General features: G+C 32.5%; 10 protein-coding genes and 1 long non-coding RNA gene across 13 annotated transcripts; 5 read left to right on the top strand and 6 right to left on the bottom strand.

The window, feature by feature from the left end:
• Positions 1-25,166: 25,166 nt before the first annotated feature.
• Positions 25,167-26,578, top strand: LOC120580718 (uncharacterized). Its single transcript, XR_005646451.1, has 3 exons — positions 25,167-25,868; positions 25,995-26,143; positions 26,302-26,578. It is a non-coding gene; the product is annotated as an uncharacterized lncRNA (long non-coding RNA).
• A 4,132-nt stretch (positions 26,579-30,710) lies between these two features.
• LOC11426289 (AP2-like ethylene-responsive transcription factor AIL6) lies at positions 30,711-35,676 on the top strand. The gene is made up of 9 exons (XM_024785174.2): positions 30,711-31,233; positions 31,461-31,989; positions 32,465-32,547; positions 33,794-33,802; positions 33,941-34,029; positions 34,422-34,495; positions 34,577-34,627; positions 34,713-34,789; positions 34,905-35,676. Exons 1-9 carry the CDS (start codon positions 31,065-31,067, stop codon positions 35,375-35,377), a joined length of 1,554 nt encoding a protein of 517 aa, XP_024640942.1. The 5' UTR covers positions 30,711-31,064; the 3' UTR covers positions 35,378-35,676.
• A 5,813-nt stretch (positions 35,677-41,489) lies between these two features.
• LOC11410942 (receptor-like cytosolic serine/threonine-protein kinase RBK1) lies at positions 41,490-47,105 on the bottom strand. 2 transcript variants are annotated; one of them, XM_024785300.2, is made up of 8 exons: positions 46,847-47,105; positions 46,210-46,677; positions 43,092-43,349; positions 42,842-42,993; positions 42,640-42,719; positions 42,410-42,548; positions 42,128-42,277; positions 41,490-41,977 (listed from the first exon to the last, which is right to left on the bottom strand). In XM_024785300.2, the coding sequence occupies exons 2-8, from the start codon at positions 46,628-46,630 to the stop codon at positions 41,819-41,821; spliced, it is 1,359 nt and encodes a 452-aa protein (XP_024641068.1). In that variant the 5' UTR covers positions 46,631-46,677; positions 46,847-47,105; the 3' UTR covers positions 41,490-41,818. The 2 variants fall into 2 exon arrangements, with proteins under 2 accessions (XP_024641068.1, XP_003613029.2); XM_003612981.4 differs by having other exon boundaries at positions 46,210-46,674.
• Positions 47,106-56,913: 9,808 nt separating this feature from the next.
• LOC11409912 (7-deoxyloganetic acid glucosyltransferase) lies at positions 56,914-59,495 on the bottom strand. Its single transcript, XM_003612980.3, has 2 exons — positions 58,880-59,495; positions 56,914-57,913 (listed from the first exon to the last, which is right to left on the bottom strand). Exons 1-2 carry the CDS (start codon positions 59,382-59,384, stop codon positions 56,994-56,996), a joined length of 1,425 nt encoding a protein of 474 aa, XP_003613028.1. The 5' UTR covers positions 59,385-59,495; the 3' UTR covers positions 56,914-56,993.
• A 2,728-nt stretch (positions 59,496-62,223) lies between these two features.
• On the bottom strand, positions 62,224-64,637 carry LOC11409911 (7-deoxyloganetic acid glucosyltransferase). Its single transcript, XM_003612978.4, has 2 exons — positions 64,125-64,637; positions 62,224-63,380 (listed from the first exon to the last, which is right to left on the bottom strand). Exons 1-2 carry the CDS (start codon positions 64,609-64,611, stop codon positions 62,467-62,469), a joined length of 1,401 nt encoding a protein of 466 aa, XP_003613026.1. The 5' UTR covers positions 64,612-64,637; the 3' UTR covers positions 62,224-62,466.
• A 2,699-nt stretch (positions 64,638-67,336) lies between these two features.
• LOC11408593 (7-deoxyloganetic acid glucosyltransferase) lies at positions 67,337-69,792 on the bottom strand. Of its 2 annotated transcripts, none has more exons than XM_003612977.3 (2): positions 69,206-69,792; positions 67,337-68,444 (listed from the first exon to the last, which is right to left on the bottom strand). In XM_003612977.3, the coding sequence occupies exons 1-2, from the start codon at positions 69,708-69,710 to the stop codon at positions 67,522-67,524; spliced, it is 1,428 nt and encodes a 475-aa protein (XP_003613025.1). In that variant the 5' UTR covers positions 69,711-69,792; the 3' UTR covers positions 67,337-67,521. The 2 variants fall into 2 exon arrangements, with proteins under 2 accessions (XP_003613025.1, XP_039690764.1); XM_039834830.1 differs by having other exon boundaries at positions 69,407-69,790.
• Positions 69,793-76,702: 6,910 nt separating this feature from the next.
• On the top strand, positions 76,703-85,487 carry LOC11407357 (translation initiation factor eIF-2B subunit beta). The gene is made up of 11 exons (XM_003612975.4): positions 76,703-76,907; positions 78,361-78,425; positions 78,598-78,752; positions 79,760-80,047; positions 80,696-80,825; positions 82,567-82,674; positions 82,785-82,887; positions 83,024-83,149; positions 84,447-84,631; positions 84,747-84,874; positions 85,073-85,487. The coding sequence occupies exons 2-10, from the start codon at positions 78,373-78,375 to the stop codon at positions 84,841-84,843; spliced, it is 1,245 nt and encodes a 414-aa protein (XP_003613023.2). The 5' UTR covers positions 76,703-76,907; positions 78,361-78,372; the 3' UTR covers positions 84,844-84,874; positions 85,073-85,487.
• A 4,303-nt stretch (positions 85,488-89,790) lies between these two features.
• On the top strand, positions 89,791-93,997 carry LOC11407034 (uncharacterized). The gene is made up of 5 exons (XM_003612971.4): positions 89,791-90,240; positions 91,319-92,016; positions 92,432-92,564; positions 93,240-93,562; positions 93,660-93,997. The coding sequence occupies exons 1-5, from the start codon at positions 89,890-89,892 to the stop codon at positions 93,784-93,786; spliced, it is 1,632 nt and encodes a 543-aa protein (XP_003613019.1). The 5' UTR covers positions 89,791-89,889; the 3' UTR covers positions 93,787-93,997.
• Positions 93,998-97,642: 3,645 nt separating this feature from the next.
• Positions 97,643-100,955, bottom strand: LOC11408567 (pentatricopeptide repeat-containing protein At5g65560). The gene has a single exon (XM_024784096.2). It carries the CDS (start codon positions 100,712-100,714, stop codon positions 98,030-98,032), a length of 2,685 nt encoding a protein of 894 aa, XP_024639864.1. The 5' UTR covers positions 100,715-100,955; the 3' UTR covers positions 97,643-98,029.
• Positions 100,956-107,230: 6,275 nt separating this feature from the next.
• LOC11410597 (KH domain-containing protein HEN4) lies at positions 107,231-113,173 on the top strand. The gene is made up of 7 exons (XM_003612968.3): positions 107,231-107,994; positions 109,440-109,871; positions 109,955-110,227; positions 111,318-111,512; positions 111,619-111,701; positions 111,970-112,081; positions 112,692-113,173. The coding sequence occupies exons 1-7, from the start codon at positions 107,443-107,445 to the stop codon at positions 112,833-112,835; spliced, it is 1,791 nt and encodes a 596-aa protein (XP_003613016.1). The 5' UTR covers positions 107,231-107,442; the 3' UTR covers positions 112,836-113,173.
• A 7,254-nt stretch (positions 113,174-120,427) lies between these two features.
• On the bottom strand, positions 120,428-122,971 carry LOC11415512 (signal peptide peptidase 1). The gene is made up of 4 exons (XM_024783799.2): positions 122,851-122,971; positions 121,463-121,549; positions 121,243-121,312; positions 120,428-120,519 (listed from the first exon to the last, which is right to left on the bottom strand). The coding sequence occupies exons 1-4, from the start codon at positions 122,851-122,853 to the stop codon at positions 120,428-120,430; spliced, it is 252 nt and encodes an 83-aa protein (XP_024639567.1). The 5' UTR covers positions 122,854-122,971.
• Between the last annotated feature and the right edge of the window lie 14,365 nt (positions 122,972-137,336).

Genomic DNA, 137,336 nt, shown 5'->3' with positions numbered 1-137,336 from the left:
AGGGAATGTGGAGAATGTTCTCTTTTGGAAGCACATGTGGCCCGGTGAGCCATTGGTGAAGTCTCTAAGCATTCCTACTCATTTGCATGCTTAGCTGAACATGAAGGTGTCATATTACATCGTGCACCAACAATGGCAGATTCCCTCATACATTAGCCCTAAATATCCTACTTTGACGGTGCTGATACAAAATACCACTCTTTGCATTGAACCTCAAAATGACTGTTTGCATTGGCTTCACTCTATGGATGGGGATTTGTCTAACAAGTTAGCTTATGATTTTCTGAATACGAATCAAGTTGAGTTGGTGCAAGTTTATTTGGAATGCCTTTGTCCCCACCCCCCACATACACACACACACACTCGGGCCTTCATTTGTTTAAAGATTGGCTCATCAAAAGCTTCTAACTGATGACCAGTTACGAATAAGAGGGTGTATTTTGGTCTCTGTTTGTTGCTTCTGCTATATGACAGCTGAGCACATTATTTTTAATTGCTCTGTCACCTCACAATTTTGGAATTGGCTCAGCAACAATATAAATCAACCTCTCGACCTATCATCTTGGGATATTCCGCTACATTGCTCGTAGAATGTTTGGAGCCCTCCAGTGAAACAAATCATGCTTTCTGCCAAGCTTCATATTATTTGGGTTGAACAAAACAGACAACGCTTTTCCAATGAGAACAATTCCATGCAAAGCCTTTTTCACAAGCTTATTTATGAAGTTCATCTTAGCTGCAATCTTATTAAAGGTCGTGGTTCATCTTCTATATGGTAGACTTTTGTGTTACCCAACTGTTCAAAACCTCTTGCAGTGCGTCTATTCCTTACTCGTTTTTTGAAGTTGTTTGGTCCCCTCCTTGCCTGGTTGGGTCAAGTTTAATCTGGATGGATCTATGGTGGGTAACCCCCCAGTCTGCTACTATTGGAATTGCTTGTAGAGATAGTAATGCTCACTTTCTTTGAGGTCTGGCGCATCATATTGGGATATCATATGCCTTCACAACTCAGTTAACAGCGATCATGGTATCCATTGAAAAACCTGAAGAGATGAATTTGAAGCAAATTTGGTTGGAAAGTGCCTCCATGTTTGTTGTTAAGGCTTTTAATCAAAACTCGGCGGTTCTGTGGTGTCTTAAGAATGGATGGTTGAATTGTAATGTTTTTTCTTCTAGCATTGATTGTATTTTCTCTCATATCCATAGAGAGGGAAATGTTGTTGCTGATGCTTTGGCTCGTAATGGCCAAAGTCTACAACCTTTGTCCTCTAAATGGTGGAAAACTCCTCTTAGTTTTATTTCCCCTCTTTTGTACAAGGATAGTTATAGGCTTCCGTTTTATAGAGATGTTTCGGTTTAATCAGGTTCCTGCCTCCTGATTTAGTTTTTCGTTTGTCTTGATCCAAAAAAAAAAAGATATCATTAATCAAAGGATGTTCAATATAAAGAGGATAATAAAAACACGATAACTAGACCAAAAACATGCCGCCTTAGCTAGACTATGAGCAAACGTGTTTGTTTGCCGCCTTACAAATTCATCTCAAAGTTAGAACGTAAAACTAGCTCGTTATAAATAGAAGAAGTAATGGCATAATAAAACTCAGAAACCCTTGACGTTGGGTCATAACAGCCTGTACCAAAGTATAGGAATCTAAGTCAAAGATCGTGTTTTCCCACCCTTTTGCTGGCAACTAATCGAATAACATCCAACAATGCCAACACTTCACCTTCAAGGACTGGCATACACATTTGCTTCTATCGTGCGTGTGAGCCATGACAAAGTGACCATTTGAGTTACAGACACAACACCCAAAAGTTGTAAAGCTTGCTGAATGAGGGAAGGCGACATCTACATTGAGTTTAAGCCATCCATGGTCCTGTTTCACCCAATGATTCATGCTCAGTTTGTTGTTCGAGATCACAACTTGCTGATGTCTTGGAATTGGTATTAAACTACTGATTTTGTTTGACTAATTAAGGTTACATTGAATTGTTTGATCCTATTATATACAATTCGGTTTTTCCATCATGTGTAAATTTGCACAAGTTAAGAAGTATTAAATATTAACAATCATTTATATTTATACTTTTAATCAAAATTTCATAGAAAACACCATTCATAATTTTTAAACTTTAGCACAGTGGAAAGACGTACACGTGAATGTCCATCTTTTCGCTAGTAATAATAAGTAATAATAAAAATAATAATGAATTGATAAAAACAACAATAATCTTCTCTGTTTAGTTTTCTTTTTTCTCATACTTAGACCCCTTTATTATTTTTGTTTAACAAAAAAAAAAAACTTCTCGAATTGATCAGGATGCTGACAAAGTAGGGAGGAGAGAGTGCTTTTTAATTTTATGTTGGTGGAAAACATGATGGTCAATGTGTTGACCAGCCAACCAGAACAATCGGTGTGAGCATTTCGTGAGATGGTTTTAGCTGGATATACATACCATTTAGGGTTTCTATTTCTCATTCTCTCTCTTCTTCAAAAACCTTCTTCACATTATTGGCGGCAATTTTAACCAATTTTCCACTCTATAGATCGCTTGTTCTGTTCTCTAAAAAAACAATTCCATGGAAAACCAAAATAATAATAAGAGGAATAAAATGTCTTTGTTTTGGTCGCAGTCACATTCGAGTTCGACGAGGGTAGATAATATCAACGACTTTCCCGGTGAGATACTAACCCACCTTCTCTCTTTTCTTCCTACCCGTGAAGCTTTCAGAATCACCGTTCTTTCCAAGAGGTGACACCCCCTTGTCTTACTCACTCTCCGATCTTGTCATCGACGACAGAAGGGTGCAAAACTCAGAGGACTTGATTCATTTCCGTCAATTTATGGACGCTGTTATGTTCTCCACATACTCTCACCACCTAACCCTAAAATCTTTTCATCTCAGTTGTATGTTTGAACTCTGGGAGAATGAGAGTGACTATTTCAACAGATGGGTTGAAGCGGCAAAACACCGCCACATTGAGGTTCTCCGTCTGCACTTTTCATATTTTTTATACGTCCCTTTGGCGCCTACAATCTTCTGCTGCAAAACCCTTGTGAACCTGACATTGACGCTTATTCGTGTTGCCACTATGTTTCATTGTTCTATTAATCTTCCTTTGCTCAAAACCCGTTATCTATCTTCAGTTCAATTTGAAGATATGAAAGATTTCATGAACCTTCTCTCTGGGTGTCCCATATTGGAGTTTTTACATACCATTGGTGTCCGGTATTACCGTGGGAGGGTGCATTAAACCCTTATCGAAATTGATCAAGGCCTATATCTTTTTATTTGATGTTCCTTTCAGAGCACTTCAGAACGTCCAATCTCTATCTCAACGTGTATATGAGGTATGATATATGATAATCATGCATCCTCCTTTGTCAGCATCGGTAATATATTATTACATTGTATCATCTTTCTACTCACTTAAATTGTAAGGAGCTAGTCAATTTAGTCCTTAAGTTCTAGTATGTTTTAAGTTTATCTCAGATGCAAAAGCTAAATTTGAAAAGAAGACGAAATTAATTGATGTTTTTCATTTTTATGGGACCGCATTTTTATTTTACAAAGTTGAAGGACTAAATTGACAAATCTTTACAATTAGAACGACTACAATATAGTGTTTGTTTTAGTTTGTTTTTTATACTCGTATATTTTTTTACTACGTTGTGCAGTTGGAAAGGATTTTCAATGAAGAAATCAATTCATATTACAAAGGCTTTCCTGTGTTTGAAAACTTAACCAACCTTCATCTAAAGTTGTTTCAAGCTAGACATGTGTGGTACGAGGTAGTGAAAATGCTACAAAGCTGTCCCAAACTTCAAACTCTTCGAATTGTAAAGGTTTGTTTGTCACTTCAATTGAAAAATATTGGTTTTTTATATGTTATTCTTTTCTTTTTTTTTGAAAGATTATATGTTATTCTATTATGTTCAAGTATTTTGAAAAATCATGTTTTGTCTCTGATTGACAGTGTCATCTGAATTCAACAACTATAGAGGGTTGAGAATACCCTGATCATGTTCCTAAAGGTGTTTCCTCTCATTTAACAACTTGTCGAATTATAAACTATGAAGTTGTGGAAGCTGATTTCCGATTTGCAGCATATATTTTGCAGAATGAGAGACTTTTACGGATTATGACCATTTTTTATACTCTTCGCCCAAAACCAATGGAGAGAACCCAATTTTTAGATGATTTATCCTCCTGTCCAACAATCTCTCCTACATGTAAGTTGGAATTGATGTGATATGTATCTAGAATTCCTAGACGTATAGCTAGTGTAATCATTCGATAATTTGATATATATATAGTCTGCCAATTTGGAGATTTGGATTATATCCGAGAAAGATGACTTAAATCTCAATGTCGCTCGTGATTTGGAGATTCTGTAGTCGCATTGGAAGGGAAAAGATGTCGGTGCTAATGTGTCTCGGGTTTATACCGACCAAGAAAGAGAGCGACAGCTATAAATTATTTAAAGAATCGTTCTGTTGTTATTGAAGAGCCTTTCTTTGAGGTGGTGTCCAAGAAAAACAAGAAGCAAAAGGGTTTTCTAGTTAATTTACCCGCTCAGGCTTCCAGAATGAGCATTCGTCCTCTCACTTTGGTTATGTTTCTTCTATTGTTCCTTTTCTTGGCTTTGATTTTTCTCTTTTTCTTTCTTGTTAGCTTTGGTCGTTACACACACACACACACACACACACACATATATATATATATATATATATATATATATATATATATATATATATATAGATTTACTAGAACACACCCACTGGTTTTTATGTGAGAGTGTTTTAGCAAGCTACACCTTAAGGTGTATTTAACTACTTTTTGATTATAACTTGCTAAAACACTCATTCAAAAAAAAAAAGTGGGTGTATTCTAGCAAATGCCTATAGGAGTTGCTAACATACACCCACTTATTTTTTTAGAATGAATGTTTTAGCAACATTCACCTTAAGGTGTATTTAACAACTTTTTAATTATATATTAGCTAAAACACACCTTAATAAAAACTAGTGGATGTATCCTAACAAACCCTATATATATATATATATATATATATATATATATATGGTGTTGCAGTTCTCCTTCTACGTCCCATTTGCCTAAAAAAAAGCACAAACAAAGAGTACCTTGACCAGACAACAATAACTCACATGTGAACTCCTTACAACTTAACCAATTTCTTCTTTAAAAAAAAAAACTTTACCAATTTCTATTGACTTATGTTATTTCTTTTTCTTCTTTTTAAAAAAAAAACTTAATTCATTTCATTAATTAAAATAAAATCAATACAAATAGAAGGGAAAAAAAATTGACGACTAGTCCAAGTATTGGCCACCTTGATAGAGTATGAACAATATTTTTTTATTGTCGAATAAACTATAAGCCGTATTTCTGAAGGAAAAAAAACCAATGAAGGATAAACAAAGAAAATATTTGACAATTACTCCCATATAAATGTAAAAAGTTTAAAAGAGAAATAGAGTAATTTGAAACGTAGATGATGTGAGGTGTTCAATATACACCCACCCTCAAATTAGGTGTTGAATGAATTTTGGAGAATATGAGGTGTTCAATATACACCATCTGATCATTATTATAAGTAAAAATCAACATTTTATATTTATTCATTAAATAATGTATGAGGTCTATAATAAAAACTGCATGCATTATTTAATGAACATAAACTATATCTGAACACACAAATACAAACACAATACGAACACCTTTTTTACCGTTCCTTTATACTTGTATTTAAAATAAAATAAAAATCATTTTCCATCTTTCTCACATGCCTCTCTGCCTGTAAAAAAAAATGCTTCTCTACCATCCTTTCTCTCTCGCGCGCGACCACCTGCGTCGTCACTAGTGTTGCCTTTCTCCGATCTGATCCTCCAGCCGTCATCACTTACAGGTCTGAACGGGTCATCAACGACGTGGTTGTGGTGATGGTTCTCTGGCAACATGGGGGAGAAGAGGGTCGCCGGCGGCGACACGTGAGAGAACAGATCTGATCAGATTGATAGCGGTGAGGACGGTGAGAACGACGGAGGTGTTGTGGAGGAAGGTGGTCGAGCCTGTTAGCGGATGGTGGTTAGGAGAAACAGAAAACGCAGAGAAGGAAAGAGGAGGAAGATGAAAGTGAGAGAAGGTTAAGCTGAAAAATCAATTATGCCCCTGCACTTTATTGGAAATGTTGAGAATGTTCTTGGTATCGTATTTATGTTTAAAAATTTGTGTTTGATTATCATTGCTCTTTAATGAATGATTATAAAATATTAATTTTTTTTATTTGTAATAGTGACGGCGGGTGTACCAAATTAAGATCTTGGAATATTAAGAGAATTGGTCTAATTTAAATCAATTTATTTTATATTACAAATAAAATATGTGTACAAATTAAAATATAAATGTTTTCTATATATTTGTGACGAGACCTTTACAAAAATATAGAGAATTTATCCTAAAAAATATAGAGAGAATTTAATAAGTATGCATCGATAATGTAACAGAAAATTTAAACTGTTATCTATTTTTTTTTTTTTTTTTAGGGATTAATCTGTTATCTAATTATATCACACTGTATAGGTATATATTGATATTAATTAATTTTAGTATTTTTATGAACTAATATAAAAAATATGATTGGATGGTAACTATTTTTTTCGATATTGTCGGCGTAATAAAATTAAAATTACATATGTGTAATTCCCTTAAAAAAACATACATATGTAATTAGTTCCTAAAAAACCTCTGAATTATGATTATGTTGGAAGAGGTCCATTATCTTCTCGATCAAGTGTTTTTGAATATACCATAAATATTCAGTGAAAATATATAACCATTTTAAATTGTCAACGTGAATATCCATTAAAAATCATATATCCATTAAAAATCATATAAAATCCAAAATCTAGAGGACGCGTGAGAAATTAATAGGGTGGGAAAAGAAAGTGTCTTACTTTCTTTAATTGCATGGTCTCTTTTAATTGTGTCAAGCTTCAAAACACGTGACAGAGAAAAAATACAAGTAAGGAATTGCTCTATGGACCCTTTGAATTGTTTAAAATTTTGCAAAAGCAATTATCGGTCTTGATTCGCAAAAACAATCATCGATTTTGACAGAGTAAACGTCTTTCGATAATTTTGATCCGATAAATGAGCAATATTGAGGTATCATTTATAATTAATTGCCTATTTTTTTGTCAAAAAAAAAAATTTAATTGCCTATTTTATATTACATGGTCCTAAATTTCTTATGCATGCATCAAAGTATGAAACCAATGAAAAAAGTGCATGAGACTTAGTACATCTAATTGGAACTTCCTTTCGTACCAATTCTAACTTGATCTTGATTTCAGAGCTTTAATTGAGATCGATACTGCTCTATAGCCTTGTTTAGGACATGCATACTTTAATCTAAATTTTTAATCATAAGAAAATATAAAGCTTTCATACCATGTCTCCTCTTAGGTTTCGATATTCTCGTATGAAATGAACTTGCTAATCTAATTTCTTAATTTATTTTCCTATTATGAATAACCAAAGGAGTATAATGTATAAACCACCTCAAAATTATGGACATCTTCTATAGCATTGTTGGTCGAGTTGTTGTTAGCAAACTCGATACATGCAAAGCTCTTAAAGTAGATTTCCAAAAGTTTATCAGTCGTCTCTGGCCATTTTGCCATGGAATGACTAGCACTACTAAAAAAGATCTTAAATTAGAGAGGGAAAACAAGCTCTCTAATTGTCAATTTTTTTTTCTTCCATTCACGAACTTTCTAATTGGGCCATGGCACGATACCACTTTAGAATAAGAAAGTTGCTCATTAAGCTTCAAAAAACTGTTCTTTTGCATTCCAAAATTATAGTATAATACCTCCAACGTTTCGCTACTAAGCAGTGGTTACTGGTTAACTGTTATTCGGTCTTTTTGCAATGAAAATTGTTGTTCACACATGTTATAGGGCTGAGAAACACCAGTAAAATACTAAAATACTATTTCTGCAGTTAACTGCCGAGGAAAAATAAAAGTGGCTGCAGTTAACTACCGAGGAAAACATCGGCAGTTAACTACCGAGAAAAATGAAAATCCAGAATTATCATCATCATCTTCTTCCTGTTCTGAGTTTCACATAAGAACAAACTTTCAAACTTGAGGAAAACCCTCTTCCTCCTCCTCCTCTTCTTCATATAAAAAAAGCCCAAAAAATCCAGAAAAACAAATATAAATTCACAATTAAAATTCTTTAATCAAATCTCTCTTTGTGCAAAGTCTTACCGATGAATCAAAACAAAAATGTAAATTCACGCAACACTCACCCTCAGCTCAAAGTGATTTTTGTTTTACTGGTGAATCAAAACATTGATTTATGGTGAATTTACGTTGGAAAACTTCTTTCTGTACAAATTTATGGTGAATTATGGGGATATAATATCACTACCACCATCAACAAATCTCTCTCTGCAGACGAAGAAGATGATGATGATTATAATTTTGGGTTTTCATTTTCCTCGGTAGTTAACTGCCGAGGTTTTTTTCGGTACTTAACTGCAGCCGATTTTATTTTTCCTCGGCAGTTAACTGCAGAGGGGGTATTTTGGTATTTTACTGGTGTTTCTCAACCCTATAACATGTGTGAACATCAATTCTCTTTTGCAATTGCGGTTAATTGTTGTTATGTTATGGACTTATTCCACAACAACAACAGTTAACACATTTGTTTGAAACACGTAAATACTAACCATTCCCACCAATCTTACTCAAACGAATCTCATCCAATTTCTTTCATCAAAATCAAGCAAGTCATCAACAATTCTACAAGTAAGTATTAATAATCTCTTGCATTCACATTGTTGGTTCTATATGATATTGTTTTTCAAAATTTCGTGGCAATTTTTGTGTTTATGGTTAGATAAATTATTGATATTTTGGGTAGTTTGTGATCTTACATATGTATGTTATGACTGTAATGTTGTTTAGACTAGATTTAAGTTCAATATGGTAGTTTAAAATTTAAAATAACATAATCAATGTTGTATATATTGCACTTCAAGTGTTTGATGGAATGCCTGAATGAGTTTTTCATTGATTTTTGTTTTGTAGATATGTCTGAAAATCCACATAGACGTCGATTAGGCAAAGAGACCATGACCAACAACACCCGCAAGGAAGGGTGGCGGAGAACCATATTCCTAAGAAGGGAAGGGGGCGTAGGAGGGGTAGAGGGCTCACATGCGGGTCTGACGCAGGTGCTTCATCCTACACAGGATCATTACCATGTGACTTAGAAGAAGATGTATGATTGTATCGAGAAGCATTTCCATGATAATACCCGTGATCATTACTACAAGTCGTAGCATGACAATGAGGTTCAATCTGAGTAGCATTAGGTCCCGATAGCCCCACAAACACATGATACCTTTCATGGAGGACCTGAAGATCTATCTTTGTTGCCCTCCTTCATGCATCTTGTTGCTCTCAAGATCTGGGGCGACGATGATGAAGTAAATGTTTATTATCTATTTCTATTTATTTAACTTTTTAATTGTCAAGAGTTTAAGCTATTATTTCAACTTATTTAACTTTTTAATTTTGAAGTGTTTGTTCTTGTTTCTATCTTTCTTTTTTTTTTCTTTTTTTTTTTGTATTTTAGATTCGCAAAAAGCGTGTACTCCGATGCATTGGCCATGGGGGTAATGTAGATGCATTTCCACACCCAGTAGATCATATGTGATGGTTTTGGGATTCTGTTGGGGCTTCTGGTCTTTTTCCATTGCTTCGATAAGGTACTTAAATTAGAGTCATGTCATGCTTACTACCTTGTGTGAGAGGTGGCATATGGAGACTAACAGTTTCCATTTGCATGTGGGAGAGATGATCATCATATTGGATAATGTGGCGTGTCTAATACATATCCCCATTGAAGGGAAGATGTTGAGTCATGCAAGCTATGGTGCGTGACGTGTTTCTTGCTATATCTACTCAGATGTACATTGTTCACTAATAAGAGTAACAACCACGTAAGGTTGATATATCTTGAGATGATGCGGGACTTGGGCACGATGCATAAGTGGTCATGAGATGGGATGACCTTGGCTTTTACCTTTATCATTATCTTAAGGAAGGTATTATTGCCAAGAAAAAATAGAGGGGGGATACATGACCCTACTGCATGTAATAATTCATATTTGTTATGCTTATATATATGATTTCGTATTTATTATTATAAGTGTTAATATAATTATGTTTGTTATTTCAAGCATGAGTTATGGAACTTTTCAAAGTTTTATATCCAATTTACGATAATCCAGACTATGCCCAAACTTAGCATGCGATGTTTGTTTTGTTCCTAAGAGGGGTTATGCTAATCTCGGGTCGTATTGATTCCTCTTGTATCGTCTGGACATGGACCACATGATATTCAGACCATATAATATGCATAGGGAGGTCTAGGCATTCGATGATTATTGCTGGTATTCTGGATGGATTATGTGAGGACGAGGGAAAGTGTACCGCCACTTGCCTTAGCCGTTGAAGAGTCAATACGGGCACGTGCTGGACATCCCTAGACATCCGTCATCGGTGCATGTTCTTGGTCCATCCCAAATAGTTCAGACTTTCTTGGACTTCTGTGTGCATGTCATACCTCAGGTAGAGTGGGGTCTAGTGATGGAAGCTCCCTGACAGTACGCACCGAGGTATGTGGCGTGGTACTTTTAAGTATCTGACCCAATGATACTGCCACATATTGAACGAAATCCTCCTAGATTGGGTAATGAAGAGCTGATTATTTAGTAGAAGCATGCCAGAGTTATGCCTGATTCATTAAGTATCATCAGGACCTGCATCAACTTGGCGGAGGAGGGGTTGAGTCGTGACTTGATAGTTGAGGAGTACTGTAATGTCTTGATGAGGATTAGGACTACATGTATGCCAACCACTACATATTCGATGACCAGAACGAGGAGGCAGTTGAGGAGACGGGACATGTCACCGTTAATTTTTAGTTTATTCGACCTCGTGTAATTTGAATGATATTGGTTTTAATTTGGATGTAAATTAATGGCTTAATTGTTTCTTTTACTATCGAATGACTTTGGTTTTATTGTGGAATGATGGAATGCATGTATGATAACTGTATGAATGATTGAATCAATGTATGGATGAATAATAGTTTTGATGATAAAAAAAAAAAGAGGCAGTTCATACAAGAATGTTTTTTTTACCTCTCTTACTAGTGTGCAATGACAGTTAACTATCATTGGTGCCATCTGTAGCTAAATGTCGTTGGTGTCAGTTGCAGTTAACTGTCATTGTAGGCAATTTTGTGTGATTGGGGTTGCACCGACAATTTATGTGGTCTACGACGCACAGTAACTTCTATAAATAGGCTGTTTGCTTCGTTTGTTGTAAACTCAACAAAGGACTATGAAAAACTATCTGGCGGCGATGAAAACGGAGAGATTATTTTGAACTTGATCTAGTTTCCCTCCCAATATAAATACATATGTCGGTTGGCAGGGCAGCTAGAGATCAAGTTCATAACAATATCTTGGAACACCTCCCATTTCATCATCATCATTTATGTTATAAATTCAAAATTAACATGTTAACCTTCTTTAATTGTGTTTATCTACTCTTCTTATAGATTCAACATTTATCGTTTTATATTGGTTTACATGCAATGTTTATATCTAGGTCATTTCATATCATCTTAAAAACTATAATCATACTCATAACTCATTTTCTGTTTGCTTTTAGGAAGTCTGAAATGTTAGTTGTTGTTCTGATATAAGTCATAACTCAACGACAATTAATGATCGATGGCGCAATTGCAATTAACTGCAACTAAGTAGCAAACAACAGTTAATTGTCGTTATGAACAGAATAATAAATTTAACGTGCGAGAGAGCAATTTGGGCAGTTTAAAGAGCATTTTTCTTAGAATAATTGAGCCATGGGCTGGTTTTAGAGATGAGTTCTTGGACTAACAAAAAGTTTGGTGTTAATTGATCTTATATGTGATGAATGTACGTGAGTTAGAATTTTTTTTTTATTAAACGTTATATGTATTGTGAATAAGTGATGTTTATAGAGGTGTTGAGCAAGCAACAACTATGATCTATGATATACTTATCGTTTGTCACAATATATTACTACTATATACTACCTCTACCTCCGTCTAAGACTCTTTTGAGAATTTTTTTAATCCCTTGTTATAAGATTCTTTTGCTATTTTTAACTATATTAATTATTTCTTTACATACATGCCCCTATTTATTATACATTTTTTTCTTCAAACAACAATAAATAACATGTTGAAAAATAAACCAACTCTCTTTTAAAAAATAAAATTGTAAATACAATAATAATTACAAACATATTTAATACAAATATTCACTATCTTAATTCCTAATATTTTTTCAAAAGGCTCTGTAATTAGTGTAATTAGAGACGGAGGCTGTAGATGGCTTGCTACTTCATTAAGGTTAAAAGAAGAAGCTTTAATTTCAACTTAGTTTAGGCATGTCACGTGCATTTTGGGGACCACTTGAACTTACTACTACTATATCATATCATTAATGTGACTTTACACTAAAATATTAACAGCGGGATTAATATAAGGGAGTAAGGGGATATATTCAAAGGAAATTAAAATAATCAAAGTTGTACTATCTCCGTTCCTTTTTAATTGTCACTTTTTGATATTTTACACAAATCAAGACAATCAATAAATATTACTATTTTTGATACAATTGTTTTTTACTTTTACTATAATAGTCTTATTGATTTAAATTTCACTTCATATGTTTCTCTCTCCGCAATAAATATCTAAAGGTAATATTGGTAAAACTACATTTAATGTTGCATTGAACTTTGAAAGCAACAGTCTTAAATAGAAATAAAAAATTTCTCTAAAAGTGACGATTAAAAAGGAACGGAGAGTAATAAACAATGTATTAAGTTGAACAGTTTAGGCATGATTATGTTAGTACATGTCGGGACAAGGGAGTGCACGTGCGTCGCCGAAATCATCGTTGTGCATTTTTGAAAGAGTAAATAAAGATGTGGGCACGTGCCTTTCAGTCAACGGTCAAAAGCTAGGGCTTAATTAAGCTTTACAGAAAGAAGATGAGAACGATGATTAGGATCCCTTGGTCCCTAGTTTATTTTTAAGAATATACTTCCTCATCATCACCGTTCAATAATTTTAATCACATACCTATAATGATCAGGGGCTTCACTAATCAAATTATGCCAAGATACTGTTTGGATTTTAATATTAGTAGTAGTATGTTCTAAACTAATTGTCTTCTTAAACCTTTTTCACACTGATTAACAAAATATAAATAAATTGAAGAATATTGCAATTTTACATATTATATTTGTTTTTTTACGTGAACATTATTATACTCTTGACAAACATAATTTAAGAGTCGGTCATTAGTCTACAATGATTTAAAAGTAGTGTAGAAAAACACTAATTTAAGAGTATAATTAGAAGGAAAATATTTAACGCCACATTGAAAAACAAAACAACGCTTATTTAAAACTTTTAAAAAAATCACTTATAAGGGATCGATAGATAATTAGTATAAAAAAGAATGCATGAGGTTTTGAAATTAAAATAAACTTTTATTGTCTTTGATGATTTTATTTAAGGTAATTTTTTTAAATAAAATTTTTTCAACAAATGTTGCAAATTTATATATTTCTTAGAATTTTAATTAACTATGTAAAACATAAAATAAGTTCATTATAATATATACATTTATATATTTCTTTCTCTTTGATTTTCTATTTTCTTTCTAATATCATATTCCTTTACTATCCCTCAAAAAAATCATATTCCTTTCCTAGTTAACTTCCAAAGATAGCCAAACGTTGAGCTTCAAGTTGCACATACTTATTGTTAGGAAAGATTACATAATATATTAGATTTGGTTTGGCTTAATTAAAGACGTGGACTTCAAACTTTAGAGCATGCTTCTATTAAAGACTAAAACAAAAATCCAAATCAAGTTATATCCTTTTAAAATTTGATCTTTATGCACCAAAAAGAAGAAAAATAATGACAAGTATGACGAACCGAAGATTTTGACACGAAGTAGAATAAAAATTTGTCATATAATGAAGCATAGCCACGTTTTGATTTTAATATTTAAAGTAACATATGCATATTTATTTAAGTTTAACTAACCAAATTGTATATACAGTACGTATAGAGGCAGTTTGCACATTCCTTTTGTCTGGGGTGCACCACGTGTGGTGTCACATGTGAAAGAGCATAGCTAGACAAGAACAAGCAAAGTTAGCTATAGTCACCTAATTTGCAACTTGATGAGTCAAAGAGAATCAAGTTAGACTCAAAGCTAGCAAAAGTGTTGTGAATGTACGCAAGTTGTGCCTCCAATCAAATATTTATATTATCCTATGATATAGTTAATTTGTGTAAGCTTGGAGTGTGTCTTCACACACACACTTATTCAATATGCATGGAATATAGTTGAACAATAATTTGAAAGCATTGTAAATATGAGGTTACATTAAATGATGTTTAAAAAAGAAATTAGTATAACACGACAACAAATTTCACTTCTAATGATAGACAAAAACTGCCAATAAAAACAAAATTTTGTAGGTAAAATCAAATTGACTTTGACCATCCGGTCTAAGTATCAAAACAAGTTTTATGTTTTAAGCTCAATTTGGGAATGAGAAACACACTCCTAATTTATGGGAAATTTTGACACTCATTGTATAACTGTTAGCACTTATATTAGCACTTGTTTATTTATTGTCTAACTTCAATTTTCACAATATTAAGAGTCCCACATCGGATAGGAAATGATCCGACAATGTGTTTATAAGTGGGGGCAATTCTCACCCCAAGAGTCGGTTTTGTGGGGTCGTGTTAGGCCTAACCACGATTTCTAAGATGATATCAGAGTGTAGGCTTGCTTTGAGCACTCTAATTTCTTTAAAGTAACAGCGTCAGAGGCACGACCCGGCAAATTAAGGCCTAGAGCGCATCGCCGGCAGAAGGGACGAGTCAATCGGTACATACCATAGGCGGACCGATCGACCTAACCCGAGGTCCAACTACAAGCTTTTTAACTACAACAACTTAAATATACGCTATTGGAGCTGTAATTATCGCGGCTGCTAGCACCAGACTTGTCCTCCAATGGAGCCTCTTCAAGATCCATTGGGTCACCTGCTATCAGGTTTCCGCTATCAGGCCACCCACCATTTATGATCACGAACCAAACCCAATAGTGTTGGTCGTAAGAAGGTGTGTTAAGAGTCCCACCATCGGATAGGAGATGACTTGACAATGTGTTTATAAGTTTGGACAATTCTCACCTCAAAAGCCGGTTTTGTGAGGTTGTGTTATGTCCAATCATGATTTCTAAGACAAAAGACCCCAGTTAATTTGTATATTAATTGATGGAATATGACATCATCCAAAAATCGATAATCAACATTAAACGTTCTTCATTCTCCAAATTTTAGTGAATATCGAGTTTAATGGGGATGCATTGTCAATGTATATTAGTATGAGTTGATTGGAGTCAATTGTAAATTTGGAGAGAGTCGATATGTAAAAAATATATTAATATGAGTTGATTTGGAGGATAAGTTTGTACAAATAGAAAAGTTATATTTCTTTATTGTCAAATTAGAGATATTTCATTTATTAATTTTGGTCTCCCAGTGAAGTCAAATTCGAGAAGTGTGGGAACAATTGGTTAGCAATAATTTTGTGTCTTACTCCAATTTGTTAGTGAAATTGTGGAAAACCATAGTCAGGATTTAGACCATGATTACTTACTTTAGGGTTTTTTGAACCAACAGGGGCTCTAAAAATATTTGAAGGGTTTGGCTCTAATATGGCACTCGGTAATTTGGCCAATATGAGCTGCAAGAAATGGTACGATGTTATCCAATTTAAACTAGCACATTTTGGAGTCGGTTTGGCACATCTGCTGCAATCTCAAAATGATTCTTGACAATATCTTTATTATGGTGTGTGTCAGGGTCGACCTAAGGGTAAGACCACTAAAACCCTCACTTTAGACCCTCAAATAATAAATTACATTTTATTAATTTTACAATCAAAATTATTTTATAGTTGGATAAAAAAAACCCATATATTCAAAACTGTTTTAGGCCTCGCTTACTTTTAAAATTGGGTTGTGGTATGATGTATGTCCATTTTATTGTCTTATAAGGGGTAACTATTCATTATTTAAGTTCCTTCTTGTCTATCTTATGTTGTACTATTGTATTTCCTTCGCATCCTTTTGGTTGTATACTCCTTGTACTCACTTTCATGTATAATCTCTTCTTTGGTATTCAAAAACAAATTTTTGCAACAATATCTAATGATACTCAGTCCTAAGCAAACTCAAATCCATCACAAACTGAATCTCGGTCAACTACAAGTAAACCCTATTTCCTTTCCCCCTTACCCATCCTAGGTAAACAAAATTATGGAGAATCAAGTTCAAGAACAACTTCATCACAAATGGATTCGAGGTTTATTAGTGGCTCACTTCTTTGTTGCGATTCAAATTCAAACATATATTTTAGTAGCTCATTCGTAAACAAGAAGGGTTGGTGAGTTACTCATAGTTATATCATCTATAGGGTAAAGTTTACTAGGCAAATATTTTTCCAAAATACTAAAATATTAAAAAAAAAAAAATGTCGTCCAAGCATCTACTATAATTTAGTTGATTGATGGTAGTTTTTTCTTTTTTTATAAGTAATGTATATTAACATGATTCAGGAGAGTAATTCTTCAAATTGAGTATAGTACGTGATAAATTTCTACGTCAAAATTTGAGACACATTCTTACAATTTAATACAGGGACGATCATATGTTTTGATTTGTGAGGGCAAGAGTCCGCCCTATGTTTTGAAAAAAATAATTAATACTATATACTACTACACTATAAGAGAATGAATCATGTACCTCGTTGTATTGAACAAGTTATTATTAATAAAATGCAATAAGCATCTTTCTTTCAAAAAAAAAAAGAATGAAGAATGCTAACAAGTGTTCAACATCCCACACTCTCGAGGAATCATTTAACTTAAAAAGAAGTATGAATGGACTTATAGAAAAACTGAATTCGACGAACACATGCAATAGCAAGGTTTTATCTTCAAATCTCCTGAGAATTAAGGATGGGATGATCAAGATTTTTAAAATAAAAATAAAAATATTGGCATGTCAAAGCGAATGTGACATAAGCGATGATTGGCTTGCCAACTACATTTTTACACTTAATTCTATGAATATGAATGTCTTAGAGACTCCCCCACCCCCTCTTGAGTTGAAAAGTTTTATATTTGCATGTCTAAGAATGATAGTAGTAGTTTAATTTACTTTGTTTGATTTTTTCTATCTTTGGCTTTACCCTAAATTGAGAGAGAGCTGCTACACTATCAAATAAATAAATATCTTTAATTAATTCTATTAATTTATTTTTGACGATCAATAGTCAATATTATACGTACCTATACATAAATGACAATTTAGTAATAATCATACGCAAAATGTATTAATGTACACTATCAATAAACGATAAGGGTCGACCCAAGCGGTTGCCACTAAAGTTTAAATTCCGACCAAAAGAGATACTCATTTTTAGTACTATATGATTCGCCTTAAATAGAGTTATTTTTTATTGAATGGACCTGTGAAGAAAAGACTCTCTCAGCACACTCAAAAGGCGTCAATTTAAAATTCGTTTTAGACCTACAAATACATTGAGTCGACTGTATAAATAGAATTATTTTAATTGAATGAATCTATAAAAAAAAAGCTCTTAATTTTTATGTTACGTTATCCCCATTCAACATATTTAAAAGGCCTTAATTTAAAATCTATTTTAGACCTACAAATACATTATACCGACCCTATAAATGATAATTATTTTGATAAAGAACAAATTAATACACTTCAAATTTTGAAATACCATAAAAGTGTAGACAAAGAAATTTATCAAATAGCGCTATATTTAGAGAATATTACTGTTTGGATAAACAACTTATTTGCAGCTTATAACATAAGCATTTATCATGATAAGTGATTTTGCATAAACTTGCATAAATTATTTTTATAGCAAAAGATAAAATAATGTTAAATTTTTTTTTTTATATATTATAAGTTGTTTTATAAGCTATGTTGGAGAAGTTATGAAAATAAGTTGAAAAAAACTTATGAAAACTGCCGCAAATTGTTTACATGATTTCTTTCAAACAATCTTTCAAAACTTATGTTAGTAAATAAACTCGATTAGGTCAATCCAAACAAACTCAAAGTCTTTTACTATGATCTATGAATCAAATTTTAATTTAGGTAGAATTACACTTTTAATCCCTTAACTTAATTTCAGATAACAGATTGGTCATTTATCTTTTTTTAATTTTAATTTGGTCATTTTCATCCATTTTTATATAAATTTTCAAGCTTCAAATCTAATATTCTTATGCAAACATAGACGAGGATCATAGATTTGAAGATTGAAAGACCATAAAAAAATAAAATCATGAATTTTAAGCTTAAAAATTCATATGAAAATTGACAAAAAGGACCAAATTGAAATGAAAAAAAGATAAAAGACCAAACTGTTACTTGAAAATAAGTTAATGAACTAAAAGTGTAATTTTGCCTTTAATTTATTATATGGGGGTTTTAACAAAAAAAAGAGAAGAGAATAAAACATAAGTTTAATTGAAGAAACATTGGATACTTGGAAGAGATATTAGATTTAGAGAGGAAGCGTAGGTGCTGCCGGTATAGATGTGGTATTAGAATGCATTGCAGAGGTTGATGCGTATTCGTCGGCACTGCTTTATGCACTCATGTTTCCCGGCCAGTCGATTTTTATCTTAAAAGTGGCACATCCACAACATAGCTTATTACTAAACTTTGGTCTTATTCTATAGCTAGGAGAGGGGGGTGATGAATCAATTAAGCATTTTACTGCTCATGTTTCCCGTTTTCCTGGCTTGTGGTCTAGTTGTTTTTTGCGCAGTTTACGTTGCACTTTACTATTTTAATTTGTGACTATAAACTTGATGTTGCCATTTCTTAGGAACCAAGAGGCAAAAAGGAGTAAAGTTGTAACAACTATATGTTATGGACACAATACTTTTTTTGTTATAATAAAAGTAGTACAAACATAGCATGTTTAGTTAATTGCATGTGTGACTATGCTAGAAATAATTTTCTAATCAAATATATTTATTAATAATTGAGAGTAGTAACTTACTCCCATCATTTTTTTTAAAATTTCCTAATAGATGTTTTGCCTAGGGAGCAATGCATGCACTGGCTTCTCCTTTCATTGGTTACTCCAATGCTAGTTATTAAGTTTGACTACAATGGGTATTAATAATTATTCTTGTTAATGCACTTGTATTTCATGTGTATAAGTTTGTCTAACATCCCTAAAAAAAAAAATAAGTTTGTCTAACCTATGCAACTAAAAAGTGGAAGTTTTTTAATGAAAAACAATAATTATTTATTAGAAAATGTATATTTAATATTAAATACACAAGTTTGAATGCAAACTTACTTTATTAAACTTTTTACAATGTATAAATTTGTACATAATAGAAAACACTCATAATTTTATAATTTAACTTGTTTGGAAAAATATTAGTGTGAGAAAAGATATTTCAAATAAGGGAAATGTTGGGTTGCACTTGTGTGACATAATGTTACATGGTATTTGTTGTAATTTGACTCAAAAATGAAGTTTTGGAAACGGAAAAATCGTGACACGATTTTCATACCATGAGACATTTTTTAGGCAGAATGCAAGGTTACTACATGAAGCAAATCGTGACACGATTTTGGCAGACGCGACATGATTTTGGGATAAGGCTGTAGTATTGTAATGTGCACGAGACTTATCATGATACAATTTTGACAGGCTCATGGCACTATATAACCATTCATTGTTCATTTTTTGAAGAGTGCTTTAAGAGAGAGAAACTTGAGAAATCAAAGAAGATAGCTTTAGGGTTGAGTGTCTTTGGTGAGGTTCTCTTGAGAGGTTTTATTGAGCTGGAAAACATTTGTAAACACCTTGTGTGAGTGAAAATCATTGAGTATCTTTTTCTTTGGAGAGATTGGGAAAAGGGTACAAATTAGGGTTTGTTCTTTGTGAGCTTGTTAAAGCTAATTTCTTGTAACCCTTTTGTATCTCTTTGTAAAGAACTCATTAATAGTGGATTAGAGAGATTATTCTCTCCTCCATAGTAGGTCAACTTGGACCAAACTAGGTAAACATTTCTTGGTGTGTTTGTTTCTCTTCTCTCTTTATCCTTTGCTTGTTGTTTTGTGTTTTTTCGCTTGATTACTACTGTTAGATCTAGGTTTGTTATTGTTGTTGTTGCCTGAGGTTACTTTGATATATTGGTAACTTCTTTCCTTTGCTCCATACATATAAGTTTATGTGTGTGATTTTGAGACCGAATTCACAACAATTGGCGCCCACCGCGGGGCAAAGGAGTGAATTGGTTAAGTGAGTATCATGGGTTCAATGTGGGACATCAAGAAATTTATCGAAGGTAACGATTTCGGGTTATGGAAGGTAAAGTTTCAACCCGTTTTGATACAACAAAAAGTGTGAGAAAGCTTTGAAGGGTGAAAGTGTGTTGGTGGTCACTAGAGGCGGAGCCAGGAATTTTGTAGAGCCTAGGAAAAAATTGCACATTTCCTGCAGATAATTTTATAGACTTCCCGTATAATGTTACTTCCTTCCTGCAATTAATTGCACATTTCCTGCGGGTATACTTTTCTTGCGGATCCTAAAATCGTAAGGAAACAATTACCCATGAAGGTATTACATTTACCTGGGAACCTAAATCCTTGGCAAAATCTGCAGGTAAATCCACAGGAAAAGCGAGAAGTTCTAGTAATGGATGAACTTGCTACAAAGAAAGTTGAAGCTGAGCCTGAGCTAGTGCCCAGGCTAGCTAGGGGTGGCTCCGCCCCTAGCGGTAACCATGTCACAAGCAGGGAAGACTGAGATGGTAGACAAGACAACAATTACTCGTATTACATTTACCTGGGAACTTAAATCCTTGGCAAAATCCGCAGATAAATCCACAGGAAAAGCGAGAAGTTCTAGTAATGGATGGGCTTGCTACAAAGAAAGTTGAAGTTGAGCCTGGGCTAGTGCCCAGGCTAGCTGGGGGTGGCTCCGCCCCTGGCGGTCACCATGTCACAAGCATAGAAGACTGAGATGGTAGACAAGGCAATGAGTGCTATTTTCTTGTGCCTCGGGGATAAAGTTTTGAGGATATCACGAAGGAACCTACCGCGATATTGATGTGGTCAAATTTGGAGTCGTTGTATATGACCAAATCTTTGGCTCATATGCAATTCCTATATCAACAACTCTACTTATTTAAGATGGTGGAGTCAAATGTCATCATGGAGCAACTAACGGAGTTCAACAAAATCCTTGATGAGTTGGAAAACATTGAGGTGCATCTCTAAGATGAAGACAAGGTTATACTCTTGTTGTTTTCTCTACTGAGATCATTTGAATCCTTCAAGGATGCCATGCTCTATGGCAAAGAAGACATTGTCACTTTGAAGGAAGTCCAAGCGGCTTTGAGGACCAATGAGTTAACCAAGTTCAAGGAGTTGAGAGCTAATGAAAACAATGAAGGCCTAAGTACTTCATGAGGGAATGGTGGAGGTAGAGATAACCGAGAAAGCTCAAAGACTAAGCTCAAAGATGTGTCTCACCTTGAAAGTTATGTCTTATTGAGTGGTCGTCATCTAGAGAGACGTTAAACACTAAACATCATCATGGAGAGGTGATGTGAAGGATACCCATGGTCTGTCTGGACTCTGGAGAGGCGGAAATAAGAATACTCGTGATCAACCTTAGAGGTGGAGTTACAAGGTGAAAGTCATAGTGGATTTATGCATTTTGAATTTTAGGTAGAGAAAGCTCAACTTGAGGTAGAGTTGGTGACATCGAATGAAGGTGATAAAAACACAAAAGGGGGGGTTGAATTGTGTTTACTTTTTCTAAAAATGTTTCTAAGTGTTTCAGAAATGGTCATAGTCTGATGGGTTCAGAGTCTGTATGTAGAGGAAATATCAAATACAAAGATGAGAGAGAGAGAGAGAGAGAGAGAGAGAGAGAGAGCAAACACACATCAGTTTATACTAGTTCCTCCAATAAAACAAGAGTAGTCCACTCCCATTGCACTTCCCAAGGATTTCGCTATAATCTCACTAGATTACAATTGCTCAAGGACACTTCCAAGAGAATTTCAAATTCTCAAGCACACTTGGAAGAGACTTTTAATTCTCAATCACAACTGAAAGGGACTTCCAATGCTTAAGCATCAGGCAAGAGACTTCTAAGTGTTTATAAATAACACCCAATAAACCTTCCATATCAAACTCTTGTAACAAAAACACCCACCTAATCAACCTTGACTTATCATCCATCTTAGCCATCATATACCTAATTGCAGCATGATTAATATAAAGGAGGAGTTTGAAAAGACAATTAATGAAGATTCAAGAGGCCTCGAAAGACATTTTAAAAAGGAGGAGTTTTGTTCTCATGTCCCAAGACATCTTATATGGAAACAAACACCCAAAAAGACGAAGAAACAAACAATTATGCGCAGAAACACAAACTCAGGCGCCTAGAGCATGAAGTAATGTGCCTTGAGCACGAGGCGCGCGCCTTCAGCACCGAAATTCAACCTATTCGCCCCAGCCATGCGCCTTGAGCATGATGGGAGCGGATCAGAACTCTTTTTCCACTTTTTAAACGGTTAAAGCCAAGTTTTTCAAGCCAAACCCAGTTGAAAACTTGCCTATAAATACAACCTTTCTCATTCATAACAAATAGGTTGAAGAGGAAGGAAAACACTAGGAGATTCTAGGGAGGACTCTCTCTCTCCTTACTCAAAGTCTCTAGGTATGTTTTATTTCTTTTGTAATTTGTCTTTAGTTACCATGAGTAACTAAAACTTTTTACGCTAGGGTTCTAAGATGAACCTCTATTTTGTTCGTTGGATTATTTAATTTAAGTTCTTTATTCAGTTATTTTTTGAATCCTATTAAATTTTGTTGGACCCAAATGTATTTAACATTACCATCTTAAGTTTTGACGATAACAAGGTATTGAAAAGTCAATTGGATATGCTAATATTTGTTCAAGAGGACCATAGACAAAAAATTATAAGTCTTAGAATTCAAGTATTGGTTCTGAAAGAACATAAGAGAGCAATGAAATTTACAAAGGAAACTTATGTTGCAAGACAGAGTCTGAAGACTAGTAGAGTCTGAAGACCATCAGAAGATGACATCATCAAGCGTATGAAGTTCATCAGAGTCTGAATACTGAAAGCTGCAGTTAGTTAAAATTTGTTACTATGAAGATACATCATTGCAGAAGGAATAGAAGCCTCGAGCAATGACTATTTTAGAGGAATTAGAAGACATTGAATGCTTATCCACAGAAGAGCACAGAAAAGGACATAGTACAATTATACAACCACTACTCTACTCTTCATGTCTGCAATAGTACAAGTTATAGATGTGTCTACGCTGGTTGTTCTCCAAGCAATGAATGAATTTGAAATTGTTCCTTCCTAGGACAATAACCAAATCAAGTAACAGATCATTGGTGATGATCAAGCTTCAATAACATATAATGTTGTGATAAAAAAATTGTACTTATTTGTTAGTGCAGTATCATGATGTTGATTTTGGCATTAAATGATTTGTACTTTGATTTTTGCTTTCATTAACAATATATAATCGACTATTCATTTACTGCTATATAAATAAGAGTCAATCAAATTTAAAATTACGATTTACAATGAGAATTGATTTATGGTAATAATTGTTTGCTTGTATTATGGAATTTTTTAGAATGTTGTACTGTCACGTGTAATATTACTCATGTAATTGTTTGTGAGATGTCATGTGTACTTGTTATGTTACTATTTCACAAATGTATGTTTGGAAGATTCAAACAATACTTCTCTTTGTTATTGTTTATCATTTAATACTTAAGTGATTCCTTATACAATCAATCCCTTTTACATACATAAAACTATAATAATTATTGAAAGAAATCAATATCGCATGAGTCCCCGTTGATACAGTAACTTTAAATATTTATCCTTTGACCTAAAACAACTACATCATCAGTGGTTTCTCCAAGCCAATTAGGATTAAATTATATAAGATTCTTCGTGTAGAAGAAATGTGAGGTGCTTTATCAAAGTCATTGAGGCTATAAAACTTGAACGACGAGGTTGGTGTCAAAGTGGTTAATGACACAAACATTCAACAACATTAGGTCATGGGGACCTTTGTGGGAGATTCATGTTAAATAGTCGTGGGAACCTTGATCTTTTGAAGGGTTTGTCTCGTCTCCTTTTGCAAGATTTTGGAGAAGGAATATCATTTCATCAACGATATCTTACCGATCATTGACTCTACGTTGTGACACTTTCTCATACGGATGAGTAATAATGGCTTTTCACCTGATGTAGGAACAATTTTTTGTTCTTAATGACTCATTTCTACTTCTACACTTCCTGATTTAGGTTGTGAAGTATAACCTATATTCCTTCCATCGGGATTGACGGTGTAACCATCAATAGTTGTGGTACCCTCACTTATTGTGGAGTATTGAATGGAAATGGTGTAGCACTTGTTCCATATAATAGAGTAGGACGAGTGGCGACAATTTAGAGATGGTTGTGATGATCGATATTCGATAGCCATGTAAAGTGTTTTGGGTTTTTGGGGGAGTTTTGATCTTTAGGGAAAAAGATGGTCTTTCTTATGTTTGGGCCTATGTTCAGTCTATTGTGTTCAGACCATGGTACTTTTGGGCCTTATATGGGAAGATTTAGGGGCCTTTGGCAAGTCTATAACAAATACCAATCCAAATTATTTAACACCCTTTATTCTTTGAAATGGATAAAGAAATAAGAGTATAGATAAATTTTAGCAATTATCGCGTCATAAAATTTATATATTTTTTCTTATAATGAAGACATATAATATTGCCAAACTTTTCTTATAAATAACGTCGCCCCAACATCAAACCCTAGTTTCCTTCATTCCTCTACCTTTCTTCACCCACTGCACCCATCCGCCCACAGTTAGAAAAATTGATCGTGTTCAAACAAAAAAATCAAGAAATCCTCAAGCCAATTCATTGAGACGCACTACTCTCGAATAACCTTAGATTCCACACCAATAAAAAAAAATACTCGAAGAGGTTCCACTCATCTCATGAAGTGGATCCAGAAAGCGCGGTTTGTTGAATCTCATTGGATCTACAGAAGTGTGGATGCATGTGTCCCATATGGACTTCGATCCCAATGTTTCCCCCATTAGGATTGTAAAAATATTATAGCTTTAGCCCTTTGATTAGTTTGCAAAGCCATAAATTTAGAAAAGATAAAAACCAAATTATAACACTACTTAAAGTTAATAAGACTGATTAGGCCATAAGAAGAACTCAACTGATGATGTTGGTGGCATCACATTGAGTCCTCCAGTTTCTGCTGATTCTGTAGCGCCATCATTGGTATTAGCATGAAAATGCTGAAAGAGGTTGTGGTGATAGTAAGCCGTATTCGAGTCATACAAAATTCCATAAGGGATTGAAGCAAACGATTGTTGATGATAATTGATCTCTTTTGAAACCCTAGATATGCTCTCCACTTTTGGTATGGATGAAATTTCTAATTTAGAATGATTTTGTTTCGTAGATCCCCTTCAATCGTGGCGGCAACAACAACATCATGAGGTTTTTAAGATTTGATTACAGTACTTTGATTTTATTTTATTTTATTCAAATTTTATATACTGCTTGTCCTAATTCACAAAGTCTTTGAACTAAATTGTTGGATTCTTTACTCATCTCATGAATCAGATGCAAGAAGGTTGGTCTATGGAATCTCATTGAAGCTACAAAAGAGGAGGAACTCGTGTTCCACGTTGACTTCTATCCCTATGTTTCCTCCATAAGGAGTACATAGGTCGAGGTCAATTAGGAAACTCTAAATATGCTCTTCGCTCTTGGTATGTATTAAATTCTTAATTAATATTGATTTTGTTTATGTTCAGCAGATTCACTTCAATCGCGGTAGCGGCAACATATGAGGTTTTTAAGATTAATTAGACAACTATGATTATTTTATTTATTAAAAACTCATTTATTGTTTTTCCTAATTCACAAGGTTTAGGAATAAAATTGTTGGATTTCCCACTCTGAGATGAAGCGGATTCAAAAAAGATGGCTTGTGGAATCTCGTTGAAGCTACAAAAGAGGAGGAGCATGTGTCCTGTATTGACTTCGATTTCAATATTTCTACCACTAGGACTATGCATATCGAGGTCGATTAGGAAACCCAAGATGTGCTCGTCAGTCTTGGTATGGATGAATTCCCAAATTCAGCAGATTGATTTTGTTCTCCTTCAACAAATCCCATCCAGTCGTAGTGGCGACGACGACATCATGAGGTTTTTAAGATTTAATTACAGTACTTTGAATATTGTTTTCTTATTTATTAAATTTTATTTTCTAATTTCTGGATTTTGAAAAATATTAAGTTATTGTTTTTTTATTTATTAATTTTGTTTTTAAAATTATATTTAGTTTTAGAATTCTATTTACATGAGGTAATTATCATGTTTCATATTTCAACCTTCATGTTTTATATAATAGTGTAATCATTATAAAAAAAAAAATAACACAAAATTTTAAAAATATTGTTAATTTAGTTATTGTTTTTTCAAAATAGGTTACTTTCAACATTACTCTCTCCCAATCTCAATTATAAGAAATTTTTTACTTTTTAAGTTCATTGAATAAATAATGTATGTTGCCAACCACATTAACCAATTATTCAATGAACTTGAAAAATTAAAATTTGTTTATAATTAATACCGAAAGGGAGTAATTTCTACTCACACTATTTATTGATTTATATGAAATGAATATCATAAAATATTTGGAAATTAGGGCATCATGCATTAGAAGTTAAGAATACTTCCTCTAGGCCAATTATAAGTCTCATTTAAAAATAAAAATACTATAATATAAGAAAATAAAACTAAATTATCATAAGTCTTATTTAAAAAATATAGAAGAAAATAAAACCAAATTAAGATTTTATTAATATTATAAAAATATCCTTAAAAAAAATTAATATTGTAAAACTAAAAAAATTGTTATTAAAATGATTTTGGGAGAGATGGATCAAAATGTATACTGTAAATCCTTGTGATTCTCTTTTTATGGGAAAGTATGAGTTTTTCTTTGATAAAAAATAAAGGCATCTAGTTATGTCCTCACTCCCTCTTTTTGGTGTTGAATATGAAAAATGACACACAAAAAAGGAATCATCAATCAAAGAGTAAGAAAAGTGTGGAAACACATGAGTTACCATTACACATATTTGAAAACGGGACCCAATCCAAACTAGTTCTTCGGAGAGGTGCATTGCATGTAAGACAAGTGTGTAAAACGACAACACACTTTTAATAGGTTTCTCCTTAAAATAAAAGTAAAGTACTTCTTCCGTTTTATTATTAATGGGACAACCCACAATTTTTGTCCTAACACTGTAATTAGCTGTCACATTGATCTTTGAATGTATCAAACTTGTAAATATATTCGCAAGTTTTTTTTATTAATTAGAATTTAATACACTTTTGACTCTATATCTTCAAAAAAAAAGAATTTTTTCTCTTCGTATTTTAAATTGAATTTTTAGTCGTTCTATTTATCTTTTTCATATATTTGGTCCCTCATATTTTGTGGTAATTTTTTGATGACGTGCTTTGTTAATTTATGATTTAGAAATGCTTTTTACGCACATTTTTGCTAACATAGATATTTAGTATGACCTAATAATTATATCATAAATGAATATATTACATCATAAGAAATGACACAAAAATAAAGCGGGGGACCAAATTTTTTTTAAAAAGTAATATAGGGTGACAGAAAAACCGACTTATAAAATAGAAGACTAAAACTTTATATATATTTTTAAAATAGAATGACCAAAAGTGTACTTAGACTTATTAGTTATTATGGTCATTCAATCTATTTTTAGATAGTCAATTTAGTTATCACAAGTGTTTTTCCTCTAAAAAAAAGTGTTTTTATTAGTCAATTTAATTCTTAAAACTATTAGCAAAATATACACAAATAACTATAGTGATTACATCTCACACATGGAGGGATCAAAATTGTTTTTTACCTATTATTACTGTCATATTATTTTTTGATGATGTGCTTTGTTAATTTATGATTTGACAATGTTTTTTATGCACATTTTTGCTAACATAGATATTTGGTATGACCTAATAATCACATCATAAATGAATATGTTACATCATAAAAAATAACACAAATAAAATGGGTACCAAAATAAAAAAAAGAAGTAATAAGGGGGCAACAAAATCGATTTTTAAAATAGGAGGACCAAACCTTCTTTTTCTTTAAAACAAAGCGGTCAAAATTTCATTTAGGTCTACCAGTTATTATGGTGATTCAATCTATTTCTAGATAGTCAATTTAGTCATCACAAAAGTGTTTTTCTTCTAAAAGAAATGTTTTTGTTAGTCAATTTAATTCTTAAAACTATTAGCGAAATATGCACAGATAACTATAGTGATTTCATCTTACACATTGAGGGATCACAATTGTTTTTTACCCATTATTCTTGTCATATTATTTTTTGGTCATTTTTTTGATGATGTGGTTTGTTAATTTATGATTTGGCAATGCTTTTTATGCACATGTTTGGTAACATAGATATTCAACATGACCTAATAATCCCATCATAAATAAATATGTTACATCATAAAAAATGACACAGATAAAACGGGGGATCAAAATTAAAAGAAGAAGTAATATATGAACAAAAAATTGATTTTTAAAATCGGAGGACCAAATCTTAATTTTTTTAAACAGAGCGGTCAAAATTGCATTTAAGTCTATTAATTATTTTGGTCATTCAATTTATTTCTAGATAGTCAATTTAGTCATCGCAAGCGTTTTTCCGATAAAAATGTATTTTTATTAGTCAATTTAATTCATAAAACTATTAGCAAAATATGCACAAACAACTATAGTGATTACAACTCACACATTGAGGGATGAAAATCGTTTTTCATCCATTATTACATTCATATTTGATTTGTGTATTGTTCTTAAAAAAATAGTTAATTGTGTGAATTTTAATTATAAAATAAAGTGTAAATTGCACTCCCCTCCTCTCAAAGATGCTTGAATTACACTCTCATCCCCTCTTATGTTAAAATATACCCTCTCATCCCCTCTTATTCAAAATATATTAGAAAATATTTCACTCCCCTCCCTTGAGAGAGAAGCTTCAATCACATTCTCCTCCCCTCTTAAGTTAAAATCTACACTTTAGTCCCTCAATATTTTTTTTTCTTCTAATAATCTAACACACTTTAAAGAAAAATAACATTGCGGATTCATTTTAATATAATCAAATTTTGAATACATATCTTTCTCTATTTTTTATTCACAATTTCATTAACATATAGTTTTAAACCCTATGATAAAATATGAAACAACCCAAAATAAAATTAAAATATGTGAAAAATTACTAAAGTCGATTAAGTATGGTTATTTAAAAGCGAATTTTGTACTCTAAATTATAAAATTAATTACAAAATATTTAAATTTAATTGTCATTGACATTTAGATTATAAAGAAACGAATTTATATTTTTTAAATGGTGATTCAAAATTAATATATATTAAAAAAATATTTATTTATGTTAAAATAGATTAAAGTGTTGTTCATATTTAATTATTAAGGGAGTGTGTTGTAATTCAAACATCTTATAGGGGAGGGGGAGTATAAATCTTACTTTTCAAGAAAGGAGAGTGTATATTTTAACATAAGAGGGGATGAGAGTGTAATTCAAGGATCTTTGAGGAGAGGGGAGTGTAATTTACTCTAAAATAAATTATATGCATTTACTAAAACATTTTTATTAGTTATTATGGTCATTCAATCTATTTCTAGATAGTCAAATTAGTCGTCGCAACGGTTTTTACTAGTCAATTTAATTCATAAAACTATTAGTAAAATATGCACAAATAATTATAGTAATTACAACTCACATGTTGAGGGATGAAAATCGTTTTTACCCATTATTACGTTCACATTTGAGTTGTGTATCATTCTTAAAAAAATCATTAATTATGCAGATTTAATTACAAAATAAATTATATGTATTCATTAAAACATTTTTCTTAATTGTAGTTAATTAATAATTATATATATCACTTAAAAAAATATTAAAAATAAGAGACTTTTGAGAGAGTTAAAAAAAAAAAGATATTTTAGTTAAAAATGAACAATCTCCTAAACAATGTACCCTATCAAACAAATCCTTCAATTTTCCGCCAGCCCGGATCTTTCGCAACCGTGTTTCAGACCATTTTTCTTCCCCGCAGAGCCAAAAGTCACTTCTCTTCATTTTTTTAATATATTTATATTTTAATTATTTTTTTATCTCCAACTTATATTTATTTACTATATTTTTTCTTGGCTTTCTAGTTTCCACTGCCTATAACTCGAATCAAACTCTCTGCTTTTACGCTGAAACTCTTGCTGTTATAATAACTCTCTCTCTCTATCTTTTTCTCTCTCAAAACCAACCTTCTTTTCTTGCATGCATTCCACCTTCACCTTCTTCATTTTTCTCTCATAAACTTGTATTAATTTTTATCTAATAATATTAATATTTACATTAACATTAACTACACCCCACTACTAACCCTCAAACGGTGTTAGAAGTTTCAAAAAGAAACGCCAAAGGGTGTGTGTGTTGTGTTAAACTCGTTTTGTTTTTTTGTTATGATGATTTAAAACCGTTGTTTCTGTTCAAAGACTTTGTGAGTATATTTATCTAGTAAATCATATTTTTACCATTCAAATATCATCAAAATGGCTCGTGCTACTACTACAAATTCAAATAATAACTGGCTATCATTTTCACTTTCACCCATGGAAATGCCTCAGTTTGTTCAATATGACCAAGCTTCTTCCGTTACTACTAACTCCTCTCATCAAAATCATCATAACTATTTCCTTGACAACTTGTATACTCATAATGGTAAGTCCGTCTTAATCTTAATTATAACCTAAGCCCTAATATATCAAATATCTTTGTAGCTATCAACTGAGTTGTACTTACACGATTTAACGCCGTTTAACAACGGCTAGAAAAGTAGAAAACAACACCGACCTATATGAATATTTGTTTTTTTTTTCTACACATTTTATTTATTTCATTTGATTTTAATTAATGTAATTAGTTTTTGTTTTGACTATTTATACTAGGGTGGGGAAACGGAACCAAAGCAGAAGAACAAGAACAATCAATCTGGTTTGTGGATTCATCAAACACTGTTAACCACACTCCACCACCAAAGCTAGAAGATTTTCTAGGTGACAGTCAAACAGAAACACAAGATTCATCACTCACAAACATGTATGATCATCATCACTACTTCGGTGGGGACCACTCCCAGCACCAACACCAACAACACCACCAGGATCTTACTGGTTTTCAAGCTTTTTCAAACAACAACTCTGGCTCTGAAGTTGATGATTCTGGTTCAATAGGGAAATCAGGACAAGCTGCATGTGGGAATGAGTTTGGTACAACTCATTGTGTTGAGTCTGTGAATGAGTATGCTTACTCCACCGCTGCTGCGGCAGCGGTGGGGGCTAATGGAACTCTGTCGCTCGGTGTTGCGCAGAGTTCCGAGGAAAATGCTATTGTTGCTGTTGCTGCTGATTCTGATAGCTCTAAGAAGATTGTTGATACTTTTGGTCAAAGAACTTCAATTTACCGTGGTGTCACTAGGTATACTAACTAACTCAAGCTCTTATTTTTAATTTTAGTTATAAAATAAATAAATAAATAATTTCATTGTTTTGTTTTCTATGTTATGTGTTTGAAATGATGAAATGAAAAATGAAGTTATTTATTTGTTGTATCCAAAGGATCTTTTCTTATTTGTTTGATTGAAAATCCAAAGGATCTTTTGTTGTCACTATTTGGTACTTTTGAAAAAAGATTTGGAGCTATAGCTATTGATTTACTCAGTTGGTGTCAATCATGAAAATATTGTGATAGTGATTTAATTTATTTATTTAATTATATATTTATTGATTTATTGACTATGTTATGTTGGTGTTTGTGTGAATGAAGTCAAGTTCATAGATTTGATTTGGTATCTTTCTCAGTGATATTTCATTTTCATGTTAGATTATTATTATTATTAAAATAAAAAATAATATTTTAATTTATTTATGATTTTAATTTGGGGATTTTGCAGGCATAGATGGACAGGAAGATATGAAGCCCATCTATGGGATAACAGCTGTAGAAGAGAAGGTCAAGCTAGGAAGGGTCGTCAAGGTTAATTTCTCTCTCTGTATTTTTTCTATAATATTTTTTTATGGTTGTGTTGAATTAAAAAGAGTAATAAATTAAACAGTGTTTGATTCTGGGAGTGAAAAGTGTCTTGCATGCATTGAAGTTGCATTAATGGTTTTAGAGTTGTAGGACACCTGGGTTACTTATTAGTACTATGATTGATTTGATGGTATGGTGATATATTTATATTATTATATGATTATATGATATGTATAATATATGCTTTTTCATTTGGTACTTTGTGACACTGTTATACTGAAAATTTTCTATCAAATTTCAATTGATTTGATAAAATGTGCCGCCATTTTGCTGCACCATGTGAATTGGGTGCCTTTGCTTTCTTGTCTGTTCAGATAGTTATGAAGGGACTAGACTCATAATCTGAAATTTTTTCTGTGCTTCTTCTTTTCCAAGTGATTAATTCCCGTACTAATATTCATAACTGTGATCATATATTTGTGTTACTAGTAAAATTAAAAGGGCTTTTTTAATTTTATTTTTATCTTTTGCTTTTTGCTTTCAACTTAGCAGAGAAAAGCTGCGTTTGACCACATCACCTATCACACCACTCACTGTATTGAAATTTGTACTTTAACTTACACTTATGAGGTAGTGAAACGTTCACTGTTGCATGAAAGGTTTTGTCACATTGCCTCTCTCAGAACAAACTCACGGGACTTGTTATTAGATCTCAAATTTTGCAGATAGATATCAATGACATCAAAATCAAATTAATCTAATAATAATTTGTCAAAGAAAGACCAAAAAAGTTTTCTCTATGTTCATATTTTGTCCAATGAGAAATAGACAATTTTTTTTGACTAACCAATAGTATTTTGTTAATATGAAAACTACTTTGTTGTACATATAGTTTGAACTTTGTAGTACAAATAAAATTTGATGAGTCCTTGTAGTAAAAAAGGGGATTGAATAGATAGATTTCATGATTCTCATCCAATGTACAGTAGTTTTCTATCCTACGTAGCAAGCTATAAAGGGAGAGAGAGATAAAATTAAAGGGAAAAAAAGTTCAATTGCGCATGCAACTGTGATTGGCAAACATATATACTTTTATTTTGGTTATTTTGCATTTTTAGATTATAAAGTAATTTTTGGCAGTTAAATTTGACTATATGCCATAAGGGTGATATTTGATATTCTTGGCTTTTCCTTTGCATGGAACGTCCCTTGGTGCATTGCTGGCTTTTCCTTTTTGACTCATCTACAGTCTATTTGGGTAAGCTGTGCTTTTGTTTTATTTCTTAATGCTTAATTAATAATGTTTAATCAATATCTATCATAATCTTATTTGTTTATATTGTTTTAGAGATATGGTTTTTGTAACATTGTAAATTGTCATGGCATGGTTTTGTAGGTGGATATGACAAAGAAGAAAAGGCCGCAAGATCCTATGATTTGGCTGCTCTAAAGTATTGGGGGCCCACTGCTACTACCAACTTCCCTGTAAGAGTCACTTCTTTCTTTAGTTTCCAATGTACAAAGAAATCATATGATATATGCTATAGAACAAGAGATTCCATTGAATTAAGAATTATCTTTAATTCATATTTTAAGCATGTGTGAACATATACCATATAATTGTTGCACAAAGAATGTGTTTGGTGTGAAAGAAATATGCTTTACTTGATACACAAAATATTGAGGCTAAGGTGCCAATGTGAATTTCACATGTTAATAAGAGAGAACTTGAAAATCTTCTACATGCAACTTTACTATGTAGTCATCAGTTGTAGACCGTTAGATTAAAAAATAAAATTTATTTCTTGATCAAAAGGCCTATATACAGCTACATGGCTTACCTTATATATTGTTATTGTTATTTTCCTATATCTTAGGTTTCCAATTATGCAAAAGAATTGGAAGAGATGAAGAATGTAACAAAGCAAGAATTCATTGCTTCATTGAGAAGGTTTGTCTGAGTTAGACTATTAAAATTGTAACAAATACTCATTATATTCAGGTACTAAAAATTTGTTATCTCTTCTTGCAGGAAGAGTAGTGGCTTCTCAAGAGGAGCTTCCATCTACCGGGGTGTCACAAGGTTTGTAATTTTAATTGATGTAATAAGTTGAAGTGTACAGATTGTGTTCCAAGGTTCTTTGTTTAACATTTTTTGGTTCCTGCAGGCATCACCAACAGGGTAGGTGGCAAGCAAGAATTGGTCGTGTTGCCGGGAACAAAGACTTGTATCTTGGAACATTCGGTAAACATTTTAACTTAAAGTATTAGAAAATAGTCTTAAATTTTGTCGGAAGAGGTTGTGATGATAATAAGCTGTATTGAAATATTGATTATGTGTCTATTTAACATGATAACAGCAACTGAAGAGGAAGCTGCAGAGGCCTATGACATTGCGGCCATAAAGTTCCGAGGCGCAAACGCGGTGACAAACTTTGAGATGAACAGATATGACGTGGAAGCGATAATGAAGAGCTCTCTTCCAGTTGGCGGAGCAGCTAAACGCCTGAAGCGTTCTCTAGAATCAGAACAGAAAGCTTCTGCTGACAACAACATTCAACAGAACAACTCTCAACAAAGTGCTGCAAACTTGACTAACAGCAGCAGCAGCAACAACATCAACTTCTCAGCTATTCAACATCAGCAACCAATGGCTTCAATTCCTTATGGTATTCCGTATGACTCGAATACGGCTTACTATCATCACAACCTCTTCCAGCATTTTCATGCTAGTACCAATGATGGCGCTGCAGAATCAGCAGCGAATGGAGGACTCAATGCCATGCCACCAACATCGGCTGAGTTCTATTTATGGCCAAATCAGTCCTATTGACTTGAAGTAGTGTTTAGGTTTATCTTTTCCTAATTTCTTGCTTTGCTGACTAATGAAAAACTAAAGCTATAATCTCTAGCACAGTTTTAGCTGACAATATTTTATGGTCTTCTCTATATGATATGATTAACCATTTAGCAACTAATCCATGTTATATGCAGTTTTTTGAGTTTGCTAATATTAGTTACAGTGGGATGCTGGATTATGTAACTAGTTAACTACTCAGGAAATGAGGAATATTTTTAGTCATGCATATTATAGTTTTGGTCCCTGGAATTATTCCTAAATGCTTCTCTTAACTTGCAGCATTTGTGTGATGCTTAGTACTTGTTCCTTCCATTGATCACAATAATCTAAGAATATATAGGGACATTGTTTTCTTAATTTAATCAACCTGATTAAATTATTTGAAATTGAAGGGAGTAAGGTAACATGTACCCTTTTTATGTCACATGCTTATTTATTCCATTCTTTTGGTAACAATTTGTTTTTTTTTTTGAACAATAAATGAATTTCTAGATGTTTTTAAAATAAAGTTTTGAAACCAAATTTGGTGGACACAGTTGATACACTCTAAAATTTTCTCATCTTACAATGGATAGACTATGGTATTAGATTTACACATTGCGAGTGTTTGGTTGTGCAGTGGTGAAGGTTGGCTTTGATTTTGTAAAGTGATTAATTTTTGCATATTTTCAAAAACAGAAGTGATTTGTATGAAAGATATGTTTGAATATTTTGTGTCACAATTGTTTGGTTGTGAAATGATCAAAATGAATTTTAACATGTGTGTATACTTGAGAAAAAATTGAAAGACGGAGAAATTAAAGGAATAAAGGATGGTGTAGGAATTGTAATAAACCGGATGATATAAGTGCTTTAGCTTCTCGCTAGAAGCTTCAATTCCTAGCTTCAACCTAGAAGTGCTTTTGAACTTAGAATTGATTTTGAAAGAAGCCAAACATCCAAATTCAAGTTAAACCACATTTTGACCCTACCAAAAATACCTTTCTAATAGTTTCAAACAGACGCATAGTAACTAAATAAAAAACTAACAATATCTAATTTGATATTGCTGCTTAATGATAGATTAAAAAGCCAGATCAATTAGCATATCCATTAAAAAAAAATTAAACATTTGAAAGTTTTTTTTAGAGGATTTGAAAGTTTTCTATTATTATATTTCAAAGAAAATGCTCAAGAGTACGAGTTTTTTTGTTGTTGTTGTTGACAAATGAGTACAAGAAGCTATTGTTAATGCATCTTGTGATTTCCATCAAACACGGTGTAAACAATCTCTTGGTTCTCTACAAAAATGTCTCTTGTGAGATTTCTGCACAAGATTTGTTGTATTACTCGGTTAATATTATAATAAAGAGTTTTACTTTTACTTTTTAGGGGAAAGACTTTTAATAAAATGTAAAGACTTTTACTTTTTTTAATAAATTATTATATTGTTAGTTGGATTAATTATTTATTGTAAAAAAATGGATTAATAATTTTTTCTTTATACAACTATTTCAAACAAATTTTTGGCGACTTAGTTCAGTCTTTATATATGCAATGACTGAGGTTTGAACATTAATCACACTACTTATTCACTTTTTTTTTTTCTTTGACAAAATCAATTATTTATTTTAAAAGATGAATTTTTAATCACAAGATTATTTAACACAACAATAATATGTCAAACAAAATTGGATTAATTATTTCTTTATATAAGTATTTCAAACATAAAAAAGATAAATTTTTGGTGAGGATTGGTCTAAAGAGTGTAAAAAGTAGATAGTCAAATTATGAAAGCCAATAACAATAGTAATTTTGAAAGATTAATATATGGAAGTTTTACCCCACACCCCTACGGTTATACCTTGACCCTAACATTTCACTTAAACTATCTGATTTACCCTTTATATAAAATAAAACTCAGTTACTTTTTCACTTGTACCCTTCTTTGCTTTCAGATGTTATTCCTTTTACCAGAATGACTCTTGAAACAGAATTGTTAGCGCAATTGTTGTCTCCGGAATCAACTCTTGCAACCGGATTGTTACCAGATTGTTGTGAATTGCAAGTTTCCGGTGGTTTTATCAGTTCTCTGAATCATTGATTGAGGTTTTTGGGTTTGCCATGGTTGCTTAGAAATCCGAAAATAGTTTTAAGGTGTTGGCTTTTAATCAAATCCTGACTTGATTATACGGTAAAGGATTTGTATACGGAGAAAATAGTTTTACTGTTGATCAATAACATTAATTGTTTTATAAAACGATAACAATTACAATTCCCTGAAAATTATTATTCCTATAGGGATTTGTATAGGGAGAAACTAGTTTTACAGTTTGCCATGTATCACCATGATTTTATCGTTTTATAATCAAGCCATGGATGCTATCGTTTTATCACCATGATTTGGATAGGATTCCAGTATAGATTCCGGTAACGTAAACGAGGTGTTCCAAAAATTTGCTTGAATTTGGAAATGTTTTATAACAATGATTTCCGGAAGAAACAAAAATACAAGTCAGAATGTTTAGAAAATGTGGGGGTAAACTCATTGAATTGAAAAAATATTGAAAGTGAGGGTGAGAAATTAATGTGCAAAAGGTTAAATGATAAGGGTAAAATTGAAATTTTTGAATATTTGTAGGGATGAAAGAACATTTGCAGGGGTATCGGGTAAAATTTCCACATTATTTATATGTTGTTAAAAAAATACATTATTCATATATTTAGTGTTATTAATCTAATTAACTTCTGTAAAATAAAATAAACAAAAAATTAACTGTTTAGTATTTATAAATAAGTAAATAGAATCTTTATATTAATGGGGAGGGATCAATGCATTTTTTTGTTCTTCTATTCTATATTCATAAGGTTCATCAATTTCCCTTCAAAAGAAAAAAAAAGTCCATCAATTGAAAATAATCTTACTCAGACGTATGGTATATATGGGCCACAGCATATGTGTACCTCTCTAATTAAAATCTTAATTTGTTGCATTGTTAAAATCTTGTTTCTACACTTGTGGCAATCAAAGTTAAATAAAGTAAATATATTCTTCAGCAAAATAACAATAAGTTATTATTTTTTATTTTTTTTTATAAAAATAAACGATATTCATTCATTCAAGTTGATAGAATACATTTTATTCAAAAAAAAAAAAGTTGATAGAGTACATCGTTACAATACAAATTTAAAATCGCTAAAAACGAAAATGATGAATCTGCAAACAAACTCACATTAATCATGTCTTGAATACTTATATTTCTGGATCTACAACGTTGACGACATCAAAGATGCAAAATATAGAAAAGTCACTTATTTAACTAAAGATAAAGTTTTTTTTTTAGCGATGGTTTTAGGTCAAAATTAATTTTAAACCACCTCTTTTCCGTAGATCAAGAAGAATAAAAGTGGTGATACTAGCATTTTAAGAAGGAGAAAAGAACGATGAATTATTTTACTAACCTATTTTACCAGATTTTGATTATAACCCGGTTCTTGGGGACCGTCAGATTCTATATAACTTGGATTTGATCTAATAGGTTGCTTCTAACTCATAGACAACCCTATTAAATCATTTTGATTATTCATTCATCCAAGTTAGATTCGAATTTAAATGTATAGATTATTCTAACTCTCTTGCATGAAGTACACCCCTAGCATAGGTAAACCTTCATCAAGTCTAGTTTTTTGAAGTATCGGGCTTCATTATTTGAAGCGTTTATAGTTAAAGTTTAAGAGAATTTCTTATCCCATCCCAATGTTTCTAGCGTACCATCTAAAATTATGAAAATGTCTTCTAAAATCTGATGTTTTGCACTTTGAAAACGAGCTAAAGACCCCACTTGGATTTTAGAATCCAAAGATTGGAGGATGGGTCAGATAAGAAAATCTCAAAGTTTATAGGCCTAAAAGAATACAATTTTCAAAGTTCGTCCCTTTTAAAATCAACGCGAAATTATAACAAGATCTGATATTTTGATTAAGAGATTATGTATATTATTGGTTCTGCGGTGATGATAATTGATTATGATAAAATGAATTTTGATTGAATTGATTGTAGTTAAAAATAAACTGAATGGTAATTGGTTTATGTTTGGTACATTAATTTTCTTATAAATTAATGTTGTTCGGATAGATTGAATCAAAATTGTGTTTAAGTGCATAATTACCAAAATAGGCCCTAAATTAAAAGTACATTATTTTTATATTTATCTTTGGTTATTTTTCAAATATATATATATATATATATATATGTGTGTGTATATATATATATATATATATATATATATAGTTTGTTAAGATACATCCACTAATTTATAAGAAGGTGTAATTTAGCAACATGTACCTTAAGATGTATTTAGCAACTTTTAGTTATCACATGCTAAAATACTCCTTTTAAAAAATAAGTGTGTGAATTCTAACGAATGCTTGTGTGGGACTTGTTAACTTACACCCATTTATTTTTTATAATTAGTGTTTTAGCAACATGCACCCCAAATGAATTTAACCACTTTGTAGTTATATACTCCTAAAAAACAAGTAGGTCTATCCTAACAAATCCTAATATATATATATATATAACATTATTTTATTTCTTTTTTAATTAAATTATTTTAATTTTTTTTAATAATAATAATAAAAGATCCTTCCCGTAAAAGAAGAAAAACAATATGCAAAATTACACATGTGTCTTTTTAACTTAATTTCAGATAACAATTTGATCTTTTATCTTTCTTGCATTGCAATTTTTTCCTTTTGGTCCATTAGCATATGGTTTTTTAAGCTTCAAAGCTAAGATTCATATGCAAACATAGGTGAAGGACCATATATTTGAAGATTGAGAGGCCATAAGAAAATAAAACCCTTAGACTTGAAGCTTGAAAATTCTTATGCAAATAAACCAAAAGGACAAAAATGCAATAATAAAAAGGTAAAGAACCGAAGTTTTACCAGAAATTAAGTTAAAGGACTATATATGTAATTTTGTAAAAATAAGGGCAGCCCAGTGCACTAAATCACAGTTAACTACCATTTGTTATCTATGGCAATTAACTATTGTTCGATCAAAGGCAGCGAGCGACAAGTACCTCTCATTGCGTTCGAGTTATATTCCAAAACAAAAAATAAATAAATTCCCACTTTGCAATTTCTTCCAAACTCCCTCCAAACTCTCACAAACCGATCTTCATCCAATTTCTTCAAAGTCATTGATGTAAATTGATGATTGATAGTTAACTATCTTTGATGAATTTATTTTTTTATTTGATTGCATTTAGTTTTGGTTAAATGTCATTGTTACCTAGACAATTTTCGAATGAATGACTTTATTTCTGGTAATTTGTGTTTGATATTATGACTGAATGATTGAATGCATGAACGACTGATTGAATTTATGTATAAACGTTTGAATGTATGAAGTAATGGGAAAAAAACATAAAAACAGAGCTTCCGTCACACTGTGCATTTGCCTATGTAACTGACAGTCAATTGTTGTTTATGGAAGGGCAGTTAATTACCGTAGCCAGGAGCGGTGGTTAACTACCTTTACATGGATATTTTTATGTGGTTCAGGTTGCAGCGACAATTTCTACAGTCTACAATGCATGTAAACTTCTATAAAATACGACAAAGAACCTTGAACATTTATCTAGTAGATTTGAATACCAAGTTAGACGCAATTCACTACAACGGGAGAAAATCAATATGTCCAGGTTTCAAGTTGATATCTCACTGTCTGGGTTGAAGAATCAACTGGACTAAATCAATTGTTGACTTAACCACAAAGATACAAGGAGAGTGGACATTGTTGAGTATCATCATCCATCGTTCAACTCAAATGGATGCATTTGGTTCACACAAATGTAGCTCATGAGCAACGACGTGAAAACCATGTTCTCAATATTTGACCAGTATAGTTCTAAAGAATCAATCCAGTTGGACGCTTCTTTGGTAAGATCTTTCGAAAATATTTGGAAGAGTTCAATTTCGTCCAGGAGCTATGAAGAAATCAGGGATTGCATGGAGAAAGACCACTAAAACTCAATATCCATGCAAGACAACAAGATCCCCAACAACATATGTACGGACAAAGGTAGTTAACTATCAATTATGTATGGAAACAAGAACCTTGCAATTGATTGAAACTGATGAAATTGGGATTGAAACAATGGCATTGCAGAGTCAAAAAGATAAAAAAAAACACTCTGCTGGGATCATTTCTATCCATTACATTGTTGATGCACCCTACAGGTTCATGCTAGATTACAAGCCTACTTAGCTTGAACAAAAACACAAGCCTGCGATGACTTCAGATTAAGCCACACACAAACTGCTACAACAATGATCATTACATACCCTTCACACATATATATACAAAGGGAGGCACAAGATATCTCAAAATGCAGAACATAGCACACATGAAAGACTAAGAAACGATCACTCCATGACTAATTCCCTATGGCGGTTGAGGTCCTTCAAGTAACTAGAGCAAGTATAATCTTCTAAGTCACATGCTTCTAACGAGAGTGATCTTGAAGCACCTGAATGATGTTTGGAATCTATAATTGCTTCCTCGCCCTTCAGTAGTTGCGCAACCTTTAGTACAGAAAGAAACAAATCACGTTCCAGACACAAACACATGTGTTTACATGTAATCACCTTTGCTTACTTAAATTATTATTAGTGTAAGTATTGTGTCCAATGTATGTGTCAGCGCTTCATAGAAAAGGATGCTTATTTTCTTACTTGTTTCATGAATGGCCGCTTGGAGGATGAATGGTGGACGCACAAGGAAGCTGTCTTCATGGCACGGTTCATTTCGGTGGGATCATATTTCTCTTCTAATCTAGGATCTGCTAGCTCTTGGACATTTTTTGAGTCAAGAAGTGGCTTGGCCTGACAATAGTAGATCATGTTCATATCTTGTCACACTCAAATTAAATTAAATAGTAAATAAACTTCGTCAGAACATTGCAACCTATTGCATTCACCTAGAAGCTATAATATAAAAATCTAAGTACTGCTTACCCAAATCACAAGACTTTGCTTACTATCGGAATCAACTGCACGACGACCTGTTATGAGTTCGAGTAGTAAAACGCCGAATGCGAATACATCTGTCTTCTCATCCACAACACCATGCATAAAGTACTCTGGAGCCAAATACCTACAAACAGACATTGATACATCCAATGTCTTAGAAAATGGTTATAATGAGAAAAAAAATATACTAGAGTAAAAGTAGATGCAATACTAACCCAAATGTGCCTTCTATAGGAAAAACAACGTGGTGTGCCCAATTATTTGGAAGCCACTTTGCCAGTCCAAAATCTGATATCTGAAGTTTGATGCATAAGAAAATTAGAAATGTATATCATACTAAGGTTCTATAGATACAGTTAATAACTAACATTTGTCATTAAAAAAAAAAAAAAAAACTAAGGGTGCTACTAAAAGTACCTCGGCTTCATAATTATCATTGAGTAATATGTTTGAGGCTTTGATATCCCTGTGAATGATTCGTCTGGGACAATCTTCATGGAGATAATGCAACCCCTCGGCTACTCCGATAACCACCTTGTACCTTGTCTTCCACTCTAAGCATTCAGAACCTAACAGGTTGAATATAATTGTGTTACCTATATCAATGCTAATATAAAATAACAAGGGATAGAAAATGGAGAAGTAAGATGGAAGCAGCGCTGCGCACCAAATAACAAAGAAGAAAGACTTCCATATGGTGCTAATTGTAGGACAAAGTAGAGGCCGCGGTCGATACCAAACCCAACAAGGCGTGTAGCGTTCGGGTGATTAACGTGTGCAATGATTCCAAGCTCTGTTAAGAAATCGCCTGCTCTATCCGCGAAATCCTTGTCGTTCTTCATTAGTCTCTTTACTGCGACAACTTGACCATCTGATAAGTGTCCTTTGTATACTTCAGCATGACCACCTTTTCCAATCAAGTTCTCTATGTAGCAAAAATACCAAACATTATAAGTTATAATAATTGTTATATTATATCAAGAGTTTTGAATAACTGTTACTGATGGTGTATCTTCTAAATTCAAACACATAAACACTAAAGGTGAATTATTCTGTTTACTTCAATTGGGACAAAAAGGAAAATCTCACAGATTCACCTACTTCCCATGGAGTTTAGACTTTGACTTAGAAGCACAACATGAATGCTAATTTCCAAGCCAAGGTTTTACAAAATGGATCATGCTAACAAGTTCCCTTAAAACACTTGTTCAAGAATCATATACAATAATTTTGTATTGAAAATAATACTTTTTAGACTTTTACACACATTCGAAGACATAATTACTATATATGCTTCTTTTCCAAGTGCACTTAGAAAAGTAAATACAAACATATTGGTAAATTGAGTAAACATTTAATGAATTTTTTTTTTTTGTTATTTAGTTTTAGTTGAATGTTGCTTACGCAACTAAATCACTTAGTATTATATTTGTTAACCATGTTATTGATACGAAATATCTACCCGTTATGACGAAAATTAATATCTATTAAAAAATTTGGTTTGCTACCTTTGGTTGGATAGATTCACATGACTAGAACACAAGACTTTGTCTAAGGGTTCAGAATCTCGGACCAATATAATGCAGGTAATATATAGCATAATATGAACATTTAAAACTCAATACTTTCAACAACGCAATTATTAATTATGCCAATTTTAAAATAAAAAAAAATTAAAAACACTTCATAAGCAAAAAAACTATGATGGGAGACGTGGCAGGTCAAATCTTACATGGTTGAATGAATCTACCCCCCCAGAATGGAAACAAACATATCATCTTACCAACCATTTTTCACACCATTTAATAAACATAGCTTGATTTTCAATTTCAAGGGCTTGCACTATTAAATTAAGTATTGTACGCAGCACAAGTTTTTCCTATCATTTGAATAAAGAGATTCATCAAATATTAGAAATTTTCAAGTGTATGTTTGTTTTTAAAATGACTCATAACCGAAAGTGTAAGAGTTAAGACACGTGCTTTTCCTTTTGCAAATACAAATGGTGCACGAGACACAAACACATGCTAAATCTTGTAGTCGGCAAATGGACATCCCTTAGATCTATTTTCTAAGATAGTTTTGTTGGTATACCATGCACTTTTTTTTTATGCACAAGATAACCATACACTTAATATCTTAAGTTTTAAATTAAGATGTGATATATAATTGTTCAAAGTATAATCACTCTCATAAGCTTGTGTTGTGTGGCATATTCATATTATTTCTCTATTTATTTCTTGAGGACCATCTCCTTTATTTACTCGATGTGCCTCATTTCAATGGACACACTGCCCAACTCCATAAAGGCCAATGTGGGACATCTTTCAATGTCTTTGTTTGGGTAGAGGTAGACAACCAAAAGCATTAGCAAGCAAACAGCATGACTGTGCATTTGTATTTTACAAAACAATAATTATTATTTCTGATAAAAACCATCTTGGATTTGTTGGTTTGTTTGTAAAGGTAAATTCAACTTGTACATAAATTCAGTTTTATGCGATTCTTATTTTTTTAATCTTATAGGAGTACACTGTACAAGTTTATCAAGTTTTTTTTACTTAAAAATTATGTACTCAATAATACATACATATATGCATACAAAATTACAAGCTAATCTTTATTTATTTACCAGAAGTGGAAAAAAACCTAATTTTATCTGATGGTTTCATACTGTAGCTATCATGAGGCAGGTGCAGGGCAGACAACGCCGATAAAGAAGGGGTTGTGGGCCCATCATAAGTTATATGTCCTTGTCAGGAAAAACAGAAGCCCTACTCATGCTTTGGTCAAAAAGGTCGTCTACTTCTTCTTCTACTCTATCCTTCTTTTCCAACACAACAATAACATTTGGCCCTAAAATCAACCAACTCCCAAGTTGACCACCGAGTCATAAATTGACGGAAAACTCAAAACTATTCTAGGGTTGCAAATTACAAAATATTCCTTACAAAACTTTTGTAGTATTTCTTGCATTTTCTGGATATTCAAATATTAATTGGTGTTATGTTAGAATTTATTGTTGTAAAATACTAGTACTAAACAACTTAACCATTCTACAAATTCTAAAATAAACTACTTTATAGTTAGTATACTAACTAACACAATAGATTATAAAAATAATGGAAAGGAATTGATTTTTTTAACACATGAATAGAATTTTTCTTTGGTCAAGAGGAATAGGAAGTTACTATTTCCCACTTTTATTTTAAAAACAAAAGTTATAGAAAAACAACTAATTTTGTCAAAGAGTCTATTATATTAATAAAAATGAAAATCTCCATTGTTATCGTTGCACAATATCAAATCTACGCGCTTAGATGAGATGATACATGTCTCTTTTACCTTAAGGAAAGTTCTGGATTCAAATCTAACATTGAGCATGCAACAACATGAAAACTCTTAAAAAGAGTTTGTTGCTTATTTAGGTCTCATAATACTCGAAAAATTAATCTACAAAGTTGCGACCTTGTTTACATCTAAAAAAAGTCTATCTACAAAAGACTATGCTTGAATAAACAACTTAGTAAGTGTTTCGTTTTACGTTCTAACACTGTTGTGCAAACGTACAAAATGAGAAGCTACAACTTAACTAAGTTCTATAATAAAATATAAAATAATCTCAAATTATTTTTATAAGCTTTCTTTGAGATTTTCTAAAAATAAATTGAAAACACCATATAAACTTATCATAAATTTTTCAACAGGATATTTAAATAGTTTAACTACTTACTATGAAAATAGATAAACTCAGATAAATCAATAAGATACGAATTAGTAGATACCTGAACTGAAATCATTAGTAGCAGCAGCAAGTTCATCATAATCAAAATTCCTCCAAGAAGGTTTAGTAGGAATAGCACCAATGTCAATACTTTCTTCAGCACTTCGAATCCTAGCCAATTTTCTAGGGAAACCTGTCTTAGCAATATCATTGTTAACAGCAGCAAGCAATGGAATAGCTGTTAATCTTCTCACTGACTTGAACTTGAAAACATCAATCATTGATTTCCATTGCATCATGTTACTTTCCTTCCAACCTAATTTTCCCTCCACCGGTGGTGAATTCTCCGATGAGTACGAGGAGAAACTGCTGCTTCCACTATTGTCTGACTCTGTTCCTGAAACAGGGGCATCTAGTATTGCTCTTGGTGATGCTTCATCGTCGCTTGAAAACTGTTTTTTGTTATTGCCCTTTGATTCCATTTCTGGGTTTTTCTTCTCTTCCTTTTTCCTTCTCTTTTCAATCTCTGCTACAATCACCAAACACCACATTTTACAGAGCAAAACAGAGGAATATATACAAAATTAATATGAATTTATAGGTGTTATTTTATTACCTATTTTCTATGTTGACTGTTTTGTTTCTATGTATTATGTAAGAAAAATAGAGAAACTATTGAATTTGTAATGAAAGCTTACCTTAAACAAACAAGGTTGATTTCAACCAGAAATATCTCGTGCCTGCACCTCAAATCTGTCAGAAGGATTTTTTGTCCTTCTTTAAATTTGGTGAGGGTATGAGAAAAAACAGAGGAGGAAAAGGTATGAAGATTGAAGAGAGAAGGTGGTGAATGGAAAGAGAAAGAATGACAAAGAAGAAGGGTTTTCTGATTCTAAATTGGTTTGTTTTATGAGCGGTGCTTATTCTAAATAGTTTTGGAATTGGGAGGGAGTGTTGGAGATTTTGCTATATTTATACACCTCAAGTGTTTCTCTTTCGTTTTTATTTATTTTGTGTGATTCTTTTAATAAAAAATGTAAGGTGAAGGGATAGTATAAAAGTATTTTATTTTTATTTTGTATGCATGTTTTTATTTGGTATCCCATTTTATTTTGTTTTGTTTTTGTAGTATGAGACTTCAGTTTTGTTTTACTAACTTTTAATCACATGTATTTCATTAATTTTGGATGGAACAACTTGAAGGGTAAATCGTTTTGATGTCTACTTTTCATATTTATATGGGACACAAACTTGTAATTTCACATAAAGTGAACCAAGTATATGGTCACATGAACCAAAAAAATATAAAAAATATTGGCTTAAATGCTCTTTTGGTCCATTAAGTATTTAATTGGTATCGCTTTGGTCCCTTAACTAAAAAAAAAAGGTTTGAGTATTTAAGTTTTTTTTTATTCTCTTGGTCCCTTCTGTTAGGTTACCGTTAGGGTTTAAAAAAAAAAGTTAACTCACGTGTCACCTTGTCATTGACTCTGAGTTTTTAATATATATATATATATATATTTAAAAAAAAATCTCAAAGCCAATGACAAAGTGACACGCGTCCCAGAGTTAACATGTGTCACCTTGTCATTGGTTCTGTGAATTTTTTTTTAAAAAATAAAATATATATATTAAAAAATAATTTTTTTAAAAATATTTTTTTGTAAAAAAAAAAATTCTCAGAGCTAATGACAAGGTGACACGTGTTCACGCTTAACGTTTTTTATTAAACCTAACAGAAGGGACCAAAACGAGATTAAAAAAAAAACTTAAATTACTCAAACAATCTTTTTTTAGTGAAGGGATCAAAGCGATACCAATTAAATATTTAAGGGATCAAAGAGCATTTAAGCCAAAAATATTTGAATGTTTGCGAGGAGTAACTCGATAATTCTCCAAGTGTGGATTAGATTCATATCAACCGTATAATTTTAAGTTTTGGTTTGTCTGAGACGAAGATATAAATGTAACGATAAAAGGTACAATATCATTGTCTTTAGAGATGTTAAATGTATTGGTCTAGCTCAATCAGTTCGGATTCATGTATATAAATGAGTTAAACCAATCCGAACCATTTATTATTGCGATATACATTATGGGTTTAAATATGCCTTTAATCCCTGTACTTTCATCAGATTATGACATTGATCCCTATACTTTTTTGTTTTGTTTGGAGTTGGTCCCTACACTTTGTGAAAATATTGATATTGGTCCCTCTGTTAATTTTCTGTTAAAAAAAAACACAAAACTATTGGCATTAGTCTCTGCACTTTGTAAAAATATTGGTATTGGTTCATGCACTTTGTAAAAATATTGATATTGGTACCACGTGCCGTGAAATGATTGGGCCACGTGGCACTCCATTAGTTTTGTGTTTTTTTTTAACAGAAAGTTAACAGAGGGACCAATACTAATATTTCCAATGCCAAACAAAAAAAAGTACAGCAACTAATGCCAAAATCTGATGAAAGTGCAAGGTCCAGCGACACATTTAAACCTACATTATAAGTTCGTTCTGACCAATGTGGATTAATAGATGTCTAGTAGTTCAACTCCTATTTTTAAGTGAGGATTGTTTATGGATAATCTAAAAGAATCTCGATCATCGTCCTATGAATCTTGAGATGTGTCTTGACCTTTATGAACACATAGACTCGATGCACACACTTTTTATTATAAAAAGTACCTTTGTTTTATAATGTGGTTACAATTAACATTACAAATCCAATAGATGTTCATGTGCTATAAAACAACGATCCTAAGCAAGGTTGTTAAAATTGTGAATTAATTTGTGGAATGGTATGATTGACTCCGATATAAATTTGAAAAGGAAACGAGATTGCTTGGTTGTATTTGCAATGACTCGGTAAACTTAGTAAATTCGTAAGGAACTTTTTAACAAGGTTTTTTTTTTTTTTTTTTTTTACATTTGGTTTATTTTGTTCTTTACACACACATATATATATATATTAATTTAAATTATGGTAGGTCTCACATTTTAAAAATCGATTCAACTTAATCTAATAGGAGAGTAGGTGTTGATGAGATTGTTGAAAAGAGGTCGATAATTTTTTTACTTTCTACTTTAATTTAAATCGATTAGTATTTTCTCCATACCAAATTATTTATATAAAAAAACACTCAAATTTATATTAGATGTAAAAGATTATAGTTACATCTAATTATTACACTATTACGTCATTTTCTTACAACAAGTTCATAAAATAATTTTATAAATATGTATCTTGTAGTATGTAATTGAATGCATATTATTTTTAAAAAGCATTAACATTGTTTGTCAAAAAAGTATCTACGGTTCTACACCTGCTCAAAAAAAAAAAAAAACATCTACACGTAAGTAGACATGCACCTTAATGGCAAATGAAGTGTAGTTCGTGACATCTACCGTAACAAACGCACCTGCAAAGTGGAGACTTGCGTGGCCAAATAGTGACAATAAATAAAGAGTCATAAATAAATAATCTTATGGGTTGGGGTATATGCATTTAGAATGAGGATTTAACAAAACACATTTTTTACTTCTCTAATGTTATCGTGGTACGGTTGAAACACTTTTAAAAAAAACATCACTAACAATTAGAATATTCAACAAGCACTCATAAAAAAATGTGAGGTATTATGCCAACAAAAAAAGATATATTGTTTTTTTCTATAGAAAAAAAAATATGAAGACACACATACGATAATGCGAATATTGAAAGAATTGCAAAAATATGGAGACAATTGAGTCATATAAATTGAAATAATAGGCTCGTATTTAAAATAGCCTTTTCTATTAGTTTTGACTTTTTTTTACAATCTTTGAATCTAACTCGATTGTCACCTTAGTTGCTCCGAGCTCAATTGTTCAATGAACAATATATTAGAGGCTTAGTTCATAATCACAACTTAAACGATCAAACTTAAGGGAATGATTTGTTTGTTTTTAGTAAGGAAAAAGTGACAATACTAATTAGGGACATATGTCTCTTGGGGTCATGGGGGGAGACAGTAGTTGGTTGAAGACAGTAGACAATAGTTGAGTTTGTTACCACTGTGCTTGTACTGTTGACTAGCAGCATCATTGTACATTGGCGGGTGAAAGCACCTCCTTCTCCATGTGTTTGATATTTTTACTTTAGTTAGTGAAATCATTTTTCTTCTTTTTATAGTATTGAGAATCATAAAGTAGCACATGTAACATGTAGTCATGAACCAATATCAATGTGTTCCAACCACGTTAAGTCTTTATACTCAAATCACTGTCTTATATACGATAACAATTAGACGGTGATCCACATATCATTTCTAGATCTAAGTATCCGTCGAACTATCTTAAAATCGAAAATTGTTGTTCACACATGATGATGATAATTTTGGGTTTTCATTTTCTTCGGTAGTTAACTGTCGAGGTTTTCCTCAGGAGTTAACTGCAGCCGGTTTTATTTTTCCTCGGCAGTTAACTACAGAGGGGGTATTTTGATATTTTACTGGTGTTTCTCAACCCTATAACATGTGTGAAAATCAATTTTCCTTAGAATCTCACATTCCCTACACCTTGCAAGTAAAAGGCCTCTAGTAAGTGGGTATATTCTCTATTCTAGTTAAATCATTGGCTCTCTTAAAATTATCTCTTACTTGAGAGTCGGAGTCCTTACATATACACCGCATCCTCAAAGAGTATCGTGAGTGTCCTCCATCATATTCAATCAACGACAATCGTCGTCCTCAGTCCACTCCGGATCAATATACAAAAGTTTTGAGAATGATTGATGTCATTTAGATAATTACCAATACTCCCTCCGGTTCTATTTATAAGAACAATTTGACTTAGATTCATTGAGTAATGTATGTTGTTTAGAATATAGATCAAATACATCATTTATGCAATTAATTAAAAAAGTCAAATGTTTCTTATAAATATGACCGGATGAAGTATATATTTTTTTTTTGGTACTGACCAGGGTTGGACCCCATACCTTGCATATTTGATGTATTGTCCAACCAACTGAGTTAAGCTCACGATGACACTGGATGAAGTATATAATACTAAGCATAATGCTATGTATAGCGAATTTAAAATCACGATGGATTCAAGAATGACATGATAGAATAATCACCCTTAGATTTCAGTCTTATTTATTAATGTTTTATAAAAAAAAATACATAACACCCTTAAATAATAACATTAATTTCGGAACAATTTCTTGATAAAATCTTTCTTAATATATAACATTGCTCTAATACTAATGCTAATAGTAATTATAGCTATATATTATATAAAAAAAAATAAAAAAAAATAGCTATTGACAATCAACAATCGCACTTTGTTTCAGACCTAGATTTTGCTATTATCCTACAATCGTTCCGGAAAGTTACATGAAGACTAGAATATTTGTGTAACATGCTCTCTTTTTTGGGTGAAATCACACCCATTTTACATGATGTTTCTCCGTGCAATGCGATTTGAACATTGATTTTTTTTATTATTATTATTTTTTTAATTTTTTTTGGCTTTCGCACCGGTTTCCGACACACCAAAGGTGATCGATTAATCTGGCTCATGCGTAGAGGCATGCGCACTGGCCAAGTGTTGTTCCCCCTGATAATCGAATCCGGTATTCCCTAGATACGTCCTTGGAAGGAGCTCCTTGCCACATTAATTAATATGTGAGCGTGCATGAACAAGACTTGAGTTTCTTATTGATCAAGACTCCGTATATTCCTTAAGTACGTACATTGGCATGCTTGTAAATGCATGGTGACATGTTTGTTTTACTTTTAACTTTTCAATTTAATTTATTAATTTGTCAAAAGAATTTAATTTAATAATTATTTATAGCAATTTTGTCTTTGTCTGGTTGAACTAAGGACGTGCTCCTTGAATTGTACCCGCAAACTTTGCACCAAAAAAAAGGGAAAAAAAACTCACTATACCAAAACCAGCATTGAGAAAAATTAATTAAGGAGTTAAGAACCAATAGAGAAAGTAAAAAATGAAGCTGATATCATATCCACTCTAACGGTGTGTTTGGTTATGTCACTATCGCACGCAAGAAATTAAGAGCTTAAATTAAGGGCATGGAACACCCTTGGTTAATTTGGTGAACCAAACCCCGTTCGTGTTGATTTAATTAAGTTATGAATATGAATATAAATTATATTATAACCCCACCACCACTATACGTACCAACCTCACCAAGTCACCCATGTCACTTTGGTTAGGGAAGTTGGCTTAACTAAATTCTATTGATGTAATTAAAGCATAAGTCAAATTAGTGGCATAACATAACGATATGTGGGGACCGTAAATTTTATAGTAATATGGTTCAATAAAAGTGCAACTTCAAACTGAACCAACAAAGATATCCAACTTCACTGCCTAGTTTTTGACTGGTTTTGTTAATCAAAATTCAAGGTGGGGCTACCAACTTAACGAGATATACATGGATTACATAAAAGATCTTTAGGGGATGATAACAATGAGGGTTAGTTATGCAACTATAATGGATTTGTTCCATATCGTTAAGATCTAATAATAAAGCAGTTGGATAATATGATATAAAGCAATTGAAAGTTTGTCTACTGTTATTAGGAATCATGAGAAATATCATTTATTCATATATAAACTACATTAGTGTAAATTTACATTTTTTGTTAGAATGATTTTTTTATTTTTTTTACTCTAGGATTGATGTTCATGTTTACTGTTTTATTCTTCTGTTGAATTTCTCATTTAAAGGTTAGAATTCTTGCAATAGTATAGTATAGCAAGAATTAGCGGTTATTTTTCTGTTACAAACGTAATATTCAAACCGGTGGGTCGGTTAATTGACCAAAATAAAATAATTATGATATGCATTCTCAATACACGATTTAGTATTTCATTTGTAAAAAACATCATTCTCGAAAATTAGCATTACTTTCGCCTATAATTATAAGATTCTTTTGAATTTTTTTATCCCTTTTTATAAGACCATTTTAAATTTTAATGTGTATTAATTATTCTTTACCATTACCATTCCATGTTACATACTTTTCTGCAATATCTAATAAATATTCTTCTTAACAGATATAATAAATACTTCATAAAAACATTAAATAATTTTTTCTCCTAAAAAAATAAACATGTAAAGCAATAGCAATTATCAATAAAATTAGTTCGAGAATCAACTTTCTTAATTCTCAAGTTATATATTTAAGGACGGAGGTGGTATAATCTTAGTAACAAATAGGATAGCAATACTTCATTGAAAAACTAAAAATGAGCACAACCACAAAAAAATATTTACATAGTAAGAGGTTGCTTGTGGTTTGTGTGGCTGGTACAAATAATTTCTGGTTTGTTCGAAGTGGCTACTTTCACCGTCTTCCTATGAAGAAAGTAATACTCCCTCCATCTCAAATCGTATGTCGTTTTAGGGAAAAAAATTTGTCCCAAATTGTATGTCGCTTTACAATACCAATGCAACTTTAATGTTATTTTTTCTATTATAACTTTAACTATTTATTACTCTCTTATTTCAATTCTTTCATTTATTTTTCCCATATTATTTATTAAGGACAATTTTGTAAAACAACTCATAATATCTCTTTTCCACACAATATTAATTGCATTTTTTAATATGTGTAAAATGCCCAAAACATCATACAATTTGGGACGAATGGAGTATATTGGTTAGATTTAAATCACCAAAACCCAAAAGGAAATACTCAATTGATGTAACCTGGTTCATTATAGTCACAAACTACAAAGTGTTAGGAAATAGCAGGATGAAGAAGAAAAATAAATACAATTACTGCACAAGAATATAATGTGAAAACTCTCTAACTCTCACCTCCAATGTCCTAATACACCCACACTCTCACAAAATTAATATTTAAACTAGGGTCCTGCTAACCGGTGCCTCCGGGGCACGGGTTAAGCATACCATAAAAGAGAATTATTACCATAAAAGGAAACTGTTTCTGACTTTATTATCAATTAATTACACAATTTCAATGCATTAACTACTATATAATTTCCTTTTTCATATCCTTAACCAGTGCTCCGGGGGCACCGGTTAGCATTTCCCTTTAAACTAAGTCAAATATAAGCTTAAAGTGTTGTGCATCTGATAACAAAGAACCAAAGTTCAATATATAACATTGGTCTTCCCCTTGCTTCACTAAACTAAGCGATGTGGAACATAATCACTAATAACTAATATTTTTTAACCTCCTTCTTTATTCAAGAAACTTGACAATCAAACCCAATACAAAGTTCATTACCCATAGAAAAACAATGATTCTAGGCCAGAGTTGTGTGATTAAAATTTAATACTCTTTATGGGTTGGTTTAGTGGGTTAAATTTAGGATCTTGTAATGTGATTCTCTCTAGATCTTAGGTTCCAATCCTCCATATATTAATAATTTTTGTGTTGGATCAGTCCATATAGACCAATAATCTCACTTTAATCAGAACATCACTAATATACTATTGAATTGGTTCCCAAACAAAAATACAATTGTATTAGTGTTTTTTCCTTGAATCTGAATATATAACAAAACCAAAAACATTACATACCACACTTGAAGAAATGATCTCCCACAACATCGTCATCCTATTGATAAAAAAATACATAATTGGCCTTATTAAATAAGTGCAGCTTCAATATGATAAAAGTCAAAGGACAGTTGATTATACTATAATAATCACACCAAGTATCAAATATATCAAAACATATACTCCCTCCGTCCCTAATTATAAGACCTTTTTATTAAAATCACGGAAATTAAGAAAGCGGATATTTGTATTAAAGTTGTTTGTAATCACTATTGTTTTTACAATTTTATCCTTAAGAGAGAGTTAGTTTATGTTTTCCATATGCTACTTATTGCTGATTGAAGAAAAAGATGTATAATAAATAGGGGTATATATGTAAAGAAATAATTAATGTAGTTGGAAATAACAAAGGGGTCTTATAAAAAGGGACAAAAAAAATTCTCAAAAGGATCTTATAATTAGAGACGGAGGGAGTAGTTAAACATAAAAATACAAGAGCTTTCTAAATGAATATCATTCGTACACCGATGAGGAGGCTTCCACAAAGAAGAATGTATTATCTAAACACTCATGATGTTTACTTGCAAGTAACAAACTTCTAGTATTTAAATTGAAACCATTTTAAAGAAGTTAGAAGCAAAGATCTATTTCAAATCTCATCAAAAAGTTCAGGGTGTGACTTGTGTGAACAAGCTCATGCAAGTGGTGCATGCATTCCGACAAGTTTGGAATTATCAGACGAGCATGTAAAATACTTGGGTTGCATATGCAAGAAATCTGAGGAATCCATACCAGAGTAATCTAAGGTGGCAACAACCTCACCCAATTTAGCTGGGTTATCATGACGAACTTGAGGATACAAGGTAAAGCATATCCTCTAAATACCTTGTATTCTCTAAAACTCTTTTTGATTGACTCAAATCACTATTAAAATGATTGAAAAACATACTAAAATAACGTAAGATAACATGTCATCACAATATTCAAATTCCAAATATAATCTTATTTCAGTGGACAACACTTTTTTCCCCGTGATTTTACATAGGGTATATCCACTAAAAATAATCTTATTTGAGACGTGATTAATACCAAATATGAATATCTCATTATTATGAATGTCTCATTAGTCGAAATTTGAATATAGATCCATCGAGTTGTGACAACTCTCCTACAATGCCCCTCATTTATGACTAGACTATTTCACACCTTTCACACACACAAAAGGTTAATTCAAATTGATTTCCCTAAAATAAAAAAACAATTTATTTCTCTCTTTTATAGGTAGAATCTAAGCTCACGATTAAGATATTTACTTCCTAACAAACTTCTTTTTCTGTCGAAACTTCTTAAACCAAGAAGTATAATTGGCAATGGAAGAAGAAAAAAAATGTATACATTCTTTAACATGGCCAATTATTATTAATCTCTACAATTCCTTATGATCCCACCCGACTCAATAGATTTACCTTTGCAATTCCAGAATATCCAATTCACATCAATTGAAGGATTTTAAAAGATTTTTTACGACAAAAGTTATTTATGGCATAAAAGGACAAAAATGAAATAACAATACTAAATCACAAAACTCCATACTATAGCACGAAACTCAATCTGGGCCACCACCATACCCAAATTTACCTAAACACAAGTAAATTGGACACGTGAAATGTTGATGAACAAATACAAAAGAGACAACACAATGATTAAGACCTCTAAAAACACAATGATTAAGTCATTAACAAAATTATTTACACGTTGTTTTAACTTAATTTCAAATAAACATTTAATCTTTACTTATTTTGGTGGTCTCTTAACTTTTTTTGTCCATTTATATTTAGATATGAACTAAAAGAACCAAAATTATGAGAAAAAATAAATAATCAAATCGTTATTTTTTGTAATAAAATCAAATTATCATATGAAATCAAGTTAAGGAAACATAAATGTACTTTTACCTAAATAATTTTATGAGGCTACTTCGATGGGTTAAGTCCATAGAGAACTTGCTTTGACTTTAAACGGGACCCCCGCAAGTGGGCGGTGGGATTGATCCCCTCGGATTAATCGATTCTTGGATCGGATACCGAATTTTAAAATATTAAAAAAGAACAAATTTATGAGACTACTTTCTCCATCCTCACTATCATTTTATAAGTTTAAAAAACAATCAATTTTTTTGGTGGTAAAAAACAATCAAATTTTTCACGTCCAAATACATACTTATTTTTATGATCTTCATACACACTTATAAAAATATGAGAAGTTTTTAGTAGGAGAATTAAAGGGAAAAATTCACATCTTATGGGCTAGTAGACCTTATATATTGAATTAAATCTTGGAAGTTGTTGTAGGAGGAACCACCAGGACTCACACTCTTGGATGCCAACTTAGCTATATCCATTGCTGATCTAACAAACTCCTCCTTCCTATTCACCATAACATCATTCACCATATTCTCCACAACCTTCCTATCACAAACATCTTTCATATCCAACCCAAGTTTCCAAACATCACTCACAAACCTACTATTAATTTGTTGATCAGCAAAATAAGGCCAACATATCATAGGCACACCACAAACCACACTCTCCAAAGTAGAATTCCATCCACTATGTGTCAAAAAGGCACCAATTGCTTTGTGTGACAAAACTTCCTCTTGTGGAACCCACCCCACAATCATCCCTTTCTCTTTAGTAGTCCCTTCCTCAAGCTCCTTCAATAGTCCTTTTTCTTGTACCATGTTTGGCCTAATCACCCACAAAAATGGTTTTTTGCTATTCAATAAACCGTGCCAAATCTCAATGATTTCTTCTCCCTTCATTGGGGTGATGCTACCAAAGCTAACATATACAACCGATTTCAACGGTTGAGATTCAAGCCATGTCATGCAAGTTCTATCCACTTCGAAGAAATTGCTCTTGGAGGAGGAGGACGATGACGATGATGTTTTTTTTGTGGTGTTGAGGTGGTGGTGAAGAGGGCCAATGGTGTAGAGTTTAGGGGCATGAAGACGAATTTGAGAGAGAGCTGGGGATTCTAGATTCTCGAACGTGTTGAGTATTAGTGCATTGCCTTTAAGTGATTGTTGGGTCAGAAGTGCAGCCTTGTCTAATATGGTATCACTATCATCCATTTTACGGAAACTTGGAAGATCTCTACATCGAAGCAAGTTTTCCATGCCTGGCACGTTTCTTATGATGCGATCCATGTCCTCATCTCCTATAAATTAAACAAGAACACTCGTATAACTCATTTTATTTGAATAAATATACAATCATATTATTTGCATCAGTCGCATTTATTCACATTTTGTCACTATCAACTCTATAATGTATCATTCGTTCATCTATAACACCTTCTGTTAGAAGTGTTTCTTATTCAGCATGCACCAATGTGTAGCAAAATTCATCTATAACAAAAGTTACAAAAAAAAAGTTACAGAGAAAAATTAAATACATTTTGTTGCGTTAGAAGAAACCTAAAACAAAAATACCTAGTTAATTCAAAGGTTGCATGTGTCTATATAAAAAAGGGTTAAATAAGTAAATAGTCCTCTGAAATATACTAACATTTGATTTTAGTTTTCCTAAAATATTATTTTGGCTTTTGTTCCCTCTAAAAATTTTCATGTATGAAATTAGTCCATGCTCTAGTGTAATACTCAATGTAGAGCAAAAACTAATTTCATAGATGAAATTTTTTAGAGAGACCAAAAGTCTAAAGAATATTTTAGAGGAACTAAAATCAAATGTTTGTATATTTAAAGGGACCATTTATTTATTTAATCCTAAAAAAAAATATGTGAAACTATTTTTACTTTTCTACCTAGACTAGATGACAATAGTCATTAAAAACTTACATAAATGGATAAGCTATGGTTCAAACTCCGCATTTTTGTTAGTTTAGTTAGGATTTGGCTAACACTATCTAACTATTTAGTTAAAGGAAAAGTAAAGAGGCATATGTTTATCCATGATAAAATGAAATAATTCAACAATATAATAACCGATTCAGATTATCCACTACTGCTTCACCTACTAGATCCCTAAGATGGTGTTTTGAGTGGAACATTTTTTACTCAATTATTTTGGCAAAAGAAATAATAATCAAGAACCAAGTGAAAATTATAAAGAAAAAAAAAATCTGTTAATTAAAACTCTAAGAGCAGTTTCAGTGTTATAATACCTTTAATGGGAAGCTCATTGCACTCCAAGAGCTTTGGAACAGATAAATAAGCCCAAAAGCAACAAGCACTAATAGTACGAAAATGAATCAATTGTATCCCAAACTCAGCAGCCAAATCAGTAGCAAGATCACCAAATATTCCATCCAAAATAATGCAACTTATTTTCTCGGAGACAATTATATCTTTCAACAAAGGCTTACCATACAAACTCAGTGACAAAATTACATCACCTACCTTTTCTCCAAATCCAGGATGTTTCTCCTCACTGTGAAAATCAGAGATGGTCTTGAATTGAAGCTTAGGGTAACATTCTAAAAGAGCTTGAATATCATCATTGAATTGTATGAGTCGGTTATGGATGTATTTGGTGTTGAGAAAAGTGATGTAGATGTTTTGAATTGCAAGAAGTTCAGCTAGCTTTAGCATTGGATTTACATGGCCTTGTGCTGGACATGGGAAGATTAGCACATGTGGTAAGGATTTTTTCTTGGGTTGTATATCCATTGATTTTTTTTCAATTTTTCAACAATCTTAGAGATCTATAACAAAAATTGAAAAAGAACTATAAGTTGGGAAGATATTTTTCAATTTTTCAACTCTAAGATTACCCCTTGTGCTATAACATGTTATTGCATCCCGTGAAATAGGAGGTTCGGCTCTCTTTTTAAAATAGGTCATAGTAAAATAAAACGTAATTTTTTTGTATAGCTAAATTTCATTAAAAAAAAAATTAGAATAAGAAGAAGTTCTAAACATGAAAGGAATTAAAAAAAATTAAGTAAAAGAGGTGAAATTTATCTAACGGTGTCGTTTGAATTTGACACTCCTCTGTTGTAGAAAAGGGTAAAACGAATGGTTTATGCGAAGAAAAAAATGATTGTTGTGATTCTTTCAATGAAATAACTTTTCAAATTGACTGATTAAGTGATTATACAAATTAGGGATGGTTTTTTTTTAGGATCCGATTTATGTACAAAAAGGAGAACTAGAGTCTAGAAAAAACTCAAACGTGTACTAAAGAAAGAAAATGATATAACATATATATTTTTTATTTAAGTGGAGGTGGTTATTAGATTTAATTTTTCGTTAGAGGCCCGAAGTATTTGGAGGCCCAGCCTGATTGAGCACTAATATTTTGACCGGTACAAAATATCTTGATGTCTTGTTTATTTTGGCACTAATATTTTGATGTCTTTATTGAACACAAACACGTTTGTATGGTACATGTGGGGAATATGGGTGTTAACTTTTTTCTTCTTCCTATTTTATCAGCTAGTTAAATTATTTTATGTGTAAGAGTTTAACCTACTAACACATAAAATATCTGTTACACTCATGTTACTTTTCTTTTTAACCAATCATATTTTTAATTTTTATATTTTCTCTTCTCTCTTTTATGTACCCCAAATAACTTTTTTCAAAACTAAAAGGAATGCCTTCGTGGTGGCATTTAATTTGGGAAAAGAGACTTCTTTCCCATTATGGGAAAGTCTTTTCTAACCATTGGATCATACAAAGAACACACTATTACAATAGTCTCTCAACACTGAATTCTTATCTTACTATCTTCACTAACCATTAAAATTGCGATTCTTTCCCACCTTTTTCTTCTTATCTTTGTCCTTCTTATGTTCCTTCTCCTCTACATCAGTTTTGTCCTTCTTTTCCTTCTTCTTCTCCTTATCCTTCTTTTCCTTTTTCTCATCATCTTTATCTTCATCCTTATGTTTCTTCTCTTTCTCTACTGAATATATCAGCACTCAAATTGGATATGTTAGCTAAATTCTTCAAACATCTGTCATAAAGATACAAAGTCTAAGATTTTTTTGTACAAACAATCAAATCTGAATTTAAATCCAGATACATCTAATTCTAATTTAATTTGGTGTATTGATGAATGCAGATACTGTATGATGAAAATAGAAGAAAAGTAAGATAAAGGTAACAATAAAAGAAAACATCTAATTTCCATGTTGTTTTGTTTTGATTTTCGAAGGAGAGAAGAGTGTGTTGTTGTTGTTATGTTGATTGTTGATGTTTTGTTGTGATGTTCCATGTCCTTCTGGATTTCCATGTTGATGTTAAGGTTAGAGATGATGTGAAGAAAATATAGTGTGGATAGACTATAATAACAATGGTGGTACTACTCAATCTAATGGTAAAAAAAAGACTTTCCTATGGTGGGAAAGAAGTCTCCTTTCCCAAATTAAATGTCACCTGCCTTCTTTGGTGACACCTCCCATATCCTTGAATTTTATTGGGTATACTACCCAACAACAAATCATTAGAAGCCGTGTCATTTCTTCTTATTTAGTTATTTTTTGAAGAAATTCGTGTTTTGAAGAAGGTAAATCGAAAGGGTTTGAAGAATCACTAACAATCTGATATGGATTATATAATCCAGACCAGGGGTATTTTAGTAAATTTTACATAGTGCACGAGAAGGCAGCAGGATGGGAAAAGTAATAGTCTTTTATATATTTCTAAATAAACACTTTACTCCTGCCGGTCACTATTATAAGCAAAAATTCACTTTTTAAATTCATTCAATAAATGATGTATTTAGTCTATATATGGACCACATACATCATTTATTGAATGAACCTAAAAAGTCAATATTTACTTATAATAGTGACCGGAGGGAATAACTGATAAGAGATTTGTACTTTTGATTGACATCTACTATTAAAAAATACTTTTACACCACTACACAATCGTACATTGCTTATTTTTAAAGTTAAATCTTTACTATTTTGCATCAAAATGGTGATTGATTATGCAGATATTTGCCCCAAAAGTAAATTATGCAAACAATTATAGATTATTGATCAAAATATGTAGTATAGATTCAGGGTTTAAAGAATATAAACTCATAAATTTAAAGTGGTTTGAAAGACTTTATATTTGTGCCACAACTACCCCAATTTTACCTTCACTTTTTACTTAAATCATATTTATTCAAGTAAATTGATAGAATACATCGAAAACAAACATAAATTCAATATCGCTAAAAACAAAAAGGAAACACATACTAACAAACTTTTATCACTCAACTTAATATCATGCAACAACAAAAATGTTCACAAATAATATGATAAATCAAAGTGATTGGAATATTCATGTCTTAAGATATGCAACGTTGACGTCGAACTAAATGAACACCTCAATAAGACAGTAAATCAAATATGACCACACACAGACGACGGACACAATAATGTCGAACATAGACGATGAATTCACACACAAAAATACACAAGAAAAATTTGATAAATATGAAAACCACTTATTTGCATCAAGAGTGAAGAAAATATTGTGCAAATAGGTGATTCTTAACAAAAAAAAATTACTCAAAACCACTCGTCTTCGATAAACTAAAAAGTAATTGGACACAAATGAAATGTTGACAAAAAAAAAAAAAATACAAAAGAGACAAGAAGAGTGATCAAATTATTTTATGAGGATACAGTCTTTGTCCCTCGATGTTTTTGAAGTATGTATTTCAAATACATACTTCTTTTTGTGATGTTGATAGACATAAAAATATGAGAAGTTTTTAGTAGGAGAATTGTAGGGGACACCCCATATTTTATGGGCTAGTAGACCTTATATACTGAATCAAATCTTGGAGGTTGTTGTAGGAGGAACCATCAGGATTTACACTCTTGGAAGCCAAATCCGCCATTTTAGTAGCAGATTTTGAAAACTCCTCCTTCTTGTTCACCATAATATCATTCACCATATTCTCAACAACATTCCTATCACAAACATCTTTCATATCCAATCCAAGCTTCCAAACCTCACTCACAAACCTACTATTAAGCGGTTGATCAGAAAAATAAGGCCAACAAATCATAGGCACACCACAAACCACACTCTCCAAAGTAGAATTCCATCCACTATGTGTCAAAAAAGCACCAATTGCCTTATGTGACAAAACTTCCTCTTGTGGAGCCCACTCCACAATCAAACCTTTCTCCTTACTAGTCCCTTCCTCAAGTTCTTTTATTAGTCTTTTTTCTTGTACCATGTTTGGTCTAATCACCCACAAGAATGCTTTTTTGCTGTTCAACAAACCGTGCCAAAACTCAAGTATTTCTTCTCTCGTCATTGTTGTGGTGCTTCCAAAGCTAACATATACAACTGACTTCAACGGTTGAGATTCGAGCCATGTCATGCAGGTTCTATCCACTTTGAAGAAATTGGAGTTGAAAGATGATGATGTTGTTTTTTTCATGGTATTGAGGTGGTGGTGAAGTGGGCCAATAGTGTAGAGTTTGGGGAAGTGGAGACGAATTTGGGAGAGAATTGGGGACTCTAAATCTTCAAATGTGTTGAGTATTACTGCATTGCCTTTAAGTGATGCTTGGGTTAGTTGTAAAACTTTGTCTAAAATGATATGGTCCATTTTGTTTGATGTACCGAAACGTGGAAGATCTCTACATCGAATTATGTTCTCCATGCCTGGCACGTTTCTTATGATGCGATCCATGTCCTCGTCTCCTATAAATTAAACAGCCAGAACACACGTAAAACTCATTATTTGCATCAATATACGACCAAGGTTTTGAATTGTGGTATGCAATAGTAGATAAGTTTATTAAGTAAAAAAAAGATAGGTGTATGAAATAAGAGGAGCCGTAGCTATGAACAATATGTTACGAACACTCTCTCAATCACCTACTCTTTTATTAGATAAAACTTACGTGGGTCTCATACTTTAGAAATAGATCCCACATATTGTAGTGAAAACCACATAGATTATCAGATAAAATGTTAAAAAGTTCCTGGTTAAGCTCGCATTGGGAGCTTATGAAATATGACATATATAGACGGCTTATGAGTTGAATTAAGTTTTTTTTAAAGAAAGATTGCATAAAGTTATTCTTATTGATTTACCCAATCTCTTTTACACATGCTTATAAGTATATAAGCCCGCGTAAGCTAAGTCAATCCAAACGGATCTATACGTACAAGATGTTCATCTCTAACATTCACTTTAGAAGTGTTTTACATTCATTATGTGCAATGTACTTTAGAAGTGTTTCATATTCATTATGTGCAATGTGTATCAAAATAAGCCAAACACTAATTAAGCAAAAAAAACTCTAAGAGCAGTTTGAGACTACATATATTATATATATACTTTAGCCTTGCATATGTATAATAATTAAATCAAAAATTAAAAAGAAGAAGAAAAAAATTATAATTAAAATTCTAAGAGCAGTTTCAGAGTGGGTAGTATACCTCTAATGGGAATCTCGTTGCAGTCCAAGAGTTTGGGCATACAGAAATAAATCCAGACGGTACTAGCAGCAACAGTACGAAAATGTATCAACTGTATCCCAAATTCAGCAGCCAAATCAGTAGCAAGGTCACCAAAACCTCCATCTAAAATAATGCAACTTATTTTCTCAGAGACAATAATGTCTCTCAAAGAAGGCTTACCATACATATTTATGGAGGAAATTACATCTACAATGTTTTCTCCAAATCCAGGATGCTTCTCCTTATTTTGAAAATCAGAGATGGTCTTGAATTGAAGCTTAGGGTAACATTGTGAAATTGATTTAACATCATCAATATTCAAACTAATGAGTCTGTTGTGGATGTATTCAGTGTTTAGGAATGTTATGTGAAGATTTTGAATTAAAAGAAGTTCAGCTAGCTTGAGCATTGTGTTTACATGGCCTTGTGCTGGACATGGGAAGATTAACACATGCGGTGTTTCCATTTTTCAACAATCTCAATTTTGTGATCTATAGGATAAGATAAGATGCTATTTGGTAGTAGCTTTTTATAGTGTTTGTGATTTTTTTTTTTTTTTTTGTCAAAAAAAGATAAAAAATACTAGTATTATGGATCTTACTGACGAATGTCCTCATGGCAATGGTTAAGGAAACTAAAATGAGCAAATAGTCACTTTAGTCCTTGACTGTGCACCTGCTGTCACATAGGTCCCTGACTCAGGATTAAATACAGTTAAAAAATTATGTTAAGTGATGATGTGGCGCATGGCTTATGCTGACAAGGAGTATGACGTGACATGTCACAGGGACTAAAGTGAAAGTAAAAAATGGTCACTTTAGTCCCTGAACCGAAAATCAATATCCGCAACTTACTGTTAGGTCCCTGACTATGCATACTTACTATTAGTTAGGTCCTTGATAGTAAATACCAAACTTCACCAAGGTCCATGCCAAGTTGTTAGTTTAACAACATGCTACTGCACTAAAGTATCTGTGTTAAATACCCAAATATTACTATAACACTTGTCAAAATGATTCCATAATTGAATACCAAAATTTCACACTAGTCTTTTCTTTCAAGCAAAGGCAAAATCTGACGGTGTAAATGCATTGAAATAATAACTAAACTAACCAGCAGAAGCATTTTGGTTTCAAGACTATCAGAAAATTTATAGAAATACTATCAACAACATACTAAAAAGAAATATAATTAACCGATGTAATTAACAAGATCCTTGTATGCATGCAATGTATTTGGAGAACAACAATATGCTTTGTTCACTCTATTTATATATGAAGTGGTTAGTTATCTAAGGCAATAGGTTGCATCCATAACAAGTAAAACACTATTGCAACCCAGAAAAACCATATTAACGTATGAATATGTGGTTTTTAACAAAACAGAGAGAAAAATGATTATAACATATTAACATTTGCAAATTACCTCTAACAATGTCTCCTTTTCTAGCTAATAATAAATAACCTATGGTTATTAACACTCTGATCCCAGAGTATAGATTAAACTAAAAACCAACAATCAAATAAGAACCAGAGGCATTACAAATACATTACATTGCCCATTTTTCTTATGGTTATTAACCTATGCTTTAATCGTGCACCATTTTTCTTATCTAAATTCACAGCACCGTGAAATTTGAAAGAGATTTCATGGTTACATTACATTGCCCAAGTTTAAGTGTTAGTATTGGCTAACCTACTAACCTAGAGTCAAGATATTTCTTTAGCAAAGTAAGGCATATATTTTGATTGAAAGATAGTTTAAATACTCAATAGTCAAAAAAAATATTCCTTACACTCATGTTACTTTTGTTTTTCTTTTTCGTTGATTTGGTGACGTTTATAGTGGAAGAGTGATTTCATTTTTTCAACATGGGAAACATTTGATCCTTCTATTAAAATATTAACATTAAAATATAGTAGTTATATCAAAGATTTAACATTGAAATAGTCCCTGTAATATACGTGTTCTATGGAAATGGTCTCAATAAAAATATAACATAGTTTCTACCACTAATATTTCATACATATTCTTTCTATTTTTATTTTTTTGAAGGATATTCTTTCTATTTTGGCCGTTCACTTAAACCAAACATGAAAAATTGATGGTGTGTCATTTCCACATTGGAAATTTTGTTTTTTTTTTTTTTAACATATACATGGCACTTTTTTTTCTTGGCAGGAAAATTAAATTAGAAAAAAAAAAAAACAACTTCCTCGTCCCAAATTATAAGGCATTTTAATAATTTCACACAAATTAAGAAGTGTAATTAATTTTTTTTGAAAGAAAGATGCTTATAGCATTTCATTTATAATAAGTTATTCAATACAATCAGGTACATGATAATAAGTAATGTGACTAGCTGATAATGTGGCAACCCCCCGTAAGGTAAGGTTTAGTTCTTTACTTTCCATTTTGTCTCACAAACTTATTCGTTACAAAGAATAGTTTCGACCGGGAATCTTGGCTTATCCCCTTTGTGTTACCAAATCTTTGATTTCACAAAGAATGGTGTCAATCAGAAGTCTCAGCTTCTCCTCTTTGTCTAACCAACAACTTTGATTTCGTGAAGATTGGTGTCGAATGAGAATCTTAGCTTCTCCTTTTTGTCTAACTAGCTCTTTTGATTTCACGATGAATGGTATCATCGGGAGTCTTTGATCTCTTCATATTCACTTGTGCATAAGAATATCCCATATTGAGTTACAAACACCATATCACAACCGAAAATGCCTACTCTTACACTTTTACCTCCAAAAACACCGCCAACTTCTCAAAATATCTTTCAGTATACCACATAAAAAATAAAATTTCAAATTCAATTTCCACAAACCTCCATAAAATTTTCAGATTTGTTGTGTTTCTGCGCTTTTAAAACTGACAATTAAAGATTGAATTCTTTTTTTTAGGGTCAAAATTTGGTTAGCATAAAATTGTAGGCTCAAGGTATAATAATTGTTGGGTATGAGACTTTTCTAGAGGTAATCTTGAAGAACAAAAATACAAAAAAGGACAACCCGGTAATCAAATTATTTATTTTATGGAGCAACTTTCATCAAACATCGTGTTAGAAATATACATTCGAAAAAGATCACCAAATTTTATACATTCAACTACATGCTTCAAAATAGTTTGTGTAAATGTCGAGGAATCATCATATCCAATTTAATCAAGAGAAGCAACCACCTAAATAGTTTAAACATCACTTCTTTATTCGAAGCTTAAGATATTTGATATATGGATCCTATATTTATATATTGTTCAACACTCAAATTTTGATTCAATGTGAAACTCTTATACTCATATATGTTTGACATAATTCTAAAAATAAGAGAAGTTTTTGCTAATGAGGCATGGAAAAAGCAATGCCCTTATTTTACGGGCTAGTAGACCTTATATATTGAATTAAATCTTGGAAGTTGTTGTAGGAGGAACCACCAGGACTCACACTCTTGGATGCCAACTTAGCTATATCCATTGCTGATCTAACAAACTCCTCCTTCCTATTCACCATAACATCATTCACCATATTCTCCACAACCTTCCTATCACAAACATCTTTCATATCCAACCCAAGTTTCCAAACATCACTCACAAACCTACTATTAATTTGTTGATCAGCAAAATAAGGCCAACATATCATAGGCACACCACAAACCACACTTTCCAAAGTTGAATTCCACCCATTATGTGTCAAAAAAGCACCAATTGCCTTATGTGACAAAACTTCCTCTTGTGGGACCCACCCAACAATCAAACCTTTTTCCTTACGAGTCCCTTCCTCAAGCTCACTTAATAATCCTTTTTCTTGTACCATGTTTGGCCTAATCACCCATAAAAACTGTTTTTTGCTATTCAATAAACCATGCCAAATCTCAATTATTTCTTCTCTCTTCATTGGTGTAGTGCTTCCAAAGCTAACATATATAACTGATTTCAATGGTTGAGAGTCAAGCCACGCCATGCAGGTTCTATCCACTTTGAAGAAATTGCTCTTAGAGAAAAAAGATGATGGAAATGATGATTTTTTGGTTGTATTGAGGAGGTGGTGAAGAGGGCCTATGGTGTAGAGTTTAGGGAAGTGAATACGAATTTGGGAGAGGACTGAGGCTTCTAGATCCTCAAATGTGTTGAGTATGAATGCATTTGCTTTAAGTGATTGTTTGGTTCGAAGTGCAACATCATCTAAACGGATATGGTCTTTTTTGTTTTCTCGACAAAAACTTGGAAGATCTCTACAGCGAAGTATGTTTTCCATGCCTGGAATGTTTGTTATGATTCGATCCATGTCTTCGTCTCCTAAAAATTAATTCAACAAATAATCAATTATAGCAATGTTTTTGTTTGTATCGAAATAATTAGGTGCATGAATTACAATTACTAAAATAAAATAAAATAAAATAAATTAGATAATCAATTTTGTTGGGTTAGAAAGAAAAAAAAAATCTAAAAGAAACATGCCAAGTGAATAAGGTCTAGTGTGTGTATGGATTTTTGAATCAATGCAGTTTGATTGCATGGATAAAGTCTTGCATGGACATCGTAGCTAAATCAATATTAGTTGGGCACACATACATGATGATATTAACAAAATTAAAAGAGAATAAAACTAACATTGAAGAGAGAAAGTAACCAAGACTTTAATTTTGGACACACTCACATAAAACTAACAAAATTAAATAAAAAGTATTTAGTCACATCAATTGATATATTATAATTTTATTTTTCTTTAATTTTCTGTGTGTGCCTAAAATTAAAGTATTGGGTATGCGCCAAACCAAAACTTTCGCCATATTTAGACTGTGAAATCTTAATAAGACGATTCTGTTTTTAAATTTGGATTTAAATTGTTTTTAAATCTAAAATTCAAACTTCAGAAGAAGGAAAAAAAAAAGAATACATTTTTCTGTTCAATTATTCTGTCTAAAATTAACATCAACTTTGCAGTGCATATGTAGTTATGTAAGAATAAAATCAATAGAATAGGGAATATTAAAAAGATAAAGAAATTTGATAATTAAATTTCAAAGAGCAGTTTTAGAGTGGATATATATATATACCTCTAATTGGAAGTTCATTGCACTCCAAGAGCTTTGGAACACAGAAATAAGCCCAAAAGCAACAAGAACTAATAGTACGAAAATGAATCAATTGTATTCCAAACTCAGCAGCCAAATCAGTAGCAAGATCACCAAATATTCCATCCAAAATAATGCAACTTATTTTCTCGGAGACAATTATATCTTTCAACAAAGGCTTACCATACAAACTCAGTGACGTAATTACATCACCTATCCTTTCTCCAAATCCAGGATGCTTCTCTTCACTATGAAAATCAGAGATAGTCTTGAATTGAAGCTTAGGGTAACATTCTAAAAGAGCTTGAATATCATCATTGAATTGTATGAGTCGGTTATGGATGTATTTGGTGTTGAGGAAAGTGATGTAGATGTTTTGAATTGCAAGAAGTTCAGCTAGCTTTAGCATTGAATTTACATGGCCTTGTGCTGGACATGGGAAGATTAGCACATGTGGAGAAGATTTTTCCTTAGGTTGTGTTTCCATTTTTCAAAAAATCTTAATTTTGTGACCTATAACTTTCTTGCATATGTAAAATTAATGTTGTGTGGAGTTATATATGTATTAAGGTTGCAAAATTCAAATTGCCGATTCGTGATGAGTTTTGAGTGGTGGATAATGATTGATACTTTGATATGACCGACACATGTTGGTGTCTTTGATGAACACAAACATGGTACATAAATTATTGCAAGCGGTTTTAATTTGGTGGTATATATTAAGGTCTTGTTAACAAGTGTTTTCCGATACTTTTTATAAGTTTTAAAAGAAAATATTTTATAAAAAAATCAATATTTTGATTTCTAATGTATTCATTTAACATATTTTCATAAAAGGTTGTCCTAAGTTATAAAAAAAGTGTCCAGAAATACTCATTTACATTTCTTATACGGCAAATTCTACCGTACACTCAACATATTTGAGTGTACCGGTACATCAAACCTTAAAATTTATAGTTAAATGAGTTGTTTTTTGAAGAAAAATATTATTTTTTATCATTTATGATTATAATGATTAAATCTTATTCAGCAAAAACGTCAGCGAAATAAAATTGAATTTTTTTCGCATATAATAGAGAACTTTGACTATTTTGTACGATAATATGTTAAAATTTTACCATGACTCTTATAAACAATGAATGATGTGTTTTTCTTATGAAATGATGTTTTCTAAGATATAAATGCCGACAAATAACTATTTATTTCATAAAATTGATCGTTAATTTATAGATTTAGGAAGTAAGAGTAACGGTACACCACAATTTACGAGTGTAATGTAGAAGTTCCCTTCTTATACATGTAATTCCAATATTGAGTGGAGAGGGTTTTGTTTCGTTTTTGGAGAGGAAAAACTATGGATACTTCTTTGGTATCTACCTCATGAGCGCAACCTTTGCCTCAATTGATTTTCCATTGCTTTGATTGATCGCTCATTCACTTTCTTCAAGTGGCCTTCAGGTAGTGTTTTTCAATTGGAATTCAAATAGGCCTTTGCCTTCAAATTTTGTCTATCATGATCAATTCAAACAGGTGTGTTGAATTCACGTTCCACTTGTGACATTCACGCACTTGTGAATTGTTTATAATTCAATTTACTAGCCTGGCTCAATAATCTGATTTTGATTGCTCTTCTGGTTCATTGTTTCATCTATTCTCCATATGCTGGTTGTTGCTTTGTGCCCACCAACTGTTTGTGGAATCGTCGCAAGCAGCCCCCATGGCCTACGAGTGCCAATGGCCATATGTTTCTAAAGCCGCACCTACGTCAGCTATGGTGCACCAATCTGTTCCAGCATCAACAATGGACTTGGCAATAATGAAACAACCTGTTTCAGCACCAACAATGTCCTTTGCAGCAGCTCTTGCGGGGAAGACAGTAATTGATGACAAACCCTTCCCTTCTCCAATCATTAAAGGTGGTGCGTTTAGCATCAAAATCTGTCAGGAGGAATACCGTAAGGGAGTAGAAGATTGTCGGAAGGTGTTAAGGGCTCGGTTGACTCTTAACAAAGGAGACAAACCTTATTCTGCATGTGATCTCAGTATTAAAATTGATAAGACTTGGAAGACAATGGCAGAATGGAAAATGGTGCCTCTTGGCAAGGGGTATTATGACTTTCATTTTGACTCGGCGGAGGATTTAAAGAAAATATGGGTAGTAGGCACAGTAAATCTCAAGCCTGGTTTGTTGAGATTTTCACAATGGACCAAAGACTTTAAAATTTTGACGCAGAAACAGACTCATGCTTCGCTTTGGATTCGTTTGGTAGAGCTACCACAAGAGTATTGGCGGGAGAGAACCTTGATGGAAATTGCAAGTGCAGTTGGTACTCCTATATTTATCGACGGACCAACTAGAAATCGTTCCTTTGGTCATTATGCTCGCATTCTAGTGGACATTGATTTATCTAAGAAAGCATATGATGAGGTCCTTGTGGAACGTGATGGTTTTGCGTTCATGGTGGAGGTACAATATGAACGGAGACCTTTGTTTTGCCATCATTGTTACTCCATTGGGCATAATATCACCACTTGTAGATGGTTAAATCCGCAAGCTTCCAAAGAGAAAATGGATCGTGGGAAACAATCGGCCAAAGAAACTCCCCCTAAGCTTAATGGTGAGGGTGCCTCTACTTCGGCTATTGGAGGTAATGGATCGTGGATTCCTATTTCTGTCAATTCCACAGTTACAACCACTTCCAGGACTATGGTCCCAGTCCCTCAAACAACACCGGCTACATCTTCTCAGATTCAAGTCAACATTATTACTCAATCAATTCTGGTTTCTTTACCTGTATTGCCGGTTTTTGACCGTATTGACCGTATTCCGACTGATGAGTTACCTTTGACTAGTACTGTGTTGGAGGAAGTTGTTTCCCTTGTAGTGCACAAGGACGTGCAACCCGTAGAAGTGGGGAGGTCGCATCAGACATCACGGGAGGTGTTGGAGAACCCCAAGATGGCTGACGTTACTAATCCGCTTCTGGATAGTGTGGATCATAATCTTGTGAGTCCGACGGAGCTGGTGGAGAGTCCTAAGGGTTCTAATGAGCGTGATACACACTCATCCCCTCTTGGGCGTGAGGACATACAACCCAACGGAGTGGCACAGACAAATCAAACATCGTGGGAGGTGTTGGAGAACCCCAAGGTCGATGATTTTTCTGAACCACTTCAGGATGGTGTGGTACATGATCATGTGAGCCCACGGGAGCTGGTGGAGAGTCCCGATGGTGCTTGTGAGAGTGTTGCACGACCATCCCCTGTTGAGCATGATGACATGCATGAGGTATATGTTGGTTTCCAAGACCATCACGATATTTCTCTCATTGATCCTCCAATTGTTACACTTGAGAACTCGGATGGGTCTCTGGATGGTATAAATGATGTTCTTGCTGTTTCACAAGCCTTGAAATCGCCTATGGTTACCGAAGCATCAAGTGTGGTTGATGGGGGTATGCCCACGGCAAAGGAACAGAATGTGGTCATTTTGCAAAGACAAGAGGTTCATCCTAGCAAGAATATCCAACATGGTTTAGATTTGTGGGAACGAGTCCGTGCTTATGATGCAAGATCAGCAGCTGAAGCAACTGATGGTTTCATGCCTGTTCTTACACGAAGTCAGAAACAAAAGCTTAAGGTACAACACATCTTATCAAAGCAGCCATCCAAATCCCGTGCACGGGGTGACATTCAATCGTCTGCTCAATGAATTTTCTCTCGAACTCTTCTTCCAGATGAGGTGAAGATTGATTTTTTTTTAGAGACAGATGTGGGTTACCTAATTATAGATTCCCTTAATTTATTTTTGGGTTGTTTTGTTGTATTTCTTTTTCTGTTTTTAGCGGTTTTTTCGGAGGGTTTTGGTATAGTCCCCCTCCTTTTGTATATATCTTTTCCCCCTTTTTTAATAAATTTTTCGAGATTGGCGGCATAGGATGGAGGTATCTCGGGGTACCAATCTAGTTGGAATGTCGATGATGCCTCCTGATGTCTGTCCTCTCTCATTGCTTATCAAAATAAAAAATAAAAAAATATTGAGTGGAGTGGAAATGTTTGCCATTTCCAAATTCACTGCACCGTGATTTTTTTTTAAGGGCAGATTCACTGCACCGTTGAAAGAGGTTCCAAATATCTCCATCTACTTTTATCTTTTGCATAAAAGCCAAATTAACAACACTAACGTAAATAGGTACTCTGCAACAAAGTTACAACCTTAAACTACTTCATCGACTAATAATTAAACTCAATCTAAACCAAGCACATCCTTGGTATGTGACCCTATTTTTAAGAAAATGGGTTTTTTTATTGCACGTATATTATACATATTTTATTTAATTTATTAAAGCAATAATAACTTTTGTGAAATACTCGTATCATGAGAATTTCTTCCAACAAGCTACTGAAATTCGTGTTTAATTCATTTATTTTCAAAATTGTAAGTGTTTGTTGTGCAAATGTTTATAATGTTTTAATATGTTTGTAATAAATCATTTAAAAAATTAAAACTGCATGCAAATTGACTTAACTACATGAACTAAAATTTTGTAATTCAACCTTTTTAAATAAATGTCAATGATCATTTTCAATTTCATTAATACTCACTTTCTTTCTCGTATTTGCTTTCTCCAAACAATGTATGTGATTAATTATTATGAGAGAGTGCATGTAATAAATAAGTTATATATGTTTTTAGTCCACATAAATATACAACTTTTCGTTTTAGTCGTTAAAATTTTTCTTGGATTTTTAGTTACTCAAAAGTTTTTCATCACTACTTTTATGTCAATTTATGTGCAGCCTTTCATATTTTTAAATAATTTTTTTTTTATGAATGTTTAGAATATTATAAGAAGAACCTAAAAAAAAATTAATTTTTTATGAGAAAACATGAATTAAATATGAATTTTATGTTTTTTTCTATTAAATATTTATACTTAATTCATGTTTTGTTTAAAAATTCTAATTTTTCGTAGGAAACTGTTGTAATATTCTACACATGGTGGAAACGTTGACACAAAAGTTATTTGATTCGGGTTAAAGGACCCATGAATTTATATTAAAGGACAAATACATAAAAAAAAAAAGTCAAACTTACCGCAACCCTGATTATATTTAGAAAAAAGTTTAATCACCGGAAAAAAAAACAGTCAAATTAAGACGGAACGTCGTGACGAAATTTTATTTTCATCCCAAATTAATTAAACTGGGACGGAATTTACAACGCTTTTGTGTTACAAATATTTTATTGCAAATTTGGGACGAAAATTGTATTTTTGTCACAAATTTGGGACGAAATTTTTATTTCTGTCACACCTTGTTCTATTTTAATCCAAAAATTTAGTGGGAATTGTTTGTGGATATTTTTTTTTGGTGAATAGGGTGGGCGGGAATATTGCCGCCACTAGTATACTTTTTTTGTTTATCATTTTTAATTTTAATATTAAATTATATTATTATTTACTATTTTCCTCAAAAATAATATAATGTGAGATAACTTTTTTTTCAACAGGCCAAAATGACATATATTAAAAAAAAATTGTTTTGCTACCTAGTACAAGGAGTGTCTAAAGAAGCAAAACAAAGATACAACAATCAGTCAATCCCCAAACAAACAAAGGGATGTTACCAGCACATATGATAACTAAAAGGAAGCACACATTTTTATGTTTCAACCACTGAATGGTTGTAATTTTAACCTTTTCCAAGAGTTGAATGACTGTTTTGGCTTTATTAGCAAACAGTCTATGGTTCCTTTCATTCCAGAGAACCCAAATACAACAAAGCCAAATCAAATGTAAGAAGAACCGTTGCGGAGCTTAACCACCTGAAGAGTTAACAAAATTGAAAAAAAAAATGATTTGTAACCTGTTGGAGATCGACTGAATACACACCAAGCCAAGATTTAATAAGTTGCCAAAGTTTGCCAAAGAAAGGACAATGAATAATTAGATGGTCTATTGTTTCATTTTGACCACATCCTGAAACACACAATTGATTGTCAACAGTACTGACGCCCCGTCGCACCAAGTTATCCTTTGTCGGCCATCTATTGCGGAAAAGACTCCACGCATGGTCATGCATCTCCTGCCTCATGAGAATTTGATACACACCACGGACGGTGTAGCCATCACTTATATTCAGTCGTCATAGCCAAACATCTGCATCAGATTTCTGCAAGGTAACATTAGAAAGCAAGTTCCTAATCTCCACTAATAGTTCCTCCTCCCATGCTAACAAACGACGCCTCCACCCTCAAGCCTCCCCCATATTCACCCCAACCTAAGGCGTGCATCGCGCCCACCGACAACTCCTTATGAATCGATAATTCCTACAACCTCCTAAATCTCTCCCTGAACGAAACCGTCTCCACCCAACAATCCGACCAAAAGAAAGTATTAAGACTGTTACCAAGACGTTTTGTTATACTATCTTCAAACCAATTCCCACCCTTAACACCTATCCCGTCATGAATTTTTACTATCTCCCTCCACCACGTTGACCCCATCCTGCCTCCCTCTCTAAGCCGCTCTCTCTCCTCACCATAACAAGACAACAAAACCTTAAACCACAAGTCATCTCTATCCGCCAAACACCTCCAACACCATTTACTAAGAGCAATATTAAACTCCTTCAATCTCCGAACCCCCAAACCACCAACCTCCTTACTCGTGCAAATAGAATTCCTGTCAACCTAAACAATTTTCCTATGATCCTCACTCCCACCCCAAAAAAAATTAATTGAAATAGATTCAATGGAATAGATTATACATGCGGGAGCTCTGAAAAAAAAAAAAGGGTGTAGACAGGAAGTGAAGATAGGACAAATTTAAGGAGAATCAAGCGGTCCCCATAAGACAAATTTATGCTTTTCCACTAAGACAATCTAGATTATAAACGATCTATTACCGGTTCCCAAAAACTCAAACGTCTAGCATCACCATCAATGGGAAGGCCGAGATACATAAAAGGAATGCGACCAATTTTACAGGACAAAATAGAAGCGGCTTCTATCAACCAAGAGTCATCAATATTAATGCCAACCAACATACTCTTGTGATAGTTTACTTTCAAACCGGACATATTCTCAAAATTTGAGATAATTAAAAGGTTTAATTACAGTTTTGGTCCCTTTATTTTCATCATTTTGCAAAATTGGTCCCCCTATTTTAAAATTCTAAAATTTTGGTCCCTCTATCATATATTTTGTCTAAAATATTGTGATATGATATGTTTTAAATGAAGTTTTTAAGAGCATTTTGTTACAATTTTATCGATGTTGATATTTTTCTATCTCCATATCATATTCTAGGACATTTAAAAATTTCACATCCGATTTTTATAATTAAAAAATATGATGGAGAGAGACCTAAACTGTCGAATTTTAAAATAGAGGAAAAAATTAAAAATAGGGGAACTAAAATTGCAATTAAACCTGATTATAAAATGAAAAACCAATCCATTTGTTCAAACGCCCTCTCTTTCACAAAAACCCAATTCCAGTTAAAAAAAAAAAAAAAACAGAAACCCAATACCTAGTTTGTTCAAACGCACAAAAACCCAATCCCAGTAATCCTCCCTAAATCGATCCCTCCCTCTCAGTTTTGTAAAATCGTTCTCCCCATCGCATATTTCACTTCATCATCAGCTTCGTTCCGTGATAAACTTTATCTTGCAATTTCAGGTTTGTAGTTTCCTTTCTTTCTCAGCTTCATTCCTTGATCGTTGTTAACTTGTTGCTATTTGGTGAAATTTTTTATTTTGATGAAATGGGTTTGTTGAAATTTTGATTTTTGGAGCTGTATGTTTTGGTTTGTTTGCGGCCAGCTGCTGTTATAGGGTCTGGTATTAGTTTTTTTTTTTTTTTTTTTTTCTTCCTCTGGTTTGGCAGCTCAGTTTGTTTTTCTGGCTTTGGCTGTGATGCGGCTACTGTTTGGCTGTGTTGTGTCCGGACTGTTATGTTGCTTCGGCCAGCTTTGGCGTGTAATTTTGTTTTGCCTTCAAACTAAAGTGCGGTGTAGTAGAATCGGTGATGGACTCACATTGGCCACCATGTAGGCCAAGACCCTCACTTCTTTTCTCATTTATTTGCTTATATATGTCTCATGCATAAATTTGACACCACCTCCGAAAGATAAAAAGGCAACATATGTACCATCTCTTGCTCTTTTGTTTTTAATTAATGTTTTAATTATTGCCAAGAGTCTTACATTTGATGAGATATGGTATGAGAATGTGGTTAAGTGTGGACAATCCTCATCTTACAAGTGGTTTTGTAGGGTTGAGTTAGTTCCAACCAAAATTTTAAGATTATATTATAGTATATCCAAGATTTGTTGAGTTACTTGCTTCCGCTATCGAGCCACTTGGTTCATGCTCCAAATGTTCAGTCCTAAGAGATGTTGAAATGTTAAAGGAAATCAAAAGATTAATTAATTGAGTGATCTGGTTCGTGAGATCATAACATGGCATGTAGTCCATTGAGTTCTGGTCGACCTGATCATGTCTTAGTTGAACCCAGCATCTGTTTAACCTAGAAGAAACCATCAATTTAGTCCCTAAACCGTGTAAATGTAATAAGTAATCACTGATTTATATGAAATTCGTCAATTTAGTCCATCATATTAAGATGTTACGGACTAAATTGAAATATTTTCATATATTTTAACGACTAAATTGACAGATTTCATATAGTTTAGGAACTGCTTACTATGTTTTGTAGTCTAGGGACAAAATTGGAGAGAAAAAGATAGGTTAGGGATTGAATTGATGTTTATTCATTTAACCCTGTATATCATTGGGTTTGATCGAGTTTAGGGTCTGGTTCAGCCGTTCAGGTTCCACAATTGGCCTGGTCAAAATTTAGGGCCTAGTAGTAGTAAGGGACATGCATAACCCGTCCCAATCCGTCCTACAAACACCCCTACTTTATTCTCAGTTTTCCCCCAATATTTCCTTGGTAATCACTTTCTTCTCCATTTATTTGGTTTTTGCGAAAACTTGAAAATTTGAAACAACAAAGAAGAAAATGAATGTTATTTCAACTCAAAAATAAAAAATACTTGGTTTTGTAATGCTATTTTAGGTTACCCTTTTACTCGTATTTACATAAATTAGTTTTTTTCCCCCTTTTTCAGGTTGGTACCAAAATGCCGGATGTTCATACCCTTGTTAATGAATTTTTGAATCAGCTTAAAAAACGGTAAATTGTTTCTTCATTGGCACTGTCTCAGTTCAATGAATTGTGTATTAGGAACATTTTGTGACTTTTGAGGTTTTAGAACTGATTCGTTTTTTCTTTTTTTTGGGTGATTTTCTATGTGTTTGTGAATGTTGTTTTTATTAATGTATTTATTTATTGATTTGGATGCTAGTAAAATTGAAGGTTCTCAGGCCACAGCAAAACAGGCAGCAGAGTTGCTTCGGTCTGTGATTTCACAGCAGAGGTTGCCTCAAACACACCAGGCTACAGCTCTGATTAGTGCAGTAAGGGCTGTGGGGGAGAAGCTTATCGCTGCTAACCCTGTTGGTATGCTGAGATGGAATTTTTACTTTTTTGTATACTACAATTAAGCATTATGTATGGTCTGTGTTCATTGTCTTTATGAAAGTCAAACATGTGTTTTGGGCTTATTGCTGCCTGATTGCCCAAGGCTAGTTTGAATGAATTTCTAACTTGTGGAAACTTTTCAATTAATTATATTTATTATGGTTCTTTCCATATGATAAAGTGTTTACAAGCTTATAAGTGTTTATGGACAGTTAAATGATAGGAGGCCTTTTATTAGGAATGTGTGTGTCAAATGAGAGGAGGCTTTTTATTAGCAATGTGTATGTGATGAGGAAGGGGGAGAATAGGAGAAACTAATTGAATGTAACAGCCATAACTACCAACTTTTCCAACAGAATGTACTAAATAGACAGAAGGGACGGGGTTAGAGTTAGTTTTAGGCAGATAATCAGATCAAGGATAGGCCATGCACCATCAAATGATCCCTAAAAATATGTACTCTCATTCATTGCTCAAGATCGCATTGATCTGATGGATTAACAATAAGTTTCTGCTGGTTTTTCAATCTTTCTCCTCAAATACCTGTTGATCTTATCATTAAATCAGATAATTTTTTAAAAAGTGAGATGCTAAAACTAATTTCAAATTATGCCAAGCTTCTTTAAAATACTCATGGTTATTGCAATGTATTTTTAATATTTTTTTGTTCATAAATTTTCATGGAGAAGTTTATCTAAACTATCTCTATGCCTAGTTTTACTTTTGTTGAAGTTTAATTTATGGGTGCATCGTCATTCACAATTTTATTCTGTGGGTTCGCCAAGCTATTGCTATAGTGCAACACAGAGGCAATGCTTGAGAGTTCCTCTCCCCCTCAAGAACTTAATTTAATACCGTGTGGACCGTTGATCCACATATCAGATATTAAACTAATATCGTCATGCACAATGGTTTATTGTGATTTGTGGATAATGGAGATTGATTTATCGTTTGCCTATCATAAAATGTTATGTATGCGATTGCAGAGCTTGCTGTGGGAAATATTGTGAGGCGTGTTTTGCACATTATAAGAGAGGAGGATCTTTCCCTTGCCACAGCTGCTATAGATGGTTTGGAGCTATCAGCTGTAAGTGATGATGAAGATGATGTGGAGCGAGATGATTATCCTGTTTTATCTGCTGCTGCTGTTGCAGCTGCTGCAAGAAGCACCTTGCGTCCACCATCATTGCAAACTCTTCTAGAGGACACACCTATTTCAGCTGCCATTCCACACACATCTTCTTCAGGGGGTGATTCTGAAGGGAAAAGTAGATGTGAGTATGGCAACAGGCTATTAAGATTGATAATGTTATAAAATAACTTTTATAATATTGTTGACCATGTTGTATTTTTCTTTTCTTTTTTGCCTGCTAACTTGATGTGAAGGAATCATGCTTGTGTCTTTACTTGATATCCAGTGGAGAAACTGCTATTTTTTCTGTTTCTTATGTAATCTTTTACTTGCCAAAAATCATACTAAGACAAGTTTTCGTTTCTAATAAAGATAACCTTATTGGGTACAATTAATGCTTAGATGTAATGTAATACGTTTCCTGTCTTTTTCTAATGACATCAGAATGCTTCATTGACATTACTGTATACTTTAATTGTTGATCGTTGCGATTGTTTGTTTATTATCCATTCATTCTTATTTATGGTGAGACTTTGCACAATGGAACGTTCCTGCCTTGCGACTTGGAGGTCATGAGTTCAAATCTTGGACACAGCCTCTCTGCTTGCGGGGGAAAGATTACATACATATATGCTCCCCAAACTGCATTTGGTGGGAGCCTTGTACACTGGGCTGCCCTTTTTTTTTTTTTTTCTTCCTTCTAGTGGCATTTGATAGTGAAATTTTTGTTGTTCTGATATTCAATTGCCTGTGTCGTTTTGAGTTTGAGTTTTGTTTTTCTTTGTTTCAGCTGTTGATAAGAGTTCAAGAGGTCGGAAGTTGAAGCATGATGTCATTGAAGCAGTTAATGAACTTATTCAAGACATATCTACTTGCTATGAACAAATAGCTGAGCAAGCAGTAGAGCACATTCATCAAAAGTGGGTTTCGCCTTAATCTACTCTAAGATGTGTGTGTGTTTATCTTTTGCCTGTTTGAAAACATTTTATACCTGCTCACCATAGGCACGATTGGTCGTTGACTCTGAAAGGCTTATATGGATATTTGTACATATTTGCATGCCAATTTTTTTAGCCTACCCTGTGCCAAGAGTCATGCTATTTCACTTTGTAGGCTGTAGCCAATGCTAAGCTCTCTTAATCTGCTCTAAATAGACATTGATAGCTTTGGGGTGTGTTTGGATTGAGGGTTTAGGAGGGGAAGGGAGGGGAGGGGTTACTTTTCATTTTTAAATTACGAACACTATGAAATGTTTTTTAAAAAGTTAACATATTAACATGATAAACGATCATATAATAATTCAATCACACATAATTTATTTTAGAAAAACATGTTATATAGTCCGTTATTTAAAAAAGAAAAGTAAACCCTCCCCTCCCTTCCCCTCCTAAACCCTCAATCCAAACACACCCTTAGTTTCTAGAGTGGAGTATTCTATACTATGCCATATGGTGAATATACAACTATTTCTAGATGGGTTAAATTCTTATTCATAAGCGAAACTGTTATTGTTCTTTATAACAATTAGATAAGAAACAATGCCTATGTTAAAAGTCCAGTGCTTTGTTTTCGAGTGTTTTCTACATTATTTTAGTAGTGGTGAGGATTGGACTAAAATTACAAAGACGGATATAACTTTAAGATCCCAAATAATTTTATTTAACTATTTGTATGGTCAAATTTATCAAGCCACACTTTAGTTAAAGCTTTTCATGGAGGCTGTTTGAGATTAAATTACCTTAATGTAAAAGCATGGTTGAGGTATTGGTCTTGAATGTAAAACAAAAAAGGTAATGATTAATTATTTTATTATGTGATAGTGTATTGCTGGGGATACCTGCTATTGGCTGATATAATGGTCAAAGTGTAATTTTCAATTACATCACATACTATTAACTTTGAAGGTCACATATATATGTTCAATAAATGCCATATAATTTGTAAAACAGCCAAATCTTCTTGAGAATAACTTTCTCGTGGTTTGTTGTTTTTTGTTTATTTGGAAAATGAGCTATTTTGTTCATCTATATCTTAAGTTGCTGAGGATTGCTTATATATATAGGACTAGCATTTGGCTATTCACTTATTAATATTATTATCATTAATAAGCAAAATTACACTTGTCATCCCTGAACTTAATTTCAGGTAACTATTTTTTTGCTTTATCTTTTTTTCTCGTCATTTTCGCCCTTTCGGTCAATTTGCATATGAATTTTCAAGATTCAAATATGTGATTTTATTTCAAAATGAGCTCTTAATGTTCAAATAGTTCTTCACTTGAAAATTCAAAATGATTTTATTTCATATGAATTTTAGATTTGATGCTTGAAAATTCATATGCAAATGGGCCAAAAGAATGAAAATGTCGCGAAAAAAAGATAAAGGATGAACTCGTTATCTGAAATTAAGTTAAAGGGCGATGGGTGTAATTTTTCTTTATTATTATTATTTTTTATTTTTTTTATTGTTGTTGTTGTTGTTGTTGTTGTTTCATGCTCCCCTCATCTCATCTTAACTAATCAACACAAATGTTCTGTTGATTTATTATGGGATTATGTCTTGATAGATAGAAAGAGGATGATATTTTTCTTTTAAAGTTAGAAGACTTCTTTTTTTGATTCTTTTTCTTATTTGTTTACACTTTATTTCCATGATTTTCAGTGAGGTAATATTAACGCTGGGAAGTTCAAAGACTGTGTTGGAATTTCTCTGTGCTGCAAAAGAGAAAAAGAGATCATTTAAGGTGTTTGTTGCTGAAGGTGCCCCAAGGTTGGTGGTTGTGGCTGTCTTACATATGTCGTGGATGGTGATGTTCAATTATCAATGTATTTTTTATACTATTCATATGATCATTTAATGTTGACATTACGTGCGATCAGATATCAGGGACATCTCCTTGCAAAGGAATTGGCTGCCAGAGGCTTACAAACCACAGTGATTACGGATTCTGCAGTTTTTGCCATGATTTCCCGAGTGAACATGGTATGTGAAAATCCCACCATTCTTTTTGGAATCAAGACTCTTATGCAAAATTTAACCTGATTTCAACTTACAAAGCTGATGTAAGTGGTGGAGTTATTCCTGAGTGAACATATCTAAAAATCCTGCCATTATATAGGTTATAGTTGGAGCTCATGCTGTCATGGCTAATGGTGGAGTAATTGCCCCAGTTGGATTAAATATGGTTGCACTTGCGGCTCAAAGGCATGCTGTTCCTTTTGTCGTACTAGCTGGAAGTCACAAGGTGAAATGCTAACTTATAGTATTTAAATTTATCTCAATTATTGTTTACCAAATCTTCTCACAATTATTTTTGTTCTGTTAAATATGGAAACCGGTTATTGTTTACCGAATCTGTGGGAAGCAAAGAATTCAACATGTTCTTTCCACATAGAAAATTTGCAATTTTGGAACCTGAAATATCAGAATCAAAATATTTAATCAATGTGTTCTTTTCTTTAACTTGTTTTATTGCATTTCAAGATGAATAATCACCGGACATTATTTGATAGTTCATGTTTGATATTTCAAATTTATATGGATGGATATGCGGCACTAGTTCAGCTTTTTAACCTTTCTATTTTAGTAGAAATGAAGGATAATCATTGTGATAGTTAACCAATTATGAATAGTCAAACCAAATAAATGTTTATATAAATGTTTGTTAACATTTCGATACTTGTTTTACCTACTTAGACAACTTATTATGCATTAAAAGATTTATGAGGTCGTAGCAGTTTTAAAAGAATTGTAAAAAATGTTACTTTATAAACATAGCGTATAATTGCTTGATATCATCTTAGAGTATCTTCGACAATCACTTAAGATTAGTTTTCATGTTTGTTAGTTATTATCATGATTTCTTTCCTTTTTAAGTAGAATTTGGAGTCTTATATTTGTATAAATAAGTGTGAAGTGTTTTAGTTTTTTTTGTTCTCAAATCAGACTATCAATCATATCAAACCATAATCACAATTCCAAGTCCTTACTCATTCTCTTCCATTTGCAACGAGGTGATGTTGAAACATGTTATTTTTAATAGATATATCCTTATGGACCTTGGTTGTTCCGATTCTTTAAATTTTGGAGATATTCGAGTATAATTTCTGTTTTCATTATAATAGGTACGAGGTGCCAATAATTTTTTGAAATTTAGATAATTATTCGTTAGTTGGCTGTATGTAGTATACATCTAATCTCTAAACGAATTTGTTTGAAGTTTAGTTATTTCAATATGTTCCAATTGGTTCAAATATTTTTGACGTAATGATAGGATTGGTAGATTGGAAAATTGAAACTGAACAATATTTTCATTTTGTATTATGATAATGAAATGGCTACTTCTTAGTTATTGGTTCAGTTAAGATGTATCCAAATTATGATAATATTACCAATACACAATATCTCTAGGCTTTTTGTTAATTGCTAGCAAGAAAACTTTGGTGCCATAGCCCTGTTTTGGAATTAAATTTTGATCTGGTTCCTCTTAACAGTTGCCAAATGTTAGGCTTTTGTTGAATGTGGCTTTATCTTATTGACAGTTGTGCCCTTTATATCCACACAATCCTGAAGTCCTATTGAATGAGCTGAGATCCCCATCTGAGCTACTTGACTTTGGGGAGTTCTCGGATTGCATGGATTCTGCAAGTGGAGGTTCTCTTCATGTCGTTAACCCAACATTCGATTATGTGCCACCAAAACTTGTTAGTTTATTTATTACCGACACGTAAGTTGAACTTTAGCTGATAGTAAATAGATTTTATTGGTCACTGAAATTAGAAAATGTGTACTAATTGGTTTCTTTCTTTGCTTTTTCTGGCTTGGAAATGACTTCTTCTCAGAGGAGGGCATAACCCATCATACATGTACCGGCTCATTGCTGACTACTACTCAGCTGATGATTTGGTGGTGAAACGAAGACCTGCCACCACGAGTTGAGTTCAGCTGGCCCAATTTTTGTCCTACAATGGTAAATAACTGAATGCCTATTTACTTTTGTTTGTCATTATGTGTATAGTATTATAACGAGAGTGAAGAGGACTGTGGAAGCAGCTGTGTTAATTTATGAAACAAAAGGGATGAGTGTAGTGATATTTGCAATGAATTTTCTGTTTTAGAAGAGCGTCTATTATCATGGAGTAATGACATTTCAATGCTCAATTTTCAGGGTGTCTATGTTGTCCTCTGAAGAGATATGTTAAAATGCGGGAGAAAATGAACCTTGTAGTGCTGAGAATTGGGAGGATGCAATTGTATACGGGAAATGATCTGTGAAAATACCCTGTGAAAGAAGGAAAATTCCATTTTTGTGATTGCTTACCACCGGGGCATAACCCTTATTTATTTTACTTTTTTGTCCAATCGCAGGCTATCAAGGGTGTCCCCCCTACTTTTTTGACTTGTATATCTTTTTCTACTCAAAGAAATGATAATAGTATACATAAACTGTAGTTGTCTGAAATTTGTTTCATAAAATGACTGACAGTAGATTTTTAACAACATGAAGTATAAGTGGATTGTTTGTTTTGAAATGTGTGGTAAATGGTAATGTATTCATTGTTTGTTTGAGTGTATTTTTAGAACCTGGCGTTAATAATTATTACCCTGTGCAAATCAAAGGTACACCAGTGCGTTTTAAAAGAATAGCTCATTTGTTTGAGATGACATCAATGTTAATAACTCAATGATTGGTTCTTATAAAACAGGTTTCCTTCAACAACAAAAAATGCAATAATAAAAGAAGTGTTTAGCGTTTTGGTCAAAAAAGAAAGAAAGAAGTGTTTAGCGTAAAACTGAATAGATTAGTAGGTGTGTATTGCCAAATTGTCAGTGAGCAAATAGTGCAACTCTTAATAATTGAGACTATGTATTGCCATATTGACATAATTTGTCGAAATCTAACAAGTGAATCAACATAGTAAAACTTGCTTGCCAATTGTGGGAATGAGAATCCTCTCAATTTTTCTCTCTCTTATGTCTCTCAATTGTTTATAAATCTTTTATTAATATAAAAATGTGAGATGAGTTATTAATATAAAAACTGGGCACAAAACTTTAATGGATAGCTTGGTAGCACCATCCCTTTGCATGTTTCTGGAAACTGGAACTTGGATTGAACATCCCTGCCGAAGTTAAGAACGTCATAAGGTGCCTTTGCCGAAATTGTAAGCAAGATTATCTTAGAACTTAGAGTTTTCATTGTCAATTAGTTTGCTCACTCTGTGAAGTTGAGATTGTGAATGCTCCACATGTATTCTACACATGTGATCGCAAATATGGTTGATCAAGGTTGGGGATGATGGACCCTTTCCAAGAAGCCGTGGCATATAGCGAAACTTTCAGAGAGCCTATATTTATGAATCTAGAAGATGATACCTTACTATGAATCTTTGGAGTATATGGATGGGAGATATAAATAGGTATGGAACAACACTAAGAAGGTATTTCAGGTGATTATTAGTTTAATCCCGTAGACATTGGAGTTTGCTTTAGAGAGATATTTGTGATCACTTTATTATACAAACTAAGATTGAAATATATCCTTTCTCTTTTATGTGTTCAATAGGGAGAGACTTGGAGACTTTGAACTGGATTAGAATGGAGTATTGCGTTGGAGCTAGAACATGACATTTTTTTAGCTTGATTATAAATACTAGTATATGTTGGTTTAATAGTGTGGTAACTAATAAGTATCTGAAATATGTTGGTTTAATAACCAAGGTATAGGCTTCTGCTATATAGTTCAGTATGAGAAAGCATACATCTTGAATAATAGACGCAACTATTTATTGTGTTGAGGGGAATATAATTTTGACTCAGATGTTCTGGCTTTATGTATTAGTCTTTAGGCAACCTTGTCACTGACCTTAAGTTGTACATTAATGTTGTTTTGCAGTGATATTGTCAAATTACTACGACAAGAATGTTATGTCATGTTGTATCAGATTCAGAAACACTTCCAGTGGAATTCACGTCCAGTCAAATATGATGATTTCCGTATGGTTATGTATGTATGACCTCTGGTTACGCCATCACACCATTCAGTACTGATACTAAGTGCTTGGTTGTTTTTGCGGTAGATGAATGTCCAACACGCATCAGGATCAAAGCTACAGTTTATAAGTTGAGTGTATGCGGAAGTGAAACCAAAACTCACTCTTGTTTTGTATACATACCTTACTTCAGTTTTAGTAAACCCAGAGAGGCACGGAAAATAACTACGTTACAGTTTTGTATGTAACTGCTGTTTTTTTTCAATATTCTTGCATTCACAGTTTTATACTTATTTAGATCTGACTGTTTACTATTTTGTTTAAGAAAGTAAAACAATGTCATTGTAATATCAAAATTAATTTTGAAGAATCAACAAAAGCCTATACATTTCCACATTGTGTTTATGGATACTACATCTAACTTAGTCAACGAATCAAAAACAGACCTTGCTTTTTCTACATTTCCACATTTTCCATATAAATGAATCAGTGCAGCATCAACATACTTGTTTCCATCAAAAGACATATAACAGTTGTGCAGTGCAGGCCTTGTGATTATTTTAGCTGAAATAGGAAGTTATTGTGATTTAGGCACAATGTTTGGTAAGTTCAAATTATATACTTATAACGGGAAAATTAGATTTTATAAAGTGTATGTTTGGAAATACATTTTCCTCCTCCAAACGTGCGTTTTCATTGCCTTCTTTTTTTAACCTTCATGTCTTTTAATGTGTCTTGGGATATGATATCTTGGACTGCAGACTTAAACCTGCAATATCCACATTTCTCGACACTTAATTTGTGAGCTTTGTAGTTAGATTCTTTGAAACTCAAAAATAAAAATTGTCAAGGTATCTAGAACCGTCTACCTCAATATCAACAAGAATGGAGAGGCTTAGACTAACAAATTCCTAGACCAAGAAGAAAAACCAAAATCCAAAAATAAGGTGACATATTGTGGCTCACACTCGAAAGTTGTGAATGAATATTCAAGTTGTAGATGAGTATGCGCATAAGGAGAGGAGGAGAGAAAAATGTAGAGGGGGCAAAAAGTTTTCAGCTTCTATTCCTTATTTTCAAAACTAGGATGAAAAACCGATAAATCTTTAAAACCAAAATGGAGAGGCTTAGACTAACATTTCTAAACCACGATGAAAAACCAATAAATTAAAAATAAAAAATGGCTTAAATAAACTTTTAGTCCTCTTATTTTCAAAATAATAAAGTGTTGTCCCTCTATTTTAAAAATTAATTTTTCTCCCTAATTTTACTTTTTTCTGTATTTTCATCTCTCATTTTTGGATCATTTTGCTGATATGTCATACTCATGAATGATGCTTATTAGGTAGCTTTTGCTGACATGAATAGGCCGCATCTGCAAAAATGACCCCAATATAGGATGGGAGTGTAAATTTTAGAAAAATGTGAAATTGGGGAGAAAAAAAAAAAGATTTTTAAAAATAGAGGATGAAAGTTGTGACACCAAAATGCATTTAAGAAAAAAAAAAATTGGTATCACTTAAATTGTTATCTTGTCATATTGGGATTAAAGTTGTGACTTTTTTAAAAAAAAAAAAAAAAATTGTTGTCAAGCATGGTTTGATAGGTGATGTGAGATTTTTAAAAAAAAAAAAAAAATAGTGGCCAAAATCTAGAGATATCGAGCCATTGGCAGAGCCACGTGAGGACAGGGGATGGCCATGGCCACCCCATTAATTTGTAAAAATTACCAAAATACTCTTGGATTAAAATGAATTTTACAACCATGACATCCCCACTTTTTCTAATACTAATAGGGAAGCATGCCAAGAATATGCAGAAGTGGAGAAACTAGCATATAAATTTATGGAACTTATTGCAGTGAGTTTAGGTTTAGTACCAAATAGGATCCGTGACTTCTTTATACATAACACCAGCAACATAAGACTCAACCATTATCCACCTTGTCCCTACACTCATCTGGCTCTTGGTCTTGGACATCACAAGGACACTGATGTCTTGACTGTGCTTACAAGTTAGAAGAAAGAAAATCAGAATTGAAAAACGATAAGAACCCTTCCAAATATTCAAAAATCAACTGGGGCAATTTCCGAACTGCCTGAATGCAAAGTAATTTTACTAAATCCAATGTTGATAACCTCCAAATTTTTCATTTCAAGCTTTCCTAATAGATATTTGTAATAATCGAATATAAATTTGTAGTTTAATTTTTTTTAATGATCGACTTTATGTATTATATAGTTTAAATTTGTAATAATCAACTTTATGTTTATTGCAATTAAGGTATTGTATACAATATGGTATATATATTTTAGTTTATTTTGATGACGGCCACCTCAAATATTTTTGTCTGGCTCCGCCACTGTATCGAGCTATAAGGGAAGGGCAGGGAAGTGATGTATGGTTGAATCTGGAGATGAAGTGGTGCAATGAGAAATCCCAGTTTAAACTTTAGAGGGAGAGAATCTTTATGGACGTAGAATAAGATTGACCAGGCAAAAGTGGTAAAACATGTTATCTAGTGCAAATATAAAGAAAGCCAAATAGATAATTTAAGTTTCGAGTTTGTTTTGGATAGGTCATTTAAGTTTCTAAGGTTTGAGATATGTCTTTAAGTTTCGAGTTTGTTTTGGATATGTCTTTTCCGTTAAGCCAAAGTTGATTTGTCCGTTAAATCAAAGTTGATTTGGTTGGAAAAAGATTGATGCCAAGAGTCAGAGAGAACCACCTCACCCGTTTAACGGAGATCAACTTTTGTTTAACGGCATAACAACTTTGGCTTAACGGAGGTTGGACATATCCGAAACAAACTCAAAACTTAAAAATTTATCTGAAATCTTAAAAACTTAAAACACCTGTGAAACTCCCGTCGGATTCTTACATGAGTTAAATCACAATGGATATCGAATGTGAGTTGGATAGTCAAATTAAAGTCAAAAACCACGAAGTCCTCACATGAACAAATCAGAGAGTGAGCAAACGAAAAGCAGCCATGTCTCTACTGGGCACTGACGGACGCGGCTACGACCTTGCTCGCAACCTCGAAACCCATGGAGTATGGCGAAAATGGCTCGGCGATTCCAATTATACAAACTTCGTACCTTTTCTCTCTTCACCTTCTTCTTGGGATTCCTTCATGAAAACCGATTCTTCCAAATCTACTCTTCACATTCATCTTCAACTCAGAGTTCGTGCTCTTCTCTTTGATAAAGCTGCTTCCTCCATTTCTCTCTCTTCTAACCCTAATGTCTCCAAACTTAACCCTAATTTTCTTCATTTGCATCCTGATGATGTTTACTTCACTCTTGATAACAATAATGCTCCTAGTTCTTCCAACTCCAAGGTTTGTTTCTTATCCAAATTTTCAATTATTGTTATTATTATTATTATTATTATTATTATTATTGTGTGATTAGCAATTTGTTCTTAGAAATTGTATGACTGGCTAATTGTGAATTAAATTTACTAAATCACAATTTAATTTCTGAAATTGAATTAGGCCCCGTTTGGATTGAGCTTATCTTGAGCTTATGCAAATAAATATGCTTTTATTTATTATTCATAAGCTTGTTGAGGTAGTTTATGATAAAAACAGCTTATAAAGATAAAATTTTCGTTAGTGAAAACTTATAAATTAATATAAAAGTTTATTTATTTGCATAAGCTATTTTTCATCATAAGTTCAAAATAAGCTCAATCCAAACGGGGGGCCTTAGTTTGTTAATAGGCTTAGGTGGTTTGGGAATACCTGGAGATTCTATAGTAAGGAGTAGATCATAAGTAGACAAATCACTAGAGGCATAGGAAGAGTTTGAAAAACTAATCGAGAAACTATTAGGAAAGATGTAGAGATTAATTAGTTGATTAGAAATATGGTGTATGATACAACTTTACGGCATCATACACCATATTTAAGACTCATTTTTTCTTGTTGCTGTTGTTGTTACATATTAAGAGAAAAGTGATTTTGACCTTCAATGATTTAGAGGATTTTAAGAAAAGCAGACTGTTTTGTGTTTGCTTATCACAATTTTCAACCGAAGATGACTCGGAACAGCTTCTCGATTTAAGCACTTTTTAGATTTTCTTCACTTTTTAAAAGCGGTAACACAGACCAGTCAAAAAAAGCTGTATCACAAAAAAATTCCTAAAAGTGATTATTTAAAATAGGATTTAAAAAATACAAACTTTAACAAATGAGTACTGATTGAAGAATAGAAATCAATGAAAGTCTTGAACAAATATCTAGAAACACATGGCAATTTGAGTATGCTCTAGACAACTGAAATTTAAAGTTCAGATATTAATACGTCATTTCATATTTTTGGAGGAATAAAAGGGTGATTTACACAGTTATTACTTGTGTATTGTTGGACCAAAATATTAATCTGTTTTTTTTTCTTCTTCTTTCTGTAATGCAGGTTGGATCGAGATATGTTGATTCTGAGTTGCCTGAAACGTGGTATAATCAAGTGATTGAGAATTATAAGGCTAACAAGAAGTTAGTTATGTGGGACAGAGAATTGTCACCAAAGCGTTCTCCAGCGGAGATGGCTTCCTATATTATGCGTAGTAGTAACCGTAAAAAGAGGCGTGTAGTGTTTAATGAAGAACAACATCAGGTTATGGATCAATCAAACGGTGGTAATTTAGTTGATGGTGATGACGATGAGTTTGTTTTTCCGGAGATAACGTATGCGTGGAACTCTGTACCTGAGAGTGCAATTCCAGTGACTGATAGGGTGGAGAATAATAATAACCAGAAAGAGAGGATAGTTAGTGTGCTTGATACATTGCCTCTTGTTATGACTCGGAATGCGGAGTATGTCAACGGGAAACACGGGGGAGGGTTGTACCGTGGGAAGTTGGTAAGTGAGGGAAATGAAATAGTTCTTGGTCGTGAGCAAGCAGTGAAGCTCTCTCAGAAGGTAGTGGCTCGCGTTTTGTTGGGTGCAGGATTTGAAGCTGCCATGGAAGGTCCAACTGAATACTTGTCTGAAGTGATGAGCAAACGTATTGTTAAAATAGGAACCAATTTGAAAGTACTTGCTGATAGTTATAACCAACAGTGCTCTGCCATTGATCTTCTAAAGATGTTGCTTAAAACTGTGGGATTTAGGTATGTTTGATATTCTTGTTGAAATTCCTATGATTATGAAAAAGGAGAATAAATTCTCTAAAAGAAAATGAACACCCTCATCCCCCAAAATATAACTTGGTCTTACATTATGTGAAAATAAATTTTCTTATATCCAAGTGTCCTTTGTCGAGATTTCTATTCTTGGATACTGGTCTACCTTATCTGTTTGGGATAGAAATATCTGGCAATAAAATGTGGTGCTGCTGTAAACTTTTTGATGCTCGAGTGTATTATGTGTGCATTTTGTAGGCAAATATTTCTCTGATTTGAAGTTTGCTTTTGAATCAAGATATCTTAGTTTGCAAATATTTCCCTGATTTGTAGTTTGCTTTTGAATCAAGATATCTTAAACATGCAATGGATCCATTTTAACATTTTCCCTTCATGCTCGCAGTAATTTTGCGCCATTAGTGGATGTGGTTAAAGATGACTCCAGAAATATTATACAACAAGGTCAGCAACGTCCTCATGGAATTCAGTCTCAGTTGCAGCAACAACAGCAAAACTCCCTTCGACTACCTCAGCAAGTACTTATATCTACTTCTTTCTGCATTGTTTAATGTTGTAAGATACTGGTGTGCAACATGGATGTGAAAATAGCACATGCATCGGGCACAGAGTTCTTTTTTAGGATCATTAGTATTTTCCTAGATTACTTTCCTATATGTACCTAGTGCTTTTTCAAAACAAAATTACCCTGTGTCTCAAGTAGAATTTTTTTCTTCTTCTTAGATTAGTGACCAAAACAAAGTTATTTATAGCATCCATCAATTTATTATTTTATATGTATGGCATGTTATTTGGATACAATTGTGTCCAGTTGTTAGGGGAGGTGGTAATATAAGGTCCATGCAACCTGTCATAATTTTCACTTGTGCTTTGGACGAGACTGCACTTCACACGCACTCTCTGATTGCTACGCTGCATTTTTCTTGCCTACTGTCCAATTTACGTGACACGGTTTCTTATTCATATTTGTTCATACCTTCTATTGTGTACTTCACTGTTGGGTTTTGTGATTCATTAGGTCCATTCTCCCCATATGAGTGATATCTGAGTTAAACATGCGAACATTGTGGCAGACTCCCCGCACCACCACAAAAGAAACACCTCCCTCTCTTTTATTGTATCAGATGGAAATTGGGGTGATTGATTTATGATTTATGTGTTGTAGTTTTACTCAATGTATTGTTAACGTGCAGGTTCAGATGCAAAGACAAATGCATACACAGATGCAGCAGATGATTAATCCCCAAAATCTTGCTTTTCAGCAACAACAACAGCTGCACTTAGAAAGACTAAGAAGCCAACAATCTACTCCTCGCCCTGCTATGGACGTAAATAAGGACAGACAACTGGTTAAAGTCAAACTTGAAAACACATCAGATTTACCAAGTGATAGTAATGCCTTCAATTCCATACATCATCAAATGCAGTTTAGGCATCAACAGGCTGCAATGTCAAATTTCCTTCCTCAATCTAATACCCAGTTTAGACAGATGGGTTCTCCACAGATTCCCTCACAGTAAGTAAATGAATTCAAATTCGAATAAATAAATGCATCTGCCAGGTGACTTTAAAGTGACATTTATTGAGACTGTTATTTCATTATTTGAATATAGGAACAATATTAGCATGGTTAGAGCACCTCCTGTGAAGGTGGAGGGCTTCTCGGAATTATTTGGTGGGGATTCTTCATCAAAGCATGACTCAGAGGAAAATAGACTGACTTCTCCCTCTAGTAAATAGCTTTACTAGTATTTTAGTCTGCCGTTATGTGCAGCTTGTTGAGCGTATAGTTGGATTGGTCTATGTCAAAATTGTCATGCCCATGTTGTAATATATCTCATCTTCATAACGTAGTCATCAACCACATTTTGGACATCACAACAACTGCACCATGTTGGATCAAATATATGTTTATTAATGGTTTCTTGTTATATTCTACAACATGTAAAAATTATCTGTTTTATCCCCGTGAGCTTAGCTCAGTTGGTAGGGATATCGCATATTATATGCAGGGGCCGGGGTTCGAACCCCGGACACCCCACTTCTCCACAATTAAATTGTGTGAGGCTCTAGCCACTAGGCTACTTGACCAAAACAAAAAAAAAAAAAATTATCTGTTTTTAACTCTTGTTGACACATGTTTTTATGTTGTTGGTTATTTCACAGCATCATGATTTTGGAAGCAAAAACTTCACTCTGCGCTTAAGCTTTTTGAATATTACTCAAAATGTTCAAGACTGAAACTTGTAACCAAAATTGGTGTTCTTTCCTTATCGTTTTTTTTCTCCTCCGGTTTAAATGTGATTATTTAGCCGCATAAGTTGTAAGGGAAATGTTCTAGGCTTGTAGCCGTTATCTTCTCCCTCCAAACATTCATTCAAGAAACAAGGCCTTTATGATACTAGCTGGTTGAGACTAGAGTGTGTTGGAGTGACAAAAGCGGTTATTTTATACTTCGTGGTTCTTATTATAAGCATCCATTGACATATTTCACATATAGTAATAAGAAAGATTGTAGTGTAATTAATGTGTATATTTGTTTATAGTTATGTTATTGCTAAACTATCCTTTATAGTATATTTACAATTGACTTTTGGTATTCCAAAGAAAAGCAGTATTAATTAGGAAATGTTTGATTAAAAAAAAAAAACTGTATCTAGAAACTTGAAAGAAGGCTTATATCTAGGGCAAATTGATCTCTCAAAAGGTACTTATAATTAGGATCGGATGGAGTAATTACATTGCTCAAAGAATGTGATCATCAATGAAGTCTGTATGCATAGTACAATGTTAAGTTTCGCTCGTATTCGTCCAACTACTTGTAGGTCGGTGGATATAATCACTGCTCTCAAATTTAGCATGGACTTCCTGAGCTGTATCATTGATTGATATAGAACTCCTTGATATCCTGGATCATATATGCCCGAGATTTCTCCCTTTTATCTATCAATTGATCAATCCTTCTACAATCATTTTTATCTTGATTCTTCAATCGGTATAGCTCTCTCTCACCTATCAAGAATCCAACTTGTTTTTGTCAATATGCCAAATTCTACAATTTATCGGACCTTTGAAAATTGAAGCAGCTCTTATCAAGATAATTAAAAACTAGAATGAGTGGATTGCTTTATAAGCACCTCAAATTTCTCAAACAATGTCCATCTAGAGTTATGACCCGATCGGTTGAGCATTTTGAAGGATATATCGAGTAATCACCCACAACCTAATGCTCAATTTATCAAGCAGCGATCTACGTATAAAACACATCTTCCCAGCTTCAACTCCAAGAATATAGGCTAAAAGAATCTGAATCAAAAGCATGATCACTGCCCAACCCTGATTATGATGGGATTGGAAAAGAGAAAAAACACCTACTCATGCTCTGCAGTTTTGCATGCAAGATGCAAAGTCTGGAAGAAATAAATATTTCATTTCATGGAAACATGGAGCTTGCACAAGAACCAAGCTCTACCAGTCTATCCCTTGCAATATTCTTGTAGTCTCAAATGGTACTATTTTTATGCATTCTAGACCTTTTAATACATCAAAATAAATGACAGTTCTATAAAATGAAAATCAATATTGCAGCTAAAACTACCTCAATTATTAATAGTCAACCATAATAATAATTACGTAGTAATTAGGCTACAGCCTACAAGCTACTGATATTAGGCTGCAAGTTAACTCCTAATTACACTACTAAAAAAATAAAAATTAGTGACGGAAATTTAGTGAGGGAAAACATGAAATCCCTCTCTAATTCTGTCACAAAATTTTGCGACCAACAAATTTGTGAGAGATTTTATTTTTTCCGTCACTAATTTCCCTCCCTGATTTTTCTTTTTCTAGTAGTGTTACTCCGCTTACCAATAGTAATTGAGATCATGTGTGCAGCCCATACACACAACATCGTCTCAGTAAGGTATTAGAACCTGTGCGATCGTGTTTTTAAGAATTCCATTCTTTCAAGCTTTAACCCAATATTAAACGAATCGGACATTGAACCAATGAGTGAGACTTTTAACTCCAAGTTATGGTTCAACAGCTTAATTTGAATAAGACGAAACTGTGATCAAACCACTCAAATAACCGAAGCTTAGACAGTGTCAGTTCATAGTTCAACCGGTTGAACAGTTCAGTTTGATTTTTAAAACATGGCTTTGACCCCATTCTTCTAAATAAAAGATGAACTCAACACACGGTAGAGCCAAAAAAGCCTCCACCTCATGTGGTGTATTATAGACTAAATTACTCATTTGCCTCGCCAAAAAAGGCTAAACACCCAAGTGCAAAACACAAACAGGAAGGAAATAAACAAACATAAATTTCAACTTATCAGTATAGCTATTGAGTAGTTTTCGTAGCCAGCCTTTTTTTGCTTCAATTGTTATTGTGTTATTGCTGACTCTTTTTTTTTGTATTCAACTCCCCAATTATGTTAAGACAATTGTGCAGAAGTTTATGAAGATTTTGTTAGAGCAATGATGGCATGATAGTGGAAGGATATTAGGCGGCCATTACTTGCATTTGAAATGGATGCTAATACCAATACCAAGGGATCTTACACTAAAATTCACTCATGTCTTGTAACCGCATTTGTAGATATAACAAAAGAATCGAACTGCTAAAATCTCTGTGTCGTCTTACCACAGCTTCTGCTGTGGGAGTGGGACACAATAGTTGGCAAAGAATAGAATACCTATAAAATAAAATAGAAGGGAAATTAGTGTTTTTTTCAGAAAAGGTAATAGGTTATTCAGTAGCTTTTATGGGCAGACTAGGCTCAGCATTATAAAGAATATGTCAAAAGGACTACAACATAGCTCAGACAAACATGTTAATAATAACTCAGTTACATTTCTATATTGAACCAAAATAACTGAAATGCAGTGTTGTCAATTGCAGATCGGGGAAAACAACGGTTTGTTCAAAGTTAGCTACACTATAGACGCTATTTGACAATACATTTTACTAAATCGCGCATCGTGGAATAATAGCAGTTTTATAAAATTTCGCTACCTTATGGCGCTAAAGCATTGCTATAGCCACTATTTGACAGCAGTCACAGCACTGCTAAAATGGGCATCCACATAGTTAAGCAAATCATCAAACACCATTTTGACAAGATACATTAGTTTACCCATTCAAAGAACCAGAATCATAAAAGAAAAAATAAGCTCAACTTTGTTGTGCCAAAAGCCCTCTTATCAAGAAAATATATTTTATTTCTTGTCCATTATACATCCATTAGCATTAAGTCATTAACTGAAGGAAAATAAATAATACAAACTACAAAGTAGTATCAAAAGATCTAATTCAACAATCCATGTCTTTTTATGTATTTAGATGTATTTCCCCACATCATCTCACTAATTAAAAGTTAAACCCAACGTCCCCCCAAAAAATAAGTGCAAAAGCAGATGTGATAAGAACCAATAGGCCGTGTCCAATGTAACATATGAAAATATTTATTGACTAAACTTTTCCTGTTTATTTCCAATGATGATGAATACCGTGAATCACACAAATGTATTTTCTAAGACGGAGAGTAAAAAACAATTTCATATTCAATAGAAATTCGTAATGTGTAATATGATTCAAGTAAAGTAATGAGGAAATTAATATATTCACAGTTATTCATGCAAATAATGCACTAACATTCTCAGATAAACTGAAATTAAAGTTACAAATTTGAATTGAGGCTTTATTACATGATGAGAATAAAAGAATAAATAAGAATTTAAATAGTCACTTGCCTCTTGGTCTTCTACGGATTGCTGGTCTGTTAACTGTCAATTCAATTGCAGAAAAGAGCTGCTCGCAGCTCACTTGCTGAGATATTGTAAATATGTTAAGAATGTATTGTGAAATTTCAGGTATTCCTCTATACAACAACCTTAGCCAGACTTATCAAAAAAAGAAATATCAATGGGAGGAATCATTTTCCCCATTCCATTCCACAGAAAAATAAACAAGCATTGCATTAAGTTCCATTCAGTTCCTGACTTAACATAGTGTGCGTATCAGAATGTAAACGACAACCGGTTTTCTCCATGATGTCCCGCAATTGCGAGCATTCGTCAACATAACCCTTCCTAACTAAACCATCAAGTAGGACTTTCCAAACCACTTCGTCATAATTATACCCACAGCTTAATAAACTACGAAAGATTTCTTCAGCCTTCTCTTGGTTACCTTGTTCAAATAGCCCACAAACAAGAAGCTTATAGGATTCTAGATGTGCTAAATGATTATACTCCATCATAGAATCCAACAATCTCAATGCTTCTTCATGCATTCCCAACTTGCAGCAACTACTTAGAAGAGAATTATGAATGTTTTCAGATGGAGAAATTCCACTTTCTTTCATATGGTTAAACAACCTAAAGGCTAATGACAAATGTTCCACTTTGCAAAGTCCTTTAATAAGCTTGCTGTAAGTGTTAACATTAGGCACACAGCCCTGTTCCACCATTTTCTCAAATAGCATGGTTATGATTTCAAAGTCAGCTATCTTCCATATATTGGCATTATCAACTGAAATATTAGTTGAATTCAAATCAAGTCCCATGCCTTCCTTATTATATTTTTCAAATATTAGATGCTTCAATAGGATGGAATATGTTTGACGCGAAGGCTCACAACCAGTATCAAACATGCGTATGAGAACACCAAATGCACTGTCTAGTTGTCCTATACACCCATATGCATTAACCAATACATCATAGATGAAGGAGTCGAGTAATATCCCTTCTTCTTTAATCTTGACCACCATCTCTTCAGCTTCCAGTAATCTTCCTTGGCGACAATAGGCTTTAATAAATGCAGTATACGTGACCACATTAGGTTGACATCCAGATGAAATCATTTGGTCGAGAAACATATTAGCACGGTCAAAGTCACTTTCCCTCAATATTTCCTCAATGAGAATTGTATATGTGTGAACTGTGGGCTTCGCATCAAACTTTCCCATGACATCCACCAACGACATCGCATCTTCCACTTTTCCCTCCTTGCGCAAGCCATCTAACAATACATTGAATGTAATAGAGTTCGGAAAACATCCCTCAAAAAGCATCCTTTTGAACAGTAAGTGAGCATCACTAAATTTCTCAGCCTTGCAGTATCCGTCAATCAATGCTGTATATAAGAATTCATTTGCTTCAGCGTGTTTTTCCTTGAGAGACTCAAAGACTTGATGTGCTTGTTCTACTTTTCCCATTTTACAGAGGCAGTCTATAAAAGCACAAAAAGTCCTCTGATCAGGAACAAAGCCATCTTTAATCATCAAATGATGCAGCCGCCAAGCACTGTCTACCACACGCGCTTTACACAGCCCGTGGATTAATGTGTTATATGTGACAAGGTTGGGTGACAGCTTGTTTTCATACATTTTATTCAGCAATGCCATCGCCCTGTCCATGCTTTTTTTTCTGCAAAACCCACAAATTAGTTCATTATAAGTACGAGAATTTGGACAAACTTTATTCAACTTCATCGAATCCAAAACACAGATGGCATCCTCCATCATCCCCCGTTTACAATAACCATCAATCAAGGCATTAAACGGGACAACACTAGAAACCAACCCTTTCTCCAACATTGTACTCAACATTTCCATCCCCTCGTCCATCTTACCAACCTTGCAGAAATAATCAATCAACACAGTGTAAGTATAAACATTAGGTTCAATACCATTTTCCACCATCTCCTCAAAAAACTTCAAAGCTTCCGTCTCCTTACCCACCTCGCAAAATGCAGCTACAAGAACGGTATAAGTTGGGACATCAGGAAAACAGCCATCCTCCTTCATTTGAAAAAACAACTCGAGAGCCTCGTCAATCTTCCCAACTTCACAAAAACCATGAATTAGATTAGTATATGAAACCTCATTCCTCAGACAACCCTCTTGCGGCATTATCTCAAACACCTTATAAGCATCTCCCAATTCATGAATTTTACAATAACCCAATATCAACGAAGTATACGTAAACGAATCACAACAAAAACCAAACTTCATCAACCCACAAAAATAAGCCTTCGCCACAACCACATTCCCAATCTTACAATGTGCATTCACCATAGTATTAAAACTAATCAAATTAGGTTCAACCCCATCATTCAACATATCCTTAAACAAACAATTTAATTCATCAATCAATCCGAATCGCGACAAAACCATAAAAAGCCTATTATACGAAGTAACAGAGAGGCTAAACTCATGATGGGTCAAAAGGTTCAAAACAAACCTTGCTTCATGAGATGAAACACAAGACTTTATCATTGAGTTTCGTACATTCTCTGCAGCACGAAGAAACCCATTTCGAACAAGAATGAAAAGAAGAGGTTGGTAGGAATGAACGGTGTGGATGAAACCATGTTGGTAATGGATCCATTTGAAGAAGTTTAGGGCGGTGAGAGGGTGGAGATTGGGGTTGTTGAAGAGAGAAGAGAGATGAGTTGGGGTTAAAGATGGGATTAAGGTGTTAAAGGATGGATTTTTACGCCATTGGGGTTGTAAGAGAATGGTGAAGATCTGTGAAGGAAGATCTTGTTGGAGAGAGTTGGGAGAGAGAGATGAAAAGGGTTTAAGGAGAAGATGAAAAAGGTTTTGGTTTTGGTTTTGGTTATGGTGGAGAAGAGTGAAAAGGGGCTTAGATTTTCTCATTTAAAAGCCATCAACAAGAAGAAAGGGTTTTGTTTTGTGTTGGGGTTTATGTATTCATTTGGAAGAGGGTTTTGTTATGTTGTTTGAGAAAGAGAGAGAGAGAGATCAATGACTTTTGGAGGCTGCGGAGGAATTTGGTTTGGTGAGTGTTAATTGGGCCAACAAGTTAGGAGGTTTCAGTTTGAAATCGTGGCTAATCCATAGCCATGGGGTTTTGCTTCTACTCTCATTTGGTAGTGATGCTTTCTTTCATCACATGTGTTTGTGTGTCAAGATGGACTTGTGAGGTAGTTTTAAAAAAAAATTATTTTTTATTTCTTGTTTGGTATTTAAAAAATTAAAAAAAATAATAAAGAAAGTACTCCGCAATTTGGAGCTGTGGGGTATAATAAGGACAGAAAATTCGTCAATTTTGAGGGTATCCTGCAATTTGAGGTTGTGTGGTAACAGAGGTACCAAAAAAAGTAGGGCATTTATGCAATTTTTCGAAAAAGTATGACAGTTTTATGTTTTTTGACAAGAAGTAGGGCATTAAAAAAAAAATTCGGTAGTGATGCTTTCTTGCATCACATGTGTTTGTGTCTGAAGTTTTTTTCCTCATGATTATGCCCATATGATTTTATTTTTAATATTGTTATGTTAATAGAAACAATTTTTTGAACAACTTTTTACTCTACTTTTATTGGACAAAACAATAGGGAGGAAAAAAGTAAGAACATATTTAGAGTATAAGTTATATAATTGTATAAATATCGTTTCTCATTTTCGTTTTATTGGAAGTAAGTTCATGCATTCTTTTCTTTTCAATTTGTTTAGTATATGAATTGTCTCTCATAAGTTCATGGTTGTATTAGAAGTCACTATTTTTTTGCTAGTAATTGGATCCATGATATCTTGCATAAATTGGAGCATTACTCCTTGACACATGTTTTCCGTGAGGGTAACCAAGTAGTGAACGTGTTTGCCAAATATGGTCTTCAAATTGTTATTTATTATAAAACATTTGAAGTTATTTTTAATTTTGTCTATTTTGTGTTATTGGTTGATAGAGCGTTATTGCCTTTTTCAAAAGGTTTTTAGTTTCTTTTTTATGTTTGTTTATGTTGTTGGGGGCTTAACCCTTTTCTTGCCTAAAAATATGAAAAGTAAAATTTGTAATATATTATGAAATATTTTTGAAAGTTAGAGGTGAATTAATTGAAGGAGATTTCTTACGTCCACAAGCAGTTTAAGTGATGTAATATACCATTTAATATATTTTTTTACTATGATAAGGTCCCATAAAACATAATGGTACACCTTCTGCACTAAATATAATCTATTTTTCTCTTACATACTCACATTATCCTCTTATTCTCTCTCTTCATTTTTCTCTCTCCATTGTTTTTAACCAATGAAAAGAGAGAAAAAAGAAATTGTCACCAAAAGTTGTATGAAATGATTGTTCAAATATCACTATTCTTTCTCATATCCTCATCCTCCCTTTTCCTCGTCAACATTACACCTCCACACCAATCACAAAGGCCAAACTAATTGATGTCGCCATTTTTTATAAGCGATTTCAATTGCACTCATGGCACTAAGAACTTCATTGTATAGCCAGTCTAAGAAGTTAGCATGCCTTTTTCTGAAAATGTCTCCACAAGTGGCTTGGAGAGAGGTTCCTAGGAATGCCCATCAGTGTTGCACTCAATTTGTCCAAAGAAGGAATGTTGTTAAATCACTTATATTAGTAAGGCGGGTGCTATCGTGAGAGGCCATTATATATCTCTCACGGTGGTTTGGGGTTTTTTACCTGCATTTGCAAGTTAAAGTTGAATTTTTTTGTTTACAATAAGTTATCTGCATTTATGGTGGCTGCTAACATAAGGTACTTCACCTTTAAGGCAATAAATATTACCCTTGGATTAGATCTATGGTCTAGATGAGTTCAACTTAAACATAAGGAACATTAATCCACTATCAACATCTGATGAGTGATGAGAATTGATTCCTTTCTTCCTCGTACCTCAAAACTACCCAGAAGATTTCCCAACAAAAAAATATTAACGTTCATCACAAACTATTTTATTTATTCTATAAAGAAAAATTAAGAGTTACTGCATCATGTGATTTCCAATATGTTAATGGTTCTACATAAGCTTTTTATATTAGGAAACTAGCGTTCAATTGATTTTGACTTAACAATACAACATACTTTTATGAATGGAGATGTAGATCAAAGACACGTGAAGCAACATTTTGATATTTAAAGTGAAACCTATTTCACATCCAACCTTAAAATTGAGCTACAATGAATAAAGTTTTGTATTTGATGGTATTAATGATGACGGATAATATTGATTATTATTCTATTGTGTCTGGAGAGTTTTGAAATGAGTTTTGGGTGTGTGAGTAAGAAAGCAAGTTTAGATCAGGATGAAAAAATAATAAAGATGAAGGAAAAGAACAATAAAAGGATGGTGTTGTTAGAAACCGATAATTTCCAGATTTTTGAGAGGTTGATTTGTAGTCATTCAACACCATCAACAAGACAAACTTAAAATTCACTATTTTGAAGGATCTCGTAAATCGTGAACGATCTAACACGGTCGCAATCGATTGCAGATTCAAAACTCTATCTTTGATTTTTTTCGTCGGATTCAACGAATTGGGAATCAAACTTTTGGAATTGATTTGGAATCTGAGTTTACGAATCTGGAAATGTGAATTGTTCTGAACAATAATGGGCAAACAGGTGTGAATCTAGGTTCAAACTTTTCTTATTGTTTTTAAATAAACGTATATGAAGAAGGGACACTTCTGCGTTTCTAATTTCCTCAATTTCATTTTTGTAAAAAAAAAATATCTTAAATTCCAACTTATAATTTCAATTAATTATTGATGATGAAGATGGTGCTAGTTGTTGTTGTTGGTGACTAGATGGCGATGATGATGAATGTGGGAGTTAAGAAAGTAATAGAGAGAAAGTAAAAATATTATGTGAGTGTTAGAGAGAAAATTGTCACAAAAGTTGTCAGAATAATTTATATGAAAGATTTCGATTGCCGAAATTTCAGTTCCTACTTAGTTCTTAGTTCAATTAGGTCATGTTCATTTTGACACCGTTAATAGGTTGGATCATAGAAGGACATTCCTCTGACAATCAAAACAGACCTAACCGACTAATAGTATCAAATAAAACTAGTATGACCGTTAGATGTGACCTAATTGAACTAAGAACGAAGTAGGAACTGAAATTTTGACGATCGGAATCTTCAGTATAAGTCAATCCGTCAAACTATCCATCGAAAAACCTAGTCAATATGAAAGGATATTCGTCTGACGACCAAAACAGACCTAACTGACAAATGGTATCAAATAAAATAATTTCGACTGTTGGATATGATCTAACTAAACTAAGAACAAAGTAGTAACGAAAATTTCGACGATTGAAATTTTCGGTATAAGTCAATTCGACACACTATCCTTTTAGAAATCCAGTTAACATGATCGAAATCTAGTCAGCATTTTATCAAAAATATACATCAGTTCTTTTTATTTGTTAACTTTTACAAGCTAATATGACTTTATATTATTTAAAATTATTTTATGATAATTATTCTTTACAATTTTTATTTGTTATGTTTTATTATTGTTTTTAGAACATTTGATTGTATAGTTATTTACAATTTTTGTTAACTTTTACAAGCTAATATGACTTTACATTATTTAAAATATCAATTTATGTTGATTGAGGGAATGTGTTACGAGATAACAAATATCTCAGTTTCTAAGAACAACTTTAAATTTAAACCAACTTATCATGACTATAGACTATTTTTTTTAAGGATACGACCACCATGGAGCCGGTCGATTATTTAATTGTTATTTTTGATGCAATCAAATTCACATCTTATGATGAAATTTTTAAAGCTAAGAATTAAGATTCACGCCTAATTGGTATTTTTTAAGGAGTTAATTTTTATATCTATTGCCTATTTATTTGCTATAGTTTTTTTTATTGCATTGGATATTAAGTTCTCCTTTCATATTTTCTTAGGATATTACTGGAGTATTAGCCGCAAAGGGTGAACTCACAAAATACAAAAGTGATCTTCTCAAAAAAAAAAAAAAATACAAAAGTGATGTTCAATCAACCAATTATATACTTATGAAGTTTGATGATCTTGAAAAAATATTATTTAATGTTTTTGTCCCACATTGATAAACTTATGTGATTTATAATTTAATCTATTTGCAGAGGAGGGGAGAAACTCAGGTGCACACCATAGGAAGAATATGCAAATCAACTTATTGGCTTTACGTCTAAAAATCCAAATGTACCAATTATTTTGATATTGCAACTGGCTAAGTTTAATTTATATAGAGGTATTTTTCTTAAGAAATTCTTACGTGTTTCAAATTAAAGTTTATTGTGTATATTAAAAATTGTTTGAAAATGTTTATTTTATATTTTTTTATATTTTGGACTTTTAGGAAAAATCGGAATATCAAACGCACCCTATAATAATTCAAAACTAATAATTAACGATGTTTTTTCTGAAGTTCAACAAATCCAAACCAGGTATTCACAAATTACTAATCAAACAAAAATCATTAATTAGAAAATTCAGTTATATTTTATTTCATGAAGAGAAGATTATTTTTCAAGTACCACAACAATTGTATATTTTTATTAATTTAACAACGGGTACGGATTTATGCGAGTCTAGAAACTTAAAAAAAATTAATTTTATCCTATGTGTTAATATTTTTACTAAATTCAGTTAATTTTATATGTCTGTGTATCTATAAATTTACGAGTACTTATAATATGATTTATTTTATTCTATTCGTGTGTACATATTAAGATATTCAACTCATACCAATCCGTGATAAATTTTATTTGTGGATACCATACATTGAATTTTTTGGTCTTCTTGAGTATGTCTAACCTAGGCAACACCTACTAAATACACCTATGAAAAGAAAAAAGAAAGAGAGAAAATAAATTATTTTAATTTGAAAATCAATTTTTGATTAATTGAGTTTGAAAAGAAAATATATGTGTTCTCACTATTAATTTCATCAGAAGCTAACAATTGATCATATCTTGCGGTTATATTTTGTTCTCACATGTGAACTACATGACCCCTACCTCACCATAGCATTCACCAAAATGGGATACTTATTCTTCAAAAGAATCATCTTGACCACATAATAAATAATTAATATATCCAATGGTGAAAATTCAATTTGCACTGTGAGAGACCTGTTTTGGTCGCTCACGCTAGCCTCCGCCTATTAGTAATAGGTGTCTTTGAATGGTGAGTTCTAATATTGAAAAGCCTTCAGGGTCATAAAATCAGTCATGGAAGAATTCACAAATAACGTAGTGTTATTACCGGATAGAGAGGTAATGATCATGTTGATAGTAGGTCATGTGTTGATAACTCTATTATTGATTTTTTTTTTTGTTATACGAAATGACGTTAATGATGTTGACAATCATAGAAGAGGTGTGAGCAAATTTCAACATTAGAACCGCAAAGACTACAAAGATTTGCACCCTCTATTAGACATGTGTGTCATTAAGGAGCTTATTGTGAAGTAACCACCAAACTAATAAAGAATTTTTTTTTAGAGCAACTAATAAAGAAAAGTTAAAAGTCATAAAATTTTAAATTAAAATTCAATTTAAAAAATTAGATAGATCACTGATTTATCCTCATTCTCATGGGTTAAACATGTCTCTTAGAGTCATGCATTTCAATCACATAGAATATCGCCAATTACCTACATCACACCACCAATATGTTTTGCAAATAGTATATATCTCACTCATTCTTCATGTATCAAATATCGACTTTTGATAATTTTTTGTATAAAATTATTTCATTTTGCATAAAAAGAAACCAGCTAGTTGAAAATCAAATTATGTTTAGGTAAAACCAACGACACACAAATTTGACATTTTGGTATCACATAATTAGGACCGGAGAGTACCATCCACGCGTGACAATGGAAATAACCAAATATTAAAACATTGAACAAATTTTAAATTTTGTCCATTAGTTTTTTTTCTTCATCATATAAATGAAGTGACGAATACCACGTAAAATTTCGTACATTTTTAAATTTAAATTCAATTACAATGTTCATAATAGTAATATCAATTTTATCGGTTGGATTATACTACCTTACATATAATACATTTTAATTCTCATAAACGATATTCAACTAAAACTTAAACCGAAGATATGAGCTAAATAGCACATTTTGTTGAAAATCATATTCATTACATTTAATAGCTTGTAACACCATTTACATATGATAGAAAAACCTTTTTATTATTATATTGTTTTGATTATTTTTTGATGAAATTATATTATAGGGAAATGTTAACAAAGTTGATTTATTATTACAGCTACCCACATTAACCAATCTGTAATAACACAAGACAATTACACTGTTCCATTGGCTAGCAGACAAAAACAAAAACCTCAATTTCAAGCTTGTCAACAAATAAAGCCAAACACACAGAATAACACTAAAAACAAAATCAATCCTTCACAATACCCTTTTCATTCCATTTCAACTTTCTCACTCTATTTCATTTTCATTCCCAAACAAATCTCCTTTTCACCATGAAAATTCCTCAAATCATCACAACCCATTAACGTTAACTTCATCAAAACGCAAAACCCATTTCAAAAGTCACAAACTTTTTACAATTTCGTTCAAAAATGCAAGACCCCACTTTCTCCGCCGCCGTTGAAACCACCGATCACCACCACCCACAACCACCGTTGAAACGAAACAACCGAAAACGACCCGTTTTCAAACTGCTACCGGGTCAGATCGCGTTTCGTTTGGTCTGTCATTCGTCAACGGTTGGTGGGTTGATCGGAAGTTCAGGGTCAATCGTTTCTCAGCTCCGGCGAGAGACCGGATGCAAAATCCACTGCGAGGATGCGGTGGTTGGGACTGATGATAGGGTTATTTTGGTAATTGGGTCGATGTCGGATCGAAAAGGGATTGTTTTGGGTGATAGGGAGATGGAGGTTTCTAATGCACAAGAAGGTGTTGTTAGGGTTTTTGATAGGGTTTGGGGGCTTGAAAGTGAGAAAGGGGGAAATGGTGAAGTTTATGGGAAATTGTTGGCACATAGTTCTCAAGTTGGTGCTATTGTTGGGAAAGGAGGGAAGAATATAAGTAATATTAGGAATAATAGTGGTTCTAATATTAGGGTTTGTCCTGCTCCACATTGTGCTGCTAAAGATGAGGAGTTAATTCTTGTGAGTTTTGCTTTTGCTTATTATTACACTATTAATAGGATTTAATCTGTATTTAAAACTTTTCACACGAACATTTAACTAAATATTAATAATTAATTAGTTGTGTTTGAACTGGACCTCCAACTCTTTAGCTCAAACCAGTTGAGCTACCCGACCACTAGTAAATATTTATAGAGATATTTTATGGATGGCCTTAAAAATTATGTATGAAAAAGGTTCACACAATGGAGGATCTAAATTAATCACTAATGATTTGTTAAATAAAGTTAGTTACTAATTAATATTATTACTAATTACTCTTATTAGGCACGGTAAATGCAATCGGATTTGACTCTAAGTTGAGCTCTTTGAATTAAGATCACTCAATCATTAATTAATGTTTTAATAGAGTTTAAATCCACGTATGTGATTGTAAAATAGTTTTACACTGACACGAAATTCAATGATAGGCCGTTATTTTTCCATGTCATACCACCTTGGGGCGGAGGCAGCCCCTTTGAGGGGGTTGAACTTAAAAAAAATGCAAATATACATCTATATATTTTGCATTTTGAAGCCCCTGATTTTATTTTTCCTCAAAGAAATCAAAAGTTTGAACCCTTTGGGCTAGGGTCTTAGATCCGTCACCGATACTACCGATTTCAAAATACATTCGTAAAAGTGGCTTGATCTGGCAAAATTGTGGATTTTCATCGGATATCAATTGTTCTATATTGACAATGCATATCCTTTAAATCATTTAATATATCTATGATTTGTTATGCGGAGAATGTAATAGTAGTATTTTTTATATTTTTTTTTCTCAATTGTTGGAATTCTTTCCTTTTGGTTAAGATTGAAAATTATTTGTTGAATAATGTAATATTCAATAAAATAACAAAGGTAATTAAATACTGCGCATTTTATTGATTTTTCTTATAAAAATCCTTAAGAAAGGAGATTGGTTATCATTTGTATTATTATTTTTTTTTACTAATCATTTGTATTATTATTATTGCCGACCCCACTTAGTGGGATAAGGCTTGGTTGTTGTTGTTGTATTTGTATTATTATTATTATTATTATTATGAGAAATTTGAGATAAGGATTCATTCATACTAAGTGGAATTCATGTCAAGTATTATGTTTTTATTAATGGTCAGTTAAATCATGATCTTGTTTTCTTCCTATATTTTGGCATGAAAATCATATTACCATGTGTATGTTATATAAGTGAATTGGAACTTTAATTTTGGGATTGTAGGTCTGTGGGCCTTGTGATAAATTAGAATGAGGAAACTGGCAAGTAGTCGACCAGATTAAATCTGATCTGTCATTTAACCGAATGTCTATACCGATTTAACCAAATATATTTTCAAGAACTGCGAAAATAACACCATTCACTTATCATTGAACTGACTATTTAATATTCTTGTTCTTTATCTGGGAACTTGTTTGATTGACAGATAACTGGTGAAAGTTTGGCTGTAAAGAAAGCACTGATTTATGTATCTTATTGTCTTCAAGATTGTCCACCGATGGGAAAAGTATCTTTGAACACGCCGCCAACTATTAACTCGTCTGATAGGTCAACCTCTTACACACATGAGGATCTTTTTCCTCACCTTAATTCATGGTTACCTTCAATGGAAGGTTTATCTATAAACGATGCTTCAAAACAGACAACAAACGCTAACGGAAACTCTAGCCTTGACTCAAAAGGTTCTGGACACGCAGTTGTTTTCAGACTCCTTTGCTCTAACAACGTAGCTGGTAGTGTTATCGGCAAAAAAGGGTCTATAGTCAGAACTTTTGAAATCCGAACTGGTGCTTCTATTGTCTTTGCCCCTCCTTTAGGTCAGTATGAAGAGCGCATCGTCACTATTTCTGCTTTTGAGGTTAGTCACGTGATTTTGATACTCATTTTGATTTGCCATAATTTTCTATTATTGATCTAGATTTTTTTTTTCTTTCCGTCCAGAACCTTGAATCAAGTAATTCTCCTGCACAAGATGCTGTTATTCTTGTCTTCACTAGAATTGCTGAAGATCACATTCGAAATGGATTTCAGCCAGCCACTGCTGTGGAATCACCTGTAACTGCAAGGCTTTTAATCACAACAAGCACGTTACATTTATTGACTGGTAATGAAGGTCAGGTGATTTCAGAACTGAGACAAGTGAGTGGGGCTGATATTCAACTACTGCATGGAGAGCCAATTCCTAATGCTTCAGATAATGATGTGGTAGTCCAGGTACAATTATGTATCTTGTATAATTCAAGACAGCTACACTTTTTTTTAAAGGTTCTTAAGAGTTTATATTTGTTACTTTACACCGTGTGCTTCTGTAATTGTTTAGATCTTGATTTTATTATCATATGATGATATCCTTCATGATAAAAGGATAACTTTTGTTTTTGCTCAATTTCCAATTTAAAGGTCTTTAATATGGGAAACAGTTAATTATACTTGGCTAGTAGAAGTTTACACAAATATATTTCAGGTCCTGTTTGGATAAACAGTTCAATCAAGTGTTTACTGATAAAACAGTTAATTTATTGACTTGTGAATTTGTTTTCAGCTTATTTGCATAACAAAAGATAAAATAAAGTCAATCTTTTATATAAGCTATCCTGGAAAGCTTATGAAAATAAACTGAAAACAATTTATGTACATTTCATAAGCTGTTTGCATAGGCTTTCTCAAATGGACTCACAAGTGGTTATGTCACTAGATAAGTCAATCCAAACAGACCCTCAATAAAATACTTAAAAGTAGAAAAAATGCTCTTGTATCCAACATAAAGGTCCTCATTTGTTAGTTTCTGGAAGCTTCTGTCTAATGTTCGTATACTTATTTTATGGTGTCTTTTCAATCCTTATTATATCTGCTTCGGTATTGTTGTAGAATTCTTCTTTTGCTGCCAGCTTAGTTAAGAATGTAAATGATAACAAATATCTTATTCTGTTGCACTGCATTAGTGCTTTTACTACTGAGGCATTCATGTGGTCAGAATAGATTGATAACTTGTTTTGATAAACAACTTAATAAGCATTTATATCATAAGTACTTATGTGTGAGTTATATTTATAACAAGATAAATAAAATTAAATCATAATGTTTTCATATAAACTTTAAGCTGTTTTCATAAGTTATCTTGAAGAGCTTATGAAAATAAGTTGAAAACAACGTATGGACATGTCATAAGCTGTTTTCATAAGCTCTCTCCTAGACAATCTCAGAAGCGCGCTCATGCCACTGGCTGAGTTTCTTGTCGGGGCTCCAACAATCTTTTCTTACTGTTTGCTAGTCATGTTTATACATAGAGAGACATTTCATGCAGATCACTGGTGGATACAGATGCGTGGAAAATGCTCTACGTAAAATCACTTCTATAATTAGGGATAATCCTTTGACCAATGAGTTGCTTGCTGAAGCAAAAATCAAACCAAGTTTTCCTTTAAATAAAGATACCGTTAGGAGTAAGTTCATTACCCGCAAAAAATCTTCTTTTCCTTTTGCAAGGGTTCCACCACAGGTATTCTTCACCTCCTTTATTTTAACCATCTTTTGATATTCTATTACATCTCTTGTTTTCCAAGGGATTTTAGTACAAGATTGTTAAGAATCTTGTATATTTGCAGAATGCAGGGGTCTATCAAGCTAAAAAGGTCACAGAAAATGGGGAATCACATACGAATTTAATCGAGAATGTGGAACCTGGCAGGTCAGTATAATCCAGCTGGGAGTATACGCCTTTGCTGTGATTCTTTCTCCCTTTCCCTTAGTAAAATCTTAGATTCCTATAATTTTTTTTTTTTTTTGAATAAAGATTCCTATAATTATTAGATATAGAAGCCAATGGCATAATAAATATTCACTACAAATCAATAAAATAATATATTGCTGGATAAACAAATAACTCAATCTGTGAAGACATCTTCCTGCTTCTAATCTTTTTTCAACCTTTCTGTTTTGGTAAAATCTTTTGGCAGAGGAAACATTGTTGCCACTGTGACAAACACTACCGTGGAGATTATAGTCTCAGAGCATGTCTTTGGTTCTGTTTATGGTGAGGATGGCGGCAATTTAGATCGAATTAGACAGGTGTGCAATTATTTATTCCCTTAGAAAGATGGCATGAATTATTTAATTTGCCGTGAGTCATGGTTGGACTGTGTTAAACTTTCTTCTGTTTGGTGTGTTTTGAATCATTCGATCATTGTCGTTTTGGAGTGCTAATGATTTTAAATAAGGTAAAAAAAAAGGTATATCTGATCTGAGTATGAAACTTGCATTTCATTTTGTTACATTTGTTGGTACTGTAACTCCAAAAAAATTAGGGAATTTGGAATTGTTTGCACTATGTGAAATTTATTGGTCATTATCAAAGTTTAGACTTTGGTATCAAGAGCTTTCATTTTAACCCTTTTTATATTTAAACCGTTTAATAAAAAAATGCAGATGCAGATATAATACTAATACAAATGAAAGGTTAATATTTTAATATACATAGATTGTATTTATTGTATATGGATTATGGTGTCCACGAGGGCTGAGTTTCAATCTCCTTAAGGAAGGTTGTAAAATGTTTATTGGTGTCACTTCAATTATTAAAAAAGTCCCGCTTTCTCAATTTTTTTTATTTGTATAGGGATTATGGAAATAGTCTATTAAAGATGATATTAATATGCTCTAGTGTCGTTTCTGGGACCAGATTTCAGGTGCAGATGTTACTGTATTTGATCCCAGCAGCACCGGTACAAGTGGAGGGAAGGTTGTGATATCTGGAACACCTGATCAAACATTTGCAGCTCAGAGTTTGCTTCAAGCTTTCATTCAAACTGCACAAGCAAGCTGATGGATAGATGGCAAGCTGCATTTCATTTCATTTTAAAGTTCTTCCTTCAAAACAGGAGGAGGTGCCATTAGTGGTTGGTGTACATATCACACGTCTTGACTAGTCACCTTCAACTTGTGAATAATATTATCATTATAGACTCACTATTTCACTTCAAAATGATATGATGGTTACCTCCTGTAGACTAACAGACACATTTTGTTAGATTTCGGTTTCTGACGTTTTATTAACCGTCTTTTTGAAAGGGCCGTGGGAGCTCCCGTTATACCGTTAATTGGTACTATCATTTTGCTCCAAGACCTATTTATAAAAGTTCATCCTTTTTCTTTAGCTAGTAATATTTGTGTTCATATTATTAGAGTCGGATTTTATAGAGTATGAAAAAATTGGATTCTAGTTCACGCTCGATGTGAAGGCGGGTATTGGAGTTTCATTTTGAGTCTTTTGGATTGATACATTTGTTGGGTACTGCAACTCCCAAATATTTATGGAATTTTGGCACTTTGCACTATGTGAAATTGATTGGTCATTATCAAAGCTTAGCTTTGACATCAAGAACTTCCATTTCAACCTTTAACAGTTCAACAATATCTTTGTTATTGAAAGTGAAACTTCCTCTCTCTCTAGTGGGGTATACTTAATAATTAGAGAATCCAAAAGGGTCTTTCGCAAATGTTTTCGAAACCTCCATTGTCGTTATTGTTGAACTTTGGATATTGTACTTGGCCGTTTGTTTGCCAAAAAAAAAAAAAGATCTTGTTCTTGTTTATAGAAATAGACTCTTAAACTATGGCGTTATATGCTCATTGCTGCTTCTTATCTACTTATTTGCACTATGTTATGCATGCTGGTAAGTGCCTCCATAATTTAACGGTAAGATTCATTTATACGTTGATTAATTTTTCTAACTGATTCAGGTATACTTATTAATTAGAGAATCCAAAAGGATCTTTAGCAGATGCTTTGACTTTAGAAACCTCTCTTGTTGTTATTGTTGAACTTTGGATATTGTTACTTGTGCTTTTGTTTGCTAAAAAATTGTCAGTCGTTGGGTTTAAACCCAGACGAAGATGAAACTAATTAACAACGGATAACAGCATTTGTCATTAAAATAAAAAATATAAAAGAACACTGTTGAACTTAAAAAACGACAATTATACAAAAAAAAAAAAAAAAAAATCTAGAAGAACAACACTTAAAAATAAGGTGGTACATATATTTGCTAAAAAAAGTTTGGAACATATATTTACATAAATCAAGCTTCTTTATTTATTTTAAACTTGGCATACTATTGAAAAACAAACTAATGTGAGGACCAATCCTATCGTTCATGTAAGAACATAACTTTGTATGTATTATTAGTCCACAAAAATTTATATCAAAGGATTCAAACTTGAGATAGAGCATATATTCAAAAGTCCCAAACTTACGTCATTAGGCCATGTGTGTTAAATCGAGCTTTTGTTAATTTTCATTTAAAAAATGCTAATAAGTGTCCTCAAGTCTGGTTTCTTGTTCTCATTCTTTGGTCACAAGCTCATTGATGCCTACGTCAATTGTATTGCACTGTAGCATGGAAATATGTATTCTTACACTTCCCTCATTGCACAATGCACACACAAAAAATCCTTAACTACCCTCAAATCAGTTATACAGTTATCTAGAAACTCATATATACATCTCAGTCCCTTCGTTAAAGTCAGAACATCACAGTCAAAATTATAGCACTTAATGACAATTCATTCAAACCAAGTTATAATTCAAATGTCAATCATGTAACAACTGAACATATAACTTGATGTGAAATTCACTAAATATGCGGGGATGTACCTTGCCAGACATCTTGTGACATGAAATGGGAATACAAAACATATGAGCCTGATCAGGATCGAGAGTATGAGTATATTATAATTATTTCAAAAATATAAAATTTAACTAATTGATCAATGACAAACATTTGTCCTGTGTATAAATTATAAGCTCTAACAGTTTCTTTGATGACTTCTTTCTAGGAAGAGAACTTGATTAAATGGAAGTATGAAAAAAATTATGAATGTATTCTAATTGTTTTCATTTTTTATCAACGATATTGAAATAAATTAATTTTAACCAATTCATAAATGATAAATATTTGTCTTTGCATGAGTTTTATAATAAATTCATATTAGTATCTTATAATGTTTTCATTTTTATTTAGAAGATAAGAAAAATTAACAGGTTTTATTTGTAACAAAAATTTTTTTTTTTTTTATTAAACCCAAATTTCTATCTAACTTAATTTTTTTTTTCCTTTCTATCCAACGATTTCGTAAGACACCACCGACACTAAAATGCCGATTATATGAACAAAGTATAAGGTAATCAAAGAAGTGGTCTGTAATGAATATATATAGTTTAGGCAAAATTACACAATTAGTCTCTTAACTTTATTGTAGGTAACACTTTCGTCCTTTATCTTTTTTTTGTCACGATTTAGTCCTTTATGTTATAAAATGATAATATCTTATCATTTTTTATGAGATTTTTTTCAAAGAAATTTGATTTTCTAGGCTTGTATGATAAAGATTTGCGTTTGCCTATGAGTTTGATGATTTTTTTTTGGAGTTTTTGATTATTTTTTTCATAAAAAATGATAACTATGTTGTTATTTTATAACATAAAGGACTAAATCGTGACAAAAAAAAAAGATAAAGGACGAAAGTGTTACCTAAAATAAAGGTAAAGGACTAATTGTGTAATTTTGCCTATAGTTTATCTATTTTATCTTATTCTAGATATTCATTTAATTTTTTTTAAGGAGGTCCCATTTAATTTTATTACCTTTTTTCAAATGAATTTTATTATCTTTTTATCATTTATATATTTAATTTCAATAACGTTTAATTATCACAACCTCATAAATATTTTTATTCACGCTGTCATTTAATGATACCAAATATTTTTATTTTCTTTCTTCAACCTCACAAATACACACACACATTAGTGTTTAAAGTAATACCTTATGTGTGTCTGATTTTTTGTTACGCTACTGCGTATAATTTTTTTTGGCGTTGCATAATGCGTATGATTATTTTTAAAAATTTTGAGGTAGCAGTCCTCTGCTGCACCTCTTTTTTGGTTAAAAAAAAAAGTAAAATTGTAGATGTCTTTTCTTCAAAAAATGTCTAAATGCCAATATATATATATATATATATATATATATATATATATATAGGGCATATCAAATGAGAGGAGTGTTAAGAATAAATTGATTTTCTCCATTTCCCTTCTCCCGTTCTCTCTCTATTGCATAACTCATAAATGACTGTTCTTTTTACCTCTTCTATGTATTGTTCTTCCTTGATTTATCTCTCTATAGAAAGGATCTCTTCAACGTTCTTTTGTTCTTTTCTTTCCTCTCCCTCAATTTAGGTTCAATAGAAATAAAACATAATAAGATTTTGTCAAAGAAAAGAAAGATTATGATAACTTTGGGAGAGAAATTCCAATTAGTTAGAGTAATTTCGTAGAAGACTAACAAATAATCACAAACTGATTTGGTTAAGTATAGCTAAAAATTTACCTGAACAATGAAGTGTATGTGATTCAAACCTCAACCTATATATATATATATATATATATATATATATATATATATATATATATATATATATATATATATATTAAGCAATATCTTTTATCAACCAAGCTGATCACACAGGGACCTGAATGACAATTTTCTAGTAGTAATTATTGCCATATCAAAATAATGATCAGATGGATAAATTTCATTTTTTATACTAAAAATAAGGTATTGATTCATTAAAATCGGTAGAATACATCAAATATAACAAAAAAAATTATCTCATTAAAAATAAAAAGGACGAATATACGAACAAACTCACATCATCCAAGTTAATAACATAAAATAGAAACCGCATATAAAAGTGACAAAACTAAAGTGATTAAAGTACCATGTCTTCTAATTTAGTTTGTTCTTTTATATATAACAAATATTATGTGTGTGTATATATTTCAAATAATATAAAATAGTACCTATATTAACTAATTTTTTTATTTTTACATGATTAATTATAAATTTCGATTCCATATAAAAAATTATAAAATTCAATCGAAACATTTTATATTAATGTAAATCATTTTAAACTATTTTGAATGATAAAAATTTAATCCAAATTTATAAAATTACATCGTTATGAAAAGCCTTGACAAAGTTCAGATCCTTCTAAAACTCTTAACACGACTCAAACGTGTAACTTTCAAGTCTAAAATTCATCGTTTACCAACTCTAACATGGCTTACATGTGTGACTTTCGAGTCTAAAACTTATGGTTTACCAATAAACCAAGTATTTAGAGTTAGAAGATGTTTCATTGGAAGTGAATGATTTCATTGTTTTTTTCAGGATCTGAAATAATTCTATAAGCGCGTAATTATGGAAAATGGGACAGTACATGTATACCGTGTTCAACACTGTTTATATTCATATTTTAAAATGATTCATTCGCTGTCCTTATTCTAAGACTGAGTTAAGAAAAAACATAAAATGAAAAAAAAACATAAAAAAAAAAAAGAATCCCTTAAAAAAACACGTTATTAAAATGGAAAGTCCATAGTCTTTGAAAAACTTTATTTCAAGCCATTAGAATGTCTTCAATATGGGAAGTCCACACATATTTATTATTATTTTTTACTATCCTTTTCTGACATCATTATGTTTGGAAGAGTTTCTCACATTACACACCATTTTTGTATATGGTCTATTCCTTTTTTTTTTTTTTTTTCCTTCTTCTTTCTATTTCTCCTTATTTTCACTCTCTTCTGAATTCACTAAAGAATTGTACACTATAGTATATTGGTGTGGAATTTGGATCTCTAAGAATGTAAAGTATAATCAATCTCTCAATAAAAAAAAGAATGTAAAGTATAAAGTGAAAAAATTAAGGGTTGCTTTGTTAACAAACTCATTATTTGTTATGATGATGATATATCTATACTCCAGCCGTCCCATAATAAATGCAAAGTGTATAAGTGAAAGAGAGAAAAATGATTTTGAATGTGTTTATCAAGTATTAATGCATTCACCATTATCATAAATGTAAAGTGGAAGAAGTTGAATTGAGAATGATAAAGGTAATATCAATTATAGTGTATAATTAAAAAAAAGTAATTAATATTGTATTGAAAAGTGAAATGAGTCAATTATTTTAGGACAATATTTTATCGTAAATGACACAGTTATTTTAGGACGGAACGGGTATATTATATCTACATTTGATTTATTTTATTTTTTTGGCAAGATCTACATTTGATTTGTTATGATAAAGTGAATTGCTCAGTTAGAGGAACCGATGTGAGACTATTATTTTACGAGATTAATTTTATATCTTGACAACATTTTTTTTAACACATACATTTTATCCATCAAGTCACACCAGGAAGTTTAATATGTTGTTCGAAATATAAGTCACATATCTTTCTTTTTAAGCAATCAAATTCATTGCATTTTGGTTAATAATATAAAATTCAAAATACAAGGACGAATATAATAGAAAACTTTTTTTTTTTTGAGAAAATATAATAGAAAACTTGACGACAAAGCAAATAATCAAGATAATTTAGTCAAAACATGAATTTCGGTAACATAGAATTCAAAATACAAGGAGGAATATAATAAAAAATTTAGCGACAAACAAATAATCAAGATAACCTAGTCAAAACATGAATTTCGGCTAACATAGAATTCAAAATACAAGGAGGAATATAATAATAAAAAAAAAAAAAACTTAGTGACAAACAAATACTCAAGATAACCTAGTAAAACATGAATTTCGGTTAACATAGAATTCAAAATACAAGGAGGAATATAATAAAAAAACTTAGCGACAAGCAAATAATCAAGATAACTTAATCAAAACATGAATTTCGGCTAACATAGAATTCAAAATACAAGGAGGAAAATAATAAAAAAAAACTTAGCGACAAGGAAATAATAGAGATAACCTAGTAAAACATGAATTTCGGTTAACATAGAATTCAAAATACAAGGAAGAATATAATAAAAAAACTCAATGATAAGCAAATAATCAAGATAACCTAATAAAAACACAAGGCACACCAATAGGTTGTTTATCAAAGTCAATATTATATAAAACTCGATATATGATCTTCCAATTATCAAATGACTATATAATTTGATAATTTACAAAAGTTTCTATACAAACTAGTTACAAACCCGTGCTTCGCACGGGTTGAATTACGTATTTTTTAAAAAAATTGCTCTAAAGGAGAGATGTTCAAATTATGCGACATTGCCATGCTTCGTAAATTTGAGAACGAAGGTTGCATAATAAGAATTTTGGTTTCTTCATTGTCTAATGCTAGTCTAGAGAGGAAGAAAAAAGAAAGAAAAAAATTAACCAAGAGACACTTACAAAAGTTGATAATATTCCCTTGATCTCAGCTAGAAATAGAAAAAAACAATCTCCTCGATACAGTCTTTCGACAAATCACATATGTTTTAACTGCTGATACTCATATATCAAATATTTAGACTATCAAACTATAATTAGGGTTTGAATAAATAGAAAACTCCAGTAATTATTCAACAATCATATAACCTTAGATATAAATTGAGTTGATGATTTCAAGTTCGCATGTTACCGAAAAGTATACTCGATCAACACAAGGTGAGATGCCAATAAAATAAAATTAGTGTTTCAATTATTCACACCATCCAACAAAGAAAATGTTAGATCCTCGTTTGCTTGTATAAAGGGCGGATTCTCTTCTAAGAAGATGATTTCAGGGCTCAAAATTCAATGCCTTATCTACCCTCACTTATTAAAAAAATTACAAATTTGCAAAATTTATTGTAAGAGAGTAAATACTTAAATAAAAAATTGGTCAGGGATACAATCAACCAAACCCAAATGGGTAAATACCCGGTGATCAAATCTTATCTCCCGCATACAATATCACTCGAAAAAAGGAATTGAGTACTTCATCGGAGCCTTCTACTTACAACAACATGGTTTATGGATTCTCAATACAGCCTTTGAATGCTTTCAACCATTCGGCACCAATCGCTCCTAAACAGAATAATAAACATATTGTTAGCATGTTTTCTTTGTGCGGATCACCATTTTGGTTATTAAAATTTTGGGAATCGGATGATTTAGCTCTTAAATTGGAGAGCCTCAATCAATTTAGTCCCTCCAAAATATCACTTTAAAAAACATCCATAAAAACTTATGAAATGCCTCCATATGAGCTTCTCTCTTGCATGCATGAGAGTTGGATAATATAGAACATTTAAAATTGTGGTGTTAAATTTGAGAAAATGACTATTAATTGACGTTTTTTAATTCAATGGACTAAATTGTCATTTCCTATATCTGAGGGACTAAATTGTCAGACTCAGACAATCACAATATCAAGGAAAAATGGTGATTCAACCCATGATGACAAAAATAAGGCTAAATTTAAGTCACAAAAGGGATTTAGCTCCACTAAACAGTAAAGTAATATATGTCAATGATCAGTAAATTATATAGCAGAAGTAACAACATCAGATTAAGAATAATTACCATTTATAACACGATGATCACAGCTGAGGGTAACAGCCTCAAGGAAGCAAACTTGAATTCTTCACCACCTGAACCTGGAACGACCCTCCTCTCAGCTGCTCATGTAGAAGCAAAGGTAGGAAGATGATCATTATGAGAAACAATAAATACAGCTAATAAAGTGGACATAGTAAATGTACCTCCCTGCAATGTATATTAGGCTCCAAATGCATGACGAACTATTCTTGCAAATTGTCAAAACAGTTTTTCTAACTCTATCACTATATTTATATATGTATAAATAATGAAAGGGTTAATGAAAAATCTCATTGTTTGGAAGTTTACAAACTTATAAAAGGGAAGAAACAGAGAGTAGCCATTTCCTTTTCGAACCCTCGTTTCTTTGTTCCCATTCAAATTGCAGGTTGTGGAACCTATAAAGAAACTTTACATTTGTGACCCTTCCACTTTGTTCCATCAATTAATCATCCAAACAGGGAGAATAAGGGATACATATCCTTTCCATTCCATCCATTCCCTTATACATTTTTCATTAGTATTACAGTTCCCATAGGACCGGTTAGAGCAGACATTTTAACAAACCATTTCTAGCAAATTCATGGCAATTTTAAGTCCCAAAAACTTGAAGTCATGTTGTGACAGCAAGGAGAAATGCACAATGTAAATAAGTCAAAATTATTTGTCCCTTCTCCATTGTCTCAATCTACCCAGCACAGTTTGAAAAAATCTAACACCAAATTTATACTAAGAACTAAACTGTATTTTTAGATTCAATTTCACAAAATAAAGACATCAATGCATCAACATAGTAATCCTACCTGGGATAACAATATCACCAAGTCCAAGCATTGAAAATAGCCTTGCAGAATCTGCTGTGGGGAACAAAAGCTGCAAAACAATTTAATTAACATAATTAGAAAGAACTTCATAAGTTTTTTTTATCAGATAGTTATCATGGCCAGTAGACTACAAAAATTAACACAGATGTATACAGAATTACAAACAAATATTTCCATTGCACTCAGCAAAGATTTTAACCTTGATTGGAGCTTCAAATGATTTCGCAACGGTAACCATCACATGAGTGAAGAAAACCCAGAAAATGTCATATACAAAAAGACCAGCCTACAAAATATGTGAATGTAAAAGAGTAAAAAATGAAGCTTTGAGCACTACCAAGTTCAATTTAAAAGAAGGAAAAAAAAAACATACCAAGAGAATATCACCAGTCTAATAGAGAATCTATATCGAACAGTACATTTGAATCAAGTAAAAAAGATTGAAAAAGAGTTGAAGCATATAACAGACCAAGTTACAATGATTTCATCAAATAAAAAAGGAGAGCCTGCACATCAAGTTAAAGGTAAAGTGCTGCATCAAATCGCGGCATCAATGGTGGAATGAATACATCAGTTACATTTCTTCTCAAATCGTTAAAATTTCAAACCAAATTATATCAGCAGTCATATTGTTTCTCTCTTTTTGAATATTATGTCAGACTTGTTATCAGATAGAATAGCACATCAAGCAAAGGTAGATTGCGGCGTTAAGTCGCGGTGTTAGATAGAAATTTAATTTATTTTTCTATGCCCATCTTCTACAGAATAAGCTTAATTTGTAAAAAGGTATTGTTCCATTTCAAACCAGGAAAATGAATACCAAAAATATGAATAAAACATAATTATTGGTTCAATTAACAACCATGACTTAATAAAAGAAATGGTAGACAGGCAAAACCATACACTCTTTCAAATTTCAACACAATATACTAATTTTGGTAAACCCAATAGATTGTAAATAGAGGAGGAAGATCACATCAAAAAAAAAAAAAAAATCTTTTTTTCATGGGTTAATCCAAAAGTCATCATGAAAGTTTATATTACAACCACAAAGTAAAATAAAATAAGGCAAATTCTATGGTACACCTAACATTTTGAGTGTACCGATACACCAAACATTATATTAATAATTATATTGATTGTTTTTTTAAGAAAAAATAATTATTTTCTATCATTGACAACTATAATAATTAAATCTTATTTACCAAAAGCGTCGATGAAATCAAATTTACTTTTTTTGAATTTTTATTGCTCATAATGAAGAATATTGATTATTTTTTATGAGAAAATGTTAAAAATTTAATATAATTCATATAAACAATAAAATGATGTTTTTTTTCTCATGAGATGATGTTTTTTAAAATATAAATAATGACAAATAACAACTTATTTCATAAAATGATCATTAATTTATAAATTTATGAAACAGAGTATCGGTACACCTCAATTTGTGAGGTGTACCGTAGAAGCTCCCAAATAATAATAACAGTATAAAGCAATAACCCTTCAACAAAAATAGCACTCATAAATATAATCATGATTAGTAAATACCAATAAAAGTAACCCAAAAAAGAAAAAGAAAATCACCATGTCATAATTGCCTAACAAACAGCAAGGCCATCTACAATTCTGCAGATTTGACCCAATTTTCCAGCATTAAACATGTCAAAATTCATCCAAAAACAGTCCCCAAACAGCCCAATCCGTTTAATCATCAATTTAGAATCAAATATAGTATTCAAAGTAAGGCCATCTACAATTCTTATTCTTATATAATTTTATATTTTTGTTTTTATAATTACATAAAATTACAATTAACGATTATAATTAAATTAAAATAAAGAAATACTTAACAATTTTTTTTTGTAAAAACAAAATTTATTTAAATAATTTATTTTTATTTTCTTAACTTAAATAAAATGTAATACAACAAACTAAGTAAGGGTCACACAAATAGCTTAAAATGCAAGACAACAAACAAGCACACAAGTAATTTATTTATGTGTCCAAATCTAATAATAAGATTAAGAGAGTGAAAAACTTGATTATTTCTGGGATCCATTTCACTAAATAAACACTAAAACTTCAAAAGAAAGGCTAATACAAAGCTAATAATATGATTAAGAGAGTGAAAAACTTGATTTTTTTTTCTGTGTCCAAATCAAATGATCCAAGTCTCTATTTATAGAGAATTTTTTTTTACGAATTTTGGTAAAAAAATAAAAAAATTATTTTCAATGAAATAATTGAGTCCAAATTATTAAGAAGTTAAAAATCCGAGCAGCCAATCAAAACATGCCAAGTGTCTCCGTGGGCCAGGCATTCAACATGTTGAATTGTTTCAACACTTCCCTCCTCCAACTCACTTTTTTCCCATTTCAACACCCTCCCCTACAATGGTTCAACATGTTGAATGGCAAATTCAACATGCCATTGTAAATGGTCTAAATAGTGTAGTAGATTTCATTAACTTGAAAGTAGTGGATTGGTTAATGAAAGTACATCATACTCTTTCTTTATCGTAAAGTGGCATCGATCATAGATAATCTGTCCGGTTGAAAATATTGAGTATTGTCAATATTCACAGTAGAATAACTATTATCATTAATCAAACATGTTATCAAACATCCAGTGTATTTTATGTCATTCTACAAATTTTTAGCCCCAATAAACAACAAACTTCCATTAACTCAACGAGATAACACAAAAAATTGTAATCGGGATAAAAACTGAGAAATTTTTACCAACTTGACCTATAAATTTGCAAAAGAAATTACTGATTTTTTTACCCATGGAAGTTATGGATAAATATGATTCTACCTTAATTTGATTCCCTCAAACCTCTAAAAAAGAGTTAGAAAAGAACAAAAAGAAAAAAGTTCTTATTGGTTTTCTAGTAACCGTATTTTAGCGGGAAGTCGTGGAACTGTTCTACCTAATTAGTTAATTACGATAAAGGGCCTCTATAAAGGATTTAACTCATGGGATTAAGTTTTAAAAATGGTAGATTGTTTATGTAATAGGACTAAACAAACAATCCACTCGTCTATTTCAAAAGTAGAGGATTTAGAACAAAAAGTTGGTGATATTTCTTCAACCGCCTTTTTCACATATGATCCAATTATAGAACATATTTTTTTAAATACAAATAGACATGATTGCTTTCAAATGGATTTACAAAAGAGGAGCTCAAATATCCATTTCCAGAAGAGGAGTTCAAACAAGCAGTTTAGGATTGTGACATCTTCAAAAATCCCGGTTCAAATGACATTAAATTTGGATTTTCAAAGGTGATTTTTTGCGGTTTTTAAATGAATTTTACACTCATAGTAAATTGGTTAGAGGCTCAAATTGCACATTTATAGCATTGATCCCCAAGGTTTCTAGCCCGTAAAAATTGTCAGATTTCCTCCTAATATCTCTTGTTGGGTGTTTGTATAAGGTTTTGACTGATAGACTTCGTGTGGTCATTAACAATATTATTGTAGAAGTTCAGTGTGCCTTTGTAAAGGGTTGACAAATTTTAGATGGCATTGCAATTGCAAACGAGGTGGTGGACAACACAAAGCAAAATAAAAAGGTGTTCCTTATGTTTAAGGTTGATTTTGAAAAAACTTATGACTCAGTCGAATGGGAGTACATAGAAATTGTTATGTTAAAGAGTACAGGCTTCCCAATCAAATGGTGTAAGCGGATCATAAAATGTATTGGTTCAGCAACAACCTCAATATTGGTTAATGGAAGTCCCACTTATGAGTTTCACTTAGGGAGGGATTTGCGCTAGGGAGACCCGCACTAACCTTTTTTGTTCCTTATTGTAGCAAAAGGGTTGAATGTAATGTTAAATGCTTTTATTCAAGCGGGTATCCTCTCCGGTTATAATATCGGGTATCCCATTTGAAAGCAATCCTATCTATTTGTATTTACAAAAATATGTTCTATGATTGGTAAGCTCCCGTTTACTTATTTGTGTTATTGACAAAGAAATTTGTTGTTCACACATAGTGTTTGACTGAAACACACCGGTAAAATACAGAAATACTCCTTCGACAGTTAATTGCCGCGGAAGTTAACCGGCGGTAGTTAACTACAACGGAACTTCAGCAGTTAACTGCCGCAGAACTTAAAACCTGAAATTAAATAAATAAATACACGTAAGTTTTTCCTTAATTAAATTTAATTCTTTAATCCTTTTAAGGAATTAAACATAATTTTTTTATGGTGGTGTCCGGGATTCGAACTCCAGACCTGGCATATATTAGACATTGTTCTTACTAGGTTAGCTAAGCTCACGGAACAAACATAATTTTTTTTATGATACTCTTGATTTCATTCATATGATTTTGTTGCCATAAATGAATATAATAATATTAGGAACAGAGATCCCAAAATTACAAATTCAATCACGTTTTTTCTTTGTAGTGGATTCAATCACGTTTCTTACTAATAGAAAATAGGTTTATTTGTACCAAAAAGAAAAAGATTTTGTTGATAGAATAATTACAAGTATAATTAGAAAATTGCTAAATGGTGCGAAACAAACTCTGACGAATTTTTACGAAGTGCAAAACGCTAGGCTTTCCCTTATATTTTCTGAATAAAAATGTAGATTAATATAAACAAATAAAAATAGACCACCCTAATATAAAAATATTCTTCTTAATCTTGACCAATATAATATTATGAAGAAAAGATTTCAGAAAGCAATTTCATTGTGTTATATAACATATATTTTGAAAAATTAATTGAAGAAAATGTGTGAGCTAGTGACAAGGTTGGTATTCAGGTGCCCCAAATCATGATTGAATTTATGCCGCTAGAAGTTGAGAATGTTTTTATAGGATGAAAATATTCAACTTTATCATGCTAATTCGTCTATTTTTGTCGACAAGTATGTCGTACCATTCATCATTTTTCATATAATTATTTGGAAGAGAGATGAATAATATCTGAAATATTTATAAAGTAATATAAATAATGATAGACATCAATGAAATTAATTACAAATAATTACAAACATTTCCTTATTAAAGAATTAAATTTAATTAGGGGAAAACTTAGGTGTGTTTTCTTATTTAATTTCAGGTTTGGCGTTCCGCAGCTAATGCTGAAGTTTCGCGGTAGTTAACTGCTGAAGTACTGTGGCAGTTAACTACCGTCGGTTAACTTTCGCGGTAGTTAACTGCCGAAGGGATATTTTGGTATTTTACTAGTGTGTTTCAGCCAAACACTATATGTGAACAATAAATTTCATTGACAAAATCCTCATTTTATATTTTAAAGATTACAAACATATTAAATTTATCTCATCTTTTTTAGGGAAATTAAATTTATCTCATCTTGTTATCCACCAATTTGGTTGTGAGAAAGCGACAAAATAGTTCGTTATCATGAAAAAAAAGGTCCTTTAAATTGTTATTTATATTAAAAAAATATTTAAAAAAAAGTTTTTTGTCGCTTTTTCTCTTTATGGTTTGAAATATGGCAAATTCTACGGTACACCCAATGAATTTGGGTGTATCGGTACACCAAGTTGTAAAATTAATAATAAATCAGTTGTTTTTTTGAAGAAAAATAATTATTTTCTATCATTGACAACTAAGATAATTAAATTTTATTTACCAAAAACTTCGACGAAATAAAATTTAATTTTTAAGAATTTTTATTACTCATAACAATGAATATTGATTATTTTTTATGACAAAATGTAATTTTTTTAATATAATCCTTATAAACAATGAAATGATGATTTTTCTTATGAAATGATATTTTCTAAAATATAAATATTGACAAATACCTTTTTATTTCATTAAAGTGATCGTTAATTTATAAATTTTGTGCAACAAAAGTACCGGTACACTCAAAATTGTGGGTGTACCATAGAAGTTCCCTTTGCAATTTGCACTGAAAACTCAACGAAAGAGAGAAAGCGACACATAACTTTTTTTTCATATGGTAACGAACTAGTATTTTGTTATTTCCCTTGCCACATCACTAATGCTGAAGTTTCGCGGTAGTTAACTGCTGAAGTACTGTGGCAGTTAACTACCGCCGGTTAACTTTCGCGGTAGTTAACTGCCGAAGGGATATTTTGGTATTTTACTAGTGTGTTTCAGCCAAACACTATATGTGAACAGTAAATTTCATTGACAAAATCCTCATTTTATATTTTAAAGATTACAAACATATTAAATTTATCTCATCTTTTTTAGGGAAATTAAATTTATCTCATCTTGTTATCCACCAATTTGGTTGTGAGAATTGTTTTCTTATTGACATAATACATATTTTGCTTGGATTTGTATGGTTCTGAAATGCAATATTTTTAATATTCTTTTATTTGTTTATATAAATTTGTTGCTAAGTGACGAGTTTTAAATTGCGTAGGTTGATCCAAATTCATTTTCCTCAATTTAGGTTTTCTAATTGCGTAGGTTTATTACTAATACTTAATGCAATCCATTATCTAGCTTCCTTTTAAAAAGTGAGTATTGAGTTGTAGACAATAAAAGTCCTTCTTCCACAATTTGAGTTAATTTTTTACGTTTGATTTATTATTATATTTTTCCAGGATTTCTACATGTTTAATTTAATTGTACATGACAGTTTTGAAAACAAAACAACCTTTATCATTGTGACCAACAAAGCCTCGCCTTCATTGAATTAAAATTACACAGAACAGCAAAAACACTGAAGCAAACGGTAAGTAGCAATATTACAACCGATGGTTGAAACAAAGCTTACAAACACACGGTAACCTTCAAACCAAACAAACAAGCTTGAAAACAACTAATCTACGGCAAAGACTCGGACACTCCCACTCAACCAGCAAGCTACTTCTTGTTCTTCGACAAAAGATATGTCTGTAAACAAACACACAAAAAAGACACTATTAGTTTTGATGGTGTTTAATTCGTACACTATTCATACACTATTCAGACACTAACCAGTGCATCAAGACCAATAAAAAACAAACCTCCAAAACCAAATATATCTCCAAAGCATAAAATTAATTACTAGCAAACATTTAAATATATTAAATGTCAAAATTAAATACTTATATTTGGATTTATAACCTTCAATCTCTTACCAAGCGATTATTACTTTGATAAAAACTATTTTTTTTTCTATTGTCCAATAAAATTAAAATTATAACACCTTCGTAAAATTGATGCCAGTGAACACTTCAACACATATTATTGCAAGTAAAATTGGTCTTTTCACTCTTCTCCAAAATTTACATTCCTATCATTATAGACTAGATGACACCAGTACAGTAGGGTAGGGCTTGAATACATAAAAATTCAAAAGTTTCACTAAGCCAATACATGAGTTGAAACCACCCATGTAATCTATGTAAAAATTCAAAAGCTTCACTAAGCCAACACATGAGTTGAAACCACAAACAACAACGTAGATCAAGTTATAAACTTTAACCAAACCCAACATAAAACATAAGATCAAAAACACAAACACAAAAGCTCCAGAAACAGATTAATTCAACAAAATTCCATGACAAATCAAAACAAATTGAATCATACACAATCAAAATGAAAAAAAATTGAAAACTTAAAAGAAAATTTTGGGTGGATTGATTAAGAAAGAAATTAATTCCTTTCCTCAAAAAAAGAAAGAAATTAATTCCTTTCAAAAACAAAAGGAAAGAAATTAATTAACACAAGGTTTCCACCAAATACCCCGCTTGTCGAAAGAATATAGAAAATAATTAGATCTTTTTTTTTTTTGGTGGTAAAACATATCCCATTTTAACTAACTATTTAATATTTGTAAAAAAAAACTGTTTATTATTGTTTTCCTGCAACTATAAAGGGCAAGATACGAGCCTTGTCCGTGAGTGAATTATGGAAGGTCGAAACTTCTAAAGCCAAGGCTACGGTGTAAGCACAGCAGCACTATTTGAGGTGTTACAGAATTTATAGATTTTTTTATTTTTTTTGAATAAGGTGTCACTAGACTTTAAAAAGAGCAAAAAGGAACGCTTACCAGAAGAGAACCAAGGCAAAAACCGATTAATGCTTTGAATATCTCCATACAAATGAACTTTGCATATTCGCCGCAATAAGCTTCAATCACATTACCAGTTAATGGCCTCGAACCCAAACGTTGAGGAGGAGCTGTTACACTCATCGATGATGGTCGTGGCGGTGGAATAAAACTAGGAAGAGAAGGGTTTTGAGGTTGGATAGTATGTGGTGGATTTTCATTAAAAGGAATGCGGTTTGAAATATACGCAGCCACAGGAGGGTTAGGTTGGACAGGAAGTGGTGGATTCTCTTCCATGATTTCAAGAGAGGTTTCATAAGTGGCTGGTGATGGTGCTTCCATTGATTCTGTGGGGTGGGGGGGAGGGAAGATTGCAGTTTAAGGGCTTCATGGTTTGAAGGGGTTTATTTAAAGTGTTTTGCATAGATCCAAAGTTTCCCACAAAATGAAGAGTTTTGCATAGAGCCAAAGTTTCCCAAGTTTCCCACGGTAACCAAAGTCAAGTTATTGTAACCAAAGCCAAAGTTTCCCACGAACTAGTATTTTGTTATTTCCCTTGCCACATCACTAAGGTGTGCTTGCAGGTTTACAATCAAGATATTTATATTTCCTTAAGATCTTCTCAACGTAGTGAGATTGATCCAAGGATATTCCTTTATCTGTTTTTGTAATCTTTATTCCAAGAATTACATCAGCTTCTCCTAGGTCTTTCATATCAAAGTTGTTACTTAACAATGATTTCACAGAGTTTATGGCAGGAATGTTTGACCCAAATATGAGCAAGTCATCTACATAGAGACATATGATTGTGCAAGTGTTTTTATCATATTTGTAATAAATACACTTGTCACTTTCATTTATCTTGAACTCATTCAAAATCATTAAATTGTCAAACTTTTCATGCCATTGCTTAGGTGCTTGTTTTAGACCATACAGAGATTTGTCTAACTTACAGACTTTGCTTTCCTGTCCATGGACTACAAAACCTTCAGGTTGTTCCATATAGATTTCTTCTTCCAGCTCACCATTCAAAAAAGCAGTTTTCACATCCATTTGGTGTACAATTAAATTGCATACAGAAGCCAAGGAAATTAGTACCCTTATGGATGTGATTCGAGTGACTGGTGAGTAGGTATCGAAAAAATCTATATTTTCTCTTTGTCTGAAACCTTTGGCTACAAGGCGAGCCTTGTATTTATCGATGGTTCCATCAGGTTTCAGTTTCCTTTTCAAGATCCATTTACAACCTATGGTTTTGCAGCCTGGAGGCAGTTCAGTCAAATGCCATGTTCCGTTTGACTGTAGAGAATCCATTTCATCATTTATGGCTTCTTGCCATAAGTCAGCATCCAAGGAAGCCAATGCTTCCTTGAGAGTTGATGGATCCTCTTCTAATGTATTAACCACATATTCAGGTCCATACTCTTTGGCAGTTCTTGCTCTTTTACTTCTTCGAAGTTCTGTAACATCTGTTATGATGTTTTCATCTCTACCTCTGATCGTTGAAGTTTGATCAGTTGTAGAGTTCATGCGTGCACCCCCACTATTACCCCCACTATCTCTTGATAGAAAGGGAAATTTCGTTTCATAGAAATCAGAATCATTTGATTCTATGATCACTTTAGCTTTAAGGTCATAAAACCTATATGCTTTACTGTTTAAGGCATACCCAATGAATACACATTCATAGGCTCTACTTGCTAGTTTTACTCTCTTAGGGTTAGGGATCCTAACATAGGCTAAACAGCCCCATGTTCGAATGTAAGACAAATTTGGTTGTCTTTTCTTCAAAATTTCATAGGGAGAAACTTTGCTCTTCGTTTTGGGTACTCTGTTTAGCACATAGCTAACAGTCAATAAAATTTCCCCCCACCAATGAGGCGCTGCACCAGAATTAAGCATGATAGCAACTACTAGTTCGGTAAAGGTTCGATTCTTTCTTTCCGCTTTACCGTTCATCTCCGGAGAGTAAGGTGCAGTTGTTTCATGAATTATTCCATGCTCTTTATAATACTCATTGGATGTGTGTGATAAATATTCAGTGCCTCTGTCACTACGATAACGCTTGATTTTCTTATTGAATTGATTTTCAATTTCTTTAACAAAAATTTTGAACATGTCGAGCGCATCACTTTTATTTTTCATCAAGTACACATAAGTGTAGTCAGAGCAGTCATCGATAAATGTTATAAAATATCTTTGTCCATTCCTAGTTAAGTTACCATCAAGTTCGCATATGTCAGAATGTATTAATTCAAATGGTTCAGTTACTCTTGTTACTGATTTATGTGATTCTTTTGTTATTTTTGCTTGACTACAAAATTGACATTTTTCAAAAACATTAGATGGTAACTTTGGAATTAAACCTAGACCGCTCATATTAGAGATGATTCGTTTGTTAACGTGACAGAGTCGTGCATGCCAAATATTAAAATCACACAACATATAAGCAGAAGAAGAAATTTTATTCATAATATTCAATTTAAACATGCCTTCAGTGGCGTACCCTTTCCCAACAAAAACCCCTTCCTTAGTAATAGAGTACATATCAGATGCTATAATCTGTTCAAAACCAGCTTTATTTAAAAGATACCCAGAAACTAGATTCTTCCTAATCTTTGGAGTGTGCATCACATCCTTCAATATCAGAGTCTTCCCGGAGGTGAACTTCAGCTCCACTTCTCCAATTCCAGCAACTTCAGTGGTGTGGGAATCTCCCAGCAGCACCTTCTGATCTTCAGCAGTCGTGTATGTCTTGAACATAGCACGGTCATAACAAACATGGCGAGAGGCGCCAGTGTCTATCCACCATCCATCAGATCCACCAACTAGATTGATTTCAGTTATCATAGCGGTGTACGGCTGCTCCTCAGTTGTAGTCATATGAGCTTGAGCTTGAGCCGGTCTTGTAGATGGGTTCCTACACTTTCGTGCCATATGACCCGCTTGACCGCAATTGTAACAAATGAACGGCAGAGTCATTCTTTGGTTGTTGATTTGGGACCTTTTGTTGGTTCCCATTCTTATTCCGATTGGAATTCTTATTTGCAGAGCGGTTCTGATTCTTGAATTGTTTACCGTTAGGCTTCAGAACAGCACCTACAGATTTCTTTTTAGTGTTACTGTTCGAGACAGCAAACACTTCTTCATTCAGTTCATGTTTCCTCGCTTCTTCCTCAATTCGAAGTCGAGTAATCAGACTTTCAAGTGAGAACTCCTTAGTTTTGTGTCTAAGGATGTTCTTGAAGTCCTTCCAGTTAGGGGGCAGTTTATCAATTATCACAGCAATTTGAAATTGATCAGGCAACTGAATCCCTTCAGTATAAATCTCATGAGCTATTTTCTGAAGCTCTTGAGATTGTTCTTCAACAGATTTATCATCAGTCATCTTATAGTTTAGGTACCGACTCACAGCAAATTTTTTCGAGCCAGCCTCTTCAGTGTTGTATTTATTCTGAAGAGCATCCCAAACAGTCTTTGCTGTATCGTGGATAATGTACAAATCGTACAGATGATCCGCGAGACAGTTCAAGATGTAATGTTTACATAAGTAATCATTTTCTTTCCAGAGGAGTATTTCTTTATTAGCTTGTTTCTCCTTTTCAGCATGTTCAGCAATGAGTCTTTCAAACTCAGCCTTTCTTATTTCCAACTCAGCCTTTTTAGTAGGATCAGAAACATCTGTATCCATAGCTGTCACACCATTACTATTCGAGCCCGTAGGAAACGATAGCGTTGGAATCACGGGAATAGCTTCGTTCAAGACATAGGCAACTTTTTTCGTAGTTAAGAAAAATTGCATCTTTGTTTGCCAACGCTTGAAGTGCGTCCCGTGAAACTTAAATGGTTTGTTGAAATTGATTGCTGTTCCAGTGGTATTTTCGTTGGCAGTCATCTTGGTTTTTCCGAAGCGTCTTAAAATTGTTGTTTTTGAAATTAAAACTGCCAAATTGAAAATACCGGGATGAGTCACGACCAGGTCGCTCTCTTTAAGACGTTTCGCGGCACTACCCAATTTGTGCAAGGTAGACTAACAACCACGCCGTCTCCAGGATAAAACAGCCCAGATCACTGTTACGATTATATACTGCACAGTATACAACCGCTCGTAGATATACACCTCAAATATAGTTTAATCGTTCGATTATACTATTTCAATACTGTACGTAACCGTTCTGTATGAAACCGAAAGGGACAGAAGAGGAGGAAGAAAAGAATGACTCGTTAACACAAGTCGAAGGGAGAAGAGAGGAATCGCACCGGAAGTTTCAACTGTGAAATTCGATGTGTTAAATGAGGGGAGCGAGCTCTCCTTTTATAGGAGGAGTTCATAACAAAAAACGAGAGTCTTGGGGACAAAGCCTACGCGTTTCTGTTTCTTATTGGATGTATCTGGACGCACGTTTTGGATTGTGTTGAATCGTAGCGCGTTCAGATAATGATGAATTAATTAATAATTAATTTATCATTTTCAAGTGACAAAAAAATATATTTCATTTTCCACCACGACCCACGACCCCGGCCCGGTCGGACGGACGGCGTCGTCGCCGCCGCGCGCGTGATATATATGTTTTTGTAAGCGTTCACCCGTTCACAAAAGTGGGTACCCCAAGGGCACACCCTTGGAGGTCACTCTTCCCTTATATAAACACTTACTAGTTGGGGTGACTAACCAATGTGGGACATTTTTAAGTCACATAACCACACTAGTTCTTATGTAGTGATTATTCTCATCCAATTTTCTCACTAGATTGAACTAGTGTTCCAACAAGAACTATACAAATCCAAGCAAAATATGTATTATGTCAATAAGAAAACAATTCTCACAACCAAATTGGTGGATAACAAGATGAGATAAATTTAATTTCCCTAAAAAAGATGAGATAAATTTAATATGTTTGTAATCTTTAAAATATAAAATGAGGATTTTGTCAATGAAATTTACTGTTCACATATAGTGTTTGGCTTAAACACACTAGTAAAATATCAAAATATCCCTTCGGCAGTTAACTACCGCGAAAGTTAACCGGCGGTAGTTAACTGCCACAGTACTTCAGCAGTTAACTACCGCGGAACTTCGGCATTAGCTGCGGAACGCCAAACCTGAAATTAAATAAGAAAACACACCTAAGTTTTCCCCTAATTAAATTTAATTCTTTAATAAGGAAATGTTTGTAATTATTTGTAATTAATTTCATTGATATCTATCATTATTCATATTACTTTATAAATATTTCAGATATTATTCATCTCTCTTTCAAATAAAATATATGAAAAATGATGAATGGTACGACATACTTGTCGATGAAAATAGACGAATTAGCATAATAAAGTTGAATATTTTCATCCTATAAAAACATTCTCAACTTCTAGCGGCATAAATTCAATCATGATTTGGGGCACCTGAATACCAATCTTGTCACTAGCTCACACATTTTCTTCAATTAATTTTTCAAAATATATGTTATATAACACAATGAAATTGCTTTCTGAAATCTTTTCTTCATAATATTGCTGACACCACCGTTAGTTTACTGCCATGAGGCAAGAGCACTATTAAGAATATTAACAATATATATTGGTCAAGATTAAGAAGAATATTTTTATATTAGGGTGGTCTATTTTTATTTGTTTATATTAATCTACATTTTTATTCAGAAAATATAAGGGAAAGCCTAGCGTTTTGCACTTCGTAAAAATTCGTCAGAGTTTGTTTCGCACCATTTAGCAATTTTCTAATTATACTTGTAATTATTCTATCAACAAAATCTTCTTTTTGGTACAAATAAACCTATTTTCTATTAGTAAGAAACGTGATTGAATCCACTACAAAGTGATTGAATTTGTAATTCTAAGATCTCTGTTCCTAATATTATTATATTCATTTATTGCAACAAAATCATATGAATGAAATTAACAGCATCATAAAAAAAATTATGTTTGTCCCGTGAGCTTAGCTAAACTAGTAAAAACAATGCCTAATATATACAAGGTCTGGGGTTCGAATCCCGGACATCACCATAAAAAATTATGTTTAATTCCTTAAAAGGATTAAAGAATTAAATTTAATTAAGGAAAAACTTACGTGTATTTCTTTATTTAATTTCAGGTTTTAAGTTTTGCGGCAGTTAACTGCTGAAGTTCCGTTGTAGTTAACTACCGCCGGTTAACTTCCGCGGCAATTAACTGCCGAAGGAGTATTTCGGTATTTTACCGGTGTGTTTCAGTCAAACACTATGTGTGAACAACAAATTTCTTTGTCAACAACACAAATAAGTAAACGGGAGCTTACCAATCATAGAACATATTTTTGTAAATACAAATAGATAGGATTGCTTTCAAATGGGATACCCGATATTATAACCGGAGAGGATACCCGCTTGAATAAAAGCATTTAACATTACATTCAACCCTTTTGCTACAATAAGGAACAAAAAAGGTTAGTGCGGGTCCCTAGCGCAAATCCCTCCCTAAGTGAAACTCATAAGTGGAACTTCCATTAACCAATATTGAGGTTGTTGCTGAACGAATACATTTTATGATCCGCTTACACCATTTGATTGGGAAGCCTGTACTCTTTAACATAACAATTTCTATGTACTCCCATTCGACTGAGTCATAAATTTTTTCAAAATCAACCTAATGATTATCAAATGAGAGGAGCTACGCCAAAAACACAATAAAGTTATATTATATCTAACTCTAACGAAATGGTGTGTGGAGAATTGATATGGCTGCAGCACATACATGTGTTGCACCGTGCAGCTGATGGAATTACTTTGTTCTATAAACTACTATCAACTTAGATCAATTTACAAATATCATATCCTCTATTTCTTGCAGTCTTTATTATATATGTAGGGAATCAGGACTATATTTATGCCCAATTTGTTTATTTAAATTTTCTTTGATACAATTGTAAAATGGTAATTAGTGTCATTTTTAATTAATATCAATTTTTTCGTTCTCCATCCTTTTTATATATTTTAGAGTGGTTATTTAACTAGAATGCAATGGGAAAGACCATTTTATACATGTATCGTGTATAGTTTGACGAGATTTTTTTTTTGTCTTTATCATGTTGTTAGTAGTCATCGTAGTTTAACAATGACTAATTGCTATTGAGCGAACATGTGAAGCACATAAGATGAGTTCTTTCCTTCTAACTAAATTTTTTCTGCACGTAAGAATTAGAAATCAAACTCATGATCAGTTTTATTTTTGTTTATTTTGGTGAGAAAAGAAGAAAAAAAAGGCTTGACAAACTTAAAAAAAAGAAGCAAAAAATAAAAAAAAGTAAGCAAGAAAAGGAAAACAGAACAAACTAAGTTCTTAAAAACGACACATCCACAATATCAGCCCATAGTGCCGATGAAATAGAAAGGAGGGGCTTGTATGCGAACCCATAGAAATTTTTTTCCTCATATTGCCAAGCCCAAGCCCAATAGAAAATCTACAAAAAAAATGTAATAAACTAATCTAATTTAATACAAAAGGTGGGTCCCACGTGGGACCAAGATGACCTCTCTCCATTTTAAAATATTATTAAATGAACGGTCCAGATTAAATTAAGGAACAATTATGCACAAATTGTGCATGATGCACAAATCTTATCCTTCTGCGTGCTAAACCCCACCTGTAGAAAGAAAAGAAACGCAACGAGGTTAAGTGGTGGCATTTAGTATGCACAAATGCAAGATTTGTGCATCATGCACAACTTGTGCATGGAAGGACAGTTGGCGGTAAAAATTCAAATTTTACCTGCTGGAATATTCTAATCAAAAATATTATAATGTAAAATATTCCATTTATTATTTCTGCTGTTCACACCCCCTAAAAAACCACCACTTATCAACAATTACTTGTATACCCCCTACTTGTATACCAACCACAACATGAAAACAATTACGTTAATTTAGGATGTTTGTTTTATTTAATTTTTATAACTTGTTGTTAATTGTGAACAATTAATACATGTTTTATATGCATCTCATGATATTATTATTTTTTAAGTATTGGATAGTGGCAATAACAGGTCCAATTAATCATTTTCCTTGGCATATTAAAAA

Source organism: Medicago truncatula, chromosome 5, assembly GCF_003473485.1.
Source record: "Medicago truncatula cultivar Jemalong A17 chromosome 5, MtrunA17r5.0-ANR, whole genome shotgun sequence".
NCBI lineage: Eukaryota > Viridiplantae > Streptophyta > Magnoliopsida > Fabales > Fabaceae > Medicago > Medicago truncatula.
This window is presented reverse-complemented; position numbering and strand designations above follow the sequence as displayed.

Coding starts and splice junctions, on each gene's coding strand:
- LOC11426289 (XM_024785174.2), top strand. CDS start 31,065: ATGGCTCGTGCTACTACTACAAATTCAAATAATAACTGGCTATCATTT. Junction 34,496..34,576: donor TTCATTGCTTCATTGAGAAG/GTTTGTCTGAGT, acceptor CTCTTCTTGCAG/GAAGAGTAGTGGCTTCTCAA. Junction 34,628..34,712: donor ATCTACCGGGGTGTCACAAG/GTTTGTAATTTT, acceptor TGGTTCCTGCAG/GCATCACCAACAGGGTAGGT.
- LOC11410942 (XM_024785300.2), bottom strand. CDS start 46,630: ATGGAATCAAAGGGCAATAACAAAAAACAGTTTTCAAGCGACGATGAA. Junction 43,350..46,209: donor TACTAATGATTTCAGTTCAG/GTATCTACTAAT, acceptor TTTGCTACATAG/AGAACTTGATTGGAAAAGGT. Junction 42,720..42,841: donor ATGATAATTATGAAGCCGAG/GTACTTTTAGTA, acceptor ATCAAACTTCAG/ATATCAGATTTTGGACTGGC.
- LOC11409912 (XM_003612980.3), bottom strand. CDS start 59,384: ATGGATATACAACCCAAGAAAAAATCCTTACCACATGTGCTAATCTTC. Junction 57,914..58,879: donor CAATGAGCTTCCCATTAAAG/GTATTATAACAC, acceptor TTTAATTTATAG/GAGATGAGGACATGGATCGC.
- LOC11409911 (XM_003612978.4), bottom strand. CDS start 64,611: ATGGAAACACCGCATGTGTTAATCTTCCCATGTCCAGCACAAGGCCAT. Junction 63,381..64,124: donor CAACGAGATTCCCATTAGAG/GTATACTACCCA, acceptor TTTAATTTATAG/GAGACGAGGACATGGATCGC.
- LOC11408593 (XM_003612977.3), bottom strand. CDS start 69,710: ATGGAAACACAACCTAAGGAAAAATCTTCTCCACATGTGCTAATCTTC. Junction 68,445..69,205: donor CAATGAACTTCCAATTAGAG/GTATATATATAT, acceptor ATTAATTTTTAG/GAGACGAAGACATGGATCGA.
- LOC11407357 (XM_003612975.4), top strand. CDS start 78,373: ATGCCGGATGTTCATACCCTTGTTAATGAATTTTTGAATCAGCTTAAA. Junction 78,426..78,597: donor TTGAATCAGCTTAAAAAACG/GTAAATTGTTTC, acceptor TTTGGATGCTAG/TAAAATTGAAGGTTCTCAGG. Junction 84,632..84,746: donor AGTTTATTTATTACCGACAC/GTAAGTTGAACT, acceptor ACTTCTTCTCAG/AGGAGGGCATAACCCATCAT.
- LOC11407034 (XM_003612971.4), top strand. CDS start 89,890: ATGTCTCTACTGGGCACTGACGGACGCGGCTACGACCTTGCTCGCAAC. Junction 92,017..92,431: donor CTTAAAACTGTGGGATTTAG/GTATGTTTGATA, acceptor TCATGCTCGCAG/TAATTTTGCGCCATTAGTGG. Junction 92,565..93,239: donor CCCTTCGACTACCTCAGCAA/GTACTTATATCT, acceptor GTTAACGTGCAG/GTTCAGATGCAAAGACAAAT.
- LOC11408567 (XM_024784096.2), bottom strand. CDS start 100,714: ATGAGAAAATCTAAGCCCCTTTTCACTCTTCTCCACCATAACCAAAAC.
- LOC11410597 (XM_003612968.3), top strand. CDS start 107,443: ATGCAAGACCCCACTTTCTCCGCCGCCGTTGAAACCACCGATCACCAC. Junction 107,995..109,439: donor AAGATGAGGAGTTAATTCTT/GTGAGTTTTGCT, acceptor TTTGATTGACAG/ATAACTGGTGAAAGTTTGGC. Junction 109,872..109,954: donor TCACTATTTCTGCTTTTGAG/GTTAGTCACGTG, acceptor CTTTCCGTCCAG/AACCTTGAATCAAGTAATTC.
- LOC11415512 (XM_024783799.2), bottom strand. Junction 121,313..121,462: donor CATTTGAAGCTCCAATCAAG/GTTAAAATCTTT, acceptor ATTGTTTTGCAG/CTTTTGTTCCCCACAGCAGA. Junction 120,520..121,242: donor TGGTGATATTGTTATCCCAG/GTAGGATTACTA, acceptor CTACATGAGCAG/CTGAGAGGAGGGTCGTTCCA.